Source organism: Toxoplasma gondii, chromosome XI (genome assembly GCF_000006565.2).
Source record: "Toxoplasma gondii ME49 chromosome XI, whole genome shotgun sequence".
Lineage (NCBI taxonomy): Eukaryota > Apicomplexa > Conoidasida > Eucoccidiorida > Sarcocystidae > Toxoplasma > Toxoplasma gondii.
Window position 1 is genome coordinate 4539228 of NC_031479.1, and position 112484 is coordinate 4651711.

A 112484-nucleotide genomic window follows, 5' to 3' on the forward strand; every position below is an offset into this window, starting at 1 on the left:
GCCCATAGAGACAGAGTGAAAATTCGTGGACCGCTGTCCACCCTGCTTGGACGGCATGTAGACAACAAGACTGTAGATCGTTCCAAGAACATCTTCCACAGTGTACCTTTGCATTTACTCAAAGCTGAAGTACAGTTTTCAGGCAAGTAACGAAAAAGCTATGTACACGTGACATACTGTGACTAAAGAATCCCTGGACAGCTTCCCTTAGGGTAGTCAATTAGTTTCACAGGGTCTGTGGTAGCGGAGATTTCCTTCTAGCTTTCCCCTCGCTTTCGTATGGCATAAAAGAGAAGCCGTCAATCCAGTGACGAGGGGTTCCCTGTGCCGTCAGCGTAGATCAGCAATCGCAGACGGCAACGCGGTCATACATCTCATCGGCTGTCTGGGAGCGTCGTCCCAGTTCGACTGTATCAATAATACGAAAAATGAACACAACTCTTTTCGGCGTGTGCGAGCAAAAAAAATCCCCATTTTCGGTTCTGCTGTTGAATTGCAACCTGCTTTCCATTGTTGTTCTTGTCCGTCATGTTCTATGATCCGAGTATGGTGTAAATTTCGTGATTTCGGAAGCTCTTTCTCTGCCATAAATTCTACACTCCTCTGCAAGTATCAAAGACACGCGGCGCATGTACTGAAGAGAACATGTCGGTGATATATGCCCAGTTCCTCGGGTTCATCACACTCCAATTCTCCAACTCATTCCTTTGTTATGCGGTCGGATTAAACCCTTGTGGACTCCCTTTAGGTATTCCTCAAGCGAGTCTGGTGGATTTTGTATTCTCATCTACATTCTGCTCTTCTTTGGGTGCGGTCCTTTACCATGTTTGTTCCAGTTTCAGACGTTTCTTCATTATAAAAATGTTTCCTCCCGAAGTTGCAGCTCTATGAATTTCTTTTCGCCTGCTGGTGTCGGCGGATGACCGCTGCTGCAGCCTTGCTTCTGCTGTTGCACTCAAGCAAGGCTCTCGAAGACGAACTTCCCCTATGCTTTCCTCTTGTATCCTAAGCGTCTTAGAAAGCGAGTGGCACCTCGGCAGACGTGCGAAAAGTTAGTGTTTTTTAATTACTCTCTCGGCTGACGAGACCGGGGATGTCTCGGCGAACGCCGGGGTTCGTTACCAAATGTCCATTCAATAACACTGTTCAACCCGGGACTTATGTTGCAACAGCAAAGGTGGAATTCGTGCCGCATGAAGGGACGCCCAGCTGAAAATGAAACACCATCGAACACACGGCGTGGTCTACCGTCTTATCAATCAGGAAAAGAGGGAGGTCTCATGGGAGCAGAGCAATCGACAGACTGTAAGGATTCTTCCCGGGAAACGGATTGGCGGTGAAGGTCTATGCTTCTTAAGAAAGCAGTTTCATTTGTCGATGACTACGACGCCGGTAGGTTCTGACTGGAAACTCTACCAACGGCATCGAAAATTCAAGTCGGGTTGACAACAATGGCTTCCCACTGGGGAATCTATTCCGGTTCACACTGCTTGACACCAAAATCTGCCTCTGTTTCCGTAGCGCGCTGCCTGTGTAAGGTAGGAATCGAAGCACGAGCAGTTAAAGTGTTGAGGGTGGAAATACCGTTCAGATTCTTCGGTCACCACCCATGAGACTCCTTGGTTGAAAAACGTCCGATTCTCCCGCCGAAAAGATTCCTGACAGACTGTAAACTGCTCTGCAGCTGACGCTGGCGCCACCCCTTCAGAGTTGCTTATCTGCCTGCCATTCTAATGACAAAAAGACAATCAGGTTAATCCTAGATTTTTGACCATAGTGCACTCAGTTCTGCTGAACCTTTAAAATCGCCTGGATATTTCTCAGGTTGTATCATCCGCGCTTAAGACGTGACATTTTCAGGGACACCCTCCGCAGCCGATTCCGTTTCCTTATCAATAACTGCTGACGAAGTGTCATGTTCGGGTCTGCAGAGCTCGAAACTCAGACCGGAGTCCAAGACTAATAAATGATGAAACAAAAACTAGCAAACGATCGGTTCTGCTGTCAGACATGCTTTGCGAGCAGGAGCTTGGAAATCTAAAGCCTACGACAACACCTGTGTCAGTCAAAGGTACCTACATTCACCGTGGAGGCGATTTGACAAACCGACCACTGCATTTTCAGTGAGATCTTGACAAAAGCTGAACCTTCTACATACAGTTAGTTATAGTTCATTCTGAACAGGAATATATCAAATAGATTCCCGCCGTTTTTGACCGTGATGTCAGAAGTATCTGTCGTTTCACGTTGAAGTGTGAGTTGCCCCTCCACATGACCGTAACATATTTTGCCCTCGTGCCTCAGTGGTCTCTTCTGCGCCCTAGCGCCATGCATTACAAGTTTTCCAGAAACAGACAGGTCAACGGCACTCTCTTTCTCGGATTCTACTTTTTTACTTATAGAAACCATTCGCTGTCAAGCCGGGGAAGATTATTTACGTACCTTTTTTCAGTCAGTCTAACTTGGCGTTTGAAAGGGCTCAAACACAGAGTCGCGTCGGATCGAGTCCTTCAAACCAAGGAGCGGGAGTGCTGAGCATCTGCGGTATTCATGCGTGTTTATCATCTCGGATTTCCTGTGTTGGAATGTTCCTCGTTCCCATTGCGTAGCGCAAATTCAAGAGTTTCTTAAGAAAATGGCGATAACATCTGCGCGCGACCCCCTTGATTCTCTCAAGGTCCTAGAGGACCCTCGGCAGCAGCATGCAAGACACAACCACTCGCGTGGCGAACTGCATCGCAGACCTTTTTCTTCACAGATGCAAGGTGAGCATCTCTCCACAGGCTAACGACTTCTTTCGTTATTCATTGAGAAAAGAAATACTCTGCCATGTATCTGTGAAAAGAATGCCACCTATCAAGTGATGGTACGCGTCCACGCTGTCATCTGTCGATGCTGGGCGCAACATCGCCTGCAATATTGGAACATTTCTTCCCATTGTCGAAAAAGAAGTGTTTTCTTAAAGGTCATGTTTAAATAAAACATCAAAGAAGAAAGTCAGTTTCTCGAATTGCCGCTTTCTTGCTGTTTATCTGCATAGAAGGCGCAGGGGTGTCACGGCTGGTTTGCCGGTACCGTTTTGCCACAAAGTTGTGGTGTGCCGAGCAATCGCTGTGTCTCACGCGGCATCTACATGCATTCTTCTTCACTTTTCACTTTCCGCTCCTTTTGCCTCGTGCTCAAGACTGAAAACTGCGAAACCGATTCTAAATTTATCAGGCGTTGGCGTCAGAGTCCTCCTGGGAAGTTTGCCATCTGTGCGGCCCTCTGTTCTCTAAATCGATGGCATCGTTTTGCCGCATACGCAGTTTGCCACTACTTTCCTAAGATCCTAGGAAGTCGAAGCATATGAAATCCACCCTTCCTCTCCTTGTTGAGGGTCAGGAACGACGAAATTGACCTGCCCGTTTAAACAAAACTCGTGTCTCTTCCTGGCGACAACTCTGGGGGCGCCTGAGCCTGTGTAAAACGTCCAGAATCTTAAAACAGTTGTCTGTTTGTGGCTTGTTTTCCGTGGATAAAGCACCGAACCCCAACGGTGGCATTTCATTAAAGAACGGTGACAGTGCTTTTCTTGGTTGCTCCCTCTGTGTAAAAGCCGAGCCGTTTCTGACAGAATTTGCCAAGAAATTTGAAAACGCGTGTGGGTCTGGTCTTTGCTTGAAGCAAAGCCACAAAACTGCCTCCACGGCATTTTCCTCTCCTTTATCTCCTGTGATTCTCTTTCAGAACCACGAGGAAGAATTCTCGAATGTCGGCGTCGGGTGAAGTCTCGACAGACGACACGATTTCTGGCTTGGCTCTGTAAAACTGTCATTAACGTCTTTATCTTCTGTGCGGAAGTATAAGATTCCTTTGTTCGGATTATCGTTCGATTTCTACGAAGAAGGGCGACGTACCTGCGACAGATCTATACACGACGACTTTTCCAGAGGAAGAAAAATTATTTCTTTTTCCCGTTACAAACACCGCACATCGACGGTGGACTCTGTGCCTCTCCACAGACAGTCAGTTTACTTCTTTCTCCTCATGCACTCTCTGCCTCTGAGCCGCGGTTTCTTCTATTTTCCTCCTTTTGTTTCTTCGTTCCGCTGCGTCGACTGCGTGCTCTCCATCTCTTCCTTACTTGGCATCGCCAGGCGGCTCTGCGTCTCACCCCGTGGACCTTGTGTGTCTCTGAGCCTCTTCTTTTTTCCGTGTGAGGGGGTTCGGACCCGCAGGAAAACATGGAAAAAGGAAGTTTTCTGCGCCTTGCGGGCGACTTGATTGGCAAATCCTACGCGGACGTTGCAGACGAGGTCAGTCTCTCTTTGTTCCGCGTTTTAAGCGGCATTGCCATGTTTGCTTCCTTTGTCAGGTTCTTCTCGCCTCAATCCCTTCGTCATTAAATGAAGACGACGGAGGCAACTGGGCTAAACGCTGAAACTTCAGTCCGAGAGACTGCCAGTTCATTAGTGTCCTCCTTTTTCTTGTTCGATGCGCGGCGCCTTCAGTCCGGAGAGTCTTAGGTTTTCCAGCTTTTTTTCTTGACCCTGTCTAAAATTCCACTCCCCTGCACAGACTTTGTTTTCTCCTCTCCGTCGTCACGGAATGCCGCTCTCCTCTCACGCAACAGAGACCTGTGCGTTTCCGTGTAGTATGCTGTGTACGCTTTCTCCTGCGCTATCTGCTTAGAGACAGTCGAAGAAGACTGGCTGTCCGGAACACTTCCTCTCCAACAAGGGTGACAGGCTCGCGAGAGTTGATATTCTCGACTTGCGGAGACCCTCCACAAGCATAGTGTCTAACAGCCAAAGTTTACGTTGTTCATCCAAAATGCGTTGGACTCGAGGATCCGTGAAGCTGCGAGCGTACTCACCTTTCCGCGTAACTGTGCCCCTCTATGCCTGCGCTCATGCAGAGGGCAGAAGGTGCGTCTCTCTTTGTTTGTCCTCGTTTTTCTGTTTTCTCTCGGATTTCTGATATCCTTTCTGGACGTCGTTGCTGCCTACAGGCGCGGCACACCCGCTCTCATCAGTTTCGCAGGTAGGCGAACTTGGGGAGAACGGGGAGAGAGGTTCGACCTCGTGATCACATTGATTCTCACTTTGACGGAACGGCGACCTACGATAACGAAACGTCTAAAACCCAACCTTTTTCCCTACCTCTGTGTGACAACAAGAACGTTATGCACGTCAATGTTGAGCTTGTGGTGCTCAGCTGCACCCGCAGGAAAAATCGGAAAAAGAAGAGTTGGAAGGGGAACTGCAACTGCTTCTCGTCCGACTTGCGTCTGCATCCCCCATGTCTCCGTCCCGATACACAGACAATCGCACAGACAGTCACATGCAGTGAAGCATGCAGTCGCTGTCTTGTTGACTGCCATGACTCTGGAGACCTGCGTCCACACGATGGCAGAGAACGTAGACGCTTTGAATCGTTTGTCGTCTGTGTCTGTGTCGCGTTTTCTGAGACTTCTTGAGCAGCGACGCCTTCCAGAAGAGCCTTGGGATGACCTAGCGGTGACTCTATTTCTGGAGGAGCTGGCGAACGCAGATAGGTACGCCCACGATGCCGTTAACTTGCCGTTTCTCTGGACGCATTCTTCTTCCCTCCACAGGGCTTCTGAGATGTGTAATCCGTCGGTGTTCAAGGTTCAACGGGTTGTACCAGCACGGCACTTTTTCAGTATTTCAAGTTCTCCACCTACTTTTGTCAAAAGCAACCCAGGACACAGTTTAGGATTCCAGCTGTGAGACAGAGAACCGACTGCTGCGCCACTGCTGCACACCGCCTCTCCCGCCACGAACAGAGGAACGGCATGATTTCCTCACTTCCTCTGTGCCATAAATCCTCCGTGGTCGCCTCCGATTTTCGTCCTTGGGAATCGGTGTTCTTTGTTTCCTGTAGTGGGGGTGCATGCGCGATTTCGTATATCGACAAACAATGGCAGAGCTTGCAGAGTCGTATACCACGAAAATGAGACCTTGCACAGTCGTAGGTCGATAAGAGGTGGAGAACACCACACAGTGTATAGTCCGTCGAGGCCGGCTGCGAGGTGCTCCAGTCAGCGACGAACTTCTGGCCGCTTTTTCGGTGATCTGTTCGATTCTTGTCTCTTTTGAGCTTCGCTCCACTTCTCAGATGCAGCGCCGTTGTGTCCAGCCCAGGGTCCGTCGACAGAGATAACCGCTTGACAGTCATCGATTGACAAGGGAAGGTCGCTACTTTGTTTCTGTCGTATCTGACTCGTAGCGCGTGCGTGGTGAGTTTCCATTGCGGTTCGTATTCTTCGAAACGCAGTTCGCGTTCCGGTTTCTCTCTCCTGCAAATGTCTCAGCAACAACCACCTTGGAAACGTCGGAGTCGGGGAACGCGAAGGCCGTATCTTCAGCGGCCTCGTGGCTCGGAGAAACTTCCACTTTTCTCATGGCATTGGCAGGTGCAGCAGAAAGGATCATATTGGACTTTCTATCGGAAGAATTCCTTGATAAATTCGCGACGCACAAGCGCCTCTGTTTTCCCGCTGCCCGACCCGTTTTCTCAGTTCACACGTTCTTGCGTTGTGCCAGTGGAGTCCAAGGTCGTGTCTTTGTGTCATATATATATATATATATATATATATATATATATAAATGTATATACGTATATGTATACATGTTTGTGTATATGTTTATATATATACATATATACATATATATGGGTGTATATATGTGTGCCTCTATTTTCATTGGTTTCTGTTTAGTTGTACGTCTGTAGCAAGCCATATTTTTATTTCTACGTGTGCACATGTTGATTTGTGGTTTCGTCGTTGGTGGTTCCATTTGCGCTCCCGCTTTGACTGTGTCTTCACAAGCATATGTAGTGCTCATGCGTTTGTCTCCGTCGCTTGGTGTCGTTGTGGGCCTGTAAGAAAGACTTGGATGCATGCTCATGCATGTTTCGACTGGTTGTTTTCTCCACGAATTTCAAGGTCAGGAGACATCGCCGCTTTGCAGCCGAAGGCGGCGGGGTCCTCGCTGCTCTTTGCGCTCACGAGGCGGCTCGTCCTTGATGCCATTCACATTTGCGGAATCCAGGTACTTGCTGGGTCAGGAAACGTCGAAGGGATCCGACAGTTCGTCACTCACATATGCTGCGGACTGTGGGCTTCCGGTGTGCGTATGGTGCTTGTATCGCGTTCTTGTTCCGACAGACGCATGTCCACTCTTCGTTTCGTATCCCTGTCCTTTTCTTGGAGAGACTGAAGAGACCCTGAGCACAGAAGGCCGCGTGTCAGTGCCCAGAAGCGTCTTTCTGCCTTCGCCCATCCACCCTGAAAGAAGAAAACTCCTTCTGTCGCTCGCCGTCCTCCTTAGACAACAAAGACGTTTCCCTGCTTGCAGGTCGAGACTAAAGTCTCTCAGATTCCTCCCTCTCTGCTCGGTAGATGTCTCGTTTCTCCTTGTCACCACCTCGAAACGCTTGAACTCCCGGTCCGTATGGAGCGCCTGTTACGCGTGCGTTTTCGTCAGACGAAGAAGCGAAGGGAGGAAGTCAAAATGTTTCCGGAACTTGAACACAACTCACGAGCAGATACCTCCAGCGAGACACCACAAATGCAGAAACTTGTAGCTTGCTGGCAAACAGTTGGGAGTCAAGCAACTCATTCCCTTCACTTCCCTGCGGTGTGTGGTGTGTGTTCTCCAGGCGGCGCGGGCGGCACTCCCTGTTCCTTTTGCCACTGGACTCTCCCTCACTTTGTGTTTTTCAGCTCTTCGGACTGTTCGTCCGCCTTCCGCTCGGTTTATCATTTTCTCTCGCATTGATCAAAAGGCGTGCCTCAAGTCCATCTACTCTGCAGGTGAAAAGCCAGCATCCGAACGTCTCTGCCAACAGAAAAGCCGCTCTAGAGGTTGACCCCATTCTCGTATGCATACATAGATATGTGTACGTGCGTAAATGAACAAATATAGCTATGGATATGTATATATTTATATATATATATATATATATATGTATGTGTATATAGACAGAGATATGTGTATTTTTATTTGCGTGTAGAACGTGTTGTCCACCCGTGGATGGTATTTCTAGAGATTTGCGTCAATGTCGTTCCGCCCGTCTGCAGATGCGCGAACGTTGAGTGAAATATGTTCGGGCGCAGTCCGGTTTGTGTCTGTCCCTACTTCAGGTTTTCAAGCCGAAGTGGTTGATATGGTTCGAGCGCCTGGCGGCTTCGCGCTTCAGACGGATCTCGATGCGATCGAAGGTGGATTTTTACGTGACTGAATAGAATAAGAATTCCAAGTGAAACTGTTTTGAGGCACTTTTTTCGAACCGTCGTTTTGTTTAAATTGTAAAAGAACTCTATAGAACGAAATAACTCCAAAAATATACTAATGTAACACATCATCGTCAAAACGAGTTTATCGTGATTTTTTCTAAGGAACTGGTATTTCGGATCTAGCTCGGTCAAAGGCGCGGTTTTGTTTCTGTTTTTCTTGGCTCACGTCGAAAGGCATTCGTTCTCGTGGTTATCGAATCCACATCAAGGGGACGCTGCATTCGTAGACCAGGTTGTTGGGCGTCGATGGTTGTCCGAGCCAGATCTGGAGCAACTTTGGATTTCTACGTTTACTGCATTTTAGCAGCGAATACACCACATGCGCAATGGGTCACTTGTGGCTTGTGCGCTTCTCCCCTCGTTAGTTTGGTGGAGAAAACAGTCGCGTTCGACGCCCTTCTGAACCTAAACGGGTGTTTCTACCTTTTGTCTATCGCGCATGCTGCTGAGCGTGGAGGCAGTCTAAGACGCGTGGAAGGAGAACTAGTGTTTTGTGCCTCAGTCTACTCTGGGGAATTTCCCGAGCTCAGCTCGAGTAAAAAGAGTCCTTTTGTCACGTGAGCAGCTCGCTTACTTCCGTGGTTTTCGTCTCACTTTGTCCTGTATCCTCACTTCTTTCATTCGCCGGGGAATAGGTTTCACCGCCTCTGTGCATGCAGCTTGACTGCACCACGGATGCGACGACCTTTATTGCCACGATCCACCTCGATTTCCTGCTTCTTGTCTCTTCTTTGTCGCCGTGCTCTTTGCTCTCTCCCCGGCGAGACGCTGCATCCAACTGCCTGTCGTTTTTCGGTATTGTTTCTTCTGTGCAGATGCCATCGACAGGCTGAAGGCCGACACCGTGCTTTGTGTGTTGAGCACTACGTCGACCTTTGCTCCTCGGGAGCCTGACCGAGTCGACGCTATCGCGCGCGTAAGATGCATGCGACGAGTGTAGCATGTGGGCTTTGCTTTTCGATAGACAGAAGGACATCCGTAGGTCACTGTCACCACTGGTAATAAAGTAGGAGGCCAAGTCTCCTCAGGCGAAAAGAGAGACGCGCTGTGCCGACCAGTCTGGCGAACGATGCCTGTGGCTGTGAAGAGAGACCGGTTAGACACAGAAAACACTGTGTCTCACGAAAACGAGAAGCGGATGGTAGATCCGCGGTTCGAAACAGGGATATGCCATCCTGAACTGGACTGAAGCAGTTTGACGAAACGAAGCTGGCGGGGGAAAAACAGAGACGCTTACGCAAACGGACGAGCATCCAGTAGGATGTTGTCGCTGCGCTCTAGAGGAAAAACAACATCACGATTGTAAATCGCTCGGTACAGGATGTAGCGTAGAAGTCCCATCAGCGAGTTAACTGCTAGGGTACCTTTGTGTATTCGAGTGAACGCATGCAGTTCTGAGTCGCACCTCATTTCTACTGGTTCCACTGCCATGCGGATGCGTGAGCTTCTGGGGTGCTCCAGTCACTACAAACCTCCTCCAGGACTATTTTGGTACTCTCCTGTGTCACGAATACTAAATCTCTAACATGTGATTGGAAGAGATCGCTGCTTGCTGTCGCGGGAGAAAATCAGGCGTCGTCTTAACGTCGGTGAACATCCGATAAAGAGTCTTCCACCTGTGTGATTTTCCTACATCAAGAGATGCACAGGCAGAGAGGTGTCTGTATTTCTTCTCGTGTATGTGTGCTGTTCTTCAGGTATGCGGTTACAAAGATATCCATAATATATATATATATATATGTATATGCATTTGCACATTTACATATATATATATATATATATATATATATATATATATATACAGATCTATCGATCAATATATATATACATATATATATATATATATATTTGAATGCATATATCGATGTATATACATTTACACTAATATAGACAAGTATATGCATATATTTGTGAATATATGTATTCATGCGTAGCGGTGAACATGAAGCATGGTTTTCTGTTTCCTTTTTCTGTTGTTCGCGCGTGGGCAGATGATGAACATGACGCTTTTTGTCAAAGGCAGCGGAAGAGCAACCGCGTTTGTCCTAAACCCACCAGGGGGCTCTCGCCGTGTTGCGTTGTCTGCTTTTCTTGTTTCATCCCCTGCTCCATCCGTTTTCTGTTGTTGACCCATTGCCTTCGCCGATCGTGTCGCTTGAGCTTGTTCTTCCTCGTCTTCAGCTCTGCAAGGCAAGGGGAGTGGCGCATGTGATCAACAACGCATACGGCCTGCAATGCACCAAGTGCTGTCACCTCGTTGACCAGGTCTGCGTGGAAAAAGAGGGTGCCTGGTCTAAGCTTTTGCGAGACGTTCAAGCTGCGCAAACTCCCAACTCGAACCTCGCACCGAATTCGCGAAACTACCTCAATAGTCCGCTACAGCGACTTGTTCTGATGCAGTCACAAATTATATATATATATATATATATATATATATATATATATAAATTCACAGACGTACATGCATATATGTGTCATTATGTTCCTGTAGATGTAGTTGCCTTTGCTTGGATGGTGTGTACGTGCATGCTGATCTTCGGACGTTCAGCAATAGATACGTAAACACCCACTTATAAGTATATACATATATATATATATATATATATATATATATCCATTTGCATAAATACATATATACACGTACGTGTGTATGGTTTTATGTACATGTCCACTTTTTTTAATTTGGTTCGATCGTGCGTTGGAGAGTGCACTGGAGGCGTGGCTTGTGTATGTGTTTTTCAGGCGATTCGAACAGGTCGCGTAGACGCCTTTGTTCAGTCAACAGACAAAAATTTTCTCACCCCTGTGGGGGGGGCAATCATTGCCAGCGGCGATCCATCGTGAGTCTCGCTCCAATTCGATCGAGCGATTTTCTCCTTTCTCAACGTTTTCCTCTTTCCCGGTCACTCCCTCTCAATGCGACTTCGTGTCGCGCGTATTCGTTTTGTCGATTTTTACTTTTTCGTGAATCGATTTCCTCCTGTTCCTAGATTGGTGGCCGCTTCTTGCTACGTTTTCCGCGTCCTCTTCCTCCACTTTCTTTTTTATCGGTTTCCTGCCTCATACTCCTTTTAGTGCCCGTCCAGTGCCTCTCACCTTTATCTGTTGTTGTGCGTGTTATTCTCTCTTTTTTACTACCACGATTCCTCCAAACGTTTCCTGTCTCTTGACCTATTGTCAATCTCGTTCTTGCCCGATCTTCTCCCTCCCCCTTCGTTGCCCTTTCAATTCACTCCCGCGTTCGCCGCGAGTTCGGAGCTCCATTACTGCATTCGCCGTACACACCGGGCATCGAGAAGACAACGGTCGTAGCTGGGCCGTGTGTTGAGGCTGTTTAGTTCTTTTGCGTCCTCTCCTGTGACTCAGAAGCATCCAGCGAATCGCCGCAACGTATCCGGGCCGTGCTGGCAGCGGCCCGATTCTCGATCTGTTTATCACGCTTCTTCAACTGGGTAAGTTGTGTGCAACACTGTCTTCTTCCTCTACACAGAGGAAGAAAATCCAACGTTCTCGAATGTCGTATACACGAAACCGCAGCACGAAGGCGGCGGGGTGGAGACAACGTCGCCTTTGTTCCTTCCCCAGGGAATAGTTGTTTTTCTCCTCAAACGGTTCGCTTCGTGAAGCCTTGTATCTCTCCTTGTCCGCACACTTCCTCTCGTCTATGGGTTCGTTTCCGTTCGACTTGTCACTTGCTTTCATCAAACACTTGTGGTCGTCGTCGCGTGCTTTCCTGCTGCTGATCTCTCTCTCCAATGAGAAGCGCCTTCTCGACCGTCGTTCGCGTTGCAGATATACTTCTTTTTCCCTGGCTGTCCCTTATCTGCACTGAAAGTGCCGTTCCTCTCGTTCGCCTTTCGATCCAGTTTCTAAACTCCGTTTGTGCAGCCTCTCTGCTCTGGTTCCCCCGTTTCCTCTTTGCGTTGGTCTGCTCTCCTACCGAACCGTGCTCCTCTGTCCATCCCCGAGGCCTCGTCGCTTTCGAAGAAACCTCTGTTGGAGACGATCAACGGCATCTGTTTTTTCCATTTCCTCCCCAGCGACGTGCATTTGCCTTCGCGCGTCCTGAGCATGTCTGGCGACTCTCATCAGGACTCTTTTGCTTGCGAGCAGGATGTTGCAATCCCTCTGGAAGCGTTCTGGTACAGGAAACGACCTAGCTGCAGTTGTTCTCTTATTGATACCGCATGCATCCGTCCACGAGCGGGTGGTTTCTTTTGGGCGGGAGGCCAGTTCCCAGAGGCGTTCAGTCCGGCACTCTTCCCTGGGCGCTGAAGGACAGCCACAGCGTTCTCCAGGCTCCTCTCTGTGATGCTGCCTTTCCAGGCAAGTCGGGTCTGCGGCGTTTACTCGACGAACGTCGGGAGCTCTATCTCTGGTTCAAAGGAGAACTGGAGAAGGTCTGCCAGCAGACAGGTGAGAGCACCACGCGAAAAGGAAAATGCGAGGACTTTCCGCTGCGGTCACCGTGCGTTTTCGCTCTTCCGTTGTTCGCGCAACAAAGAAAGCAATTTCCGTGTCGCACCTGTCCCCTGACTCTTGCTTTGTTGTCCGACTCGCTTCGTCTTTCCTCTCCTGCGGTCCGTCGTCGCAGGTAGTCGCATCTTGCCGACTCCAAAAAATCGGATTTCCATCGCTCTGGACCTCTCGTTTCTCGCGGAGGCGCCGCGAGGCGAGAGCGTGAGCGGGGAGACGACAGAGGCGTCTCGAGAGAAGCGCACAGAAGGCCGAGTCACGACAGAACAAGAGAGACAGGAAGAAGAGCGATTGCTGACCTTTTTTGGATCTGCACTCTTCAGACGAAGGTGCTCCGGTCTCCGTGTTGTCCCCTGCTACGCGCAACCTGCCTCTCCTCCACCAGACACTTTGTCTCCTGACTCCTCTTTTTCACCACGATCCTCGTCGTCTCGTTTGCCTCCGACTGCTTTACCTGGAGTTCCACCTTCTGCGAACTCGTTTTCCTCTTCTTCCTCGTCTTGTTCATCTTCCGTCAGAGTGCCTTCTTCTTGCGGGTCGTCTGCAACGGAAGGTGAAGTAGCACATGCTGAGGCAGCGCCTTCCGAGTCAGGCGAAACGCATGCAGGACGGGACGACACGGCTCGCCAAAATGAAGCGGGTCAATATTTCTTTTCCCTGACTCCTGGAGGAACGCTGAAGGATCGAAAGAGCCCATGCAACACAAAGACGATTTGTGGGCACACGTTTTCAAACTACGGAAGTCACTGCGAAACCTTTCCTGTGCCATATTGCACTGTGGCTGTTGCAATCGGTAAGTGCTGCCTTCTCTGCGAACCCAGAAACCTCAGGAACCGACGAAAAAAACCAGGGAACTGTTCTCTGGATCGGTCAAAGGATCGATGTTTTGCCAAACAAAATATCGATATCGCCATCCTACGCAATCTTCTCAACGGTCGAGACGGAGTTCTGCAGTTCACGATTGACACGCATTTGCTTAGAGTGGAAAACAAGTTAACAAGTCGAGTCTAGAGCAACGAAACGAATCGCATCTCGGATGTGATGTGGCGTTCCTTTCGTGCTGTCTGTAGCTTCCCGTTCTGCTCTGGGGAACTGAACCCATGAGGACGAAAACTCACATGCACGTTTCTGCACCCGTTCGTGAACTCGTGGGCGCACGGCAAGAAAACGGAAATACACATTCTCGCATCTTATCAACTGAAGTGTATTCACCGGTTCCTCGATCCTCGGAGAGTCCTGCATATGTCTACAGACACCTACGCACGTACATACACATATACAGTGATTTGGATATATGAATGTATATACATACCGAGATGAAAGCAAATATATATATATATATGCAAATGGATCCTTCCTGTGTAGTGTGTACCTACGTGCTTGGTGTGCACATGTTGGTCTCGGAACTTCGTGTACCTTTGTGTGTTATAGATTGTGGGGAAGCACTGTTGAGGCAAGTTGGGCGCGGCGTTTGCCCGGAATCTTTGCGAGTTGGAACGTGTAGGCTTGTTCTATCTGTGTTCACTCTTTCCTTGTTTTCTGCTCACTTGTTTGGCTTTTTTTCCTGATGCGTACCAGGTGCGAAGAAGCAAGAACTCGAAGCCTTCCTGCCTCGCTTTCTCCGCGTCATCGAGGAGACGAAGAAGGCGAAAATCGGGACAAAGTAGCGGCCCACATGGCTTGTTTGTGTTTCTGTCAGCCGTCTGTCAGTGAAACTCCACAAGAGTGCTGAAGCTTATCTGAACAACCAACGCGTCAAAGATCGTTCTGCACATGTACACATGCAGATGAATCCCGTGGTTCATCCACGCCTCTACATGCAAATATATATATATATATATGTATAAGTATGCATATGTGTATACTTGTTATACATGCGCATATGTATACGGGCGGGCATGTTACCAAGACTATGTTGTCTGCCTGAATCAGTCTGCGGAAGATTTTCTGTGGTTTTATTTTGTATCTGCTTTTCCAGTTGCATGCCCCGCGTAACTAGGGTTGTCGGAGGGTGCTGACGAGGGGACCGTGAGAGGCGACGTCTCCGAATAAAGGATTCTTCAGTTGATCTCGATTCAAGGTTTGAATCGATCTTTGCGTTACAGAGAAAGTATTACTGGAGTAATTTTGTCGCCAAAGATCCGTTGTCCCGCAACTGTTTCCAGAAAGTCACGAGAAGTCAACCTATTCAGAATCATCACCTTTGTTCGTTCGGCGAATCTAAGAATGAAGGTCCAGACTCCACACTGTTCTCTGTCGCTGTCGCCTCTACTGAGTCGCGAAGGCCGCTGTTTACTAGAACATGCATGCACCAGAGGCACGATATGAGCGCAGAATAGGGGAGACATTTTACCGACTTTGCTCTCTGCCCCAGTTGCACTTCAGATGTTCACGTGATTGAGAAAATCAAGTCTCGTTCGAAAAACGCAGGCACCTTCTTGCCTCCTCTCTCGTCTCAGCCTGGTTTCGTTGGAGGACTGGCGCGAACTTTAGCACTTCTCCTTCCACAGGATTACCTGGCATTTGACACGCAGCTCCGCTGTGAAGGCGGCGCGACACCCGCACCAAATATAAGCCAAAAGGTTTCTACACAGGAACAGGGACGACGGCCGTGGGCTTTTGCTTTGAACCCTTTCGCAGGACAAGGACTCTGCAAAAACAGTCGAGTATGTTTTTGCTACACAGTACGTGGTAATCTACTTAACTGTGATGAAGCATGAACTGGTCTCAGTTTTTTTTTCTTTTAGATACAACTATATTTCGCTTCATACGTTTCCGTATCCATCCATACCTTCTTTTTCCAACAAGTATGGAGGTGAAGATTTAGTAATGAGACGTTTTGTACTGAAAAATGTACACTTGAATAAACATTTCAGAGCTTGGCTCAGAGACTATTCAGGAAAAGCTGCTCTATTTGAAAGAACGCCTGTTTCGCCGCATTTCCTTGTTACCATAGTCTATGGTCCATTTAGAAGATTTGTGTGGCAATGGAGTTTTTATCGTGTTCTCTAGGACACTGAGTTAATGTAGTCGGTGTCACCAGTACCGAATACCCACTTTAAACGGTTAAACTCATTGATATAACTAGTACCGTGTCCCACATTTGCTTGTCTATATCAGTTTGAGTGTCGACTCGACGAGATGCGTTCGCATGTTTGCACCGAGAGAACGGGATATTTTAGTCATACGTCATCGTTAGGAGCGAGAGGGAGCGCTGAATGTACACTGTAAGCAGTTAGAGAATTTCTTGGAACAAAAGGAGGTGAGCATGTGTAGCTAGGTGACGTATGTTGTCGGCGAATCGAAAACCTCGAAACCTCAAGAAAACTATGTCGACAAAGTCACCCGCCTACCCCAAGCGATTATTTCATAGCCGAAAGACTCTCAATGAGAAACCACAAATGCATTTTCTGATTAGCAAGTCTCGTCGTGGCCAAGGACAATTGCGCCTCTGATCGGGGGGGTGAACGCCTCATGTGCTCCCGGCGAGTTATGAGAGGGACATGCCTTCCTGGCGATCTGGCGTAAACTCCGATTTGTTTCTCTCTGTCACGCCTAGGAACAGTTCGCGTCTCTCCCGTGATGTCGCGTTCCCGTTGTTAATTCGGTGACTGCCATGAAAGGAGCTTCACATGTAATCATAATTCCAGTAAATTATCCAGGGCTCTAAACCAGAACACTTCCCTTGCTGTAGGTATAGCTGATACTGAGAATGAAAACGCAAAACAAACTATGGCGGAAATAGTCTGTAACCGATAAGCCTCGTTGTTTTTGCAACTTGAACAGGGCGCTCATCTGCAGGGTTTTCTTGCAGGCTGTTCGGCTGCTCCCTGCGTCGGGTGTCTGTGTCGTTGTGGACCGCGATCACGCGTGAGCGTGTTCTCTCTTCAAGGTGAAGAAACCGAACTGAACAAAATGGAGACAGAGAGCAGAAATAAGGTGATAGTGGGTGTGTGCTTTCTTCGTGGAGACTCTTGCGTTGCCTGCATGTGCTCTAACGTTGCGAATGCGCCTGCCTGTCGAACGCACTCAATTAGTATTACGCTTCGTGTTATACCCCAACCGATCTAAAATTGCGAACGTTTTCTGCCGTTTACATAAATCTGCTGCCGCTTGTCACGTTCCGTGTAGCCCGTCTGCTCAAATACAGGGGGGCAAGAGATTGGTCGCTGTGGCAGAAAAACGAAACAGGGAGAGTGTTTAAAGAGACAAACGAGGCGTATTCCTCAGGATTCGAGACATCAGTGGTGCTTGCGTCGTCGTCTCGACCCAAAAAACACAGGTGAGACGAAACAAGTTGAGACAAGGGCAGACGCGGTACATGTAAGCTGCATTAGTTTTTCCAAAGACGCGTTTCGCACAACGGCGGGGTTTCCCAGCGGCTCTTTCGAAGACAGAAAAGGGAGAACATCCTCGCGTCCTCTTTCCCCTGGCAGAAATGCGCAAACAATTGTGACCGATTCATGACACGCTGCGTCAAGAACGCAAGAACAAACTCCCCCCTTCCACACCCGGCTGTACGACCTTCGCTTCACTCCTGCACGGCCCGGAGCGGTACAAGCGGGGGATCATCGTCCCTCTCGCCTCTCATAATTTACTATGTTCGTCCTCTGCATGCAGAACGTTATATCGCCTACATCTCGTTCGTTCGCGCATGCTTTTGCCTCTACTGTCTTTCCACTGCGGTGCCTCCGCAACCCGGGCGCTCGACCTCAGTCTCTCGGATCCTTCCCCGCTGTGGCGGCAGGACGCCACCGTGGGGGGGCTGCCAGTGCGTCGCTTCCTATTCCTTGGCCGAGCATTCGCATGTGTTTCTCTCTTAATTTCATCTGAGTCATCAAAAAACGAATGAAACGAAGTGCCGTGGAGTTTCTCCTGGACGAGCCAAGGCGCGTCACTCCGACGCACTTCGACCTCCCGTTCCGGGTGGTTCACGACACTAGCCAGCCTTCTTCCTCGACTCGGTTGCACCGTTTCTTCTCCCTTTCGCTTCCTCACCAGAACCTCGTCTGCGACCGCAGCTTCCGGCGACGCCGAAATGCGGAGTGTCTTCTCGTTCGGTAGCCCTCCTGGTGTCTCCATCGTGGACTGGCGGCGATGCCCTCCAGACTCCTGGTTTGCGTACGAGAACGAGGACGAGACACATGAGGACCAGAGGAAGAACGAGCCTCTTTCGCGGCGCGCATATTCGAGGCCTTCCACGTATGTGAAGTCGCTCGAACACGAAGAAGACGAGAAACCGTCCACGGTCGTCGCCGTACTTTGACGGCGCACAGGTGCATTTTTGCCATCGAGGCTCACGAGCCTTGGCTTCGCCGAAACCGGCGGAGACGCAACGTTTTCTGCAGCGCATGCCTTGGCGGAGTCTTTGACGAGCTGAACCTCCTGCCTGCTTCCTGTCGCCCCTCGCACGAGAGCGTCCGGTTCTTCCTCGGGTCCCCACGCGTCGTGAGCATCTTGGAAGAAGGCCTCGCCGTCATACCAGTCTTCCCACAAAGTCGGTTCCTTCCTACATTCTCCGTTTGTCTCCGCCAGCGAGCTTCTATCTTCGTCGCAGGTGTTCTCACTTGCAGTGCTGCCTCTACGTCGAAGCGAGGTCACATCGGAGCCGAGAGACCCGCCCCTCTGCCTGTAGCTGTCTTGCTGTTCACTCTCACGCTTGACACTGTCGCGCTTTCCACTCCTGCGCTTTGCGCCCTTCTCTCGATCTTTCACGCCGTCTTTCCTGGAACTTCTCTTCCGTGCTTCTCTCGCTGCCTTCACAACGCCTGCCCCGTCGTCAGCTTCCTCGCCTTCCTGCGGTCGCCGCTTGCCGGTGATCCATTCGCGTGCGCCCACAGCCGACGCGAGTCTGGCGAAAATCGAGGAAGAAGAAAGCAAGTCGCCTAGCCGGCCATGGAAATTGTTTGCATGGGCTGTGTTATGCGTTTCCGTGGAATCCGCATCGGTGTGGACGACCGAATGGCGTCGCGGCAAGTCTCGGCTCTTGGTGGTCTTGTCCGTGCTTCTAGACGCTGAGTTCTCTGCATGTGAATACGCCGTGGCGATCGACGCCCGCCGACTGCTATCTGGGCTCTCCTTGTAAGGCTCCGAGGAGTTGCCTCGCGCCCCCATCCACGCCCCAGCCTCTGACGGTCCCCCGCTGGTCTGCTGACGTGAAGCGCGAGAAACGGAAGAAGCTCGATCGTCGTGGACCCCCGAAAGGCAGGACGCCAAATCGTTGCTGCGGTGTCTGTCGCCGGATAGCGCCTGCACCGAACTCGCGCAGGTCACGCTTCTGTCTCCAGTTGATAGCATCGACGCACCTCGAGCTGGGACTTCCGCTGCATTGCCTGAGTTGCTGTTGGAGCAAGAGGAACTCGAGATCTTTCTCACTGCCTGAGCCTCGGAGCGCTGTGTCTCTTCCGTTCGACTTCTCTCTCTGTGTTCGTCGAGAATCGGAAGATCACCCTCAGCTTCCAGTTTCTCCGCGAGCTGACCAGGAAGTGAGTCGATTTGACGTGCTTCACACCCGGAGGCAGCCACCACGCCCTGGTCAGAAGCAACGCGAGGTCCTGTCGCTTCTTCTCGCCTATGCTTGCCTCTGATTTTCTCTTTTTTCGTTGCTCTGCTCCCTCGCATCATATCGAGGAATCCCCTGTGACGACGGGTCTTCTCACTTCTTCTTCTCAACCCCTGTTTCTTTCGCTCTTTCGCGCCTTCGTGCGAGAGCCCAAGTGCCGCGTGCGCATCGTTTTCGCCGTGTCCGGAGATCGCGAAGGCCGCAGATGCGCCAGCGGCAGACGGCAGAGGCGGCAGGTCCGCCAGAGATGCACTCGAGGCGTCGCTCCCCCCATAGTGACTGCCTTGGACCCGCGATGAAGACCAAGTAGCCACAAAGGAGAACCTCCACCTGAAGGCGTACGACCTTGTTCGCCCCGCAGATCGAGACCGGGCTGCTGCTACGTCTCCCTCGGTCGTGTGGCTCACCGTGCTCGAGCTCCCTGTTAGACTGGCCCAAAGGGAGGCCGCCGTGCTTCGCTTGCGTCGCGGAGAGAGGATTGTAGCGGAGGAGACACTCGACCTTTGGCTGGAGAAGCAGGAACATCTGCGATCGTCTGTGTCCAAAAAACTGGCTCTCCTGTTGCCTCCTGCATGTTCTCGTTCGTCCTTTGCAGAACGGTGAGAACACGCGGAACCTGCAACCGACCCACAGTGAGAGGAGCCGTGGCGGCTGCTCGTTCCCCGCCAGTCGCGGCGCCACTGCCTGCTCAGACTTTCCTTGCTTTCTCGCGATTTCCTCCCACCTGTTAAACAGGTAGCAAAGGCCAAGGCACTCTCAGCTCGTCCCTCTTTCAAGGATTCAGGCTCTTCGCGCTTGTTGCTGCGTTCCTGCGACGCTTGGCTCAGAAGCTCTCGATCTCCTCCCGCCTTGGGAGTCTCACTCGACGCCTCACAGACCATCTCCCCCGATGCCGACCCTGAGCGAGGCGCCCGTTTCGCCAGTGAAGGCGACATCGCTGAGGCCACCAGGTGACGTTGATGCCACTGCAAAAACGAAGGCCTGAAGAGACTGTGCGTCGGCCCTTGAGGAGCCGGAAAGGATGGGTGGGAGGCAACTGATACGTCTGTCTTCCTGCCTCGAAGCGACGGACCCTCTCGCTGGCCTTCGCCTGCCATCGACGCTAATGTGTTTTGTGTCGCTCCGTTCTCAGTGGCCAGCCTTTTGCCAGCCAACCGTTCCACCATCGGAGCTCTCTCCTTTCCTCCAGATACGAGACTCTTCAACGCCACCTGGGATTCTTCGGTCGGTGTCCTTGCCTCCACCTTGTCCACGTCTCCGTTTCGCCGTTTGTCTCCGACGCCAACGGAGACACTCCGGGCGCTGTTCGCCTCTTGTCTGAGATGCCGGCTGACCGAGCCGCCTCGAGAGCCGCGCGTAGAAGGGACGTAAGTCAAATCGATCACCGCGTTGTCTTCTTCGTCGCGGCACTTGGCCGACACAGCGTCCTTCCAACTGAATTTGATTGATTTTTGCGATCCAGACGCAGCGTTCGTACTCTGGGTTGCCGTCTCGAGAAGGTTACCTGAGTCCCCATTACCTTGGGTCCGGCCTCCTCCCAGGCTGGCCTCACTCTCACCCACGGCGGTACCTGTCGTGAATGTAGCCTGACTCCTCACGCGGATCTGCTCTCCAGGCCCCGCAATTGAATCTCCGTCCCTGTCGCCTTCATTAGGGAAGCCATAATGGAGTTCACTGGTTTCTGTCCCTCCAGATTCATGTGCTCTTCTTTGCTCGTTGGGCTCGGCTCTGCCTTCTCCGTGGTCACTTTGTTTCGCGCCCGAGAGTGAGACGGCTGGCGCTGTCAGAGACAAAGACGCTGCAGAATTGGACGAGCCTTGGAGACTCGGAGACTCACCGTGTGCGAGAGGCGGTGCGACATCTTTACCTGTGGATATCTGCTCTGTTTTCTCTGCGGGAATTCTCGCTAAATTAGAAGCCAATCCAGATCCAGAGCTGCTGGGAGGCTGGGAAGGCGAACTCCCGGCGCCGATCGGTAACGCTTGTCCCATCGTATTACGTTGCGCTGGACCTGAAGTCTCACTGGCAAGCCTTCGCCACAACCACGAACGTCCTGTGCGACCTTCAGAGACGGTCCTGTCCAAATGCGCATGGGGCGACAAAGGCGGCAGTGGGGGGCTGTGCCTGAGAGGAGGGTTTCGACGTCCTGTCTCGGCTTCTGTTGCACTGCCTTCTTTCCCTTGCATGCCTGCTTCACTCCCGGGCGCTCGGCTTCGAACGTACGCATCCGGAGCGTCCGGCGCCTCCTGCCCTGGGACGCATCCGTGGGCACTCCGCTTCGGTTTTCGCGAATCCTTGATACGGCCAGTCGCGCATGCAGCGAGGAACGATGAGTCGCCTACAACAGAGGCCATCTCGGCTTTCTCGCGTGCTTCAGACGAGAGCGCTCCGTCATCACTCTTGACCGAATCGTTCCCTCCGAGATCAAAAGCATCTTTGTCTCGGTGGTCCCCAAACTTGGAACTGTCTTCTGGATCCGCCTGCGGGCCTTCTAAAGGCCCCGTCGCCGAGTCTCCAGGCCCAGTCTCGTCGCGTTCACCCGACGGGGAGCAACCTGTCTCCACACTTATCGGGCCGAGGCTGCCGAAGGCCACTCCGAGCTGAGATGTCTTTGTCCCGTCCTCTCCATGGTGAGGACTCTTCAGCACCACGCCAGTTCTGGACTGCTTTGCGACCTCTTGACTACCTATGTCGCGTCTCGGGGCTCCAGCCTCGGTGGCCTCAATGTCTTGGCAATCTTGCTGGAGGCCCTCAGCTCCCGCACTCGCTACCGTTGGCTGGAGGGGCGGAACCACCTGGAACGGCGGCGAAGACAACGCATGCATTGGCATCCCCTGGGAAGCTGAACACAAAAAGTTCAGCCCACCGCCTATCCGTATGTTACACTCTTGCGTCGGACTCTCGTGTATCCGTGGCTCTTCGCCCTCGCAGGGCCCAGCAACTCGACTGGCCTCTCGAGTCGCGCTGCCTCCACTGGTCGCGTCTGCGCCGGAGAAAGGATTCATGGGCGTGTCGTGAACGCTAAATGACGAAAGGGGAAGTGGTGAAGAAGCAAGGGGCTTCCTGTCAGGGTCCGAGCAGTCGATTTGATTCCGTTCGAGCAGAAAGCTCTGGAAGCGAGCAGCGCCATGTGGAGTTCGCAGAAACTGCAAAAAAGGTCTGTTGTCGAGGGGCACAGACAGCGGCGACAGCTCATCTCGGGGCTCCCCCTTTCTCCCATCGCCGCCTCCAAGGCCAGGCCCACTCTGTCGGCACATGCCCAGATGCTGCCGCAGAAGCTGGTAGAAGCGCTCTTCTCTTCCTTCTGCGTCTCCCTCGGTGACGAACGCGGGGTATCGCTGGGCGTTGAAGTCAACGCTTTCGCCTTTTCGGTACGGCAGAAACAAGTCCGGATTCATCGAAGTGTGGTCGAATGACGTGGAGCTTCTGTTCAAACTCGCCTCTGCATGCGGCATGAAAAAGGAGCGCAGAAGCGTGTTCGGGGGCAACGAAGGAAGATGCTCAAAAGCACAGCTGTCGTGCATCTGACACTCCGACCCTGCGGAGGCAAGAGGTCGGAAGATGTCCACTTGCTGACACAGGGCTCGCCATGTCTCGGATTCGCCATGCTTCACGCCGAGATCGGGCGCAAGGCCCTGAGTGTTGTCGTATGCCCCGGCGAAGCCCTCAGTGTCGCCGTTGCTCTCCGTGGCGATGCCACCACCTCTCGCGCCCGCGGGTGAGTTCTCTGCGGTTGAATTCAAAACCACGGAGGAATAGAAGAAATCGAGATGGTCAGAATGAACTGCGAGGCCGTTGACTTCTTCTGTTTTCACATGCTGAGGGCTAGCTGGAAGAGCAAACAGGGGTAGAGACCCCGATAATATGCCAGCGGATGCGTTGGAGACGGGGTCTCCCCCTGTATTGATTTTGCCTGCATGCGGCTCACAAGGCGCGCGCCCTGAAGCCGACAGGGGCAGTGAACTGGGGACATCACATCGGAAAGACGCTTCGACATCTTGCCGCTCTAGGAGGGGTGCAGGAACAGAGGGAGCGTACTGTGAACCGGGGGAACAAGAAGAAGTGTCAAGGGCAAAGGAGACAGCAACTGCACCTTGATCGGCGCTGTTGTCCCCACGTCCCTCGTTCTGACCTTCCGTTATTCCAACGTCTCCTTCACCCGAAACGGCACTCTCATACTGTTCGCCTCTCTGTGGCTCCGTGATGGCCGCAAACGTCGAGGCATGATGTCTGTCTCTTTCTTCAGGGCGTCTCTGGTAAGAGGAAGCCGGCACTTGGTCCTCGCTTTCCCCTTCAACAGTATCGTCCCTCTGGTATGTTCCTCCTCTTCGTTCGCCCTCGCCGCGTGTTCGCGAACCACCAGAGAAACTCCCGAGCTTCACCTCTGCTTCTTCTGGACCTTCTCGACCGTCCACACCTTGAACGTTTCCGCTAATGGCCGCTCCTTCGGGAGGCACATCTGCTTTCGGTTCGGCGTTTTTCGTCTCTGTTCTACCTTCCTCTCTCTCCAAATCTGTGGTTTTCTCTGCCGCCTCGTTGCGGGTCTCCCAGAGCTGAGAGAACCGTTGGGAAGTAAAGTCAAGACCGGGGGCCAGTGCAGGTGTCAGGGGCAGTGCTGCGAGGGAAATACCCGCTGTTGTAGAGGAGGCGCAAGGTGAGTGAGATTTCCGCTTCCAGACTCCTTGCTTTCCTCCTTTTTCCACGCCTTCAGGCATATCTCCTTTCTCCACTCTAAATTCAGCAGGCTGTTCACGCTCTGGATGCGGCGCCTGCAATGAGGTTGAGAAAGGGGATGTGGCCGAGGGCGGAAGCTTCCTGTCGGTTTCATCGCCGTTCAGTCCGCTTTGGTGCTCGCTTGATTCGAACGAACGATACGAGAAGAACGTTGAGGTCTCTCCTTGATCTCGCGAGTCCTCGTTGCACGTTCGCTCTTCGCCTCCTTCCTGAGGGTCACCGACTCCTTGAGACAGGGCCGGGTCAGGAGCCGAGGCAGGTGACAAATTGTCGGCCTCTACACGTGACGAAGTGGAACGGTTGTCTGGTGTTCTTCTTGTATTCTCTGAGGCCTCGTCCCGGGGTGTAGAGACAGGGATTTTGATTTTGGTTGGAAGCGCGTCCTCGTCATCGCGTCGTAAGGGCGCCTCCTTGTGAGAAGAATACCCACCGGCTGAAGCAGAAGTTGACGAAGAAGCTGCTGCAGACAGAGGCGACGCGGGCGAAGATGACGACGAAGAGGAGGAGGGTACAGATTCAGAACAAGAGGCAAAAGAGGACCGACGAGAAACACACGGGTCTGGACGACCCGTGGAAGCACTGCGTAGAGGGGAAGAAACATGAGGGAAGTCAGCGTGAGGCGAAGACGCCGGTGGTCTCTGCAGTTACACGAAAGCACACGCAGGCGACCGGGATGGTGATGCTGTGATGACGAAACACCACGAATGGCGTTGAACCGCTCCAACATGAAGAAGGAAAAATACCATAGTGTTCGTTTCGACAGGACCTGACGAAATATGTTCATTGTGCAACTTCAGAGAGAACGGCCTCAACAAGCCTGGCCTGAGTATCTCTACCCGAATTTGTCTGGTTTCGCCTTCATGTCTTCAACCCCACTCCGTTTCGATGTGCCTGGACGTTCTCCAGCCACTTTTAGTATAGGGTGGAAAACGCAATAAAATACAGTTAATGCTTCCGAGTTGAAAGCCTACGAACGTCATACATTCGGTCTTACTGATCCACCAACTCTAAGTGCTCCTCATATCTGTCGTCGTATCGACGGAGTTCCTAACTGAAGGGAGCATTTGTGATGGAATCCGAGACAACACGAACTGATTAACGCACGAGGATTTTTCTACCACGGGGCATCTTTTACCTCAGTGTGATTGCTCTGTGAAGGAGCCAGTTGGGCGACATCCGGTCGAATGGGCGGGGCTCTCGCAACAGACTCTCTAAACGACATGTCTCCTGCATGTGTCGAGACTTCTCCATTTCGAAGACTCCCCCCTTGGTCCACAGTGCGACGAGGCGAGGGCCTCCCTTGGCAGGAATCTCGGACTGTCGGCTGATTTTCGACTGACGACGGAAGCTGTTCAAGGGAGGAGCACAACGCATTTCCTCGCTGACTTTTGTGGGTTCCTTTTGCCTCGACACCCGAGGCAAACGCGGCCCCGCCCCTCCGTTGCGGCCTTGTCAGCGGTGCCTCGTCTTTTCCGACAAATGAGTCTCCTGTTCTCAAGTCGCCGTTCCCCTTGCACTCCTCGACCAACTGCGGAGGCGCCAACGAAGGCAGTCCTTGTCCCTCGCGTGCGCCTGGGGTTACGGAGCCTGGAGGCCTCCCGGCTCTCACTTGGCTACCCGAGAAGGCCCGGTGACCGCCGGAGGGGTGCCTCTCATAGAGCGACAACTGAGTCGCAGCGCTGGGGTCAGAGTCTCCCCGCGAAGAGAGCGGCGGCGCTGTCTCTCCATCTGTTCTCTTTTCGTGCAGTGGCGCCGATGGCGGCTGGAGGCCTCGATCTCTCCACGACGAAACAGCAAGAGACGGGGCCGGATCCACCTGGCTTTCATCTTGGCTTCCGACCTCGCGCCCGCTCTTTCTTCTCGCCACGTTCAGGTCGCCTTCCTTCGTCCTGTGGCTTTGGATTGTGCTCTCCGGGCCGGTGGAGACGGAGCCTCGCTCGCTAGGCAGCGCGCTGTTTACACGAGACGAATCGCTTGACTGGGGGTAGAAAGGAGAAGAAGCAGAAGCCGACGAGAGGGGCGGAGGCAGAGGTTTCTGAACCCTATGGAACCAGGGGTGCGTGAGGGCCGCAGAAGCGGCGCAGCGTTTCTCGGGATTCCGGCAACACATCCAAGCCACCAAGTCCTTGAGAGAGTGGGTCACGTTTGTCCACCGATGGTGTGTGAAATTCAGCTGACACCTCAAGTTTTTCTTCAAGATTTCCTTCACGTTGGAACCTCGGAAAGGTGTGAAACCCGCAATCAGCGTGTAGAGAATAATGCCGGCGCTGAAAACGTCCACTTTGGTGCCGTAGGGAAGGTCTTGGAGAATTTCCGGCGCGACGTATCCCGGGGAACCGCAGCGCATGCGCATCGAGGGACTGCCAAGCGTGGAGGCCAGGCCAAAGTCGATCAGTTTCAGAGTCGTGGGGTTGTCGGGGGCCTCCAGAATCAGGTTCTCCGTCTTCAAGTCTCGATGCACGACGCCCTTCGAGTGGAGGCACTGAAGCGCCAGCAGTAGCCGGCGCATGCAGTGCCGGGCCTGGTCCTCCGTGACGGGACCTTTCTCGCTCAGATAGTCAAATAACTCGCCGCCGCGAAGGTACTCCAACACCAAGCACACGTAGTCCTCTTGTTCGTACGCTGCATAGAGGCGCAGGATGTAGGGGTGCAAAACTTTCCGGAGAACCTCGATCTCCGTGTACACGTTGCTCTCCAAGACCTTCTTTTTGTTGATGGCCTTGACAACGACCTTCTCCCCAGTGAAGAGATGCACACCGATGTACACCTTCGCAAAGCTTCCTTCACCAATGAAATCCGTGAGGCGGTACAAATCTGTGAACTTGAGAAGGCGACAGCCTAGCTGCTGAAGCGTGTCGAGCCATAGGTTACAGATCCGAGGCTCCGAGCACTGAAACTCGTACTCGCCATTGCTCGCAATTATGTATACGCACGGGCCCTGCTCTGTGATATTGTTAACGAGCCTTGCGTCGGCCAGAGGAATTTTGAATTTGGGAGTCGTCGATGTCTTTTCTTTCCAGCACAACAGGTAGAAACCCCGGGGGTCGAATCCATGGTCGCCTGCGTGCGCACCGGGGGCTCTGGCGCCTCCCGCAAGCAATCCAGGAGCCTTCACGACGAGCTCAAGGAGATTCCTTTCCTCAGACGACGCGGTAGAGAGAGGCCCTGAGCTGACTCCTGGAGGTGCACCAAGAGATGTGCCGTCCCGCGAGGGCCTTCGGCCGATGGTGTCTCCTTCGTGGGCGCCCGAGTGAGCCGCAGGCGGCACTAGAGCAGAACAGAACCCTTCGAGTTCGAAAGAGACATATTTCGTCACTCGCGTCGCCAGAGGAAGAGGCAGTCTCTTCCCCAAAAGCGCCAAAAACTTCTCCATGCTGGCGTGTGAAAGAGGAGAGCGTGAAGCCGCAGTCCAGGGAGTGGAGGAAAGAGGTTGAACGGTGCTTACTTGAAGACCGAGGACTCCAGGAAACGATGAGGGAAGGCGTCGGAGACGGAAACAGGTGGAGAACGGGACAAGCTCTGAAATACCTGTTTCATTTGGTACGCGAATTCTTCTCCCGTCGTAGACAGCTCTATCCTCCAGTTGGCCAAAAAAGGAACGAAGGGAGAAGAGGGAACTGACTAGAGAGAAACGAACAAGACCTTATTAGTAAGAGGCTCGTCTCTGGGCAACACTGCCCGAGATACGAAACGAGTGAGAAGCGCATGCGTGGGGGCGTTTCAATCGCGGGGAGAAAAGACAATCCAGGCACCACGCGGGTGTCGGAGGTGACTCCGGGTGCCACACTGAAACTGCACGACTCTGCCACTCACGAAGGTCGCAGGCAGGATGTAGCAAAGTCCTCAAGAGGTCGTTTCGTGAGGTGTATGCCAAAGCAACTCTGAGCAATGGGGGGAAACCAGCATCACCTGCGTATGCATCACCCACGGAAATAGCGCTGGGTGTATGACATGACGGAAAGAAGGTCCAGACAAAACAGTTGCGAAAAAAGCATGCCTCGGGATAGGGCGGCAGAGCTGTCTGCTACACCTTAAAGGTGCCTGCTACATATCAGCCCGCGCTTCATGACAAGGTATTAACGAGATCAAGAGACAATCGTTTCTCGGGGGAAAACCACGTGACAGCGCGGCTTTAAACGAAACGACGAAGGAATACCGCGTTTCCATCCGACAAAAACTTCGGTGACAACAAACCTGCAGCAGAGGTGCATCCACTATGCGGCATGGATCTAGAGGTTACAAAAACTCTCGGTGGGGAAAGTAGTCCCGCTGGCGAGGCCGGATACCTGCAGACGCGCGCAGCATAAACTTGAGGCTTAAACAAACGAACATGGGGCCGCTCAAACGGATGTATGGATTGGCAGCGTCACCACGTAATGCGTGAAAATCCCTGCTCTTACACATGGAATGTTTGGTTCGCAGGGCAAACAAATCCAAGTGCCGACAACTGAAAAACTCCCGGTAAGCCAGACGTGGCTTGACAGTGCACAAGAAAGCACGCTTTCTTTCGCTCCACAGTGGCCACGATGGAACGACCAGACACGCGGCAAAGTTATCCCTGTGCAGTTACCTCAAGCATCTCATGGCCGTCACCCGGCACAGGGCACGAGGCGGGGCTGGTTGAGACCGCTCGCTCTCTAATGGCCCTGTTCCTGTCAGAAAGCTTCTTCATGGAGGTAAGGAACGAAATTCGGGACAAAGGCTGCTCGGCGAAACGCGACTTCACGCAGTGTCCCTTGCTCTCTGAAGAAATGCTGTGTTTTACTGACAATGCGGCTACCCCAGCCAACACAACCTGGCAAATAGAGCTCCGTGAATACAGCCCAATGGCTGCCGTTCTCCAGAGCAACGGCACAGTATATCGAGACAGGAAACTGAGGCGGACAAGTCTGCAAGCAGAAATAGCAAATGGCACCGATGCGGAACACTGAGAGAAAGCAAACGGGCTTTCGATGACGAGCTTGTCAAATGTCACAGAAACACCGTGTGCCTTGCAAACTCGACTCTAGTCTCCGGACGAGAGAAACAAAGCAGACCCCGGCCTCTCGGCCTAAAGGAAGAGCAAGTCTGAAAGATGGCACATCGAGCATGGCAGGGTATGGAAATCACACAGCGAAACCCGCGGTCGGTCACTGGGAAAAGTGCGCCGCCGGCTCCGTGACGGAAGACAACATGCAGAAAGCGTGACTGAGCGGGGATGAGAATAGCTGATTACACCACGCCGACTGTCGTGTCGCTTTCTGATGGTTTCTCAGTCACCTGCGAAAGCGACAAGGTGCAGAAAAGCCACGAACAAGAAGGGGCCTTGATCCGAACAAAAAGCCACATCGGAACGAGTGCATGCGCAGCCTTGAACAAAGGGACCGAAAGGAAGCAAATCGATGACGACAAATGACCGCATCAGGACATGAATGGTACAAATACCTCAGGGTTCAACAACGCTGCATTCACTGGCTCTTCTTCCTGGCAGCGACAGGGAAGAGGCTCGTTCCAGCGAGTGTGGCAAGGAACAGGTGCAGCGCACAAGATCTCCCTTCCCTTCAAGGCAAGCGTTTTTCGAAATATTTCGCAGGATGGTGCGACTGGAGTTCCTAGCGTATTTCTGTTCACTGCCTTCGTCCAAACCTGACACAGACTCAACGCGGATGATCCAGCCAAAGCGCGCGCGGTTCTCAGGCTGTAGCCCCCAAATTAGCATGAAGCCTGAGCCCCGAAAAGGACACGAGAGAAACGAGGAGAACGGGTCTAGAAAGACGGGTTGTCGAATCTCTCTAGGGACAACGCTGGAGAAAGATCGCCTTTACGGTGTCGAGTGCATCAGACGAAAAAATTAAATTTCCTACCGCCAAATCGATTTTCCCTATGGCACTGAGGCAACAAAAAGAGGCGTCGGGTGGCCGCGCACATGTTTTTCTCATTGGTCCGCAGTTTCTTCCCTGGGTGCTCAGGCGCCCAGAAGAATGGAAAAGCAAACAACAGTCTGATTTATTTGCTGAGGAAGAGCAGAAAACGTGGAAGAAAGAAAGATCGCGACGAGGAAATCCACATATCCAGAGAAAGCGCGCAAGGGATGCGTGTTGCATCCTCTTGCATACGCACCCACGGGGTGCCACAAGTCCCAGAAAGTCTCGGCGATAAATAGCTGTTCAGACGACCGTTTCGCCAAGAATGAGAAGGAGAATGTATTTCAGGAAAACGGCCTCCATTACCGGTTTACATGCACTAGATAAGAGAACTCTACACGTTTCTCAGCTACCCCCAAAGGGACGAAGCTAGATTGACCGGGCCGGCTAGTCACTCGACGTATAGGGAACAGGCCGGGCAGTCTCGCCTCGAGTGCCAGGCTTCCACACTACATGCAGCGGCTGAAGAAGTGCAAAACGAAGTCAAAAAAGAGTTTATTTGGTGCAGAAAACGTAGTCGGTGACGAAAGGAAGTCTACATGTGCGAGTCTCTTTCGACTTTCTGCTTGTCCTGTGCACATGTTCCTTTTCGAGAGAGGCACACAAAGGCTATATATGGCCTGAGGGGAAACAGAGGAGTCGCGGCGGCGTTAAGCTCAAGATTTTTTCGTTGGAGTGTCGAACGACAATTTGCACGTTCGTAAAATCTCCGAAGGAGCGTTGTTCGTCCTGCTGAAAAGCAAAGGACTTCTAGGAAAGGGGTGAGAACCGCAAACAGAACATCACACGGGAGGTTTCACACCGTGCGTCTGTTGACACGACGCGGTCGACCAGCAAGCATGCAGCCTGCAAATACTGTTCCTCTTTCAAAAAGTGTTGACCTTCCTCCATTTCATGTTTGAAGCCAGCATGTTTTGGCCTGCGGGAGCCAACAGGAGAAGCCGGCGGTGTCCAGCTTTTCTGGAGCGTAGTTCCCTGCTGGCTTAATGCAATGGCAACAGGGAAAGAGGCAACATCACCTCGTCCTGCAGAGTGTGACACAAATCGTGATGGGCTCGAGACTGTCTGCAGCGTTTTCGGTGCTAACCATGTTGAACGGATATAAGCGCCAGAAACGTAACTGTTATTGGAACTCTTTTTTTCACGGAGGTTTAACGAGAGTAAAATCGACCTGTCACGGTCCAGTGTTTTTGCTGATGCTTACACTTAGCGTTGGTGTGTGGAGAACTATTGCATGATATCACCGGGGTCGAGGACACTCTGCCGCCGCAACTTTAGACGAAGAGAATTCTGAGTCCTTCCCCATAACTCGACAGGTTCGGTGACCCGTGATTGACAATGTGGAAACAAATCTGGCGACAGCATTCGTTTTACGCTGACACAGGATCGTCGTAGAGGATAAAACACAAGTGCAGCAAACAACCTAGTCTTTTCCGGTATCGACTGTCGAATCTGTTGTTCACGATAGCAAGGTCTCGACGGCATTCGTCAGTCGTAGAACGCCAATGCCATGATTGGCTTTAGTCGCACCGCACTCCTGGGACATAAAACAGCCCACATGCGACGCCGTCTTTATTGTGCGCCATAAGTGGGAACGGCTGGCGCCTCAAATATTTCGTATGCACCGGTAAGACGGATGAAGGTTTTGCAAAGCTCTTAGTAGAAAGGTCCCACCGGGACTCGAACCCGGGTTACTGGATTCAAAGTCCAGGGTGCTAACCACTACACTATGGAACCAGTGACCGATGTGGTGCCCCAGGGTAACAAACCAAATTCCACCAACGTAGTAATATGGATTCACCGCCACATATCATGGCTTAATTCGGGTTATTCGAAGGCTTCAGCATCCCGGAATTGTTATGTGGGGACAGCGGAAAGCACTTGGTCCGTAGACCCATCAGGAAGCAGGATTGTCTGATCGCTGTAAGGCGTCACGCCAGCGATGACGTTCAAATACCACAGCAAAAGCCTGAAGGCATTGCTAGACTATCAGTGAAATCATTCAGATCAAACGTGTTTCCTTCACTATTATACCTAGTGTCACTTGATATTCAGGAAAACACAGCCGGGAAAGGCACGCAATGTTGGTGTCAAGCATGAGTTCAGGCGTAGCCATCGAGACAAGCATACAACAGCCGTGATCTAACGTTTACTGTGTGTGTACAAAGCTTCAAGGAAAAGCATCCTGACTCTTGGATTGTTCCAGTTCGACATACATCCCTTTCATGTGTGAGAACGCATTCGCCTGTGCGGAATAACGCCTCAGAGCGATCCGGTTACGCAAGCGAGAGAACTAGTTGCCAGCTGCAGATGCTGTATTAAACAATTCGGCTCTCAAGGATTCTGGGGACGAGGAATCGACGGGTGAGTGACTGAAATATGCGCTTTGCTCGGCAGCAGACATTTCTTCAAGCCGGTGACCGGTATGCAGCTGCGTTCTACGTCTTGCCGGTTGAACCTGCAGATCAGCTGTCGCACACGGCAGACGGTGGTTCTCAGTCAGAACAAAACGTTTCCGGTCTGCATCACATTAGACTTTGGTCACAAGTGCAGCTGTACCGAGCTTCCCCGACGAAGGCGGCTCCCAAAATGCCCAAAACTTCAACCGTAAAACACATTTCCCATCGTTTGACAATATCTGCCTGGTGCGTGTGTTATCCTCTGCACTTCAGGCTCATCTCCTGCATTTCCCAAATGAGACGTTTGAAAGGTGCTATTTCCTTTGTTGAGGGTAACATTACTGCTGCCTGCCAACACCATCCCACGAAAGCATAAGACTCTACAAAGGTTCTGTATATGCTTCTCACGAAACAAGTGCAAATTCTGCTGCCACATGCAGCGAAGTGGCACTAACCAATTGTTTCGGTTTCCTAGGTGGCGCTTGTGGCCATCTAGCACCGAAACGTGTATTCAAAAGAAATCGGGGAACGCCATTTGTCCCTTCCAGGCCGCTACTCCCTTTCGTTTCTTCTTACTGATTCAGTCTGAAAATTGCTGCTTTCTTGCGGTTGAACAGGGCGGCCGCTCGGAGAGGGACGCCTCCATCTGCAGAAGCTCTGCTCTGGTCAGAGAGTTGTGAATTCCTCTCTTGTTCTTTTTCAGCAGCTTCTGCTCTCTTCTTTGCAAGCATTGCTTGTTTCTCCTTTTGTTCTTTACGTCGCAGGGACTCTCTCTGTTCCGCAAGCTTAGCAGCTTCTTCGTCACGTTTACGTGCCTCCTCTTTACGCAGCTTCGCTGCTTCTTCCTCAGCCGTCCTCTGAGCCTCTTTTTTTCTCTTCTCTTCTTCTGCAGCCTCGCGTTGTCGCTCCGCTTCCTGTTCTTCTTGGGCACGGGCAATTTCTACCTCCTTCCTCTTCCGCGCCTCTTCAGCTGCTGCCCTCGCCTTCTCTTCCGCCTCCTGTTTTTTCCGCTGTTCTTCCTCTTGTTTCCTCATTTCTTCTGCCTGCTTCTCACGCAGCTCCTTCTCTTCTTGGATACGCCTCTTCGTCTCCAACTCTTCCTGAGTTCGCTGCTCCAGTAATTTCTTTCGTTCTTCTTCTGCCACCATCTTCTCTGCCTCGGCTCTCTCCCGAGCCTTCCTCTGCTCCTCTTTGAGCTCCTTCCTAAGTAGCTCTTCTTGGGCCTTCTGCTCTTGTACCCTTTTTAACACAATCATTTGTTCCAAATGCTGATCGGCGTCAGGGACATCGCCCGGAGCAACGAACACACTTGTCGTGTTCGGCACAATTTCCCACCACGGGCCTGACAATGCCATAGTACAGAACAGGAGACAAACACATGGCCCGATTACAAGTCGATGCATGTAATGTGACTCACAGTGAAATAAATATGTATACTTCTACTGACTTGTACAGCAGGCTGAAATTAGGGCCACGGACTTTAGAGCTATCAAGTTTTCCGTATTCCTCGTGGGCGAAGCCACCGCACAAAACACCCACAGAATGAAGAAGGTACTATCCCGCACTCGACGTCGTTCGTTTCCGTCCACGAATCTGACTGACATTCTTCGTCCAGGCTGCTTTGATAGACGTAGAGCTTTATTTTTGTCATTCATCACCACATCAGCTATACGGCAAAATTGTGCTGCTGCGCAAAGGCTGGTTGCGACCTACCAGAACCCCAAAAGGGCCTCTTGGTGAACCGGTACAGCGTCTTAAGCACTCGGACAGCTGTAGGAGGATCTTTATTTTTGAATGGGTTGTCCGCTAAAAGCCCAGTAACACTTGGCGAATTCTGGACCACAACAGTTCACGGTTGCACACATGCGCAGGTAACGCTTATGTCGGATACAGGAATATCCGTCGACAAAGGTCTGCGTGGGTTTACAAAGTCAGCGTGAGAATTCCGAGTGGAACATTAAACAGAACACAGGATGCCGCTATCCTTCATCGTGCACCGATGCGTACATGTCTTCATTCGGATTCTGCCACAAAAGAGCGTGAGCTTGTTCATCCTTCTTCTCTTCCATTCCTCAAAGGCTGTACATTGCTGGTCTGCAACAGCTGCATCACCGCACCCGCATGCACATATATACTTGAATGTGTATATACCTCTATATTTACACGTTTCGTCTACGCATCACTACGAACTGGACCTGTTGTAGTCGGTCCACTGCTGGTTTTTCTCTCGAAGTGGTGTCGTTCGTACTTGAAGCAGCTTGCCGAGAAAACGTGGGAACCATGGATGCCGGACGCCAACTATCTCAGGAATGTCCATGGGCACAAACCACTGCAGCAAAAAAGAGAGAGGAATCAGCATATAGAAACGCAGCGCCTGGAGTCCTCAATCTTCTTTTCACAACTTACCTGTGAACGCATTTTCCGGCTGCTCACAAATGCGAAAACCCACATTTTTACACTTTCTTGAAGAAAAACAAGCGCGTCTTTAACATGTACCCACCACAGAAAATACGTCTCCGAGTCGACTCTTTTCTTAGGCACCACTGAAGAGTCGCACACAGCTGTCGTCGAAACCGAAAAAGAGATACGTACCATCAGCCAATCTAGGCGATAGTGGTAAGGCGAGATGAGGCACGGGCGGCGGTTGACATCACCAGGCTTGCATTTGAATTCGTAGTTTATCCAGGTGCTGTTCTCGTCCTAAAAACACAATTTTCAGAGCAGCCGAAAGACGATGCAGGTGATTGTCTTTTGTATACGACACTCACAAATCAAAAGAGGACGTGAAAAGTGTATGCAGTAAGAAGCAATCTTTCAGAAGCAAAAAAGCAAAAAACGAATGCAAGCAGTTCCGCCAAATGGAGACTGGAGACAAACGCTGAATCTCGTGCATCCTGTGCCGGAGACGCCTGTCTCGACCACGCTTTGACGACAGGTAATGCCTTCAAAGACTCTTGGAATACCACTATTTTGTGTTTTATCAAAGAGAGGCATTGATCTTGAACAGAAGGACGCCTACGGGTGTTGGATCGTCGGTTCCTTGTACAATGAGCTCCCACCGCTCCTGAAGAGAAAGCGACGAGTAAGGTGGATTTTCTCAATGCAAAACGGATTTCCTGGGTCACCCACTCGTTAAATAACAACACCACATCACGATTTTAGATTGTTTGCTACAGAATGCCAAACCTGGTACTAATTCACTGCGCTAAATAACAGTCTGAATGGGATTTACTAGCACGTTATGCGGTGTAAAAGGTAACTGCATCCAAAACCGTTGTGTCAGGAGTTATATGTCATCCGGTATATGTGTAGGAATACTATCTGAGAGTCAAGTTTTGACAACCCGGTTGTTAATTGTTCAACGCTTCATGACTCGAAATGAAGTCAGTGGATGGATGGTTGGCTATTACTATGATCTTGTTTATTGCAGCTAGTGTCATTCCACAAGCTACATATTTCTTCTATGGTAAACGGCACTTGAGAATAATAATATGAACAAGGGTATTTTCTCGCTGAAAAAGAGATTCCTCGATTCACACAGATACATCTCTCCACACGCGCGGTGAAGTGTGGAGGATCTATCGGGTACAGAGGAAAAGAGACCAAATGTGCAGTAGGTACGTCCACGAAAGAAACTAAGTTCTTTACAGAACAGCCAACCTCCACCCAGGTCCACTGAGTCAGGTCCACTCGGTTTTGACGCCTGTGAAAAGCAATTACCGTTGTGACAGTGCCGAACGCCCCATATGTATTCAAGATGTCGAAGGGATTTGCCATGCTGGCGTTCATGAGCTGAAGAGAAACAGCAGAGAAGAGCTGCAATCGTTGCGAGTGGAATATGAAGGAGCCTAAGACATCCCATATCGCGAAGTATACAGGCGTATCGGCCACCTGTCTTCCTTTTTGATATTGGCAGGCCGACGAGTGAAAAACGAAACAGATGCGACAAGCCAGCGGCCGCACACATATGCGTCTTAGTGTACGTAGGGAGACGTAGTGATCTCGTAGTGACTTGGGCTGCAAATTTACATAGACGGAAATGGATCAATGCATCCAAGGGCAGTTCCACAAGCATCCTCGACGCACGGAAAATGTGGAGTGACATACCGATGGAAATTGAGAAGATAAGAATATGAACACAAACCCAGACTCGAGGTATAGATACTGCTAAACGGATGGATGTTTGAGACAGACATGTGAAACAAAGTTTTCTGTGATCACTCCTCAGTGTTCATCCCCGAAAGTAGCAACATGGGCGTTTGGTGTCACACGAAGCATTTTCTACTCGTCGTGTTCTGTATCTGGACACAAGAGAGGGTGGCGTCGCAGTGGGGACATACCTGGTTGGGAGAGAGGAGGTTTGCTACCACTGGCACAGACAAGCTGATGATGAGGAGAAGTAGGAGTAATTCGACGTGAATTTTATAGACTAAAACCGCATTGGAAATAGTCTTGTAAGAAAATGCAAGAAGAATGGTGAAAAGAACGATCGTGAGCCAGAGGCACGACGGCAAGGGGCCGTACTTGTATAGCGAAACAGCACTCCACAGAGAAACGACCAGAAGAACTAACTCGGTAAATACATTGGATGTGGCAGTTTTCGTATAGAAATGAGACGACGTCGCAAGAGCAAGACACAAGAAAATTATGGCAAGGACACTCAACAGAGACGGAGATTCAGAGCTCGTCGCGACGGCCATCAACACAAGTACTCCGATGGACACAACTAGTTCGAGCAACATGCTCTTCCAAGATTCCTCCATATCTCGCTTCATTCGATTTCTTGCACGGGAAGGGAAAATGGTCCGTGGAATCGAGCGGAAGAATTGCAGTATCCTCGGAGAATACCAGCAGCAGCAGGTGCGCGCGGAGGCTTGGTTTGAATCATCATCAGTGTCCACAGACCACTCCAGCTGACTCCCTGGGGAAACGATATCGACAGAGCAAGCCTCTACAAAGAGTGGAAGACCAAGTGGTTCCATTCCGCGAATGTGCCTTTGTACGTTTTAGATCCGAACAGGCATGCAGTTACGTCTTCAAGGATTTACTACGGTTCCTCTCCGCAGCATCACGCGTCGTCAGAGAAAACCACACACCTATGTTCAAGGCTCCCGGTACGCCTCATGATCTGGCAGTCCAAATCTACACTTACGTGTCTCTATGTCGCTGTTACATTCACGACCACAGCTCTGTCTCAGAACGAGGCAAAGCGTGTATCTGCTACCGATACGTCTCTAGATCCCGTCCAGTATGTACTTGTTTAAATCATTTGACTCAATCCTACAGGAATGCTAGGGCTTTGTATACGATGAGACGAGACGATGGACAGTGACCCGCAACAGGTGAGCCAGACCGTTCTGCAGCGGCAAGTATCCTGGAAGCCGTGGCTTTACACAGAGCGTCTCTTTTCGACCGAAGCGCATCTTTTCCCTGTCTGCCGTGAATTCAGCATCACACAACATCGAATGGGGATTGTCTCTTTTCCGTCCACCAGGCACTAACTCACCTCCATCGTTGAGGAGCGCAGCAGCCTCTGGGTCCTTGACAGAACCCACTCCTTGGTGTTCATTCGTGTGTTCTGAACATGAATCGACAGGCCAGGCCTGGTGCTTAGGCAGCGACCAAGCTCCTAAGCATCCCTGAAGGAGAGGCTGAAGCCTCTCCAGTGTTTTGGAAGGGAAGAGACAAGAGACGAAGTTGTCATCTAAGGTCATGAGAGCCGGCAGTATCGAGAGGTGGTTCAGGAACGAGAAATTTCCTGAGAAAATAATCGCTCCCTGAAAAAGGATTTGTGTGACGCCACCGACAAGGCGGCACTGGCGAAAAGGAATGAGGAGGAGGAAGGGGAAAACGCACTCAACGACGTGGTTCACAATCACTTGAAAAGCGTGAGCAGTATGGGACTGATTGTGCATGTACCACGAAAAGGGATTAGGGATCGGCATCGTTTCGTAGTGGTAGTCAAGAGCCGTTAGGTCCGTCCATAGGTTGTCGTTGCGGAGTTTAATCAGCCCCGCGCCCAGCATGAGCCGAAAAAGCAGCCAGCGGTTTCCCCACACGCAGATTTTCGGCGTGGGCCATGAGGCAGGAAGGCGGGAGAAACTCCAGAATGGGCATAGCCAAATGGAGAGGAAGCCGATCTCAAGGAGCTCGCTTTCCCAGCCGAAGGCATACCACTCTTGGCCGATGCTGTTCACGCTCTGGTAAAGTATCCAGAGAAACAGCATCACGAACCCGTTGCTCCCGCCGAGTACGCCTGTCACCAAAGAGACGAGGATACCTACGAGAGCACAGATAGTGAGAGGGAAGGAAAGCTGCGAAATCGGTTTCGGTGACGGAGGGAATGGAAACAGATGCGCCGGTATCTTTCTGTTCCAAATGTCCTATGCTTGCCTTTCCAAAATAAAAACTGGGAGCAAGACGCGATTCACAGGTCACTCACCTAGAAATGGGAGACAGTGTATCCAAAAGTCATTGGCCGGGAGGAAGAGAAACAGAGACGGGAAGGCCTTGATTTTTGTCCAGGTGTCTTCCTCCGCCAAGACTTCCCTGATGGAGTCGGCGTGGGTCTGTGCTGGCAGAATGCCATCGGAGCCAATAAGCCCTTGCGCCTGCGAAAAAGAGAAATGTGGGGAAAAATCGAAGAATATCGAAGACAGACAGCCGACTCACTGAATGATTATCCACGAGTGTTGGGGAAATGAGAATATTCGCTTTGACGTGAATTCGGAAAAGACTGGGACTCTTTGAAGCATTCGAGATGTCGATACAATTCCAGTATGCAGCGTAAAGAAAAATGTAAATCCGCTTCAACTCACCTGATTGAACGCGACTAGAAAGGCGACGAAGTACACGAAGGACAGCGCTCTGATAAAAACCTGCCACAAAGAAAAACGATGCACAACAGAAAACAGACAAACACGCAAGTGAGCACGAATATAGCCAGCATTGCTAGGGCAGGTTGTTGGTAGGTGAAACTCAAACAGTTCCTTCTGTGTCGGAAGCAGTTGCAAACAAGCGGCCCATTTGTGTGCCTGAAAAATCGTGACTGGCAGTCTGTTGTTGTTCGCCGCAACGAAACAGGCGAAGCATGTTTGCGATCCCAGAGGAATTTACTAAGTCACAGCATGACTATAATGTTACCGTCTTCCAACAGAAATGGAAAATGACAGGTGGCAGAGTCTCCCACTTTATTGTCTGGTTTTTGTGACACGCTTCCTGTCTACTGATGAAATCAAGCAACGCTCTCCGCCCCCATCCGCCTCCTCGTCACCAGGCAATGTGTCTCAACGCATCCGAAAAAGAGAATGAATTTTCATCACAGTATCTAGTGTTGAAGCACAACAGACGCTCTCCCCGTTCCGCCACCTAATTACAGTCTAGTGTTCTTCCGACGAAGAACATCATGATGAGGGAAAAGTTCCGTTTTAAACCACTCCTTTCCCTCCAGGAGTCAACAAGACTAGCGCAGGAGATTGTACGTAACAACGAAGCGGTATTGCATTGAGCTTCTGCAGCTAAATCATTCCTCAACAAGGGCAGCTCTGGAAGCAATGAAGCAAGAAATGGGACCTTCACAAAAGCTGCAGAAAGCAGGCGAAAGCCTTGTTTAAACCCGAGGACCGCTGATAGCCAGAAATTGGTTATGCCTCCAGGCCCTTACGATTCTGGTGAGCCAATACGTAGACTTCATTTTCTCCAGCATTCCTGGCTCCAAAGCGCGCCGAGTTTCTCTGCAGGACCACGTAGGGTCTGCCATCTGAAGAAAATGGACGACGCTTCGACGCCACCAGGACTTTTCCCCGTTGGATAGACCATCAGAAAAGTTCTGAAAAAACCAACGGTCACGAATTGAGGCCCCAAACCCCACCTTTCCCTCCATTCCACCCCTGCTTGTCTCTCGCGGTGGTTTCATGATTCACAGATAACGTTTTTCTTTAGGTCGATATAGGGTAGCAATGGCAAAGGGCAAGTGGCCGTGCCGAACACACCGTAAGGAGTCACGGTGGAAAAAAACATAGCTCCCCGGGAGCAGACAGTGGCCTTGCAAGCATCTAGTGCTCCAAAAGCGAGCGATAAATAGAACTGTGCGACTTCAAGTTCCCGACTGCCAACACTGCTAGCTCACACGTCTTGAACCCGGGTGGCTCCGACAAGACACACGGCAGGCAGCGAAAACGGGAAGTTCAAAGACGGGTATTTCCGGAGAATTGTAGGCCACACAACTCATTCACTAGACACACGGTGGAAAAGAGTTTATGCAGGACAAGGCCCCCAAAGGGCGGGTGTGGCATCGTTGATCGAGGCTGAAACATCGTTGGTTGCCTCAAAGAGCTGGTAAGGTGCAAAAATTCGAGAATTCGTGACGCAGTGGATGATCCAACTCTAAACGGCATTTTGAAGTGCACACTTCAATGATTGTCCTTTTTTGGGCTATCTGGCCGAAAAACGCGAGAAGCACGCTGAAGGAACACGACGCTTGAAATGCTAGCCACTACTGGCCATGTCTTCTGCAGCCTCTGTCTAGCGGCCCGCAAAAACGTTGTATGTCTCCCCCGCAGCCGAAAACGTAGAGGCTGAGTTATTCGGACTGTCGATGGTTGCAAAAGAGGCGGAAAGACGTATCCAGTAATCGCCTCGTAAACATAAAATAATGGTTGCAAAGTACTTCTTTCATCCACGATTTCTCTCGTTTTTCGTCTACGGAAACGGCGGACCGCTAGTCCGCCAGTTGACTAAACTCAGACGGAAGGCTCCTGGTCAAACCCATATCCCTCCCTCCACACGAACGGTGTGCTGTTTCCCTCAGATACTTACACCGTTTTTTGTGAAGGCTCGAAAGGATTGGAATATGTAATGAATTGCCCATATGGATGTGTTGCGTGTCAGGGGAGCAGATGTACCCGTCGCGTGTTCCACCTTGACGCAACGAATCAGCCTCGAATCTTTGGCTCTTTGGACTAACTGAGCAAACTGCGTGACCAGATCATCTCACACACTGTGGAGAATTGTGATAGGGTACTCATGTACGGAAGAAGAGACAAATCATACCATTGGGCAAGATCGCTTACGATAAACTATGTTGTACCGTTATCCAGCAGATGCCGACAAGCTGTTTTTGTAGATAAGCACCCGCCGAAAGACGCGGGATGCAACACTTCATCATAATGTGCAGGGCTCGAAAAGAGATTTTTTTACGATATTCCCCAGATGTACATGAGTAACCAGTTTGAACTATTCACTCCATTGCTGTGGAGGTCATGCGAGAGTTTGGGACTGAAAACTCAGGGAACATACAACCTACGTGATACACGAATGCAGCATGGGCTACGCCTGTAGGCAAAAGGTACTCGGTGTCAAAAAAGCCATAGGGGCAGTCTTCAGGAACTGAAACTCAGCTTCAATAGGAAGGTTCATGCAGTGCAGTTCCCCGAAAAAAACACCGTTGTTATCCTTCGTGCAGGGGACCGCCGATGGTACAGTAACTGGAGCAATCCACGTGTCGCTAGTGCCACTCATCTGCGTCGGGTGCTGCTACACGCTCCTTATGGGAAGAGCAGCTCTCGTTTTGCCCTGCTTGATTTCATGTACCACCTGTTGACAAGAACCGAGGGCACGCGTCAATTGAGGAAGATTCTGTTGCGGAAGCCCGCTTCCCCTGATTGAGGTGGTGGTTAGAACATGACCAGGTTGTCGAGGAATCAGTGATGATAGAAACCGAATGTGGCCTGCTGACAAAGGACGAGGCGAGGTAAACAGAAATCCGTGACGGAGGTCTGTGATGCCTGTAGCGCCACAGAGTCATTTGTTTCCATGGTAGTATATATTCGGAGAACGCAGTGGCTATACGAAGCAGATATAAAATCAAACCTGTCATCCAAGAGGTTACAGGCGTCCCGTCGCCGCATTGTTGCCCATTGACCAGGGAGTTACCGAAAATCTCTGAAATACCGTGTGCTAGTCAACACGAAAGTCCTCATTCAAGTCATCATTTAGGAAACCTCTGAGCCTCTGCTACCTTCTCTAGGGCTATCCGCCTTATGCTGTATCTTTCGCTTCGTCTACTACTGTTGATCTTGTACTTCAGCGGCTCGTGTATTGCGGCGGAATCACAATTTCGTGTTACCCGAAGAGGACAAATTCTCCAGAAGGTCGGTTGGTTTCAAATTAATGCCCGATGGCCTCGGCGGCCTGGAGGGCTCCCGATGTTTCGTCACCAATGGGAAATTGAATTCAATACGGAAAAAAACGGAAAAGCACAAAGGTTCGTTTTTTTGGCACGCTTTGCCCTTCGGCAGCTCGCTGCATAGAGCCCCGCTGAGAGCTGCCACGGGTAACAAGACAGATTGTCCTAGCCCAGCCGCCAGCTTGTCTTTGGTTGCTTTCGACACTCCGTTCCACGGCTTAGCGGGAAATTCAGATTTTGTCCGATTCTGTGGAAAGGGTTTTGTGCTTTTCTTTTCCCTCAACGGAGTACTCAAGGACTCAAAAAGAGGCACTCGACCTGTGTCTCGCGGTCCTGCGGCACGCACCGGTCCTGGCGGCACGAACAGCTCGATGGCCCGACAATCCCGCAACTTTTTTATCTGTGAACGGTGGTTTTCTTTGGCTCTATTCTCATATCCGATGGCGGAATTTCAACGCATGTGAAGACCATAACCGCACTTTGCGTTACCAGGGAATTTGAGTGATCTCCGTGATGCCATCCCGGGCCTTGTCTGGTCGAGGAGCTCGAGAGCCAATGACGTTTGCGTTAGATGAACCGTTGTCATTGATTGTGTTCCAATTCGACCTCAAGGAGGGATCAAGATTTGGTCGTCGCGCAGTTTCATGTAGACATTCTCCGTCGCTGTGACACAGGGTTCTCGGAAACGCCTGTACGTTTGTCTGGCTAGATGAGAGTGAGGGTGCAACGGCGACGCTCGGGCCCCATACCGTTCATTTCGTCGTTTTCTTTTCTTCTTGTTTCACTCGTTCTACTACGTAGACTTTATGCTGTCGTGCCCACAGTTTCCATTTTTCGCACACTGACGGCGGTGGTCTTCGCGGCGGCAAAACACCTTCCCGGTTCGGATCGTGCTAGCGAGCCCACAGATATCACAGAGGCACCGGTAACGTTCTCTCCGTTTCCCTGAATTGTCAGCATGTATTCCTCCCCTCAGTCAGAAGAGGCTAGCCTCGTGAACAGTAGGGGCATCCGAGATGAAAGTGGGCCTAATGGATTCTCTATTGGATCTGCAACAGACACGGCCCTGAAGGCAGGCTCCCCGACAGGAAAAAGCTGGAAGCAACTGAGCCTCAACCTTGGGCGGCGCGTGTGGGACGCACTGGATCCAACATGGTCTTGCGCTGAGAAGAGACGCCGCCTGGACCCGGAGACTTTGAGGAAACTAAAATCAACGTACTGGCTTTCACGGATTGTGAGTAAAGGCCACGCTCAGCAAATTCCTGCCGGACTGGGTTCTGCGACTGGGCTAGTAGAGTTTCCCTTGTATGGTAAAAAACTGGTTATGACGTGGAATTATATGTTCACTCAAAACTTTTCTTTTCCACAATCACAGCTATCGCAGCCATGAATGGCTTCAGGGAGCTGTTTTTCCTGTGCTCCATCTTGCGGCGTAATGGGCAACACCTCCCGGTGTAGCCCTCATTCTTGCAAGTGTCCATCATCTCCATATGTTTTTTCAGACACGCTGTTCCCGCTCGCTGAATTCAGATCTGAAGTGCATGCGTAGGAACCAGAATCGAGGAGTGCCACACTGGTGAATGAATCTTGTGCTCGTTCTCATATTCTAGGGTCGAAACACCAAGTTTTCACGCTTGAAAGGAGCCGGAATAGACCCGTAGATTTACTTTATGTTATCAAAACCATGCTGGAAATGGAATCTGGATCCTCGCATACTTGGTTCATGCACCTTGCTCTGACATGTACCTAATGGATTTGATCGCAAAAATAGCGGTCACCATTCAGTAGCAACCCCATAAAGACTGCTTTTCTTGGTGCTGTTGTGAACATGCAGGTTTTTCTGCGCGCGTTGGGATTTGTTTATTTCTTCGCGTTTCTTATCGCCTTCAACCAGGTGAGAGTCAAAGAGACGTTAGACAGGTCTTCGGTTCAGACTGGTTACGTTTTCACTGCGGGAGCAAACGTGTAAATCCCTAACTTTCGAGCCCCATCGACTCAGCCATTCGGGAAACGATTCTACACGCAATAGAGACAAGGCCAATTTGGAAGTAAGATAACTAGTTCCTACAACTTCCTCACTCTGTAGCACCCGATTGAGCAACTCGCCCCGGATCCGCGTTGTTCCTCGAACTTGCAAACCACCATCTATTTTTCGCGGAGAGTTGCCAAAAAGGTGACTCAATTTCGCAGCAGGTTGATCTGAAAAGGATCCTAAGGGGAATTTCGTGTAATTCAGGAATCATTGTTGAATGCAAGCACTTCATGGAAAACTTTATGTTGAGAAGGCATTATAATCGACCACAGTTTCCCGTGTTCCCCTGCACCCCCATTCCTGCAGTCTCAGGGACTCATTGGGTCCGATGGCATTCTCCCAGCATCGGATTACGTGGCAATGGTGAAGGACTCGTTTGCCGACGCAGAGGCGTGGCAACGAGTCAAAGCATTTCCTTCACTTTTTCTCCTATTCCCTGCAACGGATTTCTGGCTGCATGCCATCCCTTTTGTTGGTACGTCCACTTTAATAGGCATGCTAGTGGATATCCCGTCAGAACAGCTCTGTTGTGGTCAAGTGCGCAGTCACAGACATTTGCGAGTTTCCTCGACAGTCTCTCAGGAGGTGCAGTTCTGTCGCTGTCATTTGGGTGGACTATCTTATGTGGACAGTGATTACGCTCTATAGTGGCTTCTGGAAATTCAATTACTTCTTTTGAAGGAGACAGTGGATCGTTTCTGTTTTTGATCTGTCACAGCAGCGGGCCAGCGATGTCCACGACCACTAGTAGCCAGCCTTCCCTTCTCATTCATCCAACTGTTGATCATGCTTCTGTGCAGGGTATTCTTCGAGTAGTGTCTATCGGACATCACATCACCTCAGTGGCTAAAAAGTATACATCCAATCCGTTTCACGACCTGAACAGGGGATCAGAGTATACCAAGTTGCACACTTGAACAGCTGAGCAAGATCCCAATATCCGTTCAGACTGTGGTGAAGACAAGAGGAGCACCTTGTGGCAAACGCGTTTGGCGGGAGTACTTCCACGCGTCGCCAAAAAGGGCGTTGGGAAACCTTGGTCTGATGGCATTCGTGCGTGTTAGGTGTGTTCTTGTCTTGCAGGTATGATCCTGTCGCTGTTCATGACCATACAAGGTGCCAGCAACGGTTTCCTTCTGTTCCTCCTCTGGATCTTGTACCAGACGGTGAACAGTGTGGGCCAGGCCTGGTTTAGCGTCGGGTGGGAGGCGCAGCTTCTCGAGTTGGGGTTTCTGGCCATCTGGATGGCCCCCTTCTGGAGTTTCTCGCGTCTCCCTCCTTCCTGGCCGACTCCCAAAATCTGCGTGTGGGGTAATCGCTGGCTTGTCTTTCGCGTTATGTTGGGTTCTGGACTCATCAAGCTCCGCACAGACAGAGCTTGGAAAGATCTGACAGCGCTCGACTACCACTATGAGACGCAGCCGCTGCCGAACCCATTGTCCTGGTACTTCCAAAACCAGTCGCACGGCGTTCATGCGGCGCAAGTTGTGATCACACATATTGTCGAGTGCGTCATTTCTTTCCTGGTCATTCTTCCCTTTCGCCAGTGTCGGCTCTTCGCCGGCATAGTCCAAATCGCGTTCCAGGTCGGCATTCTCCTCTCAGGAAACCTAGCCTTCCTGAACTACTTGACAATCGTGTCGGCAATCATGTGCCTCGACGATCACTTTCTCACCTGCCTCTTCCCGTCGGCAATTCTCAGTCGCCTCCCGGAGCTTGTTCGCGGATGTGCGGGCTATTGGTCGCTCCCTCAGATCCAGGCATGGCCATTCCCACAACTGTTTCCTGGCGAGGAGCACGGAAAGGGCAAAGGACGTCAGGCGAACGACAGGCCCGAAGCTGAGGCGTCTTTGCTCGACAAAGATGCAGGTGAGCCTTACATTTCAGGTTGTTGATAGAGTTCACTTGCTCGACATAAAAGCAGGCTGGTGAGGTCACGCCTCTGCCAACTGTCTATGCGTTAAACGTGCATGTTCTGCGGTGGTTCCGTCTCCAGAGAGCGCTTTGGTCATTAGCTCAGTGCCAAAACGGACGGTTTTTCCTCGAGTGGCATTTCTTCGGCCCCCAGTGACTGTGTCACTGGATTCAGAAGAGCCTGTGGCGGTTGAAGAGTATGCAGAGTCGTCGCAGAGAGCTGCCTGAGGGCGACAGTCCACACACGAGGCTCTACTCATGTGTTGAATTGCGTGTTTGTTTACCATAAATACAAACGAACGATGTGCCTACATCTGTAAAGGTTGACACGCTTCCTCCTTGGCTTTCTAGAAGAGCTTCCGTAGAGGCAGCTGCTTGCTGTATACTCGGATCACAGGCGTGTGTGTATGTTTGCTCCCAGGCAGAGATGAGACTCTTCCTTTTAATGCCGCTACAGACGACAGTCTGGACAGCCCCCGAAGCTGCTGCTGCTGGTATCGACCGTACTTTCCCCGGATTGTGCGTTCCCTGAAAATTCCATCTCGCGTGCGGAAACAAGTGAAGGAGGAGATCAAAGAGAACTGGGGGAAAATGCTTGCTGAGGTGGTGGCATCTGTGGCAATGCTTACATGCATGGCGTTTGTGACCAACCCCGCGACTTCGGCTGTTTGGATGGTTATCGCCGTGTTTTTCCTCGCCATCATCCTCTCGGCCTCGTCCACGTTTTTCACAAACACTCTCGTGTCAAATGCGTTCACGGAACTCGTCCTTCTTATCGTCACCCTCTGGAGCTGCATCGCCATATACCAGCACGGCCCGGCTGTCTGGTCTGTTTGGCTCACCACCTGTCTATTTACGGTTCTGATTGCGTTCGCGTACACGACCCTGACGAACGCAGCACTCATATTCAAAATCCATGTCGAAGTCCTGATCTTCCTCCTCATCGCCGCTCTTTCCGTCCCCGTCGTCGCAAATCTGATTTCACCAGACCAGGTAGTTTCCAACTTTTCAAAGAGTTCGTGATGTAGATGGAACATATTGATTCAGAAACAGGTCATGCCGTCAACGCCACGTTTGTGAATGTACGGGACCGTTGCCCTCTGCATTTTTGTACTGAATCTTGTTTCTGTTTTTCTGCGCCGAGCTACTTCCGTCAGATCGACATCTGGCAGCGCCACTCAAGTACAGGCGAATCTTGGCGTTGTTGCTTCTTTTGTAGGAGTGGTTTGCAGCCGCCTCTTTCCTCGTTAAATGCACACAGTTAATTTCAACAGCAGGCCGCCGACGGGAACGACTTGAATACCATGTCTGTGTGCGTGTTGTCACCAGGTTATGGATTCAGATCTCGGAAATCCCTTTTCCGTGGTCAACACACATGGAGCCTTCGGATACATTGGCAAGGTAGGGAGTGAAGCCACGTTGGATGCGTACATTTTCTTCACCTCCTGTCTTTTTGTTGTCGAAGCATGTGGACATCAATGGGAGCACCGGTGATTCTGGCTTAGGGTCCATTAGCAACGAGCGAACTGCGTCATGAATCGACGGCATCTTCTCATTTGGCCTCCTGCATTATTTCTCCTCGGGTATCTCTTCTGTCTCATCAAAAGAAGAAAACTTCCATCTGCGTCAACTTTGTTGCCCCTAGGGAAGGCCGTTTGTATATATTCATGGCCCTCCATTACATGCAGTTGTCCCCATGTTACTGTCGTGTGACAATTCATCACCACATCCCAGCTCCGGTATGTTCCATTCTTCTCCTCAGGAACGGTACGAACTCATTATTCAAGGCACCAATGCGTCTTCACCGGTACGCAATATTTTCATCTGTGGCTGGGGCCTCCACAGACAGTCCTGACCCCATCTCACATCATCCTGCACCACTTTCGTGGCAGTATTCCTTGAGTGCGACGATTGGGTTACTGCGAGAGCACCTTTAGAATTCAAACAGTTCACTATCACCTTTCTTCTGAGAGGCAGCGGGGGTGTTTTGGAGCACTACTGTCGCACTTGAATTGAATCGATCAGTGAAGTGTACTACCTAGCGAACCTCCTTCAATGTACACGAATCCCACTATATAGCAAGCTTGCTGTACGCTGTCTGATTGGTCTAGATATTTTCTCAAGGTGAAGAGAGCTCGGCCAATGCGTGAGCTGGCATTTTTCGGCCCTTCTGTTCGTTGACACTACGAGAGTCGTCATTGTATCGTGTCTCCCAAATATTCAGCCACGGTGTACAACTTCAGCGTATCGGGACCTTTAGAAAGCATTTGCTACCGAAAAGGTCACATCTGATGATTTCGTGGCAGAACGTGTGTTGTCACCTGAGAGACGAAAGTTCGACGGGGTTGTGACACGAAGTTCTAACACTGAAAGCGCCGTCCGATTCTCCTGTATGCTCGTTTCTCTATTTTAAAAAGAGAGGCTTCATTCTGTTTCAGTTCTTGTGACTGCTTCAATAACCCTTCGTGTTATTCATTTTCGAATTCTGTCCCTCTCACAGACCCAGACCCTGTATTGGCAAAATTACGAGTTCAAGTGCAAACCTGGAGATCTCTATCGGAGACCCTGCTGGGCTGCGCCCTATCACTACCGCCTTGATTGGCTCATGGTAAGCGTCAGGCGTGAATAAAAGACGGAAGACGGAATTGACGAATCGGATTCTCGTTGGCATGACGCCTGGTGGGTGACTGGAAGACCCCATTGCATGGCTATAGAAGTCCACAGCAGTCTCAGTAGTATCGTAAGCCTTCCATTCATTGCCACTCGTAATTCTTTGTCTGCCTCATCAACACGAGGGACACTTCCCCATTCACTGTTGAGTCCAGTGACTTTTTGCGAGTAAAGCGTGCGAACTCGAGACGGACTTCTCATACAGCAAAGATGACGGAGGAGAGCCCTTCGTTCAGGGAAAGCTAAAGTGGCAGTGAGCCACAGAGTGTCAGAGTGACTAGGATTACGCCTATCACGGTCAGCATCTCTTTTCTCTGAAATTACTGTCGACATGATGTGGACACACGTGGGAAAACGACTTGGATGACGTAGCAGTGTCAAAACACCGTCTAGTTTTTTTGCTGTGTGTGCTTGTGTAATTGTGTTCCTAGTGGCTAGCTTCTATGGGTGACAAGGAGACAGTAAAAGATATGCATCCCTGGCTTTCCAATTTCCTCTCCAGACTGCTTCAGGTGAGAGGTTCACTGTGTGTCTTCCTGATTCTATTTGCATGTTGATCATCTAGGCCATGAAAGAAGCACATGTTTGTATTTCTTATTACCCAGGGGTAGTTGTCGAAGCGCACTGTTAGGAACCCTTCATTCAGCAGGAGAATCTCGTGTTGCATTACTTGATGTCTTGCGCATCTGGTGTGGAATACTTGACATCACCGTTTTCTAGATATTCTTTTGCCGATACACTAATGGCGTGTTAACGAAACAAGCCAGCTATGGAAGCATTACAGTCATGTTCGAGGACAGTCTCAGTTCTTATAGGCAGCTACAAGCTGGAGCTAAACGGCTCAGTTATTGAAAGTATCCCAGGCATCGAAACTGAGTATTATTTCTCCTTGAAACGACGTGAAATATACTGAATGCATTTTTACGTCCAGAACTCGAAAAGCGTGACAGGACTGTTGGCCCATAATCCCTTCCAGAACTCCGACCCGCCGACTGCGCTTCGAGTCCTTCGCATTCAGTATAGGTTTACCAAAGGCCCCGTATTTGGAGGAGGTAGGCTAAACCCAAAGCATCAGACTCGGGTTCGTGTGCGGGTACCGAGCCCAGTTTAACATCAACTGCGTGCTCAGTATTCAGAAAACGGCAGCTCTCTTGCGCTCGAGGTTAACGTCTACCCAGCGGAGTCGAACAGGTTTATCTTGACAGTTAGAGACAACAATATGAGCATGCAGAAGAACGACCAGCTTAACGCTTTGTTCTGGAAGCGAATGAACGTAGTCTGTGAGCATAGTATGAAGTCCGGTAAAGTCTGGAAGCTCCAGTTACCGGAAACACATCGGAATGTACGGGGCAAAACGATTTCCATAGCTGCGACACGGACGAGTGCCTACGCCGCAAATCCTGGAGTAATCGTTTGGATCAAAACAGTGGAAAGAAGCGATTGTTAGAGCTAACTTGTGCATTTTCCTTTCCAGGACCTTGGTGGGAGGTCGTGCCTGAGACCAGGGAGCTTTTCGTTGCCCCGTCTCAGGTGCCCGGAGCTGCTGCACACCTCAGGAAACAACTGTTGATTCTTCGCAGACGAGAAGAAAAACAGAGACTCGAGCAGAGACGAAAAGAAGAAGCAGAGATAAGAAGAAAGGAGGAAGAGGCCTTCAAACGTCGTAGAGAGAGGGCCATGAAGGAAGAAGAACGACGAAAGCGCGAGGCAGAGGAAGCCGAGAAAAGGAGGATCGCTGAGCAAGCGCGCCAGGCTGAAGACGAGAAACGCATCAGAGAGCAGGCGGAGGCAGCCAGAAAAGCTGAGGAAGAAGCGGTGAGGAAACAAATAGAAGAAGAAAAGAAACGCCACGAAGAAGAGGAGAAGGAACGTCAAGCAGAAGAAGAAAGAGAACGCCGAGAACAACAGGAAGAAGAAGAAAAACGCCGAGCCGAAGACGAGAAGAGACGCAAGGAAAAGGAACAGGCCACGTTGCTGGCGAGGCAGCGGTCTGAAGAGGCGCTAAAAGAGGCAGAGAAGAAAGCTCGAAAGGATGCGGAAGAAGAAGAGCGGAAGCGAAAGGAAGATGCTTTACAGGAAGAAAAGAGGCAAAAAGAAGAGAAAGAAGCTGAGGAAAAACGGCGAAAGCAGGCAGAGGCACGCAGGGAAGCAGCGCGCGCCGCGGCTGAAAAGGAGTCTGAGAAAGCGAGACAGTTGCAAGAGCAAGAGGCGAAAAGGAAAGCATTGGAGGAACAAGAAAGGAGAAAAGCTCGGGAACGGCAGCGCTCTGCTAGCAGTCAAGTCGCGGTATATACAGCTCAACCCCACGACGGCGGAGGAGTGCCACTACGGCATGCTCCGTTGTTGACTAGGAAGAAGCAAGCGCTGTAGGGAGACCCGCAGTCTCCTAAGAGGGCTATCAAATGTTTCGAGGTTTCCTCTTGCTTGTTTTACCTAATGTGACGAATCTGTTTTATGGTGTTGCCGGCCGAAAAGTAAATGCTTACGGCCGGTGTATTGAAAGGTTCCAAGAGGTAGTCTCTGTGAAACGCAACAGAGTGTCTCTCTGCTTGGCAACTTCCAATTTTGTGTACGAATTTCTCTAGTGTACGGACGACACTCGGGCAAATATGTATTGGGGCCGGAAACACGATGTCCCTTCTCACACGACGGCCTCTATCGTTGACTCTAATGGGTTCACGTATTATGGTTTAAACGAGATGGCAGAAACGAAGTCGACTTACTGGGTGTTCTGTTTCCGAACCATAGTGTACCACAGGGAATATTCAGGGATCAGTAATCTAGCATTCGAAGGGAGAGTTTTGCGAATGCACCTGAGTTAGTCGTCTAAAATTGCCGCAGATCTGACGAACCACAGCGTGGCAAATGGACAGCAGTCGATGCGAGATGTAACATGAGTATTTCACCTGCTCTGTTGTGCGTCACGTTATTTGGTGTTTGATATCTTTCTCTACATTCATCATGGTCTTCTTGTATGGTCAGGCACGTATCCACACTCTGCCTGTCGCACGTGTTGGACATTCGGCGAGACCACTTCAGGTTCTCGGCTGGAGCCAGTTCCACACGAAAATCCATCTTTTTCGTCTCCATCGTCTCTCAGATCATATCGTTTTTACAGCTCATTCAATGACTTTCTGGTTGCGATCCCAGTGTTTTCAGGGGCAACACTTTACGTCCGCCAAAGAAGTAAACAGGGCGGGCTAGAGAAGTGACCAGCTAGCCTGGATAGGCAGGTGACACTTGTGTTTGCATTTGACAATCACGAGTACTTGGCACAGCGGCAACCTTGAAAAGTTTGATTAACAGCGGTTCAAGGATGACTCTCTCGTTCATGATTGCTTCGTGCCAGAAGAAAGTGTTAGGAGTGGCTGTTCTATGGGTTGCAAAAAGTAGTCAACGGTTGCGTAAACATGCCTGGCCGGTCCGGCAACGGATACATGAACGGGAAACGCATCATCAGAATTGAAGAATTTTCTTTTGGAGAGTTGGTATACGTCGCCCCACTCAGTTTACAGGAAACTTCAGCACGTTCTTTTGCGGGTTTAAGGCTGGCTCAGCAAAATACGAAGCAAAGTGGACCTACGTCTCTCGGAGGTTCATCTAAAGCCTGATTTATGCGGTGTCCAGGGGTTCCCCCAGTAGCACCCCCGAAACTCGCTAGTCCCTATTTGCTAGTACACAGCCGAGAAAGCTAGTGGCTGTAGTCAGCAAATATAAAACGGAACCATGCTTCCACGATGTCTAAAAACAGGTAACTCCACTTATATAAACATCAAATCGTGAGAATAGAAGCACACAAGAATACGAAAGAGGTGGCGCAGCTTTGTCAATCCAAGTCCCCAGGCGAGCTAGTGCTCGCCCAATTGCGACGTGTGTACGGAAGCGCCGAAACATGGCCCTAGACAAATGAGTTTGGAGAGAAGAAAAAACTCAGAATGGCGTTTTTTCGTCATTGTCGATTTTCGAGTTGTAGGGGAGTCTTTCGAACGAAAAACTACCCACTGAAATAGGTAATTTCTGCCAAGCCACTGGGTCATCTACATAACGACATGCATCCGGAGACCTTGACGCTGGTCACCGTGGACACACCACTGCTTGCAAAAGTCTGTGATGTCGGCTGTACCCATGGACGGAGTCCCGGAGCAAAAATGCCTCGTGTTCGCTAGTCGTAACTGTTTTGCCAGGCTCGACTTCTGTGCAGTGTATTTTACTTCGCCAATAGCTGGCTGGCGGAGCATGCACAGCCAGCATGCACGCGTAGTCCTGGATTTTTGGGGGGTTGCGGCTTCTTTGAGTTGCGGTGTTTTCTGAATCTGCTTTTCTGCGTGAAAAATTCCCAAGCAACAACATTTCATGCCCTCTGGACCCCGAAAAGTTGCCTGCTGCATGACAGATGGACGGGCCCTTGGTGAAGCGGGCGCGCTATCACGGGACGCATGCTCATCCAGTGAGGCAATCTTTTCAGAAAATCGAGGTAGTGAACAGTATTGTTCGCTTGAACTAGTAGTGTTGAGTGAGGCGTCAGACTCAACGTTTTAGTGTGTTTCGCTGTTGTGCATCAGCAACTGCTATTTTGTGAGCTGTATGCTACGGGTAATCTAGCGTGGTTTCTGCTGTTCTACTAAAATCAGAGTTGTAATCCTTTTCACTATACTGGAGTCAATACGTGTAGATTTATCACATTGTTACCCTCCTACCGTCCCTAGTCCTGTGCGGACCCGGCGCCTCTCCCTGTAGCAAACATATTTTTCCGATGTTTTTTGGCAGGAATGTCTACCGTTAATTCAGTTGGCAGGTGGCCGTTGGCGAACGTGGAGCTGCAGAGCGACGTCGTTCGTGGAATGCGGCAGCGAGCGTGTCCAGATATCGCTACGTATGCGGGAAACTCACGGTGGTCGCCGACGTTCGGTCGTCGTGATGGAGTACCCCTGGAAGGCGGCTTTTTCGGACAACGGGAATTTGTCGGGTCGGGTACAGCATGCAGGCTACGACTCTTTCGCCAGGCCAGCACACCCCTAGCAGCCCAACTAACCAATCGTCCTCAGTGTTTAAGCAGCAGGTACCATAGTTTTTATTCCTTGTCGCAGGACTTCCTGGCTGCCCACGCAGCAACATTCAGCAGGAATCGTGCGTTTAGCTCGTCCAGCGAGCCGGATGTGCCTACCGCTGGCGAGTTTGCCAAGCACCTCTCAGATCTTGAATTACCGGAACTGATAGAAGGGCTGCAGGCGTATGATGGAGGTCAAATGCAGCAGTCCTACCGAGGCTTTCGGAGGCTCAGAGAGACGCTGGAACACGCAGACGAACAGTCAGTCGAGCACAGTGCCAAGGCGCTGGTTCTGGGGTGTATGTACACGGCGTTATTCCGTGTTGGTGAGTATAGAGAAGCACGACGATTTGCTGCGGATGCGCGGGATCTCTCCCGTGCTGGTCATCAGAGTTTGGCAGCCGATACAGCCACGGTATGTGACATTCGAGCGGCCCTCGAGGAGGCGAAAACGGCACGTGGCAAAGGTGGTGTTGCGGAGTGGCTTTTGCAGAGACCTTTGTGGCCGTCGGCGGACGATGCGCCGGAACGACCATCTCGACTAGAAGAACTTCGCATCCTTCAGACTTCACTGGCTGTCTATAAAAGAGGTGCAGGAGAAGCAGACATTGGCAAGAGTTGGGAGACCAGAGAGAACGGCGGCAAGGGAGCCACTGTTGGTCTTCCCGCTTCCTTTTTGGGGCTTATGAAAGAATATAATGATTTTATTTTGAAGTATTTCGCACGTGGGGCCGAGCCGACACCGTCGGATCCGAGGGATGATCCCGCTGAAGTGTTGCTTGCGGTCGAGAGGATGGCAAAAGAAGCATCTTTATTGCTAAAACAGAACGAGGCTTTCCTCACCGGCGCTTTGTCGATCGCTGAACGTTCACCGTCTACGGTGTCCGAAACAGGAGGCGCTGGATGCATCGCGGAGCGCATCACGAAAAGAGAGTTGGGGGCTGAATTAGTGAGGGGAATCGCGCTCCTCCATGAGGGTTTGGGGACAGTGTTGGTGAAACAGTCAAATGGCGTGGAATCGGGATGTGACAGAACTACCGACGAGCTGCGTGTACTCGGTGATAAGGTGCTAAAAGACGGACTCACAATCTGCAAGAAGTACGCCCATATCGACACGAAGAATATCTTGGCGTCGCTACTTTCTGCTCTTGCAACGTCGTTTAAACAACGGCACGAACCCGTCATCAGTGAGGGACTTTTCCGTTCGTCTTTGAATGAGTTCAATACAGCGGCAGGGCTCAATGTACAGCTGGTGTCGGTCCCTATCGTAGCGGCAGGTGATGACAGTGCTCGAATTGGAGGGGAGTCTCGTGTGGCTTATCCGAGGCAGGCGACGCTGGATGCTATTGTCAGCTTCGGAGTCGCCTTGTTGCAGTATAGCGCTTTGTTGAACAAGTGGGATGGACGCGAGGTTGAGGCAGAAATGATATGTAGGCCGGCGAATCAGATTTTGGAGTCTTTCGGACTTCCGACATCGAAAGACCCACTTGAGAACGTTCCAGCCCGCCTGCACGTGCTCCCTCTTCTTTGGAAGCCCTCGGTATGCCTGGCTCGCCCCCTTTTGGTTTATGTCAAGGAAAGGGAAGCCGTCAGTGGTGGCGGTGCATGATGCACATCATCGTGATGGAATATTCGTTTTGTCCGCACTCAGGTCTGTTGTGTCACTTTTTAGCTGTCTACTATCAAAACTGATCCTCCGCTACAAATCTAATTAGGGTCCGTCGGGTCCCTATGACTGGATATCTCGTTTTCCTTGCATATGCGAATGTGAAGATGGAGCAAGAAATAAGGACAACGGACCCCCGATAAACGCGTCACATACCATGGCAGCTATTGGAAGGATGATCGTATCGCATACTAGCGAACCGCCCGTCTGATTATCTAGAGTCGCAAGAGTCTCCGCTGCGCCTTTCTGGATACATCCAGCGATTCAGTCGCCGCTGAGGCGCAGGTTGTTCGTGTCCGTCAGGAGATGTCGGCTTGCCTAGAACCCAAGAAACTCCCCAATTCTAGAACTAATAAATCATGGGCAACGGTGGAAGATTGTAGAGTTACAGAATTCCAGAATCGAGAGCCGCTTCTCTCAACTGAGGCAACCATAGAACCAATTGAGAACACTCACACAGCAAACTGACAAAGGTGGGACGTAACAAAAGCACACGTAAGCACTTTTTTGTATTAACTTCCGACAACATTCATGAAAAACGGAGGATCCAGCGGTCGTCGACGGCGCTGTAAGATCTGCCAAGAGAATGTTTGATGGTTTCTACAGGAGAAATGTCTACCTGTAGCACCCCATCTACAAGATTCGACATGCTATGGTCTTAATCCAGAGAGGATTCTCAGGTCTAAAGGAACAGAAGAGAAGATGACATGTAGAACAGCTGTGTGCAGTCTAACATCCTTCGTTGCGGCTTCATCCTGAGCAATAACTCGCAAGCCGAACTCCATTTCCTGAATAGATGCGTCGCTGCTTGAAATCAATACTCTTTTTGCCATCTATTTGGAGGCGGTCAGCAGACGGTGAGCATGGTTCCAAATTCTCTTGCATGGTTATGGTTTAAGGTGAAGTGTTTTTTTGCCAGCTGTCGGCGGTGCGCAGCTCACCACGGGATTCGGAACCTATGGACGAAACTGTGCTGATCCGAAATTCCGGTGCCAGGCACCTATCTCACGGGGAGAGACCCTTGCGACTCCTGGGTAGACAGAGCTTGACAGGACAGGGTTTTCACCTGGCGATTCACAACAGGGAGTGGCGGTGTAGCCGATAGGATAATTGCAGTTTTATTAGTTACGCTCGCCCGAGACCGGCCGTTGCCTTTCAGGTCCTCACGGCTAGAGGAGTTACGCTGCATCAAGTTGAACATCGACGGAGTTTGGTTCTCAAACATTACGGCGGCACTCAAGCCGGTCCAGAGACCACACAGTACTAAAGAAATGTACGGGAGCTTATGCCCGTAGTGATCTGTCATAACGCACATACGTGGTCGAAGGTTTTATCCTGGCGTAGATACGTTTTTTTCTAAAGCTCTTCGACGATGGCTCTCAGACGATGTCTTCCGGCGGCCGTTGTGGCGGCGCTCCTTGCTCCAACTACCCTGGTATACTGCTCTCCATTTTCGCAGCAGACTCCAGAAGACAAGGTGGAGGGTGTGCTGAACTCTCTCTCTTTGCTTAGGATGAAGGCTGCCGTGTTGAGCTCCTCCCCAGATGAGTCGCGGAATCCTCCTTACGCGAAGGTCGCCCAAAACAGCGCTCTGATGATCATCGACTGCAAAATGGGTGTGCAGTCACCCGAAATTTGCCTTCTTCACGGTTTTTCCCACAACACGAGAAGTGTGCCGGACTATGCTGCCGGCTTCTACGGACCCCGAGTCTCTCTGAACATGAATAATCCCGCGGCTCTAACGATTTCTGCATACAAGAGGGGAGAGCAAGTGTGTGACGACCAGCATGTCAAAGAGAGAATTGGCGATGTTTTGGCAGCACACGCAGCCGAAATATATGATCTTGCCGCCCATGCTGGGTTGCTGGAGGCCGGGAGGAGCGCCTCTGTCGCATACAACCAAGACGCTCTGCGGGACGTGGCAGAACACTCCAACTCTTTCTGGACGAACTTTCAAAATTTATTCTCCAAGGAAAGGCATTCACAAGAAACTAGCAGCCTCCCGCACCTGCCACACCAAGGGAAACCAAGAAGGGTACCGGGATATGAAAACCGCATCGGCCTTAAACACGACTCCCCCGTCATGTCCGAATCAATAGGAACGTCAGCATCTTCCTTTCCTGGCCCTGATGCCCCAAGCATTCCATTTGATATGGAAGAGGCTAAACCGTATGTTCCGAAAAAGGCAGGAGCGGGCGGCAATTTGAGCGAAAAAATTGAAAGGAGTGGCTCCTCGCAGGTCTTGGAAAGTCCTGAAGAAACTGCGGCACAGATTGGCAACTCTTTTCCCTTCTCTGCCTTCCTTGGCATGATTCCGCCTCCCTTCCTTCCAACAGGCATGAGCTCCATTGGGCTGCAGCAGTTTCTGATTAACCCACTGGCATTTGGCTCAAGGTTCTTGTTGCCTAGCAGTCAGGCTGGTTTATCACCTTTCTTCCTGTTCAGTCCGAGCACGCTGATGGCCATGATGGAGAGCTTCGAGAGTGGGGAAAGTCGACATCCCTCCTCTCTTTCACCAGGCGCCCCCGTATCTTCCTCAGCGGGGATGTCAAACCTCAATTTTCAGGAAAACGACGTCGATGTGGCTCTCAACAACTTTGCAATGACCGAAGCCGACTTGTTCTAGACGGAGTATCTGCGGTACATAATCCCTTTCCAAGGGACAAAAACCGTCTCCGTGACAACACGTAGGCGAAGCTGTATGTACTGCGTATAAAGTTCTAAGTGTATGCGTATACGGGTCACGTATAGCGTTACGTTGTGCTCATGTGGTCACACACCAGTACGCTGGGATTGCCAGATTGGCCTGGACATGATTTGAAGCACAGAAATATGTAGTGTCAGCTCGTAAGGTGAACTTGACTCGGCTCTCTCTGGTTGTCCTGTCTCCGTGGTCGAGTTCGGACGGGAAAGGTACTCGTATTGATTGCACCCACGCACTGTATCAGCGTGCGTATAAGGGTGTGCGGGGGTGATAGATCAATTTTGATGAATGTAGCTTTCATCCCAGTACAATTTTGAACCACCAATATAGCTACACAGTGCGCTGCTGACGGTGACGTGGGCTCCCCTTTCGCCGTCATTCAGCATGTACAAGGAGGTCTCCAGTAATAAGTACCGTGAGGTAAACACGGCGCCCTGGTTTCGTGGCCGCCACGGCTCGGCTGCTGCAGGCCGGGAATACAATTTATTTAGTAACTGGAACAATCTCTGTGGGACAGTTAATTTAACCCTCACTTGAGACCCGAAGGCGACTGAGTGAACTGGAACGCTAAAACCATTCAAGAGAGAACGGTTGAGCCCCTCATCCCCCTTTACTACCGTCATGACAGCATACACAAGAAGCAGCATGGAAGAAGCCATCCGCATCAATTCGCTTCTCCAGTGTCTTGTTGTAAGTCAGGTCGTTGGTAGGGATGAAACGGATACCTAAACCCGCCAAGGAAAACTATTTAAGATTTTACTAAAGTTACGCCTACGGCGTGCTGTGTACTCGAAACGTTTGCATAGAGCAACTTACCGTATCGAACATATCTGATTTTGGCAGGGCAATATGCGCACCAGTAGGCTAGTTGAATGGAGTATTGTCGCCGATTAGAAACAGAACCACTAGCAGAACTTAGATATCGATGAATACCAATTAACAGCTTTTCACTCTGCACAGCCGTAGTTTCCCTAGCAGCCGAACAATAGCAGACGATCAGTGAATGGCTCTGTGTTCATCACGAGGCAATGGTCCGTGCCACTGCTGGAATTCTGTTGCAGCCCAAACACCGGAAGGACTCGCGGAGATACAGTACGTCCCAGCGACGATGGCTGCTGAACAACTCGAGGCTTTCTTGGCGAAACATGCCGGAATTTATAATGACTCTACAAGATACACTGAGTAATTCCAGACGCCCAGGAAATCCCACCCTTGCAGTGAGATGCGGTGGATGTACAGGCCAGCAACACTATTCGCGAATGTCATCCCTGGCGAAATGGACACGCTGTGAACTACCTTACCAGTGTACCCCGCGATGACATCATACCTTTAGCATGGATGATTCGTTAGAAAACGTAGCCGGAACCTATGCATTTCAGGCGCCCTACAAGGTGCAGTGCCTAAACCGACCGACTGCAAAATGACTCATCATGAGCCTCTCATTTCAGTCAGTCAATACACCCACTGATATTCGCAGCTCGGTAGTTTACACTCCACACGCAGGAATGGCACCCCTGATAGCTTCCGCGCCGCTCCTGTTGAAACAGAGCGCATTTCACTGGTACTGGATGTTGAGAACCCCTCACACACCACACACAAACACCTACATAAATCGTGCAGTGCAGTGCATTTTTAAAGTTTCGTTTGCCAACAGCGCGTCAAATCCAGAGACGTCGAGTGTAATGTCTTGACGCACATCACACACACCTTGCACGGCACGATGCAGCGTCTCACTTGAGAAAACGGCGGAGAAGTCCACAGCGTCGAATCTGGAAACGATGTACGAAAGAGCAAGGAAACCCGTGCTTGCAAGTGTTCGTTCTCTAGCACAAACCGGCATCCTTCATGGTGAGCGTCGCCATCGCCATTGCTGCGGACTACAGGTAAAGCAGCCAGGAGACACGAATACGTAATCCAAGCCGAGTAAATTGCTAGCCAGCAGAAAAGTTCGAGGGGCAATGGAAATATTAAATCCTCTCTCGTAACCACAAGTAACCAAACGTGAGGCCGCGTCACACACTTCAGAGGTAATTGCTCATTCCATAGGACGTCCTATAGGAACGGCTGCCTACACACGCTCATGTCTATTACATGCCTCAGGAGCACCCTAGAGCTCCCCCACTAGCAAGAAGGCGTATCTGGACTGTCGGTGCCTGATACCACCTCTGACAGTCAGCCACATGCATTATTCACATATCAATAGGCGGGTAAAGTGAACGCTTTCACTGATTATTCTCTTGTGGTTGCCTACTTCGCCCAGACTCCGGGAGTGACATAGAGTTCTGTATACTGAGGCTGTTTGGTCCACTGGATTAAGAAAACCAGCATTACTGATAAAGATACCGAAAGACAGAAGGCAAGCCTACCAGCGTCTTTGTACCGCCAATAAAGCCGGTTGCATGGCAATGAATAAAGTCAGAGTCGCTCATGTCCTCCGATTTCTGAGTCCGCTCATCCGTGAGAACAGCTTTCCCCAACTCGCTGTCCCTCAGACCTCTCAGCTTCTCTAGCAGCGGCAATCGAGACTTAAATAACTGGTCCTTCTCATTAACCGCATACACACGCCAGCCCTCGATAGTTCCGTTCTTCAGGTCGGGATAGAGGCAGAAGAGTATCGGATAATCCAGCTGTAATTCCGCTTCGATCTCGTGAAGGTGTTCCTGCCGCAGACGGAAAGTAAAAACAGTGCGACATAGTCGGATGTGAATGCTGGCCAAGAAGATGGACGGCTCTGAGCAGAAAACAGAGAGCTGTCAGCCATAAATCTTCTTTCATTGGGCTATTCGTAACCCGCTGAAGGAAGGCTAGCGCACGCAAACTTAAAGCCGGATAGACACTCGATGCAACCGGCCTTAGTCGACACCACAGCACTGCAACTATCATAAGCAAGATAGAAGAAAATATGAAGAACGGTGCTAGCGTGTGAATCTATGGGCCCGCAGGTGTGTTTTTCGGTGCTTCCGTCTTTCCACTTATACGGGCGTAACCAGTGTCTGGCATCCAGGGATTAGTGACGTGCAACACATCTGACAGCAGAACCCGGATGAGTTGCCTCTTGTGACGATATAGTGGAAGACGTATTGTTGCTTCCTGTCCCACATGGCGCTGACAGGCAGAATGTAGAATCGTCCCCTCACCTGGAATGGGCACCATTGCTTGAGCTTGACGATTCGTCCAGAAGAATGAACCTTGGTTCTCTCTTGAACTGCGTCAAGTACCACCTGTCTTGCGGGGAGCCACACGTCAACAATGGAGCTTACTGCATCTTCGAACTCTGCGTCTACAAGTTTCATGGCTTTTCTGAAGCCGTGAACTTCCTCCACGGATCCACCCTCAACCTCAGCGGGGTACAAATCCGCTTCCGCAGTTCGCAAGCGCTTTACTTGAGGCCGAGTGGCACGGAGCTCCTCCAAATTCCACGGCGGATAACAACGGGATACCCGAGAGCTTAGGTTGGTGCTGTCTTTGTACAACAGGGGACTGCCGTTGGACGCAATGGAGACGCCGTTGTCGATTGCATCAACCGCCTCAACGAAGGACGTGTACAGCCTTTCGAAGACGCAATCCAACAACTCTGGGCTCGTTAGTCCTGAAACCAACAGCACAGAAACGACAGTGCGGAAACGTACTCCTGCCCGAGCTCGCTCCAACTGGAGCATGAGGTGTACAGCCGCCTCAAATATGAGTGGGCCTCACTACCTGTGTCCGTGTGAGAGACAGCGGAGCCGCACATCAGTTCGAAAACGAAGGCATCATCGTATGTCAGTCCCGACAGTCCCTGTGGAATGGCCACTTATATATTATTATTCAGTTGACATCCATTTACAAAGAGCAATCACTGGATTCGTTGGAGGGTAGGCTCTTCGCCTGCCATCTCAGCGCAGATATGAGCAGACAGTCTGCCGCGCTTCTGACGTGACCTATGATGATGCGTGGTGACTTCACCTATGCTATGCTACGCGACGATCTGCACTCTAAGTACACGTTCGATTACTCCGATTGGATAACTTAAATGAACAGATATCTTAAACTTCGTAACGTTTTCTTCCTTGTATTAATAAGTTAGTTTTTATTTAGAAGTGGGCGCGGTTTTACAACAAGCGCCGAGGGTCTGCAGAGTTAAAACAAATTCTGCCCTCCACAATCCATACCGAATCGATGTCGCAGAATATCCTTTCCGAAGTGTTTGTAGATTAGGCCTGCACTGCTGAGTTTTGTGACAGCTGCCTTTTTGCAAGCTTTCTCTTCCACTTTCCCGTTTCCTGCAGCATCGCGCCTCCTTTCCGACGACACTTGACCGCCATCGTCCTTCCCTGCATCCTTGTTCCCGCTGTCAAGCGTGTCTGAAGCTGTCGGGCTCTTCCCGTAGAATGTCAAGGTAAAACTCTTTTGATGGTGGTCAAACCGACGCTTCTCTGGATCATATTCTGCACCAACATCCACGACGATGTCGCAAGTGGCGAGGACTGCAGGGTCCCGAGACCGGACAACTCGTGCATTCTGGAACTCGGGCAGACTGAGAAGCATAACTGTCGCGAGCACCTCGTCCTCGTGGAACCTGGACAAAAAATACACGGAGTCACAGAGTCTTCAGAACCACGAAGGCACACGGGAAGGAAAGGAGGAGAACTTATAATGTGGCGGATACAATGTATGGTTCAGCTGGGACCATTAGGTTCGCAATGCCGGTACGGAGAATATGGCACTTATTTGTACCAGTCGACATCGGGGGTTCGGCAGTCTTTTTCAAGAACTAACGCGAGTAACTCTCTGAAGCAACGCATGTGTACGAAAGGATTAAATCAAACACAAAACACCAACTGCACAGCGCTCCTCTGAGCCTAGTCTAGAGGGGAAAGCACAAGCCGAGGGCCTCTACGGACACGGCGGAAAGAAATTCTGTCTGTCACTTATATCTCGCAGACATCCTCGGTGCCCGTGTGCTCCGTCACGGTCCCAGGCAGACACCCTTGTTTCACCTGGCCGTAACAGCTACGTCATGTGTTGTCGAGTCAGCAGCATAACATCCTTTCTCCTCCTAAGAAGCATCGTCACGGAGCTTCCTTCTGGCCATTTAACGCAAGACTTGATATTGTCTCGAAAGACAGCGCTATGTGCAACAGATCGGTGAGGACTCCGGCCACGCTGCAACACACCACAGCGCATGATCCGCCGCTGGATAAGCGATCTACCGAACGCTCAGGCTGTGTCGAGGCATCATCGGGAAAATGCAAATATTCTCACTTGCCGCTGTGCGTCCCGATTACCGGACGTCGGGGGGCTTCTGCAGTTGTCATTTTCGCAGGTCGGAAGCGAGGTTCATCGGGCGCCGCCTGGAATTGGGCAAACCGTGAGACATATGAAAAACTTTGTTTCCGTGGAATCGCAGACGACTGGGAATTTGTGAAGTTGCAGAGAGGAAAGCAAAAAGCAGGATAAGGGCTGAAACGAGAAAACGAGGGAAGCGCCCACGTGCTGCTCGCTCCTGGTCCGGCTGTGGGGAGGACTCGCGAAAGAGACCCGCGGGAAAGCGAGATGTTCCACGGATTGGACAAAAACAGATTTCTGAAGAGAAGGAAGAGACACCAACCACGAAGGCCTATCCTGGCGGGACGCGAAGATCTGCGGCAACTCTCGGTAATGTTTTGTTGGACAGCTGAAGCAGAGAGAAACGAGGCACGACAGCCACCCCTTCCGAAAAATGGAGACACCTGGACGCGATAATTTGTTGCCAGAGGCATGTGGTAGTGTCTGACGCTCTGACCCAGTGAGTATGCTCTGTCAACTCCAGAGGCCCCGGAACAAAGGGGAAAACGCGTAGGCTGTCGATGGGTGGCACATCTATTCATAGGGAAGAAAGGGGCGTCTATTTCCACTGTCAAACTCCCCTTATCCCCCTTATTACTCGACTGACGCGACGCACGCGACGAATTTACATATTTCCGGTACGAAGGAGCGCGTGGCTGAGCGCGGTAGCAGCATGCAGCTGTTTGTCTGGGGTATCGCAAAGAGAGTTTTGGAAAAGATGGAAAGCAGTCGACTCAACAAAAAGATCTAAGCCGAAAAATATCTGAACGAAGGACAAGTAGGTTCGTCAGCTATGGAGATAAAAGAATATGTTTCCTCTCTGGTGGTCCGCATGGCTACGGATGTAGACCATCAAAATCCTGGCATGCATCGATGCATGCGCCGACGGGGGGGCTCAGTTACGGCTTGCCAATGCTGCCCACCTATGTATGCGTGCCCACTACGAACATCATCACTATTTCGTCGCATAGTTTCATTCGTCCAATTTTGTTTATTCAGTGTGTCTCAAGTGAGACGGACAACGAACGGGGCAAGTGTGTCTTGCGAACGAGGTACCGTAAGTGGGAAGCAAGAGACGTACGCGCATGCGTTTTCGTCAGTTCAGTGTGACTGTTCTACTCTCTTTGTTACTCTCGGTGTGTTTTCTGCTGTTACGGAGTCCCAGCTAAGTCCTGTTCTTCACGGGCCGTCTTTTCGTCCAATCAGCACAGTGTAACGTGACACTTCGCGGTTAGTCATCACCGTTTCAGCTCTGTCGCAAGAGTTCATTGCTGCCCAAAAAGCCGACCTCTTTTTATCAGTAACTCGAGCCTCGTGTCGAATTTCTGGATCTGTGCTGCATCCATTGTGATTATGAGAGTCCAGTACAACTTTTCTAATTGGGCGGAAAGGTAGTACGGCTGAGTTGTTCTTCCGACAGTTTCCTAAATGGCGATCACCGCCGTGGTGTTATTCCTTTGGCAATGTATCATTCTTCTTCTAGCATTTTGTTCTTCCTTTCTCTCCGGCCTGCTAGCTAGCAAATGTGCACACACGAGCAGACTGTATAAGCGACCGAGAGTGGTCAGCGCGTTCTTGATTGCCTTCGTGCTAGCAGGCCTTGCTGGAGTGCAACTCTTCGCTCAGACTGGGGTTGCGAAGCTGTGTGCCGGCATACTTCTGTTTGGTATAAGCTTGGGAAGCCGATTTTGCGTTTACGGGATCACTGGCGGGATTGCCTCCGGAAAGTCCACCCTTTCCCGTTGCCTAGCAAACGATTTGGGGTTTACCATTATAGATGCAGACGTGATCGCACGCGAAATTTTGCATCCCGGTCACGCGGCTCATAGGCAAGTGGTATCTGTATTCGGCCAGTCCATCCTGGTACCTGGAACGACAGAGATCAATCGAAGTGCGCTGAGAGAAGCAGCGTTTAAAGATGAAGAGGCGAGACGAAAATTAAACCGGATCACTCACCGATACATAATCTACGAGATCCTGTGGCATGTGTTTCTATATCGTGTCGTTTACTTGCGCTCTCGTGTGGCTCTAGATGCTGCCTTGCTTATGGAAACAAGTCTAGATTGGTTGTGCGCCCCAGTTTTTGTGCTTGCCACCAGTCCGGAGACGCAGATTGAACGATTGACAAGACGGGATGGACGGAAATGTAGCAGGCAAGCGCTAGAGGCAATGACACGCGCACAGCTCCCCCTTACCGAGAAGTGCCAACGAGCCGATGTTGTCTTCGACAACAACGGTACAATCCGCGATCTCCAGGCGCAGGGCATTGCGTACTTTAGGGGGCGTATATAGGCTTCTGCTTTGGATGGCTTTTGTGAGCGCGTGATTTTTTAAGAAACAGGGAGTCGCTACGGTTGGTGCCGTTGTTGGTAGGCCGTCGGGGAATGCTGCCTTTTCGATAGAGGTATCGTTCTCTGTTGATGTTTTTAATTATGAGGCTGGTTAATCCTCTCGGCGACAATCGGCGGGGAGTGCGGTCACATACACAGCGAATGGTTCAGTGATTTCTTTTTCATTGTATGAAGTTCCCCCATATCTTCGTTCCTGGATATCTGCAAGGGATTGTATAAGACGGCATTCGTTTTTCTTCTGGCTTTCTGGTGAGGGACGACGGCAGATTCACGTTGGCAGAAAACGGGTAATTTTCGGCATGCATCTGGTCATGAACTTCCGCAGCACGTTACAGGAAACGGGTTCCCCTTTTCTTTTGAATGCGGCAACCTGTGCACACACGAACGGTGACTCCGTCAAAACTTCACGCAGCAGCACAGAGCAAGAGAGGAAAGCCAATAAAGCGAAATCTAAGACATGACACGAGGACAGACGGAACGACGACTTCAAAAATGTAGTGTTGTTTTAACAGTCGCTGGAATCTGCGCAGCGACAATTCCTGTCAGGCCGTGGGCTGCTTTTTCCTTGTGACGCCATGTGGGAGTAGGGACAAGGGACAACGACAAATGGAAGAGAAGTGGGACAGGGTGAAACGAATAGTTGTAAGAAGGGGTACGCAGGACAAAGCAGGACGAATGAAGTGGAGAGCACTCACGAGGGGATTCGAGAGACAAATATGAAAATTAGAGACAACGACGGATGGGAACGCGTAGAGTATGGTAGAGGATGGAATAATGGGAAGATAAGGAGGAACACGCAGGGTAAATTCTACGATGCGCAGAACAAGCATTCCTCCCGTTAAGCAGGCGAGAATTTCGGAAGCAAAAGATGAGACTAGTATGAGAAAAAGGGGTGCACTGCAGTACCCGCTACCATCATTATTTTTTTAGGATGTTAGTGCCGGTGCTTTCATAAGAAACTAGAAGCAGCAGGCTGGATTATGTCAGGCAGGGCCGTGACCATGTACGACATTGCCCAGAAGATGTGTTCGAACTGGTCACCTACCTGAGTTTGAATGTTGGTGCCGGTACAGCGGGGCTCTACAGCTGTTGTAAATGTAATTCTGCATTTGCATTGAAGCCTTGGCTTGTGGTCAATTGCGATTGCCCATCGCACCCACGGGTGAAGCCGAAGGCGCGTATGACGGGCGGCCCCATCTCCGTACGACGGCCTCTTAACTACCAGCCCGTTCACGCCGATTCGCGAATTTCACCCGTTGTTATCTTTTTGCAACAGCACAGTCCACGTGGGAGTTGGCATTCTTTCTGTTGTAGTTTGCTACAGGTGCGCCCGCAAAACAGTGTTGAGTCGTTGAACGGAGGAACCAATTCCAGGTTTAGTTGCAAGGTGGTGCTGACGGATCTTCAGGTTGGTTTTTATCGTGTAAGCCTGAGGTGTAGAGTGAGTCGCAGTTACTTTTACTACGTTGACAAAATCCTTGAATTACACACTTTCACAACACACGTTGCGTTTGCTCTCACTATTTGAAAATCTCATTCTGGGACGCCGTACTTCTTTCGAGGGTCAGTTGCAACCTGGAATCGCAGTCGCCCGCAAGGACGATGCCAGATTCAGCCCCGAGTCATGGCGCACGCGTGCCAACGGCGCCATAGAGCATCGAATAGTTCGGGTGGCTGCCCTGTTTACCCTAGTGTCACTACTTGACTGCTTATCAGTGCAGTTTTTGGGTAGGTTTTTGGCTGCGAGTGTCTCACGTTACTTCTCATTGGAGTCACGGTAGTTGGTGAACGACGCGGGTCGGAGCAGTTGGATGTGCGTCCTGGGAAAAAGTGTCATTCTGCAGTTCTTGGACAGTCTCTTGCGAAATTGGAAAAATGATTATTGGGTGTCCAGTCGAACGTAAACACGATGAGGGCCGAGTAGGACTAGCTCCGGCCGGCGCTCTGGAGCTTGTCAAGGCCGGCCATACGGTTCTTATTGAGAAGGACGCAGGAAAGAAGGCGCATTTCACCGATGAAGATTACGTTCAACAAGGGGCTGAGATTGTTGCGTCCGCGGAAGAGCTATATGGACGCTCGGAAATGATAGTTAAGGTACACCAACATCTTCCGGTGCCACAGAGCAGTTTCCAGCCTATTTCGCTTGCCCCATGAAATTGGAAAAAGGGTCACTTTCTGCTCTTCTTCATTTTTGCTTCAGTCCCCTCAGTGCTAAAATAACTATCTATGGTTTGTACACTTGTACTTCCGACCTCTGAGTCAGTTTAGTTCCTGCCTGCATTACGGGTTGTGTTGCCATTTCATTGAGTTGCTGTATGTAGGAGTAGCGGGGCCTAAGCGCAAGATTTCTCTCGTGCTTCCTCTCGTTGTTGTTAACATGAAAGCCATTTTCTGAAACGTTTTACGAAACGAGACGTTGTGCGCTTGTGCTGTGATATGAAAAAATGGTGTCGCTGATGTACACCGTGTGGTGCCCCCGTTTGTGTAACACAGGTGAAGGAGCCACAGCCGGATGAATGGAAGCTCGTGAAGTCGGGACAGATACTTTTTTGCTACTTCCACTTTTGCGCGAGCCAGAGTCTCACGGAAGCAATGCTGAACAGTGGTGCAATATGCATCAGCTATGAGACGGTTCAGAAGGATGGGCGTTTGCCCCTTCTCGAGCCCATGTCAGAGGTTGCCGGCAGAATGTCGATTCAGTGTGGAATGCACTTCCTGGAAACTCCTCAAGGAGGAGCAGGAGTAATGCTATCGGGATTGCCGGGTGTTCGTCGCGGTCGTGTGCTTATTCTTGGAGGTGGTGTTGTGGGAGCAAGCGCGGCCTCCGCGGCGGCTGGTGTTGGCGCGGATGTCGTGATCCTTGACAAGAATGTGGACCGCCTTCGAATGCTTGCGAGCATCATGCCTCCAAATGTGAGTACTCGGTGCGCCGGCGAGGAAGCTCTCCTGGAGGAACTTTCTCTGTGCGACCTTCTAGTTGGCGCAGTATTGCTGCCGGGTCGCAAAGCGCCCAAGATCGTACGTCGAGAGCACTTGAAGCGAATGAAGCCTGGTTCTGTTATTGTTGACGTCTCCATTGATCACGGCGGATGCGTGGAAACCACACGTGTAACGTGCCACCATGACCCGATTTATGAAGTGGATGGAATTATTCATTACGGGGTTGCAAATATGCCCGCTGCGGTGGCGCACTCTAGCACGCTAGCTCTCACTAACGTCACGCTGCCTTACGTCCTTCATCTGGCGGAGCGTGGTTGGTTGCACGCGTGCCTGGCGGACACCTCCTTAATGTTGGGATTGAATGTTGCGAAAGGGAAGGTCCTTCATCCAGGCGTTGCAGAGGCTTTCGGCCTCAACAGCGTTCCGCTGAGTGAATTCCTCGAGAGAGCTCAGGCGAATGAAAATGAAAAACGTGTTGATGGGCCAAACGAGACACGAAACGCATAAGGCAACCCAGAATTCTGGAATGCACCTACACGGAACTGATGTTTCTGAAGGGGGCGCCATGCCATTTGTCGACTTCGAGTGGAGCCGCATCAAATGTTCAGAGATTATCTGAAACCTTTCCGAGAGTAAAGTTGGCACGCTGAATATTAAAAATAATGCATCTAGCACTGCCTTGAGCTTCGTTCTTCTTCGTTGGTTAAACTCATAACATGATAAGACTTAAACGGTTTCGCAGAGTGTGACATATTAGCTACACCGGGTAGGACAAACCGTACCCCGTCAGCTGATTTCACCCATTTGCGGCTCCTTTTTGGTTCAACATCTACGTTAACCTTGTAATTACGCGCCAGCCGCCGTGTCCTATTGGAAGGGAAGATCTCTGTTTTAACGTAGGCGCCACGTTGATGTCGGTAACAGAGAATTACTAGTTTACTGCCAGTACTGCCAGCAACGGAGGCTTCCACCACGAATGTCGTCTATGCATACAAGAGATCAAACCACTGACGGTTTCTTACCGTTCTGTGGATAAAAAAAAGGAGTGACGCTTGTCAAATCGCATGACTACTGTGGAAGGAGCCACTACTTTGGCGTATTATGGGGCACCGTGTGCTACCGACGGGTCGCTGCAGTCCACAACGCTGCCACCAGACACGCTCAGACCGATGAGGTTTCTTCCAGGGCTTCCTGGCGGAGAAACTAAACAATCGAGGCGACGGAGGAAGACGACCACGGGATAATTACAGATATCGAGACATATTCAAAGAAGGAAAAACGTGTAAGGGAGAAAACGGGACATTCGACAGTCACTGGAGGGTTACACAAAGTTGATACTTCCTATTCGAGAAGCTTGAAACGTATCAAGTAATGGTGGACTCCCCTTCCTTGGAATAGCAGTCGAAATGCGAGTAGAACTCTGAGATTGCCGTGTTGAAACGAAAATAACACCGTTGGTGTGCCACGCCTCGTGCCCCTTAGGATAATCGCCTGCAAGATAGGCGGCTGGACCACTGATGCTCTTTTTCCCCCAGAGGAGCGCCACGACGGATGCACGCACAAGACAACGACTACCAAACGGGGTTTCCACTGTCCTGATTCCTTGGAAAACACATGACAACACCACACGAAGAAGTGCCCGGCCGAAACCATTCACAATGCCCAGTCTTCCTGTGGTACATGGCTTCCTCTTCTTTTAAGACAACCGACTGTTGTGCGACCACTCTCCGCTTCGGCACACGACTGTGCGAAGTGGTAGCTGCACCCGCCTACCGAACAGGCACGTCTGTCTGGATAGAGATGAATTAGGGGAACGAGGTACGCTCAAGAAGAAAGAACATCAAACAAGGCGGACAAAAAACGACAGCGGGCAGCTTAACGTCTCCTGTTGTGTCGCGTTCGAGACACGCTTTTGGAGACTCCAAGCTGTCGACGATAACAACCGAAACAACCAAAAAGAAACACACAGCTCTTCTGAAATCGCCAACTATAAAAAAACACGAGCATTTACACGGCAACTGCATGTGTGTCTGAAGGCAAGAAACGACCGTTTACGGGAGTGGGCGTACGATATCTGCGTAAATAACGGAACGGCCCCCGTCTGTTGTACAGGAGACAGATCCGCGCAAGGTCCAAAAAAATGAGACCCCAGACGTGTCTTTCCTGTCGCCGGCAAAGCGGAGCTCCGACGAGTTCTTGAGGCTGCATTTTCCCGCTTCCCTCACTGCCCTTTCAACGAACACACACATTCTATCAGTCACTCTTCTGTCCACTGCGTTTCGGAGCGAATATTCGGAGAGGTCAACTGTATACTTCCCCCCCTATCCAATTTCTATTTTAGTTGATAAAAAATAGTGGCGCAGATCACGTGTGAGCCGTTGTCAGAATCCTCTTTCAAACAGTAAAACTCAAATCTGCTCTCCTTTCTTTGACTGAAACAGAAAACGCACTTCCGCGCCGAATGAAAGGACTGCAACCACAGACCTCTCCTCCCGTGAACCAACCGACAAAACGGAGGCGAGACATCGACCAGAAGTTATCTAGACCCCACAAATCTCTCCCTAACGTTTCTCGGCAGACCTTTCGCTGCTCCATGGCATCTCGATAACTGAAACGCAGATTTCGAGTTGCCAGAGTCGCTTGTACGCCGTCTGTTTCAGTCTGACGTATCTTCTGCCATGCGAAGAAACGCGACGAAAAAACAAACAAAAGCCGGACCTGTTATCGTCAACAAGCTTCTCGCCCAGAAGCGTTCTCTGAATTCTGTCCCGTCACCGAAAGCTTCAGCTTCCTCCTCATTTATTTCTTCTTCTTCGTGCTCTTCTCTCCCTCTCGCTTGGGTACCAATGCCTCAATGTCGTAGTCGTCGTTGTCTTGCTCCTCCTGTTCCTCCTGCAAAGACACAGACACCGCTCGCGAGGGAATGAAATAAAATTCTAGTGTCACGTGTGAACGCTTAGGACGACGGAATTCTGGCGCGTACACGAGTAACAATCGACCCAATTTCTTAAGAAACGAAAGCTCTGTTATTTTTCTTCCCCTTTTCCTGCTCTTGATTGCTCTGTTCGCGTCAGAAAGCGAATGCCACACAAGGGCGTTTGCCTGTATCGTCCGCATGACTCCCTCTTCTCCACTCTCTGAAAAAAAAACAAGACATGTTTTCACATTTTCCCCTTCTTGCTAACCACGAAACGAGATCTTCATACGGGGACCTGCAGCTACATTTTATTAAAACGATAACACCACCTGCACATAGCCGCATAAACGTGTTTACTCACTTCCTCTTCCTCTTCCGCATCCGCGCCGGGCAGCTGTCCCCGCAGCCACTGACCCCAGGTTAGGACCTGATGAAGGAAAGGCCCAACAGCACAAAGTGTAGCCTCTTAGCATTCTCACTTCTCGACACAAGCGTGAGAACCGCAAACACCGCAGCCCGCGGGTAGAGACGGGGTAACTCCCTTCGAATGAAAAAGAAAATCGATGTGCTGTATTCCTGTCCTCATCTCGGACTCCTGTCTTTTCTGTCAGTCCTTTCTTCCTCAGGCTACAGGAGGAGCTGCCCCGCAGCAATCGAGACGGAAAGTGAAAATGAGCAGAATGGGACTGAAAACACCCGGCTCATGCAATATGAAAATGGGGACCACCGGCACTGCAGCACACAAGAGAAGAGGATCCTTCTACCGTCTTGGAAAGCAGAATACGTCCACAAAGGCAGCAAGCACAAGGCAGCTCGCCCAGCCGTTTTATAACACAGGGAACTGTTGAGTCGGCCTTTATCGCAGTGGCGACGCAGACGCCAGCGACCTAACTCAACTCATGATCATGAGAAATTCGCGGGGAACCCCGTGACTGTTCTCCGGTATTGTTTTTGCTCTTTCCGCTCGACCCATCCCACATGGAGACGCAAGATCAGCGAAAGGGACGCCTGCCGCTGTCTGCCGACTGTACATACGGCAGGCGCGTTTCAGTCAGACGCCGAGCACGCAACCACCGGCTGGGACTTCCTGCGTGGAACTGTTGCCGAAATCGTTTACGGACGAAACAATAAACCGTAAGAGAAGTGAATCTGAATCTAAGAGGAACGGTCACGACACATAAACCCACTGGCAACCGAATGGAACCGAAATATCGACCAACTGGTCAGCAACCGGCGGTAAACGAAACGCCGATCTCCGCGTATTTCACTGAAAGATGAAATTCACGCAAGGTTCAACGTGGAGCGAATCAGCTCTTGCCACCCAAGATCGAACGTGTTTCCCGCCACACATGGCACCTGAATACTCCGTTGGCTTCACCAGATGGACCGTGGGCGATCTTAACAAAGCTTTGTGGTGCCCAGCAGCTAGGATCGACAGCTACAACCGGCTTCAACGCACCTGGAACAGAACCTCCGTTCGCCCTTCCGTATCATCGTTGTCGTCGTCGAACCACTGAAGCAGATGCAGAACAGCAAGTCACAAACCTTTTGGCAAATTCACATGTCGGTGGACAGCTGCTTTCTAAGCAACCCTTTGCTGAGGAGGGCAAACCAATATCGCACGCGACCTGGCCAACAACACCTAGTTCCTTCACCCTTTCCCGCACACTGGAGAACTGAACACAACCCACCGTTCTTCTAACTAAACGCGAAGGCGAAGGGGGGCGTTTACGTAATAGCCTCAGAAGCATCTTGTGCACGTGCTAGATTTCAACAGCTGATTACAGAAATATCAAGACGAGCACTGAGGATGTTGCACGGCAGAACAGCCGCTTTTGTTTTCTTGTCTCTCTCGGTTCGCGTGATGCGAGGACTGCATAAATGGAGACGAACAAGAGTTCTTTCTGAGGGTCTCCCTCCGGATGTGAGTCAGTTTTCGCTTGAAAATGGTCCAGTGGCAAGAGCCTTGCTGCGGGTGGAGATACCCAATATATCAGCACTAGCTGGTTTTTTAAAAAAGTATCGCCATTCCCATTGTTCCACCACATACCCTGATGAAGGCCGAATCTGAAAGGATCCCGGTTGCGACCATGGAGTCCCAAACGGCCTCGATCACCGCCGTGCACGGAGAAAGTCGAGGGCACTTGATAGCTGCAGAGAGGCAACAACAGATAGACGGAAACATGCCTCATCGCTTTTCTTTGCATGCGATTCCAAGAGAGATCTGTCCATGGATCATAGACTCAGCACCCCCAACCATGAACAAGTCTCGGCTGACCTTACGGAGACACACTCCTGTTCTAGATATTTTACGGGCCAACTCCCCCGGTAATCCAAATCATAAATTGATGTAAATGGCATAAGCGGTTTCAGTGGAGTGAACCAACGATTGGCCCAGGATATCCTGTTGACCTTGAAGACTCGTCTCCGATATGCGGTGATGTCTGAAAGTGCGAACATCGATTCGCACGAGCAGATAACCTTCCCTCCCGCGTTTCATTTCCCCATCACTGGTTCCCCCTGCAAGTGGCCGACCCCAAGGAAGGAGTTCGGCAACACATCCAGGCGTCCTCTGCACTGTCTATAGTAGGGGGCACGCATATTTCTGAAGACAGCGCCCCCATCAAGTTGTCTACGTTGCTCAAAGCACTTCGAGTTGCCGAAACCATTCCCTTCGATCACGAACCAGAATCGGTGATTCACCCGTACCATCGCGTCTGCATTTCCGTTGCACGAGTTCTCTTACCCTTTATCATATTCACCATTTCCTTGATGAGAACCTGATCCTTGTCCTTGACCTGGCTGTTGTCCAGCAGCACCTTCCAGACGTCCTGGACGCTCTTGACGACCTCCAACACGCCCTCCATGTTCTCCTTGCCCATACTTCGTTTGATGACTACCGCAGCGACAACGGCGCTCGGAACGATGCTCGCGAGTTCGTCCTCGTCTTTGAGAACTGCCACGATATCGTCGACGCCCAGCTTCTTGCTGGGGTCCTTTTCAACTTGATCCAGTCCCTGCTCAAGAGCTTGGACGAGACTGACGATTTCGTCTTCTTTGTGGGTCAACATCTTGACCTGTTCCTCTCGCTTCCTCCTTTGCTCTTCGAATCGCTCCCGCTCACGGCGTTCCTTCTCTTCCTTCTTCTTCTGCAGCTCTTCCTGGCGCTTCAGCTCCTCCTCGTCTTCACCGGTGAAGCCGGCACCCGCCGCGGGCGACCCGGAGACACCCGCCGCGGCTTTGAAGAGTCTCTGGACTTCGGACTCCCTGGGCGCGGAGGCCGGGAAGCTCGGGCTCTGCTGGCTCTGCGCACGAATCCCCGAGGGAACGTACTTCCCGTTCACAAAGCTGCCTCCAAGCGCGGCATCTTTCCGAGTGCCGAGACGCACCGGCTGGAGAACCTGCACCGGCTCTTCGACTCGAGCCGAAAAGGAGGACGAAGCGTTCTGGCCCGGACCTGCGCCTGGCTTGTTCTCCTCAGAGAACGCCTGGGCGAGCGAGGCGGCCGGGTGCTGTATCTGCTGACTGGCTTGTGCAGCTCGGGCCACCCGTTCTTCTTCTTCCTTCTTCCTCTCTTCCTCCATCCTTTGTTTCCATTTGGGGACGAACCGCGCGCCGCCTCCCGCCTTGGCTGTTTCAGGCGACGAAGCCTGGAGATCATCCTTCTCGCCGGGCGACGAGAAAGCGGCGCTAACCTCTCTCTCGCCAGGCGACGAAGACGAAGGAGTACAAGCGCCGGGTGCTGCGCCGGTCACGCTCGCGCCGCCAGCTGCGGGCCTAGGCGCTGTGGCAGGCTCCTTCCGAGGAGAGTCTGGTTCGAGGAACGCAGCGAGACGGTCGTTCTGAACTGGCGCGGAGGCGCCCGAAGTCCCGCGAGCAGCGCTCCCCTTCTCGTCCTTCCCAACTGCAGGCGACCGCTTCGAAGGAGGCACATAACGCCCTGGCTTGCTTTCCAGCGCCGACTGAGACTCCAGGGGGCGGGACGAGGGCGGAGACGGAGACGCTCCATTTTCGGGGGACACGTTCTCTCTCTCCACTTTCTTCAGGCGGCTACGCAGCGATCGAAGATGCTCCGGGCGTGAATCCGACGATGGTGCAACAGATTCTGAACACGCGAAAGAGAAGAGATAAACCAAAACAAATCCAGTTCCTCAGCATGCATACACGTACAGTTCCACCTGTCTGCCGCACCTGCTCGGCTCGACGGCCTCAAGCCAAAAATGAGGGAAGTCTGGATACCAGCTGCAAAATACAAGCTGGGGTTTCCTGAGACGACCCCTTTCCAGCCCCAAACTGTTACACTGGCATCAAGAACGCATTTCGAAAAAAACAGGCATCTTCATCAGTGGAAATCGCTGCTACGAAAAATGCAAATTCCCCTCGTCCGCGCCTTTTGTACCTCCAAAACGTCCGCCCTCACCATCTCTCCCGCCCTTCAGTGGTGTGGTTGTTGGTCTACCTGCTCCAGAACCCATGCCACCTCTTGTCCGGTCCCTGACGGCAGCGAAATCAAGATCTTCGTCGTCTTCTCGAGGCGCCCTGTGGCCTGGGAAGCTCCCTTCTCTTTGTGGAGTTGCTTTTCGTACTTCCGCGAAGTCCAAGTCTTCCTCCTGCTGGCGAATTGCTGCAGTCTCTCCGCGTCCACCTCGACCTAAATCACCTGAACCTCCAGCCGGAGGAGTGTTCGCTGAACAACCAGGGACACAAATGTGAAGTCTTAATCAGCTATCAGTTTGCACTTCCTGTACAGCGAACCGGTTTTGTTCCAGGTGTAGTACATGGATTACTGTTACTACTTGTCTTAACAGAGAGGGAATCAAGTCTTCAGATGCAAGCATGATCATTACCATCGTACTGGCAGTCATCACCTCTGATACAGGATGCCTGTTCTCTCTTGGCACCCCTGTGTATATGTTCTACCTTGGCCCACTCTTCCTTCCTGGCGTTCCCTCCTCACGTCTCTACATTCTACTCGCAATACAACGCAAAGCTACCCGTTCGCCAGCTGTACTCTCCAGACTCAACCGTTCGCAAGCGTCGTCAATCCCTTCTTCTTACCTTTTGCCGTAGATCGGAGCACCCCCAGATCAGCATCTTCCTCAACGCCTCTGCCTCGCCCGATCCGTTCTCCCCCTTCTTGGTCACGCGACGGTAGAGGAGCGGAACGCCTCCAGGGCTCGTCCGGGAGCTCAACCTCTTGGCGCTAGGAATTAAACCGCAGCCACCACACCCACCAGAAACATATGTTCAAGTGTAAACGACATCGCTCAGGCACACATTGAGAGAAGTTCTCGCGCGAACTCTTATTTAGACGGACGCATACTACAAATGCTGCAACAAGTGAAAGGGAAGAATTCGGGAACCCCACCTGACGCATTCTGACCATTTTCCCCACTAGACATCGACATCTGCACCAACCACGGTAGACTCGCGGGAGACGAAACCCGGTTTCTTGCAAACGCCTCTTCCCTAATCTGTATTCCCTGTACGTCTGTCTCACCATCCGTCCTCCCTCACGGCGCATGCCTTCCATGCTGCGGGCCCCTGGGCCACCAGGACCGAAAGTTGCGCCTTCGCCGTCTCTTCTCCACTCATCATCGTCAGAGTCGTCCATGCGGTCTGCCCAGCGGCCGCCCCCTAGACACAGCAAGAATAGCTCGAGAATCGTCTCGACTGTTGTTTGGTTCGAGTCCACGTGAAATATGTGAAACACCACTTCAGACACTGTACCGAGTTCCAACCACACTTCCGAGAGTGGGAAACAAGCGAAACTGTGTTTTCCAGGATCCTCACTTCTGTCTGGTAGCTGACTTTTACCCTTTCAAAAATGACCAACGGCATTAGTTCTTTTGTAGGCCCACCCAGAGAGGAGACAAAATAACGGCCAATTCGCAGTGCCCTAACGTGCAGAGACTGGATGAAGTGATTAAATGTCCTGTGGAGGTACGCTCCATTCCTACGGACGACGCCAGTTCCGATGGGACGCACTCTCCAACTAGCATGAGAAACATCTGCAGTGCCTCTGCAGGTGCGTTAAGTGTTCAACCAAACGTTCTGCACCTCTCTCCTTCACTTAGTCACAAAGCGCCACTCCCGCTATGGTTCATTATCCTTCTGAGGCACACTGAATGGATACGATTGGATGTTGAGTACGTGAAGAAACCTTACACTCGAACGCGATGTATTTTCGTTCTTGTTAAAAGACCTGGTCTTACCTGGTCCGAGTTTTCGCTCGCGTTCGCGCTCTTTCTCTGCCGCTGCTAGGGCGGCTTCGTCGACCGGCCTGCAGCGAGAAATGCCCAGAAGAGACCAACAGCCAAAACCAGTAACTCACGTCGCGTCACAAGATCCACTTGCTCCCCGAGCTGCCTTCCGTGATCAAGGTATCTTCCTTCTAGTAAGACACAAACAGAAAACAGTCGTTTTCCGGAACGCCGTTCCCTCAAGTGTGCCAGCATAGCAGATATACAAAAAACGCATCGGCGAATCAGGGACACGAATGGGAGCAGCGAAAAAGAGCCTTCCTAGTGGCGTTCACTCTAACCAGTGTGTCACTTCTGTACATTCGCAAACGAGAACTACCCAGGCAAGCCAAGTTCGGAATCGAGAAGCGCACCACAAATACGCCAGCGCACCTCTGCAGGTCGACAAAATACGGAACATGGGAAACACGAAGCTGAACCCCACAGACAGTTGGAATGTATCGGAAAAATAAAGTACCAAACGACAAACTAGACAACAACACTAATGACCCAACTTCCGCCCTCGGGCGCCTGCACCGCTTCTCCGTCTGCCCAGTCTCCAGTGGATGTACACTGGACACTGTCCCGTACGTCGCTTGAAGCAACGAACTCGTGTCAGTGTTCTGTCCGCCCGCCCCCCCCCCCGACAGAAATCAGCTAAATTCCGTCAAAGAGACAGAAAAATCCAGAAGAGTTGTGTGCGAGTGTTTTTAAGCGCCATTCTCCGTTTGTCCCCTGTTTCTGTCGTGCGATCAACGCCAGTGACAGATAACCCGTCCCTTCGACAGCACCGCTGTTCATGATAACCTCTACTGTCTAAGTCCCCAACACGTTAGGAGCAGCGACACTGGCACGCGCGCAGAGGTGGAGACGCTCAGAAAGAAGGACGAAGTCCCCGATGCGGGAAACGCGACGCTGTTCAACTCACTTCGGCGCAGACGGGAGAAGTGTCACACCGACGCCCATCTCACGCTGGAGGTCGCGCAGGTTGACGGAAATGCCTTTCTTCTTGGGCGCCATTTTGCAGGGATGAAAAAAAAGCTCCTTCCAGCCAGTGAAAGGAACTTGGAGACAGCTGCAGAGCGTTCCGTCGTGGGAGGCGGGGCTACATGCAACAGTGCGGGAAAGTACGGGAGAGCCGGTGACACATGGATGGGGAGAAGTGTGCGCTTTTGTGCACGCAAAGAAGGAAGGCCGAGCGACAGAGAAATTTTCAACACGATGAATTCCGGGGACGCACAAGAGTAGGGAGCTGCCGGGGAAACGCAGAAAAGGGAAGGCAGTTCCGCCGCGGAGGAGTGGAAACAACAGAAAAAACGGTAAAAATCAGCGGAACACCAAAAGGGAAGGCAAGCGGGGAACTGTCCTGCTCTTCATGGAAAGGTGTGCCTGAGCAACCTGCTCCACCAAACGAGAAGAACGGAGTGGGCAACAGGAAAAAAAGTGAGGTGAAAAAAAGTCAGATTGGTGAGTGGTCCAACGAAAACGAGGTTTTCGTGTTTTCTCGGCAAAGCAGAGAGCAAAGATACACCACCTTTCGTCTTTTCGAAAATCGGCAGGGAAGTCGACGAACGCTCCACTCGTAGTCCCCCTCAAATACTCTACAGAGGTCGGCGGGAAACCCTTGCTCGATTCCTTTTCGATGTCTCTGCCAAGACGCTTAGGACGCGCCCCCTTTGTCGAAAAAGTTGCACGCGGGCGTCTGTGCGCTTTGATGGCACCTTACTATTCTCCCCATCCCTCAAAACTAGACACTGTGGCACACCGTGTGAGAGGGGGTCCGAGCGACCAAGTCGGTCAATGTGGCCTGGAAAGACGCCCTCCAGCTGCGGAAAATCAACTGTTTAAGCCTTCCTTTTCCTTCTGTACTCAGAGCATGGTAAACCAAGCATCAGCAATCCGAAGCTAGACTTCCTGTTCGGCATTCTAAACTGAGATTCCCACCGTCATCGAGACTTTGTCTCCCCTTGCCTCGCGACCCTCCAGCACTCGCGGCACCCCGTTTCTTAAATAAGCCGACCACCCGGGCGAGCGTTTTCTCCGTTCATGGTTCGTACTTTTCACTCGACTTCCACACGCTCGCGGAAGAAACAAGCGAAAAAACTGGAGCGCTAAATGTCCTCAGAGAGGAGGAAAACTGCCTTGCTGGCCCCAGAAGCTCTGAGGGAAAATTCACGCAGACGAGAACGAGCAAGACATCGGCGAAGCCGCTGTTGACGGGGGAAATCGTTTCACGGCCAGGCAGCCACCGCGAGCGCGGCTGTAAAACACCCGCAAAATCGGGCGAACTGGTGGTTTTTTGTCTTGCAGAACGAACGCCTTTTGCTGGCACTTGAGTGGAAGCCGAAGAAGCGGAAATAGGAATTTCGTTTCCTCTTGGTGTTTTGTTCCAGACAACTCGCTTCTCAATTGTCTGTCATGGCACTGGAATCGCTTGTGGCGGCCATCTTCTTTTGGTGGTTCCTTCCAGCCTAGCTACCGCAATTTAAAGCCTTTTTGCTGATAGCTTCCCGTCGAGAGAGCTTGTTTCCCGAGTCCACCGAGCAAATATCCACCTCCTTCCCGTGGTCTGGAGCTTCTTGCCACCTCCTCTGGCGCGTTTTCTCCTTCATCTTCGTCCCCCTACTCCGTCCCCGCCTACTGTCTTCCATCCTCTTTGCTTCCGAGTCGTTTTTTCGCCGACTTCGCTGGCCTTCTTCCCTCTTACGCTCCGATCCTGCTCTCTTACCTCTCCACATTCGTCTCAATCACTTACAGTTTCGTAGATTTGTCTCGTCTTTTCTCGAGTGTTTCCTGTGCGCTGTCTCCTCCGATTGTTCACTGTCGGGTTTCCGGTATCCTCTTTGATCAACTTTTTCCGTGTGACGCCTCCAGCGTCTCGTAATCTCCGACAGATGCGGCTTCTCCGTCGATACGGGACCTTAGGAAACGGTTGCCTGCCTCTACGAAAGACGAAAGGGAGGGTTCGCCGCGGTAGCTTTTGAGGGTCTCAGGATTTCCAGGGGATTCCCACCTCTCCTCAGATTCTTTGGTGTCCGGATGATGAACGGCTTCGTAAGTTTCTGCATCTTTGAAGACTGACAGATTCATGATTTCTCTGTTAAGACTTCTACACACTCTGTGACATGGTGTCCAGGACTACCCGGCGCATAACAACGGACTACAGCTTTCCCTCATTTCTTTTGCGGCTTCCACATGCGTCGGGTTTCGTCTTCATGTAGCGAATCTTCCAGCCTAGTCTCGACATCGATCCGACTACAAACTTTTCCGTCTGTTTTCGTCGTGTTGCAAACGGAATTCTCTTCAGTCCTGCAGTTTTTTGCTGAACTGGATGTGCACATCTAATTAGATGGACGCCGCGTCAAACAGTGGTTGTCCTGTGTCGAGGTATTTTCTTTTCCTCAACGATTCTGCTCACATCGCGCCTCTTGCACCACTGTTTCTGAGTCGTCTCTTCCTCCTCTTTACCGGTGGAACGTGTCTGTCGCCTCTGCTCCTGGCATTTCTTTCCCCGCTTGTCTTGCCACGCCCATATGTTCTCCTCTCTCTGGTGCATCCCTTTTCTAATTGTCCACTTTTTCCATCATCGTTTCTCTTTTCTTCAGATAGAAAGGAGGGACGAGCGTCGTCGCCGCGCTGCGGAGGTCCGGGCAGCCGGGGGATTGACAGGGGCAGAAGCGGTAAGTGAGAGTTCTAATGGAAACAAGCACTTTCGTCTCTGCCTTCTTGACTCCAGGAGCCGGGACTGCTTCAACTCTCTGTTGCCCTCAACTCAAGGGCGCTTGTGCTTCTGATTCACGAAGAGCCTTCTCCACCCACAAGTCTCCATATGTCCGTTCCACCGCCCTTCGTGTACCGCGTACCAGGTGCCGCAGCCATTTCCGTGATACTCCACTGGTCGAGGTGTACCGTCCACGCAGTCTGCTATGAGAGTCACGATCGGAGAGGAAGCAATCTGAGACTTCGAACGGTGTGCGGTAGAGCGGCACTTGCCAGTGAATAAGTCTCTTGTGTTTCTTGTCTGCGTACAATTTGCTGTGTCTGTGTCCAGGGTTCGCCGTCTGCCGCAGCGTCATCTCCGCGGTCGCTACTAAGTTTCGGCTTGCCTTCCTCGCCTCGCCAGGCGCCGCCCTTCTCTTTTGCGGAGGAAGCGGCTCCGACGTATGCTTCCTGTCGAGAGAGAGCAGCGCGCCTGCAAGCGGAGGCGGCCGAGAGCCGGGACAAGGCCAGCTGTCTCCGCATGGGGTTCCAGAGGTCGCGTCTCCTGTCTGCCGCGGCGATGAAGGAGAAACAGGCCCAGGCGCTGTGGGCCGCGGCAGACGCGGCGGAGCGAGAAGCCTCCCTCATGGAGCAGCGAGAGGGCGGACGGGTGCAGAGAGAGCAGAGTATGCGAGTGGAGGAGACGGAGAGAGAAGAGGAGGGAATGCGAGAGGAGGGACGCGGACGACTTCGTGTCGATTCAGGCCTTTACGACAAGTCTAGTTCGTCCGTCTCTCCGGTAGCCAAGGCGCAGCGCAGCTCCTGCACATGGAGCAGGGACGCTGCTGAGAGGGGGGAATCCGTGTGGAGACGAGAGAGCCAGCAGGATTACGACAGAGCGGAGGACAAGTCGGCATTTTCGGAAGTCAGAGACGAAGGCGTTTTCGGTAAAGGACGACACGGCAGAACACGGCTCAGAGAGCCCTGTGTCGCTGGGGCTTTCGCGGATTCAAAGAGTGGGGGAAGCGCTGAAGAACGGGGTGAAGCAGGCGGTCTGGACGGAGACGTCTCTGCGGATGTAAGCGCTGGCGACCGAGGGGCACAGCTGCAGAAAAAAATCGTCATGGAGAGGCCTTCTTCAGGGGTGTCGTGTAGTTCTGCTCTTTCTTCTTCCCTCACTTTCTTTGTCTCGAATTCCCTTGTCGATAGAGCTTCAGAAATGCGTATTTTGTCTGTATTTTCTGAGTGTTCGCTTCTTCCCCAGCGGCTTCTCGTCTTCTCTGCCGCTGAACATGTCTGGTCTCCACCTCGCTTTCCTTGGTGTCCGTTTTTCAAAGGATTATCTGTTTGTTGATTTGGGAGAAGCTGTTGGTAATCAAAAACCTAGTGTCCTACTTTTTCTGAAAAAGTTTCTTGTTGAATTATGATTACCCGTGAATAAATTGAGGTAATTTTCTTTAAAACGTTGGTAACGAAGAACACGTGTAACTTCAAACTGCGGCCATCACATTCATTTCCCTTCCCTCGTGTGCTGTCCCTTGTCTCTGTGTCAAGACTGGAGGGCCTTCGCGGGTGGACCCGCCGTGGGTACGTCGAGCGCAGCAGCTGCGTCTGGAAGCGGCTGAGCACCGAGACCGGGCGCAGTGCGTGCGAGGGTCGAAGCAGAGGGGCTTGCTGATCATGGCGGAGAAGAAGGATAGCGAGGCTGACGCGCTGCTTGCGGCCGGAGGCTGCGACCCCCCAGCGACGTCGCTGTCAAGGACTTCTCCAGCGCCCGACACGCTTTGCGGCTTCCACGAAGGGTGGGCCACTTCGGAGGCTTCCTGTCAACGCCCATGGGAGCCTCCAAGGAACGAAGCGACTCTCTCTTCCAAACGGCCGTCGCGTGGAAGCCCTGAGGCTCCGCGGCGCTTCCGGCTGGGCAGCGGACGTGAGGTGGTCGAGAGGTCCCCCCCGCAGCCCGGCACGACTGGCCTCGAGCCGCCTGCTCCGCCGTATCGCTCTGCAAGAGACGACTTTCCCGACGATCACTCGAGAGAGACAGTCGCCGACCAGCGTCTCGCTCGCATCAGACAGCTGCAGGAAGAGGCAGCCTGCGCCAGGGACAAAGCCGCCCTCGTCCGCGGCGGCAAGCAGAGGGCCCTGATCATGATGGCTGAACATCGGGAGCAGCAGGCGGAGCTGCTGATGCGAGAGGGGCTGGAACAAAGTGGAAGGCTGGAGGCGATGGAGGGGCACTTCGGAGACCGGGGAGACGGTGGCGGCCGCCCAGGCTCCGCAGCTGGCTTGCCGCCTTGGCTGAGAGACGAAGAAAGCGCGAAAGGCCGAGGACGAAGATCGCAGGACATGAGCGCGATTTTGGAAATGGGCGGAGTGGGCGGCCGACAAGACAACCTTGACAGGGCTGTGATGCATGGAGCACCCACCGAAGACGGACCCAGCGACCACGAACTCTCCAAAATGACAGTAAGCGAGCGAAGCTGCTTAGGTAGTATTTCGTTAATCCTCACGACTATTCTTTTCTTTCTTACGTGCGCTTTAAAGGCTGTTTTTCAGTCTGTTTTTTTTAATGTCTTGTATCAGTCGTCTTGGGTCTACCGCCTTTGTCTGCACTGTGTACTCATGCTTTATTGCTTTTTTTTCTTCGTTTTTTCGCTGACTCTACACCATCTCTTCGATCTGCATATCTCCTCGTCTACAGCGTCGAGGCCTTTCCCGCGGTCTGGCTTCAGCGTTTCACTTCTGGGGCCATGTGTCTCTCATGTGTGCAGCGTTGCTTGTCCCCTCGCACCGTGGCTTCACTTCCGCCGCACGTCGTCTTTGAAGTCCAGAGGTTGTCTAGAGAGGTGGATGTTCTTCGCGACAAAGCGTCATGTTGTAGCGGCGCGAAGGCGCGTCAGCTGAGGTCGATTGCGGATATTAAAGAGAGGCAAATAGAAGATCTGCTTCACCCTTCGCCTGCGACGGCCCCTCCCGCAGGGCCTCAACTGACGCTCCCAGCGAGCGCTCCTCCGCAAGACAGCCGTGGAGCCCCAGGGATGTCGCCAGCCTCGCTGTGGCCCGAACACAGTCTGTTGGGGAATCAAGTTGCATGCGCCCAGCCGCAGGTGCCGAGTGGCGCTCACAGTGCAGGGGTGCAGCTGAGTGGCCGTTGCAAACTCGAAGAGCCAAGCGAGCAAGTGTGTCACGTGGCTCTAGGAGGCGTGGACGCGACGCATCTTGGAGTTGGCGAACAAACGAAAAGTGGAAAAAGCGAACTAACCACAGCCGAAGCTGCCGAGGAGAACCATGTAAGGGAGGTCATTTTGTGTGGTGGTTAAAGCGGGATGTAGCTGTCGATCCAGGCCGGTCTCTGTGATCGAAACACCGACTTCAATCCTGGATTACGCAGCTCCCCTGACTAGTATTAGGCTTGATATTTTGTACCAGGCGATCTAGAATCGTCTCTGTGCTTAAGGGGTGGAGATGTTACAAGGTTTTTTCTGTGGCGATAACGCGAGAGGTGGTTTTTTTCTCTCAGCCGACAGAAAGCTTTTGTTGGGGCACGCTTCCGGTTTCACCAACAGACGGAGGTCTTTTTTTAGGTCCATAGGAGACGAGCAGTCAAGGAGGTTTTTTTGAGTTCGCGTTTGGAGACGAGTGAATTCGGGCCAGAACTCATCGCTTTCCTGCGGGTTTTGTGTAAGGAAGTTTTCTGGCATTTCACACTAGACTTGACGTTGCTCATCTTTCCCGTGTCCGTTTTTCAGCCTCTCGCCCATCACCCGGACTGGCAACGGTACAACCAGATGCTCAGGGAGGCCCGGGAGCACCGGGGCAAGGCGGCTTGTGTCGCGGGGGGTCGGCAGCGCCAACTTCTCGCGATTGCGGCGGCTAAGGAGCGACAGGCAGAGGAGCTGAAGGTGAAAATGGAGGAGTCTCTTCCGGCCCAAGTTCGCCTCGACTGTGTGGAGCGGGGTGGCAGAGACGCGCACAGGGGCGTGTCTTTGCACCGCCATGAAGAGCCCTCTCTCGTTCTCCCGCCTCCTCGTTTGACGCGCTTTACGACCGGTGAAGAGCCAGGGTCTCCCGCTGAGGATTCCAGCGATGATGCGGCAAACGTAGAATGCTCGAGATTCGAATTCAAGAGTCCGCGTTTGGCTCAAGTCGTCAATGAAGGCAGGGTACGTCGGGGAAGCCAGCTGCAGTGCCCGCCGTACCTCATGGCCGGCGACCCACTCCCCCGTAAGGCGCCCGTGCCCTTCGAGGCGGAGACAGATGCAGAGACACGGAAGCCGACGCTGGAGGAACTGAAGAGACAACACGAGCTCCTTCAAGAGCAGTTGCACCTCGTAGAGGAGCAGCTTCAGCTCCACCGAGAGCGACAGGCGCACGAAGAGCAGCGGAGGCGGCTGGCGGCGTTAGAGAAGCTCGAGAGAGAGGAGCGAGAAGCGGCAAAGCAGTTCAGGGAGGCGACCGACCAGGAGTTTTTGAAGCGGCAAGACCCGCCCTCAGAGTTTTTGGGGACGAGCGAAAAACTAATCGCGCTTTCACGAGTAGGAACCCAGGAAGAAGGCGACCTTGCTGTCAGTGAGGAGACGGCTCGATCGAGAGAAACCGGAGACGCACAAGAAACCTCCACGCAGAGAAGCAGGCAAGCCTCAGACAGCTGCTTGGACCAGGAAGAGGGACAGGGGCGCGTCTTCGACGACGCAAGCAGCAAACAGAGTTGGACGCTCGCAGAAGACGAGGCGGATGAAGGGCCCTGAGGACTTGAATAGAGAGGAAAACGGAGAGCGAAAGACAGACGGTTGGTGCAGTTGGAACGGGGGCAAGCGGAAGGAGAAAGCCGGTACAGTTGAATTTTCTGCAGGTGTTTGGGAAAAGGCGAAAATATATTTTTCAGCACGCTAGATGGTGGTCGAATTTCGGCGATAAAACCACTTTCGCGGACAGCACGTCCCAGAAAAAAGTCATGTTGGGGTTATGGCCGTGTTTTGAAGTCAAAGGAGACTTCAGTGATCCTTGCACTTGTTGACCAAGAGATTTGCAGGTTCTCATCGGCATTCGCAAACGTTCTGTTTGTGACTAGAAATCGACATTGTTTATCGGTGGGAGTTATTACGCACTTTTCCCGATTGTGTGTGCTCGTTGAGCAACTGGTGCTTCTCAAAAATGCTCTGGGTTCAATTTTTCAATTCGCTACTGACCCTCCTCGCAGCGGTGGGGTGCAGTCAGCTACCATGCATTCCAATCCCGCATTTGAGGCGGAGCAAGATGACTAGGAAGTGACGGCCGTTCGTGATCAACCGTTGCGTACTCAGAGAATTCGCCTACACTTTCCAGGTTCGTACGAGTGTCGCGTTGCTACTGCGTCGCACTCTCTTCACAAAAAGAATGCTGCTTCGTCGGCAAAGAGATACTGCACTCTTCCAGTTTTTAGTTGAAGTGAATGATACGGAACAGACGCCTGTTGGAGAAGGGAAATTAGACGTCTTCTGCGGGCGCCCGGGGAGCGTGGAGTCGATGGAGTGAAAAAATTGAGTTCTCGTCTATATGACTAGTTATCCTCTCTTCCGTTATGTTGTAGGATATGTGAGAAGAATCGATCACGAGCAAGAAAGCAAGCCAAATCACATTTTGGAGTGTAGCGCACTTTAAGGTCTTCCTTAATGCGAGAAGACTTAAGATTCATCAGATGTTGCGCGTCAGTGCGTTAGGTCCAGATGGGTGCCGAGTAGAGGTGACTTTCCGGTTTCTTGTGGCTCTCGTATTTTTGTCGAGAAACAGCTATTTTCTTTCACGTATCATTTGTATTTCACGCATGGGTTATTATATCGCGTGCGAAGACTGCATGGTGAGGCAGAGAGGTAAACTGCTTCGCTGTATCGCTTCAGCACGAGACATCTGATGAGAAGCCGCTCTACGGAGAGACACGATTGCCCCGTAGAGGGGACGTTTTCATTCCTCGTCGCTTCTAATAGAATCGGTCGAGTTGCTATAGTGCCAACAATCTCATCATGCGGAATTGAATGCCCCTTCTGTCAGGGTCTTCCCCTCCATCGTTGAGTTCCTTTGATTCCCTTCACCTTCGTACGAGAAGCTCCTTTGCATGTTTGCACAATAGTTCTTGCGAAACGACCGGCACCCTCGCATGCACAAACAATACAATTTTTACTGTGTCTACATTTTGCGTCCGCGCCAAAAAGCAGAGAGTGTTTTTTATCATTGTGGGCATATTCCCTCTTTTGTCCTCATACGGAAAAACACACGCCTCTTCAAAACCGTTATGTTACAGCTCTGTTCACGATCTCTACTAAGAACAAGAAAGCGGAAACCTGGAATTCCCTCGATGCCAGTGCGTATAGCGGGGACATCTGGTCAACGTGATAAAGTTCACCGTGTTCAAGATTTCACTCAGCAGGAGGAAAAAGTGCTTGTCTGTTGCGGGCCTTTTTGGTCTAGTCGTATCCACTGGTGCGTGCAGAAAGCACTGATTTTCAGTGTTCGGAAAGGCAATTATGTAGTGAGTTGCAGTCGCTGCCACGTAAAAAAGCGTTGTCGATGGCATTTCCGACAACCGACGATTCTCTTTTCCTGAGAAACGAGGGAGCTGCGCTCAAGGATAAGCACTCTGAAGAACCAACATTCCTACATGAATAGACGAGCATGTCAAGCGTTAGCAGATATAACTGGAGAATCATCCCGAAAAGGAGTAACAGTCTCGAGGTGTTACTCCACCGGGCATTCCATCTTCCATGAAGCATAAGTCACGAAAAGACACACAAGAAGCAAGAGGAAGCTGTCTCTAGTGGAGGCAGGCACAAAACGTTTAGCTGATGCACGTCTTTGTTGTCGGCCCACATATAAGAATTCCTCTGCAGAGATGCCCGTGCTGCGGTAGCGGGTTCTCTATTTTCTATTCAGTCTGTCTTTCCCCATCTACGCTTCTCTCCCTCATCTTGCCTTCACACGGCCCCCCTATCCGCTGTCCATTCTCCTCCTTAGTTACTCAAAGCGTCTCTGCTCTCCAGGTGCTCCATGACAACAAGTAGACGGCCCATAAGCGCTCGGAGCCCTTGGATGTGTTCCTCGCTTTTCATCAGTTGCCTCTGGAGCAGCTCTTGTTGTTGTCGCTGCTGTTGCAGGAGTACGTGATGTTCGTACCTGCTCGGAGCACCCGGCTGACCGCAAGGCGCATATCTCGGTTGTGCCTCTCCTGCCTGTCTCATCTGCATGTAGCGTCCTCCCGTCGAAGGGTTGAAGGCATACACATGGTTCGGTGCACGCATCTCTGCAGATGTTGTGCGCGAGAGGGGAGGTTGTGCAGCAGTTACGGATGACGGACTGCCTGAAATTCCCCTCACGTTTCTTTGAGCACTCGCGGACCCTCCCACCGGAATGCTCGGTCCAGATTGCATGCGACGCTGCCCCGCCACGTGCGGGAAAGAATACCCACAGGCTGTCGAGCCATCCTGAAGCGCGTGAGAATCTCCCCTCGGTCCCTCATCCCCATACGGAGTCTCACCGAGACAAAGGTAACCCGGGAATCCTTCGCCACGTCCACAGTTCTCTGTTCTTCGCCACTCATGCTGCGGGGCCGGACCCCGATTTGGTCGGTAAAAGTAATTTCGCATGTCGATAGGCCCACATGGAGGGGACGACACAGACCGATCCCGCGTCTCTGGAAAGCTCTGCTGCCTATGGCCTTCTCTCTCCTGGGCAGGGAGAAACATTTGAGAGACTCCGGGGGTTGCAGACAAGTCAAACGCGGGAGAGGGAGACCACCGGTATCGAAAGGGAACCCAGCTCGACCCCCTCGTCGGCAGACTCGGCTGAGTTCCTACCGGGTGAATTTCGAATGCAGCTGTCTCGGTAGATGTTCCTGATGCCGCTGAGATGGAAGATAGAGGTCTGGAACTCACCCCAATGATCCCGCTGCTTGTCCTGAACGTATGTGCCGCTTCATGCGTCTCAGCTTCCTCTCCCCGTCTCATAGACTCTCTCCACAGAGGCAAAGAGGCTGCACTCGCCGCAACGGAGTCGTCCAACTGATGCCGAGAGAGACCCAGTTCCGGCGCCGGGGTTCCGGGACCAAACGGGAAGTGTGCAGCTTCCTCCTGGCCGACTGTCGAGACACCCGGCGACGTGCAAGACGCATTGCGTCCAGAGACGCTCGCAGCAATCATAGCAGGGGAGAGGGGACCACGTGCCTGGTAAAAGGAGCCGTTGGCGACGAGGGGACTAGGTGAGGGAGCTGACGGCGATAAAGCTGGGCTTCCAGAGTAGAGGACACCGGAAGAACGCTGTCGGGCTTGCTGGTCTGAAAGGTTAGAAAACGTGGCAAAGGAGTACGCTGGCGACGGAGGATCTGTGCCTGCTCGTTCGAATCGGGAAGAGGCCTGACCAGAATTTATCTGGTGAGGATAGCCGGAGGACGAAACTGTCATCGTGAAAGGTAAGTGTCCTCCTCGGTTCGGAATCTCGCCGTTTCTTGCTGCCTCACCCATGCCTCCGATCGGATTGAAGGAAAGCAACAGCATGCCTCCACTTCTCTCCCGCATGTCTGCTTGATGTTGCGACGCGGCCACCTGCCGCAGGTGTCCTGTTGCATGCAAGTTCCCATTCGCCACGCGCAACGCCTCACACGTAGGAGGGAAGGATATGCGCTCCATCGATCCAGAGGCAGACCCGATGACACCGTGACCTCGCCCTTCTCCTTCAGGACCTGCTTCTGGCAGATGTTCGCGAGGCACGCTTCCCACTCCAGAGAATGGGGATTCTTGTCCAATGTTCATGTTCGAGGAACACTGAGGCGCCCCAGAAGCACGAGAACTTCTGTACAGTGAAGGCGTGTCTGCGTATTGCTGGGCTTCGTGAAGACGCTGGAGGGTGGCTTGTTGCCGCCGTCGTGCTGTTTCGTGGTGCTCCACCAGAACGCGTTGCTGGCGCTGAAGGATCTGCAGCCGCAGGGCGTTTTCCCTCATCTGAAGCTGGAGCGCGAGGGCGAAGTCTTTCAACTGCGAGTGGCGGGCACGGCCAGGAGACACGGGAGAAACCGAAGGTGGAATCGCATGAGCCGAAGGCGACTCTCGCGAAGAAGGAAGACATTCAGTCGATTCCTGGGTATATCTCTGACCGCTGTCTTCTTTTTCGCAGACAGGATCTGAGGGCGAAGGCGAAATAGGTGGAGAGAGAGGCTGGGAAGGGAAGCGATGTGAAAAGCTCGGCGAATCACAGAAGTCCGAGCAGCTGGAGGGGCCTGCATTCAAACTAAATGATTCCTTGGTAAGAGGGCGTGCAAAGGCATCCGAAAACGCAGTGGGGAACTCCCGGCAAGACAAAGAACAGTGTGTTGCAGCGCGGCGACGCCAGGCCGCTGGCACCAAAACGAGGTCAACCGAGTGGCGCCGGAGCTGGTCCGGCAAGGCCGACGAGGAATGACGAACGCCTCGAAGGCCACGACAAAACACTAACCCGGGACACGACCGCGCGCGACGCAAACGTCGGCGCGACCTCTTGTGCGCCCGTTGAGACTGCCGCGAATCCTCGGGGCGAGAAGAAAGACACTTCCTCTGAAAGCCTGAAACAGGCGACGGCGAGGACGCGGACATCAGATGCTGTGGGTCACTGGTATTCCGGTCCACATCAGTTCCCTCTTCGCCCCGTGAACCACAAACAGAGAGACTCAGTTCTCGCTTTGCTGCCGATTCGGGATTCGCACAAGGGAGGACATCGTCCGCTTGACCTTCGTCGTTCTCGTCGTCACTTGTACCCGACTCTGTTGTGGACCGACCTAAGTGACGGTCCTCCGCGATTTGTGTGCACGCAGATGGTGCTAAATCGGCATCTTCTTCGCATGTGTCTCCCCTGAAGATTTGTATGGTCGCGGTCGCGAGCGCGCGGCGAACGCGGGGTCGAGGAACTTCTTCCTCTGCCGCACTTGCCTTGTCCGTCAGGGGCCCCTCGTCCTCTGTGTCAAATTCCACTGCTCGTTCGGCCTTGCTCCCGTTGAAGTGGAAGGCGTGATGAAGCCATCTTCTCTCTCCTGTCTTAGCTGCGTCAATCGAAGCCAGAGATTCGGAGAGACACTCCAGAGAGGACCCAACAGATCCACTTTGAGAAGCTGCAGCTCTAGTGCTTCCTCCAAGGGAAGCCGAACACGATAGCAGATCTCGTGGCCGGCTATCGTGAGGTTTCTCGGAGTCGCGCTTCCGTCTCCTCATTCTCTCTTTCCCAGTAGAGGAGAGCAGGGCGGCGATATCCGACGGGGTGGCCTGGAAGCTGCCTGCTTTCTTGCCTTCCCCAGAGGTCAGCATTCCTGGAACTGGCTCCGAGAGAGAAGGTAGAGGAGACTCCAGAGGTTCTTCGTGGCTGTCTTGCTCTGAAGGCAGACATGAGGCGCGAGAAGACGAGAAGGAACATATAGGAGACGAATCCGCGGAGCGACACGGCGACGAGACAGAAGACTCTGGAATGCCGGAGGAACAGACGGACGGAGCAGCCTCACGTGGGGGCTCCTCAAGCATACTCAAAGTCAGGTTCGTCTGGTGCGTCTCCTTCTCGTCTTCCAGACAATGCGTCGCTCCGTCGACGGTACGGCGAGTCGAGTCCACAGCCCTTCCTTCTTCTCCCACTGAAAAAGCTCCTGAGGCGCCACGGCTTGCCGGGACTTCCCCGCACACAAAGGAACCTTCCCGATGAATGTGGAGGGGAGGGAGCGGCTGCTGCGTTGGTACTCGGCTCTCGGGTGCCTCAGAAGCTCCAAAAGGTGGTCCAGAGGACGCAGGCGACGTGCGCTGATGCAGGCCGACGAAGGACCGACAGCACGATGGATTAGATGGATAGTTCTGGAAGAAGTCGAGGATCCGAGCCAACCGATCCTGAGACTGAGAAATACAAAAAGGAAAAACATACGCAGTCGCGTCATCAGTATCGCTCCTATGTTTGCTTGCTTCTCATCCACATGACAATTCCCAGCAAATACACAGGCAAGCCTCACCGGGTCTTTCTGGCCCTCGCGTCACCACTAACTGAAACCTCCACGAGAAGCCCTGCATAGGATTAAACGGACTTCACTGTACACAAAATTAAAAAAGCCCCAGGTTGCCCCCATGAAAGTCATTCTGTTTCCTGTATGTGTGGCAAGGAGCTTCCCTGTTGCTATCCGTCCAGCGCAGCACCAAGTTTCCTGTCTCTATTTGAAAGCTGAGAAGCAGTTGGCTGCCATTTCCGCGCGTCCAACCTTAATACTGGTTTCATGTTTGTGGAGACGGAACGCCTAGACTTGGAAACTGGAATCTCTCCTCTTTCTCCGCATTAATCAGTCGCTGCAAATTCCTCTGTATGCATTTCCCTGCTCTTTCTGGTATCTGTCCTACCACCATAAGAAGGCGATTTAAAAACGCCACCGTGTCCTGCTGATATAGCCCGTAAGCTTGAAGCAAGCACAGCCATGTGAGGTCGCTTGCGGGGTCGAGGCCACCATCAGGAAGGCGGCTAACGCGTTCACTGAGAAGCGCCACTTCCATCCCCAGAACAAGACTCCGGACGCACAGAGGTTTCTGTCCCTCATCGCGACTTGAAGCGGGAAGAATTCCTGCATAATCGCTTAGAGACAACGGAAAAGACTCCGGAAACCTCGAAGGAAAGACAAACGAAGGAATCAACGACGACGACGCTGGCCGACCGCGAGGATCTGCGAGCGGCGACGCCCCCTGAAACGAAGATCGGGACACCGGCGCGTGCAAATGTGAAGGGGAGGGTACAGTGTACCCGGAGGAAGCCTGCTCGAATGTAGAAGATGGATCCGACAGCGAACCACGAAAAAGCTCCCACATTTCACCGGCATGCAATGCAGAGTAGACTGTGTCAGGCAGTAGGAACGAAGAATCTCCTTCAGCCGGCTGCCGCCGGTGAGTGAGAGGCTGGTGTGTCATTGCACGCGAGAAGTGTAACCAAAGTATCAGGAAAATCAACGTGGGGGAATTGACGGACGGGAAGTAACAGACCGTGAGTACCTGGAAACCTGCAGGAAAACAGCGATTACAGCGAAACCGAGACGAGGCCTAGCACAACGCACGGAAGACGGAGATGGGGCAGTAGTCACGCAGAACTACATAACCGGCGCAAGACGAGACCGTTGCAGTAGAAAGCATGTGGCAACACAAAGGTGCCCCTGTCAACGTGGGTTGTCATCTGCCTTCTGTCGTCTGGTTCCAGGCAACAGCAGGGAGCCACCCGACTCGAGTCAAAACGGCGGCAACTTTTTGGTACTTTAGTTTCACTCGAGGAACGAAATTCAGTGAACTCGTGAGAGTTTAGGGACCTCAAGAGGGCATTGGAGTTACCGAATAGTCCCTTTGGTCTTCAACCACACCGGTCTCTTGACGAATAACAAGAAGCCACGAACGGTCACAGAGAAAGAAAGGTTCCATTGTGCATGTGTCACCTCCAGGCCAGGACGGCGAGGGTGACTGGTGTACTGGAGGCATCAGGGGGGTACCAGCGAATGCAACGGAAACGAACAAACCCCTGACCAATTTGTTATTGGAAATAAACCTGCCCTGTTATGCAAACGAACTTCCGCCACGTTTCTTCTCAATGCGCTGAAGGTTGTCACCTGTTCATCTGCGTTGTGCGTTCTTGAATTAGCGGGTGCGAGTCCCCGTCCAGCACGCATTCGCACACGTTTCTTCACTTTCGCTTCCAAGAAAGGTGCAATGCGTCCACTCCGAGAAGACAAATCCCCCGAACTGAAATAGCAAAGAGGTCAAGTTAGTCTCATACAAAAGAAACAAACTCTCGTGCAAACAGCAGGGCTGCCTGCGCCCGAGCACGTCCGGCCACCGCGGAACTGGCAGAGCCGGGGAACTTCTGTGGTAAGGGAAGAAACTTTTTCAGCTCTCAAATAAAGTGACCATCAAGCCAGCCAAGGGAAGCGAAAGACTGTATGGGAGTTTAAGATGAAACTGACTGCCAATGGACAGCATAGCTTCTCGAAAATCGCCGCGGAAGGCCTCTTGCACACCTGGGAGAGTGGCTCAAAACAGCCGCTTGAGAAGAGGCCTCTCCGATGCGTGCCCTCCCCCTCTCGGGTTTAGGAAACTAACTAGCGGACCGCTGACAGCCATGTAGCTCCTCCACAATGATGGAGACTGTTCTACGGCCTCATTTCATTTTTAGATTTCTGATTTTCGTCCGGTATACATGAAGCCATCGTCGCATTAAGAAGCAGTGGGGAAATACGAAGTTCCTCTCGTTTCTTCTGGTGCGCTGTGCCAGGGTTCCCACCTTCTGGCGAGAAGCTACGATTGCGACGCGCTCTGGAGGACACGCAGTGGAAGATGGCGTCGCGTTTCTGCTAGTGACCTCTCTGAAAGACGTTATGTGGTTGGACATATCCGTTTCCCATGGCTAAAAGAGGCACGTAAAGGTAGGGTTGGAGGGATCTCGGCAGCAGAAACGTTATTTTTCTCGTCGGTGACAACAACCACGCGGCAGCCAGATACAACCTGAGTCGGAGTCCCAATTCAGCGCTTTCTCCCGCCCACGCTGGCCGCAGCGGTTTGTTATTTTGCTTCGATTGTTCTCACTACAGTAACACTGTCGCGACGAAGTTAAAACAAGCCAGTTGATGTTGAACCTGTGGCCCTACAGTGTGCTAAGTGATTAGGTTGACTGTAGTCCTGACAAAATACTGTTCTGCTAAAACTGAAGAGATAAGAAGGTACAAACCGAAAGAGGATCTCTCACATGTTCGGGTGGACAAATCGCGGATTATTTGGCAATCGGATGGATGGCGAATGACATTTCCTGAGGCTGTGACAAAGGAGCGAAACCAACTTTCTCGAGAGTCGCAGGCGTATTCGTTGGTGATTTTTCGACCGTGCCAAGCGGCGGAGGGGAGACAACGTGTTGGTGTTCGCGGGAGGGAATGCTGAGGTGTTACTGTATTTCTCGAGAGAAGTACAGAAAGGGAATGCGTAGCTAAGCGTTACCGGTGCGGCTGCGGCTCAAAAGAAACACTAGACTGCCGATGAGTGAAGTCCAGGGGTACCAAAGGCATTTGTCATGGGTTCTGCAATGTGTGGCAAGCTGGGTTTTCTGTCACAGAAAAGAATCTGAAGAGGAAAGCCCAACGTCAGCTCGCCGAGTTACTGCACTTCAGTCATGCGTGCTTATCATTTAGGTCACCAACCCCCGCAGCACTAAAGGCTCACCCACTGCTTCGCAAAAACGTCGCCAGCTGAGTTCGTAGATGGCGAAGGTTGTGCCGGGGCATGACTGGCATACCGTACCACACTCTCGATTCCGCAGCTGACCACGTGCACCTGAAGGCATCTGTTTCCCTCATGACCGTGGTTGGAAACCAGAAGAAAACGAAGTTCAGTCCCCGTCCCGCCGTGAGCTGCTGACAGTAGCATGGAACGCGGATCAAAACTAGAACCACTCACATGCACATCAGGTTCCTCCTCCATTAACATTGGTTACTCAATGGCCTTCCGAACATCTAGCATTCTCAGGTAAACAAAAAGGTCTGTTGTCATCCAGCTACCGTTGCGTCTAGTATCAGGTTAGTCCAAAAGGGCCTTCTAATCTGAAGAAGGTTGTGCTATGTGACGCCGCCCAAGTGGAATCGTGTGCCTACCGGCTTCCACCCTTAGCAGACGCGTTCGTGCTGATGATCACTGTGCGAAAAGGATGGGTAGCATAGAAAAACAGGTACTAGCTGACAAGTGTGATGGTAGATGCACAAACGGGAGGGGCATTCTCGGCGAGAACTTGCTACTAGGCTTCGTTCTTTTGCAGCGCTACCACCAACTAACGAGCGAGCGGATAGTCTCTGGAGCTGAAGGAAAATACGCAAACAATTCCCTTTTCAAAAGTCAAAGCACAGACCCAGCATACGGCTGTACGTTATTTACACAAGAATCACACCTGATGTTTCCACACCAGCAGCTGACCCTCATGACCAGATACAGGAGCAGGTTCATTCTGCCCAACTCAAGCAGTTCACCATAAAAAAAAGACTGCCAAATTAGACAATGTACAAGACATGCTGAAATTTACGCTTACAATATTTTAGAAAAGAACGACAATACCGGGGCGTGTCAGGGACCTCCTTTTTCAAGGCGCCTTGCTAGCTGCCACGCGAATGCGGCATTCGGGGGGTCACCGAACACAAAATTCGATCTTTGCCACGTGTCCCGATGCATTTTCTTCAGTGAAAAAAACTAGTTTTTGCTCCCCATTGGGAACAGCAAACGCTCAAACGCGTATCAGTATATGCAAAAAGATCCCAAACGCCCGTTGCGGCATCCGGCGTCTTCGGGAACTCATAAAACAAAAGGAGGGCAGTCCCAAAAGCTGCCACAAAGAAAATCACATCTAATAGGCGCCGTTCTTTCGACATTATTGGGATTTCTGTACGGGCATGAAGAGCTTGAATTCGGCGGGAAGCTCCTCCTCTCCGTAAAGGCGGTCACTGAAATAAATTCGCCGTATTCTGCAGTTGGCGTGTATCTGGACTCGTAGAGTCTCCACGTAGTTTGTCCCATAGGCTCTTCGCGTGAAATCTGCCAAGTTGAACTGAATTTGGTTCCATCCCTCATCCAGACGCATTGGCATTGTGCACACGAATGGTTTGACGCGCGTAGTACTCTGCAATCCGAATGACAGCAGCAGACAAATTTCCCATGGAGTAACCGAGATTCTTCACGCAGTGGCAAGTGGAAAAAAGGCGTCGCAACCACTTTGTAGGCCCACACAAAAGAGAGTGAATCGCGCTTTATCCTAACGAAGAATATGACGAAACGTCGCTGGTTATTCGTGTGTATTCGCAAGGTTTGAGGAAACACGTACGCCGCTGCCTCCTATTCCGCCTGTCTGCATGAATAGGAGGGCTAACAATGATGAAAACGAAAATCACACACAGTGCATGTGCTACAACTAAACTCTAACAACACTCAAGAGGTGGCGCGAATTACCACTGCTACTCCGGAGTTGTGTGCCGTGAGGGACAGAGTAGCTGATTTTGCGGCTGTCCAAATTCGGTAATCTGTCGCTCAACTAGAGCTCAGTAAAGGAAATCATGTCCAGTGAGTCCCGTTCCACATGAACTACTCCTGGGACGTCGTGTCTAAGTCGACAGATTACTTGGTAATTGGAAGCTCTGAATCGCCGCCGAATATTTTGGTCGTCGAGAATCTGGACCTCGAAGGTGAAGTACTTCTTCATCTGAAAGCAAACCAACGTAGGCTCAGCATGAAAAAGAAGTGCAAACGCTTTCCTGTGACTTACCCACGCCTCTATAGACGGACATATACAGATATATAGATGAATAGATACAGATAAGGAAACCGTAGTCTGTCGTGTAAGGCAAAAGCCAAACTAGAAAAAAAGGCGAAATCTTACGTTTTTCACAATCATAACGAGAATCGGCAGCTTGATGCCGAGAGTCTGTTCAGGGTCCGCAGGGCAGACGATGTAAGTGGTGGAGACGTTGGTGCCCATGACTTCAAGGACACAACTCTGGATATCCTTGTCCGTGAGACGTTTAATGTGTCCATTGCGGACATATTTATCCCACACCTGTAAAGGCTTTGAGCTGAGCAACAGAGAGATATTGCAAGCACAAATTGCAGAATGTAAACGGATACGGAAGCATGCACTTAGTGTCCATCATCACAACGAGTACGCGGAACTATCTCTCCTCTTGCACTCTACATCTAATTTGCTAGCTTGGATAACTGTGTGAAGATGAAGAAGGAAACCCCCGAATCTGACTTCTTCAGCGAGACGGCTCCATCGAACGAAGTAGTCTTCGCAGCACGAGGAAAACTACGGACCCGGAAGTCACCGTTTTCTCTTTAAGTTCTTCCCCCCTCTCAGATTCAAATGGCTCTGATGCGTAGGACGTGATATGCGACACGAAGCAGAAGGAACTGACACAGAGAGCAGAGACCGACGAGCGCGAAATTGAAGTCGCCGCGAAACGGTGACACGCAAACAGCCTGTACTTCGGGATGTGAACGAAGTCTGTGTGTCTTCATGTACTAATGACTACGAAGCTCGTAGAGAATATTTTAAGTTGGGATCAAGAGGCAGTTTCAATGATGAAACAGGCGGCCACACCGTCCACGAAGCGCTTGCCAGAACCCCGATTTCCACTGGCAGACATCTTGACTGTGAAGAACCATGAAACTCATGGGAGGCAACGTGAAATGCATGCATCACAAGTGCGGGAGGCGAAACATTGAGAATTCCGTGCTGAGAAACGGTGCAAGTTGACGAAAACGCGCGCGAAGAAACGCAAGCCGAACGCCCTCAGTGGTCATTGAAGGCGTGTCCCCGAAGAAACTGGATAATTCGAATGAAACGCTTGAGAACGAAATTGCACGAGGGAGTGCGAAAGCTCTAATGCCCTTGAATCCTTTGAACGCAGCTCTACGGTTCACACATCAGTAACTCTTCTTCCGTCTTGCCTTCTTTCACCGAGAAGAGAGGGCGCACGAAGACGACCATGAAACAAATGAAGGGAAGCAGAGGACGGAAGAAGAATAGAGCAAAAATGAGAACTCCTCCTCAATCAGCAGCCAACACGCGGCTTCAGATAGAGTGTAGAGGCAGTGAAAGTGCAGGATGGATCGAGTTCCCCGCGAAAGAGCTGAGAGCACTTCGAGCTGCAATTGTCGCCCTCCCTTGGCAATCTCCCGTCAAGCAACGGTCGACACATGCGCAGTGAAGAAGCATATAAACCTGACAGATAGCAGTGGAAATCCACTGCGCTCTTTGGCTGTCTGACTCGTCGTGTTCAGTGACTCCCAGACTCCCGGAGAATGCGATGTTGAGGTAGGGCATACTCTTACCCGATACTGTAGAGTATGGAGATGAACCCGGACTGGAACGCGTTTTGAAACATTTTGGACACGGGTTTTGTTCCCTCAAGGGGAGAAGGTTTCTAGTGAAAAAGTGCCGGAATTAATCCTTCCAGCAGAGCGAAATGAGCAAGAAGATTCGGTAACCGTACGATAGATTGCAAGTGGCGGGCAAACGCACGAGGAGCCGGAAAAGGGGAATTTCGCGCGCGCTACGAGTCGCAAAGCATCACAGCCGAAGTTGTTCCAGAGATCAAGGACAAAGCCAATACGTACACCACGATGTCCCCGACATATAGGAAAGATACTTCGAGAAAAGACTATACAAATGAAGGAGTAGAGAGGTCACCCAGACAGACCTCAGAATGGCAGCAAGGGAGGAGCGCGCGTAGGAGGCATCAGAGAGGTCAGAAGTTTCCCGCAAATAGAAAAACGAACTTGGTCGACTATGAACAGAGCTCTTTAAAGGAGTGAGGAAGACTCAGACGAGCAAAATCGCACCCTGAGCTTCGGGTACTCGCTGGGAACAACGTGGCGTTCGCTGTTGCGAGATTCGTGCAAGTCGCCAACTACATCTAAGACAAGCAAACAGCGCGCTTGCTCAGCAGTGTCTTTGGGGTGATTGTTTTCATAGCATGGATGGCAGACTTTCGCGGAGTCGCCATTGCATGAGTCCACTCCAAAAATTTTCCAGAAAGAAACCGAGAGCTGTTCGTGGGTTGATCCGACACTGGACAAGCCACTCGGTGGGGCAGACCAGTGAATACTCGGTCGTTGCTAGGGGTTGCACCTCATGCATTGGTCGAATGAGTCCTACGCACAATCAATGAAAAGTCTGCCAAGTCCACCATTGCTACGAATGTTGATGTGTTACCACGCTGCAATGCATCAAAATGCCAGAATTTGAAAAAATTGATGTACAGAAAACGAGTGTTTGATGGGGATCAAGATCGGGAATGTCTATTTACCCTAGGTCTACGGCAAATTGCTGCAGACGGCCTGCGTCACCGTCCGGTTCAGAGTGGCAGATAATGGCTACGAAAACATGAGATTGTTTGCCGACACCAACGTAGATGAAAATATCGGCTTGACACAGTGGAACTGTGATAACTATCTGTTCAGCAAGAATAGATAAGACAGCATTCGAGTTAGCACCTGGTATGACACCAGCCATCAGTTGCTTCCCCAGGGAACTGAGCGCGACTCGCATGCATCACGCAAAGTATTGCGCATGAAGAGCACATGCCGAAAAAGACTGGAGGGCACAAAGGATGGAAAAAGTAGGTAAGGGCTGAAAAGCGGGAGGAAGAGGAGTTTCGCCAGTAAAGGGACGACGAAATTCCAGTGAAAGGGTACTGCCCATGTGGTACGAGACAGTGACTGATCCTGCCGCGGCCACAGCCTAATAAGCAGCAACGGAACCCCTCCATTATTGAAACGAACAGATAACCATTTCACGGTAATGGCAACTGCTTCGGCGCTACCATATGGCGCAGGCGTGTTGCTCATGCCTAAGCTACCGCGGGTCGCAACTAGTGCACGTCATGCATCCAATGTAAATGTGACTCTGTTAATAGAGGAAGTTCGCCGTGGTGCGAACAAGTTTGCTCGATTTTTCTCCTTGAATGATCACACGAGAAACAGGGTGCTTTATCTCAAAAGAAGACGTAGCCTATCTGTCACTGAGGTAAGTGCTAGAACGCCCCCAGTCCTCATGCTTGACCGAAACAGAATTTGAGACTCAGCACTCTTACATGGTAGCAACACCAGTGATGCTACCGCAGATATCCATACTACAGGGAGAGGCGCGCTTTTGGGGACCCACCACCTAGATCCACTTCTATATTTTCATAAAAATCTGTGACACCTTTCGTTTGGCTTTCCTTCGTACCCCGGAGTGCAAGGCAACACACCCGTTAGCCGGCTGCTCAGCTCAGACCGCACACTGCAACGTTCTCAAACGATCAAGGCAGAAATGCGTTTGTGTGAACGATCCCCACGGCTGGCGGCAACATAGCATATTCGTGAACCAAAGGTGCAGGCAGGCGTAGCGCCGCAAACATGTTATTTGACTTGAAGTGTTAGCATGCGTGGTCCCCTGCTGAAAAACCCACCCAGTCAAACACACCTGCAGATAATAGAGGACGCTGTTCTGTGTCCGTCCGATAGTTGTGCCAAAACAGACACGTTTGAGAAATGGGCAGTACCGAAAGACCTGATACACAAGGTCAGGCAATCAGAGTTTTCAGCAGACTGCTGCTCACGGTCTGCAGCGCCATACACACGCTACAGGAGGTTCCAGTTCCGCCGGTGTAGCCGGTCAGAATCAATTCGTTCGCCACCAAACGGTAAGGTATCTTAGTAACGCATTCCTACCTGCACGCAATAGTGCAACCAAGAAAAAACTGGAAGTTTCCTTTTTAAAGTCCTTCCGAAAATTGCTCAACGATGCCCTTATGCTTCTGATTGAATTTTGATACCGTCTGTCTCTTGGATATAGCAAGTGGCAGTTCGCGGGTTGTCTTCCTAAGCAAAAGTGCGAGTACGCAAACCATTCTCTATTTGGAAGTGTTCCATAATCGTGTCTCATCGTACCCCTGGGAACTGATTCAAGGCTTCGATATTGCTGCCGAACATCGGCTACTTTCTGGTGACAGCAATGCCCGCCCGTGCAGAGATGCAAACGCAAAAGGCGGCTGCAACACAACTTTTGACTGCCCCTCTCCCGCAGATATTTGGAACACTGCTTTCAGTGGCGGCACCAACAATTTCCGTGCAGTTCCCCGTCTTCCCACTTATGAAACACTCAAAATATCTGGCTTTGCACCAACTGTAGTTCTTCCGACAAAAATGGCAGAGCCATTTATTCTGTTTTCATGGCTCAAACCCACACACGATGGGAAAGATTATTACTCCGTCACTGTTATGGTATCAGCCAAGACAGCGTCGCTAACATTTCGCGAATCGTTTCAGTTGAACAGTGGTTCAACGCCGTCAGATGGAACCTCGTCTAAGAAAAATAGGAAAGACTCCCAGTCGACGAGCCCTGCGTTGACATAAAAAAGATGGAAAAGCGAACGAATACGATTCCCATACAAACACAAGAATATGACCACATATACAACTTTCGATTCCACCTTCATCCAGTTTCATGCACAAGCAGAACCATTTCTAGAGACACTCTTCCTTTGACACCAACCATGCAAACACAAGTTTCCACCTGGACCACTGATCTCTGCTTCCCCTTCGGAAAGATGGAACCGACTCCTGTTACTGTCAACAGTCTAGCGTACTGACACTGACGTTCGATTGTGGCTTGAACAAGTCCAGATAACATACAGCAGCTAGATGAGCTTGTACAAGGAAGCCTGGCACCTCGCAGTGCATGAGTATTCTTTATCACACTCTGATTTCGTACCATCTGCGGGAGCCCATTCCCAGATCGATCGGAGGAAGTCGCCGCGGTAGAGCAACCGGCCAGAAGTCACTCCTTGCGTATCATTGAGAGCTTCGAGCTCCGGGCAAGACAGAGACACTCGAGGAGGCAGAACTTCGCCAAACGGTCCAGTAACCACACGAGTCAGGGCGCGCCATACGCAATCTAAAACAAAACATACGAGTCGACATACAAGAAAAACGATGCAGTTGTGGACAAACAAAGACCGCCGCTGTATAGCTGATCGGTGGAAGGGAACCGGACCTTCCTTGAGAGCTTGGTCAAAAAGGACTCGGTGGTGGCCTCGAATTACATGACGGGGCAGCTCAAGATTGCCACAAAAAGCATCCCATGACTCTTCTCTGTTGGCCAATAAGGACGTTCATTGCAGGCGAAACAAACGCTACTAACAGCGGCGTGTGTAGAGCGTGAGGAAGCGCATATTACGGTCTGCAGTCCGTCAGGAGTCATCCAAGTACCCAAACATAAGGGGTCCAAACAAACCCGTGATAGCCACTCTAGGGGTCGCTGCAGTGACCGGGAAACGGTTACAAGGAACTGACAGTCATTCAAGCACATTGCCGCGCATATGCGGGGTAATTAGACAGAACGAAGAACAATCTGGATCAAAGTAAACAGCTCACCAATGGCATCGGAAGACACCGGGCTCGCCTGCAACAGCTGGTTGACTCTCTCGTATGTCGATATCTTCTTCCTCTGATGTCGGCGCGCCCCCCGAGTTCTCGTTGATTCTCCCGTGTTCTCCCCACTCCCCCCATCGGTGTCATCTTGGTGTCCTTCTGCAGTGTTGCGAACCCGCCGCGCTACGGAGAGAAACACCTCGTACGCAGCTGAAACAGATCTCAGACAAAATCAAAGCATGTGTAGAGACAAGGTATCAGTGAATGTGTTTGGAGACAGTTGGAGACAGAGATGCTTTTCACCCTGTGCAAAGGGAGAAACCACTAAGAGCTCCACAAATCAATCACTAGCACCGTTACTAGTTTGGGATTAGTCGTTAAGACGTCAGGAGTCATTGACCCTCACGAACAGTATCTCGTAGAAGACACTTCCTCGAATACATAACCCCCATCCACTGAGAGGACCCGAAATGACTAGATGTCCTGCAGTATCTGTGGTAGCTGATAACCTAGCAGCAACGACAGAATGTTTCACATTTACGCGGCAACTGCAACACTCTCACAAATCTGTGCAACAGCGGCGTCACACCATCACCTTGTATAAGTCTCTATATACCTTGTAGCAGCTTTAATCACAACCTTAGCAACGTCAACACGGAACACCCTCCGTCTTGTAACAAGCGTCATCCTGGCGACTGTATGTAAAACAAGGGATACGCCAGGCAAGAGTTCATTACCTGGTATGTACTGTATGGAGCGCAGAGCAGCGCCATTGTTCGGTTGGAGAGGCCATATGAACTTTGACTTCAGGAGGCTCTCCTCGAAGGCCTGTCGATTTAGTCCTTCCCCGATTACATGCTGACTGTCACGACTCAGCGTTCCTTTCAACCCCTCACCAGAGACAGGCCTGAGACTCACAGAGGTCTGTGGATGAAGGAATCCGCAACACTGGAACTGCGCGCCTGCGCCCGACACCTTCTCTTGTCTAGCCACTAAACCCTCTTCGTTCCCGTCCTTGGATGACCTTGCGATGCCGCCTTGTTTCAACCCCGGAGCGCAGCTGTTTTTCCCAGGGTCCGTACCATCTACCTGCCCCTTTGTCTCGAGAGTGAGGGTCCTGTCAAAAAGCTCTTCCCACTTTTTCTTGCCACTGAGTGCCGTGCTCCTTCTTCGGCCCTTCACTAACGCATTCTTTTTAATCAGAAGAGACTGATAGGTCCCAGAGAGCCACTTTTCTCTCTCCTTCATCAGCCACGCATCCCAGTCCCAGTTCGTCTCCCACTGCACCGTCGTGGCAGGCTCCTTGTCGTTCGTTGCGCCATCGCTTCCAGTCCCATCGCCCGGAAGCCTGTCGGAGTCTCGCATCTCTGGACAGCGTTTTCTCTTTCTCTGGTTTCTCACGGAGTCGCCTTCGGTCTGCCCCGTTGAACCACAGTAATCGTCGGTAGAGACAAGGTCATCGGCAACACGCGTTCTCTCTTTGGTTGATTCCCCGCTCGGATGAAACAATTCCTCTTTCCGACTCCGCGCTAGGTCCACGACATTCTCGTACACTCCCAAAATCAACGGAGCCGCTGTCGCCGGAGAAGACACAGGAGACGCAATGACGCTGCCCACGGTTGAGACGTCCGCCAGTCTGCCAAAGATCTGTGCAGTTTGAAAGGCATTTCAAGAGAAGACAGGGCAAAGAAAACAAACACGGGTGAGCAAGGAAGGCCAGCTTCGAACAATCCCATCAGCAAGCTCCTCGGTGCGCTCATGCTCATCTAGTGCCGCGTACCAAAACTGGAAGTGTTTGCACACATGCAGTCGCTCTTCTCGAACACACCGTTAATCAATTGTTCTCCACAGGGTTCCTGCTAAATGATTTATGAGTATGCTATTGAAAATAATGAAGAACCACAAACTCAGGCACTAGTCGAGGTGCGAAACACAAAAAAGAAGTCCATAACACTCTTTTCCTCTCGGACAATAAAGCTACACAGAGATCAATCTGAAGGAGAGTGCGGACGAACTGTGTTGCAGTCACTGGATAGATTGCTCAGTCTGCATCCGTCAGAGCGAGCATCTAGATTGCATCGAAATATACGTGGTGCTTGTATGTATAAAGAACCACTATGGTGAACGGGCTTGTCAAAACATCGACAGATTCACAGTTGGGACAGACTGTTTTCTCAAGTCACCTCTGGCATTCCCATGGCTGAAGGTCATCGGCTGAGACACATGGATCTGAAATACGCCGAGACTCATGGGCTGCACTGGCCGTCTGCGCTGCCGTTCCACATTTACGATACTTTCGCGTCTGCAGAAGAGAGTCGGCGATAGGAAGGCCTATTCAGACGGAATCTCGTTCAGGCAAACCAAGAAAAGAAAACAACTGACCTTGATCAGATCCAAACCGAGGAAACCCGGAACCCAGTGTCTCTGTCTTGTTGGATTCCAAGGCGACCATCGTCGCCCGCCAAAATTGTTTAAGGACAGCCTAGTTATCCACGGTGTTCTCGGCCGTACAAACGAACTGAAGAATCCAGAGGAGAGTGGTCTTGGATGCCACGACGCAAAAGACTTCCTGATGGGAGACTTCCCGGGGCATGAGCCAGAAAGAAAAGTCCCGTGAAAAACGCCATCAGGATTCCTCTCAGGAGCCACGCGGTCCGAACGACTGTCAGTTAGCCCTTTATTTGGACGGATATTTAGCAAAGCACCGAGAATACGTTTTCTTGACCCAAGCAGATGATATCTTTCCTGCTGGTTGAGCAAAGCTAAGCGCTGCAGGAACTCTGCAGAGGTTGCATGTCGACCTTTTGCAGAGAGAGAGTCGGCAACGGAAGGGCCTGCAGCCGCAGGCTTAGGCAAAGGAGACGAGGAGTGAGACAGCCAGCTGTTCCTGGTTAGGTCAGAGAACAAGACAGAGGATAGTGGAGACAAAAGAGCCTGACACCTCAAGAAAGACAAAAGGAAATAAAACAACCACGCGGTAGCCGGACACCCTCCTGGTGGGGGAGAAAAACGGACCCGAATCGTCATCGTCGTCCGTCCATAGTGTCTCACTCCTGGGAGGCAACTCTCCGGCTGGAACAGAGGCTAAGTTGGGCGCATGAAAGAAACCCCATTTTGGAAAAGACGAAGCTCGTCGAAGTGTCGGGTCGCCCACGTGTCAACCCCCTCACAACAAATCAAAAGGAAAAGCAGGAGAGGGCCGCCACACAAGGTAAATCGGACCCGAAGCTTGGTTGAAAGGAGGGGCGAAGCGACACCAGGCGATCAGTGCGTATAGTGGATCGGATGTGACGGGAATGGATTTGGAAGGAAAGGAGTCTTGGTTGCAGAAAGTACTCTTGCAGGCGTCGATAGTGTGTTCATGGCTGACTTTGGAGTCTCGGTGGTGAAACGTCTTTACTCTTTCCGCGGTGAAACACAGTGTTGCAACGATTGAGAAACAAAGCAGGAACCTGACAACATTTGGGCTGTACACCGCGGAAGTACATGCATGTAGCGGCGGGTCAGAACAACTGGATAACAGACAATTTTTGCGGAACCTACGAACGAGACAAAGAGCCTCTCCCGATCATGTTTGCTCTATCAGGAGATGGTCTCAGAGGAAACGAAAGGTCTGCTACTAACAATAGCCCTTACGATGCGTGAGAATGAGACTCTTGCCCTGCAAGACAAGGTTTACTCCTGAAGTAAAACAAGGAATAACCGGCCACGCGCATGCAAAATCGACACCCAACTCCAAGGCAACAACGCACTGCGGCCGAAAAACGGTACTCGAACCGGTAGACACACGCTAGCCTTTTGACGTGAGCTAGGCGCACCTTGACCATCTGATTCAAAGTTTGGGTGGAGATTTTCTACCACCTCTCGCCATCGATATTTTGTGGCATTCTAACGGAAAGACTAAGAACGCCTGCTCCGGCACCCCCCACTAACGGAACACGCCTCGACAGAGGCGCGTCGCTACCGACGCTATCGCTTCCGCAGCTGTTCACTCTGCCGGCAAGTCACGGTGAACAGCAATTAAGAGATTTGAATGCGACACCCACTCCAACTTAGGAAAGATATGTGAATGCGCTACTTGTTTTCTGCAGTTAAGCCATCTGCTGCATAAACGCTGCCTAAAATTCTGGCGTTGCTGTCAAGTCAAAGGCTCTCTAGGGTGACGGCACCATCCTCAGGTGGACAACAGGTATTTCGGCGTCTCCTCAAACAGTCTAGTACACGCTTCTCCGGTCACTCTCTATCAAAAAGTTCTGGGTTGGAATCGTGTACTTGTGAGCCACTCACTTGTTAGAATCCAGTGCACATGCTTGAAAGAAAGCGTTGCGTTGTATTCCAGCCCCTGAGCGTTAAGTCTGAGTGTGACTACAGAAGCTAGACTGAGTCGAACTGAGGGAGAGTAATTTTTTGTCTGTGTGTGCCTCTGTATTTCACACAGGTAGACATTATGGCAAGGATTAGCGTTGTCCCGATCCGTTTGATAACGATGGGCTCTTTGTTTTTCGTCGTCGTAGTGCTCATGTCCACTACGGCGTTACGGGCTGAGGGGACGAATGGAGCCCCTTCTACGAAGATCTGCAACGCAGACGCGGCAGCTAAAGGGGGTATATCCGTTGAAGTTGACCCAGCAACCAAGAAGGTCTCATTTAGTTGTGGTACCGATATGGGCAACGTGTTGCCGTTGCCGGGAGACAATAACACCATCACAAAGTGTTACTCGAGAGTAAATCTCCAGGGCGAGACGCCCCTCGCCGAGCATTTCGGCGAAGGATCGAAAGCCAATGTCAAAACGGCAAGCACAACATCGGGCACGAGTGCAGAAGTCTCGCTGACAGTGGGAAAGCTCCCTGAGATGACAGATACCATCTACTTCGCTTGCAGCACCACACCGGCATCGGGGGCAAACCGGGCGCCAACGGGGGATCCGTCTCAGAACTCTGATGGAAACAGAGGCAAAACAAAATGCGTCGTCACGGTGACAGTTCCCGCTGATCCAAATGCCAACAGTAAGCCCGAGAGACATATTACATTTCTGGATGATTTGTGGATGCATCGAGGTAGTCCGCGAAAACTAGCATCACCGACGCTTGTGCTGAAACATTCACTAAGTGAATGCCACATTTTGAGGAGTGGCAGCAGTGCTGTGCCAGGCGCTTTCGTTTTATATGCGTTGATTTTCACATTCTTCCGGTGTTACAAAGTGTGGGCTCTTTTGCCAAAAGCTTCCGTTTGCAAGGAAGTTATGGCATGGTCCTCGCTATGACGACACCAGTCCCAGAACGTGCTAGGAAGGACAAAATAGAGGTATCAATCAGTGCGCGTCTCCTGGACCAGACGGATTGGAAAAACATCTGTTCGGTTCATCAGGCGCTCTAGTCCCGTTCATCGTCAGCTTCCCGGCTGCTCCTGTGTTGCTTGCAGCATGCACCGTTGCGAAGCAGAGTATGACTCTGATGATCACGAGGGATTCCAAGACTGTTTCGTTCCTGTGCGACATGGACATTGCCACTCTTCTTCCTCAAGACTTTTCTCATGAGATACTCGATGAGTCGTGTCAGGAAAAAGTGAAGCTGGCAGACGTGCTGCCATCCGCCACGCTTCAAGAAACGAGCTCAGCCTACGTGTTCAGTGTAAAAGAGCTGCCTAAGACTGAAGCTACTTACTGCTACAAGTGCTCGCCCCTTGTTGATTCTGGTGACACTGCAGATGGGAAGAAAAACGCATGCACTGTCAAGATACGTGTTTCAGCATCGAGCGGCGAAAATTTATCTGTCTCTGTCACAGCGGGGTCTGTGTGCGCTCTTGTTTTTGGTTTATTTGTTTCATCCGTTTTTTCCGCAGTACCTCTCTAAAATAGGTTCAATCCCGTGAACTCAAAAGACGACGAGCGTTCGGACGAAGTCTGCGGGGTCTCCGCAAGTCAACGGACAAAGCAGTTTGGGGCGGGAACGAGGACAGGGAAGTTCTCGGACGGGAGCCATGTAACCCGGAGCAGAAAACGAGCGCGTGCTTTGCATAGCATGCTTGTTACAGTGTATACCGAGAGGCGCGAAGCTTAAAAAGTGAGGGAGGAACCAGGCTGATGGATTTAGAAGAGTGGGAAGTGCCCGGCATGTCGAGCGTCTGTGCATATCTGAGGCAGTGCCCATGCGTCCGTTAGAGAAACATCAAAACAGCGTATGCAAATCAGCCAGGTGTGCTGTAAGGTCCTGCAATTTGCCGGGAACTTCTTTAAATGATACCCTGTGCATGCCCCGATTTCGCTTGTACAGCAACTGAGTTGACAGCTCACCGGGCAGCCACGCTACCTTTGCATGGGATTGTGTACATCATTAGGATTACGTGAAAATATGTACCAACAAGCTTTGTCGTCGACCATCCTTCCTTCCATAGAGAACGGGTGTGGATACGGTTAAAGGCGTTCCAAGAGCGTGTAATATAACAGTTGTCTAAATGTTTTGAATGGCGATCCAAAACATGCAAAAGTGGTGGCGCCTTTTGTGTTGGCCGCAAGCGGTGGACTTCCTTGATATCTTGTAGGCCTTCCCTGCATCATGCTTTCAGGGGGTTTGAGGGATCTATTTTTTGTCAATGCTGAAGCAACAGTGTTTTGACAAGCTCTCCAGTCAGGTGCGTCACCAAACGCTGCAAACGCTTCAGGCTGGCTATCTTCTCTGTACCGCACGCGCTCTGATGCCAGGAAGAAAACTGGAAAATTGTGTTGGTATGCTTGTCTTTACTAACCTCTGCTGTTAGTGCGCTTGCATTCTAAAGCTATCGTTGCAGGGGTAGCGCAGGGTAAACAACTTTAGTTCCTATTTTTCTATTGTACCAATTGTAGAACACTCGCGAGGGTGGCCATTGAGGAGTATATTGTGAATGGTCTCACGTGTTGCCACGATGCCATGACGTGGCAGCACGCATCTACTTGCCACACGGGCCACCATCCATTACACAAGCACACGTCTCAATAGATAACTATGCAGCATTTCAAAGGTAATGATGGGCAAGGGCGCGCAGTAAACATCGGGATTCAGTTGCTTGTGTCTCATCCTTCCCATGGCTTGGCCTTACACTTTTGGGCGAGCGCTGGCCTTGGCGTGTCGACTGAGAGAAAGTTATTAGATTCGTGAATATTCCAGTGACATAAGTGTCATGAATCGTTTACATATCCGGCATCGCAGATCTGCTTCAATTGAAAAGTAACACACCAATCTTTATGCACAAGCACTTGCTTCAGCTGCGACAAATTTCGTAAGATACTCGCATTTTTCAGCCTTCTTCTTGGCCTCCTGAGCTATAACGACCGATGTGTCGCCTCGAGTGGCTCTCAGGTCTTCTGGAAGAATGGTGTACTTATGAAAAGTGCTGCTACAGCAATTCAGAGAATGTAAACAATTGAGGGTGACCGTCTTCATGTAAGACCAACAGCCCTTCCTCGAGTTTCCTCCCGCCCCCCCCCCCGACCCTGGCTGGCTCATCGTGGCATCGACCGCCTGAGTTTGTCCATTCCGCAACTGTCCCGCCTCAATTGGACTAAACAGAGTGGACAATGGGAGTGCCAAATATAGTGCCTACCGGGCTCATCGGGCAGCGGAAATCCACAGAGATATGACTGGGGCAATACTTAGCTTCTGCGATCGTGAGCTGTTTTATGGAAGGTCTGAAAACAAACATCGGCAGCTGCCACCGATAAAAACGGGTTCCGGACGACAGTGTTGTCCTTGGTCCCAGATAGTTCTGGTGACTTTCTTCCGTACCTGTTAGCACTATTTGGTACGCTCCTCATAACGGGCTGACTTCATTGTGAACTTCAGGAATATGACCTTTCCCTGTCAAAGTCGTCGTAAAGCTGCCTCCTGACCGTGGTCTCGAAGCCAGAGCGGAACAGATTGCGTCTCCACACAGCGTTTATTGCCTTTCCTGCGCCGGCGTTATTTAGACAGATTGTTTCCGTGGCAGGGACTAGGGTTGGTTCGTCGCCTGGAGGATGGCAAGCGCCTTCGTTTTAGTGGTTGTCGTACTCATGACCTACGCAGGGCTCGGGAGCAAGGTAAATAGTGACACTGAGACGAAACTCACGTGCGATAAAACAAACCGCGATGGCATCTCTGTTTCAGTTGACCAGGCAACAAAGAAAGTCTTGTTCCTCTACGGCAATGACATCAGCGAAGTGCAGCAGTCAAAAAACGAGGTCACCGGGTGCTACACGAGGAACCCGAAACCCAAAAGACGTTGGAGGGTTTTTTCGAAACAGGGGCGCACGCCACTGTCGCATCTCTAAGCGAAAAGGGGGAGAAGCCCAAAAATATCGTTATCGGTGGTAAATCTTCCTGGGAAGCTGACGACTGTCTAGTTTCATCGCGTGTGCCACCCCAGCACCGTCAGCCGGGGCGACGGCGCTGTAAGGCGGCCATGTGGATTCACCTGTCATTCCTACAGAAGCAGCCAAAGACAAATGCATCGTCGCAGTGGCAGTTCCCACTGTCCCAACA

The 112484-nt window shown here is 51.4% G+C and overlaps 15 protein-coding genes and 1 non-coding gene across 16 annotated transcripts; 8 read left to right on the forward strand and 8 right to left on the reverse strand.

Moving 5' to 3' along the window:
• Window positions 1–1082: 1082 nt before the first annotated feature.
• TGME49_315165 (hypothetical protein) lies at window positions 1083–4181 on the forward strand. Its single transcript, XM_018782851.1, has 4 exons — window positions 1083–1392; window positions 2026–2071; window positions 2610–2765; window positions 3730–4181. Exons 1-4 carry the CDS (start codon window positions 1216–1218, stop codon window positions 3846–3848), a joined length of 498 nt encoding a protein of 165 aa, XP_018635343.1. The 5' UTR covers window positions 1083–1215; the 3' UTR covers window positions 3849–4181.
• Window positions 4182–4226: 45 nt separating this feature from the next.
• TGME49_315170 (O-phosphoseryl-tRNA(Sec) selenium transferase) lies at window positions 4227–14448 on the forward strand (the record flags this gene model as incomplete). Its single annotated transcript, XM_018782852.1, has 14 exons — window positions 4227–4298; window positions 4994–5025; window positions 5453–5539; window positions 6320–6421; window positions 6953–7058; window positions 7669–7822; window positions 8153–8230; window positions 9121–9221; window positions 10487–10570; window positions 11048–11145; window positions 11672–11757; window positions 12632–12721; window positions 12900–13574; window positions 14360–14448. The coding sequence occupies 14 exons, from the start codon at window positions 4227–4229 to the stop codon at window positions 14446–14448; spliced, it is 1854 nt and encodes a 617-aa protein (XP_018635342.1).
• A 2476-nt stretch (window positions 14449–16924) lies between these two features.
• TGME49_315190 (CAM kinase, SNF1 family) lies at window positions 16925–30283 on the reverse strand. The gene is made up of 2 exons (XM_018782853.1): window positions 25213–30283; window positions 16925–24715 (listed from the first exon to the last, which is right to left on the reverse strand). Exons 1-2 carry the CDS (start codon window positions 27448–27450, stop codon window positions 17369–17371), a joined length of 9585 nt encoding a protein of 3194 aa, XP_018635341.1. The 5' UTR covers window positions 27451–30283; the 3' UTR covers window positions 16925–17368.
• Window positions 30284–31645: 1362 nt separating this feature from the next.
• TGME49_315200 lies at window positions 31646–31717 on the reverse strand. The gene has a single exon. It is a non-coding gene; the product is annotated as a tRNA-Gln (tRNA).
• A 237-nt stretch (window positions 31718–31954) lies between these two features.
• Window positions 31955–41762, reverse strand: TGME49_315210 (rhoptry protein, putative). Its single transcript, XM_002364659.2, has 11 exons — window positions 40043–41762; window positions 39198–39257; window positions 38822–38990; window positions 37886–38659; window positions 36720–37300; window positions 36100–36171; window positions 35399–35443; window positions 34972–35079; window positions 34628–34708; window positions 34093–34213; window positions 31955–33721 (listed from the first exon to the last, which is right to left on the reverse strand). The coding sequence occupies exons 1-11, from the start codon at window positions 40292–40294 to the stop codon at window positions 32952–32954; spliced, it is 3033 nt and encodes a 1010-aa protein (XP_002364700.2). The 5' UTR covers window positions 40295–41762; the 3' UTR covers window positions 31955–32951.
• Window positions 41763–42748: 986 nt separating this feature from the next.
• ROP14 (rhoptry protein ROP14) lies at window positions 42749–52586 on the forward strand. The gene is made up of 11 exons (XM_002364660.2): window positions 42749–43799; window positions 44400–44459; window positions 44904–45072; window positions 45681–46466; window positions 46933–47504; window positions 47841–47912; window positions 48274–48318; window positions 49012–49119; window positions 49613–49693; window positions 50113–50233; window positions 50656–52586. The coding sequence occupies exons 1-11, from the start codon at window positions 43524–43526 to the stop codon at window positions 51549–51551; spliced, it is 3186 nt and encodes a 1061-aa protein (XP_002364701.1). The 5' UTR covers window positions 42749–43523; the 3' UTR covers window positions 51552–52586.
• A 917-nt stretch (window positions 52587–53503) lies between these two features.
• Window positions 53504–56102, forward strand: TGME49_315230 (hypothetical protein). Its single transcript, XM_002364661.2, has one exon. It carries the CDS (start codon window positions 53951–53953, stop codon window positions 55835–55837), a length of 1887 nt encoding a protein of 628 aa, XP_002364702.1. The 5' UTR covers window positions 53504–53950; the 3' UTR covers window positions 55838–56102.
• A 998-nt stretch (window positions 56103–57100) lies between these two features.
• Window positions 57101–58762, forward strand: TGME49_315240 (hypothetical protein). Its single transcript, XM_002364662.2, has one exon. The coding sequence runs from the start codon at window positions 57267–57269 to the stop codon at window positions 58518–58520; it is 1254 nt and encodes a 417-aa protein (XP_002364703.1). The 5' UTR covers window positions 57101–57266; the 3' UTR covers window positions 58521–58762.
• An 805-nt stretch (window positions 58763–59567) lies between these two features.
• TGME49_315250 (GAMM1 protein, putative) lies at window positions 59568–64694 on the reverse strand. Its single transcript, XM_002364663.2, has 5 exons — window positions 63843–64694; window positions 62750–63156; window positions 61736–62187; window positions 60965–61258; window positions 59568–60475 (listed from the first exon to the last, which is right to left on the reverse strand). Exons 1-5 carry the CDS (start codon window positions 64445–64447, stop codon window positions 60422–60424), a joined length of 1812 nt encoding a protein of 603 aa, XP_002364704.2. The 5' UTR covers window positions 64448–64694; the 3' UTR covers window positions 59568–60421.
• A 215-nt stretch (window positions 64695–64909) lies between these two features.
• Window positions 64910–70238, forward strand: TGME49_315260 (alanine dehydrogenase). The gene is made up of 2 exons (XM_002364664.2): window positions 64910–68350; window positions 68750–70238. The coding sequence occupies exons 1-2, from the start codon at window positions 68132–68134 to the stop codon at window positions 69701–69703; spliced, it is 1173 nt and encodes a 390-aa protein (XP_002364705.1). The 5' UTR covers window positions 64910–68131; the 3' UTR covers window positions 69704–70238.
• Window positions 70145–79962, reverse strand: TGME49_315270 (hypothetical protein). The gene is made up of 10 exons (XM_002364665.2): window positions 79284–79962; window positions 78329–78396; window positions 77614–77750; window positions 77172–77316; window positions 76573–76800; window positions 74860–76218; window positions 74164–74264; window positions 73573–73626; window positions 72475–72540; window positions 70145–72088 (listed from the first exon to the last, which is right to left on the reverse strand). Exons 1-10 carry the CDS (start codon window positions 79373–79375, stop codon window positions 71996–71998), a joined length of 2343 nt encoding a protein of 780 aa, XP_002364706.1. The 5' UTR covers window positions 79376–79962; the 3' UTR covers window positions 70145–71995.
• Window positions 79963–80347: 385 nt separating this feature from the next.
• TGME49_315280 (hypothetical protein) lies at window positions 80348–87269 on the forward strand. The gene is made up of 6 exons (XM_018782854.1): window positions 80348–81409; window positions 81961–82035; window positions 82407–83132; window positions 83609–84520; window positions 84826–85344; window positions 85804–87269. Exons 1-6 carry the CDS (start codon window positions 81395–81397, stop codon window positions 86800–86802), a joined length of 3246 nt encoding a protein of 1081 aa, XP_018635340.1. The 5' UTR covers window positions 80348–81394; the 3' UTR covers window positions 86803–87269.
• A 1215-nt stretch (window positions 87270–88484) lies between these two features.
• TGME49_315290 (hypothetical protein) lies at window positions 88485–95279 on the reverse strand. Its single transcript, XM_018782855.1, has 2 exons — window positions 93415–95279; window positions 88485–92922 (listed from the first exon to the last, which is right to left on the reverse strand). The coding sequence occupies exons 1-2, from the start codon at window positions 93970–93972 to the stop codon at window positions 89038–89040; spliced, it is 4443 nt and encodes a 1480-aa protein (XP_018635339.1). The 5' UTR covers window positions 93973–95279; the 3' UTR covers window positions 88485–89037.
• Window positions 95280–95479: 200 nt separating this feature from the next.
• TGME49_315300 (transcription factor IIB, putative) lies at window positions 95480–101279 on the reverse strand. Its single transcript, XM_002364668.2, has 4 exons — window positions 99904–101279; window positions 98450–98642; window positions 98192–98272; window positions 95480–97696 (listed from the first exon to the last, which is right to left on the reverse strand). The coding sequence occupies exons 1-4, from the start codon at window positions 99954–99956 to the stop codon at window positions 97448–97450; spliced, it is 576 nt and encodes a 191-aa protein (XP_002364709.1). The 5' UTR covers window positions 99957–101279; the 3' UTR covers window positions 95480–97447.
• An 851-nt stretch (window positions 101280–102130) lies between these two features.
• TGME49_315310 (hypothetical protein) lies at window positions 102131–107016 on the reverse strand (the record flags this gene model as incomplete). The annotated part of the gene is made up of 5 exons (XM_018782856.1): window positions 102131–102958; window positions 103331–103513; window positions 103993–104172; window positions 104727–105636; window positions 106372–107016. 5 exons carry the CDS (start codon window positions 107014–107016, stop codon window positions 102882–102884), a joined length of 1995 nt encoding a protein of 664 aa, XP_018635338.1. The 3' UTR covers window positions 102131–102881.
• An 823-nt stretch (window positions 107017–107839) lies between these two features.
• On the forward strand, window positions 107840–111669 carry SRS52A (SAG-related sequence SRS52A). Its single transcript, XM_002364670.2, has 3 exons — window positions 107840–108178; window positions 108428–108995; window positions 109411–111669. Exons 2-3 carry the CDS (start codon window positions 108437–108439, stop codon window positions 109839–109841), a joined length of 990 nt encoding a protein of 329 aa, XP_002364711.1. The 5' UTR covers window positions 107840–108178; window positions 108428–108436; the 3' UTR covers window positions 109842–111669.
• Window positions 111670–112484: the final 815 nt, after the last annotated feature.

Coding starts and splice junctions, on each gene's coding strand:
- TGME49_315270 (XM_002364665.2), bottom strand. CDS start 79,375: ATGGCGCCCAAGAAGAAAGGCATTTCCGTCAACCTGCGCGACCTCCAG. Junction 78,397..79,283: donor CTTCTCCCGTCTGCGCCGAA/GTGAGTTGAACA, acceptor TTCTCGCTGCAG/GCCGGTCGACGAAGCCGCCC. Junction 72,089..72,474: donor ATGCGGAAGAGGAAGAGGAA/GTGAGTAAACAC, acceptor GTGTCTTTGCAG/GAGGAACAGGAGGAGCAAGA.
- TGME49_315230 (XM_002364661.2), top strand. CDS start 53,951: ATGTCTACCGTTAATTCAGTTGGCAGGTGGCCGTTGGCGAACGTGGAG.
- TGME49_315190 (XM_018782853.1), bottom strand. CDS start 27,450: ATGGAGAAGTTTTTGGCGCTTTTGGGGAAGAGACTGCCTCTTCCTCTG. Junction 24,716..25,212: donor CACAGAGCAATCACACTGAG/GTAAAAGATGCC, acceptor GTGTAACTGCAG/AGACCACCGGCGTCTTCGCC.
- TGME49_315210 (XM_002364659.2), bottom strand. CDS start 40,294: ATGAAACCACCGCGAGAGACAAGCAGGGGTGGAATGGAGGGAAAGGTG. Junction 35,444..36,099: donor CGTTCGGCACTGTCACAACG/GTAATTGCTTTT, acceptor CTTTCTCTTCAG/GAGCGGTGGGAGCTCATTGT. Junction 33,722..34,092: donor GAGGCCCTTTTGGGGTTCTG/GTAGGTCGCAAC, acceptor TGGCATTGTCAG/GCCCGTGGTGGGAAATTGTG.
- TGME49_315280 (XM_018782854.1), top strand. Junction 82,036..82,406: donor GATTGACAGGGGCAGAAGCG/GTAAGTGAGAGT, acceptor GTCTGTGTCCAG/GGTTCGCCGTCTGCCGCAGC. Junction 84,521..84,825: donor ACGAACTCTCCAAAATGACA/GTAAGCGAGCGA, acceptor TCATGTGTGCAG/CGTTGCTTGTCCCCTCGCAC.
- TGME49_315290 (XM_018782855.1), bottom strand. CDS start 93,972: ATGACACACCAGCCTCTCACTCACCGGCGGCAGCCGGCTGAAGGAGAT. Junction 92,923..93,414: donor TAAATCGCCTTCTTATGGTG/GTAGGACAGATA, acceptor TGTATTTCTCAG/TCTCAGGATCGGTTGGCTCG.
- ROP14 (XM_002364660.2), top strand. CDS start 43,524: ATGTATTCCTCCCCTCAGTCAGAAGAGGCTAGCCTCGTGAACAGTAGG. Junction 43,800..44,399: donor CGTACTGGCTTTCACGGATT/GTGAGTAAAGGC, acceptor GTGAACATGCAG/GTTTTTCTGCGCGCGTTGGG. Junction 46,467..46,932: donor TTTGCTCGACAAAGATGCAG/GTGAGCCTTACA, acceptor GTTTGCTCCCAG/GCAGAGATGAGACTCTTCCT.
- SRS52A (XM_002364670.2), top strand. CDS start 108,437: ATGGCAAGGATTAGCGTTGTCCCGATCCGTTTGATAACGATGGGCTCT. Junction 108,996..109,410: donor CGCTGATCCAAATGCCAACA/GTAAGCCCGAGA, acceptor TGTTGCTTGCAG/CATGCACCGTTGCGAAGCAG.
- TGME49_315165 (XM_018782851.1), top strand. CDS start 1,216: ATGAAACACCATCGAACACACGGCGTGGTCTACCGTCTTATCAATCAG. Junction 1,393..2,025: donor TGTCGATGACTACGACGCCG/GTAGGTTCTGAC, acceptor CTTTGCGAGCAG/GAGCTTGGAAATCTAAAGCC. Junction 2,766..3,729: donor TTTTTCTTCACAGATGCAAG/GTGAGCATCTCT, acceptor ATTCTCTTTCAG/AACCACGAGGAAGAATTCTC.
- TGME49_315250 (XM_002364663.2), bottom strand. CDS start 64,447: ATGAATAGATGTGCCACCCATCGACAGCCTACGCGTTTTCCCCTTTGT. Junction 63,157..63,842: donor ATCGGGACGCACAGCGGCAA/GTGAGAATATTT, acceptor TTTTTTGTCCAG/GTTCCACGAGGACGAGGTGC. Junction 62,188..62,749: donor TATTCTGCGACATCGATTCG/GTATGGATTGTG, acceptor TGTTGGTTTCAG/GACTAACGAGCCCAGAGTTG.
- TGME49_315240 (XM_002364662.2), top strand. CDS start 57,267: ATGGCTCTCAGACGATGTCTTCCGGCGGCCGTTGTGGCGGCGCTCCTT.
- TGME49_315260 (XM_002364664.2), top strand. CDS start 68,132: ATGATTATTGGGTGTCCAGTCGAACGTAAACACGATGAGGGCCGAGTA. Junction 68,351..68,749: donor GCTCGGAAATGATAGTTAAG/GTACACCAACAT, acceptor TGTGTAACACAG/GTGAAGGAGCCACAGCCGGA.
- TGME49_315300 (XM_002364668.2), bottom strand. CDS start 99,956: ATGTTTCAAAACGCGTTCCAGTCCGGGTTCATCTCCATACTCTACAGT. Junction 98,643..99,903: donor TCCATACTCTACAGTATCGG/GTAAGAGTATGC, acceptor TCTGTTGCTCAG/CTCAAAGCCTTTACAGGTGT. Junction 97,697..98,191: donor TCAGAGCTTCCAATTACCAA/GTAATCTGTCGA, acceptor TTCGGATTGCAG/AGTACTACGCGCGTCAAACC.